At 39.5% G+C, this 144,179-nt stretch overlaps 2 protein-coding genes across 3 annotated transcripts; one reads left to right on the top strand and one right to left on the bottom strand.

Moving 5' to 3' along the window:
- Positions 1 to 59,680: 59,680 nt before the first annotated feature.
- On the top strand, positions 59,681 to 81,549 carry NT5E (5'-nucleotidase ecto; the record flags this gene model as incomplete). Its single annotated transcript, XM_079550362.1, has 9 exons — positions 59,681 to 59,992; positions 64,243 to 64,465; positions 70,115 to 70,303; positions 72,407 to 72,604; positions 73,610 to 73,761; positions 77,225 to 77,337; positions 77,881 to 78,026; positions 79,566 to 79,766; positions 81,392 to 81,549. 9 exons carry the CDS (start codon positions 59,681 to 59,683, stop codon positions 81,547 to 81,549), a joined length of 1,692 nt encoding a protein of 563 aa, XP_079406488.1.
- Positions 81,550 to 83,880: 2,331 nt separating this feature from the next.
- On the bottom strand, positions 83,881 to 132,001 carry SNX14 (sorting nexin 14; the record flags this gene model as incomplete). Of its 2 annotated transcripts, XM_079550676.1 has the most annotated exons (29): positions 83,881 to 83,919; positions 86,057 to 86,113; positions 86,271 to 86,362; positions 87,113 to 87,208; positions 88,120 to 88,284; positions 88,729 to 88,852; positions 93,845 to 93,964; positions 94,152 to 94,192; positions 95,904 to 96,015; positions 96,308 to 96,408; positions 96,545 to 96,628; positions 97,478 to 97,679; positions 103,178 to 103,310; positions 106,820 to 106,846; positions 110,349 to 110,407; positions 111,508 to 111,632; positions 111,862 to 112,017; positions 113,772 to 113,886; positions 114,042 to 114,122; positions 114,227 to 114,271; positions 115,723 to 115,798; positions 116,113 to 116,269; positions 118,507 to 118,591; positions 120,119 to 120,206; positions 124,573 to 124,616; positions 130,245 to 130,323; positions 130,429 to 130,505; positions 131,595 to 131,715; positions 131,862 to 132,001. In XM_079550676.1, the coding sequence occupies 29 exons, from the start codon at positions 131,999 to 132,001 to the stop codon at positions 83,881 to 83,883; spliced, it is 2,841 nt and encodes a 946-aa protein (XP_079406802.1). The 2 variants fall into 2 exon arrangements, with proteins under 2 accessions (XP_079406802.1, XP_079406803.1); XM_079550677.1 differs by lacking the exon at positions 106,820 to 106,846.
- Positions 132,002 to 144,179: the final 12,178 nt, after the last annotated feature.

The raw sequence follows: 144,179 nt of genomic DNA, 5'->3' as shown, positions 1-144,179 counted from the left end.
TTTCATAGGTTTTCCATTTACACATAGGAAATGGCACCTTTTACTACTATCCTGTTTCTGAGCCGTATTAATAAGTTCAACTGCTTTATGAATTACCATTTTCAACACTGTTCTGCTTTTCAAATCACAACTGTTTTCATGTCAGCAAAAGAATTTCAAACCACAGGAAATTCTGGGGATGGAGTGCAAATATATGCATAGAAAGACCTACGAGGAAGCAAAATCAGTTGAAAAAATATGAAAAAATCCTGTTACTGCATTCATACTGCACTTTTAATGTCATCGTTCTTTAAATACGTAAATGAAGCAGATTAATAATTTAGCAAGTGAAGGAATTTCTGTTCAGCTTCTGAAAATCCCTGAATAATTCATCTGTTCTGACATCAGATAGCCTTTGTAACGCTGACACATCCACACTGCCTAAAATGCTAAAGAGAGACTGAAATGACTGACTCATTCTCTCACAGCCCTCTCACATTACAGCTTATGAACAACAAAACCCTGTAAATCAGCAGCTCACAAAAAGAGAGGAGGCAGCTCATGATCACCTGTTGCCTATGCCAGAAAGACGATAAGAAAAGGGAAATGGGAGCACTTTGTTTGTTCCTTAAAAGCAGTGTTAAAACTATTACACCTTGTCTGGAAATGGATCAACTCCTTCCCTGGGTTTAAACGATAGGGCATATGAAAAGTTTAAGAAATTCAGAAGATACGCAGCATGCAAAAGACATTTCAGAAGCAGAATATTGGTGCTTACAAAATTAGAACTGAGCCTGAAAAATACATAAACATGTTTTCTTCTATAAAGCAACACTTACATATACATATAGAGACAATTTTTACTTTCTATAGTACATAACATGCATTGGCCTCACCCACACATCTGAAATTAAAATTCGTCAGCATCATAACAATGTTGAACTATTCCCTTCACCTCTTTCACCACTTTTGCAGTTCTGGATGTTGATTTGGGTTACAGATTATACAGAGGAATACTGCAGAAAAATGTGCAGCAAACTAAATAAGCACAATCTCCTTAAGAATAAATATTTAAGATTTCTACCAGGATCTTGGCATAAAACAAGCAGTAGGATCCTGCAGTGAGATATCCCTTACCCATCTTTAAGCATCTACAGGATAGATGTCTCTGATTAAACTGGTTGTCTAACATCTCTTTTTAATCAGCAAAGACTCTGAATTTCTGGAAAAGAGGGAGAGGAAATTGGAGTTCCCTGAACAAACTCCCCAAGGTCTGCCTACCTGCACTGCCAGAATTTTGGGCTTCGAGTTTCCACAGGCTTGGAAACAAGAGCATTCATTCATATCACAAACATTTAGAATTTGCTGTCCTCCCTATGAGCACAATGGAAAGATCTTTAAGCCCTTAGCTGAAGTATGTACCAGAGTCTTAGAAGGACCAAAGCAGCTCTTCAACATCATCAGCTACTTCATTCACGGTATTTAAACTTAGTAATTGTAATAGATTTCTGAGAGCAGCAAGAAGATTGACAGTCACTTTTTATAAGTTCTTTCTTATAATGTAAGTCCTGTAAAATAGAAAGTGAGAGTGAAGATTCCAGTATTTAGACCAAAGAAGGATTTAAATGTCAATCCTATCCGTTGCTGCAGCTAGAGCAGGCAACAAAAAGCTTTTGGGAGTATGTTGCATATGTCTTTTCAGTGCTGACAGATACTCACACCATTAGCTTCTACAGCACAGTTCAGTAGGATGAATAAGGAAAGCAATTATCTCTCTAGCAGAGGAAGACACCTTAGGTTCAGATCTTAAAGGTGCCTTTCCAGATTAGTTCTGCATACAAGCCTCTGTGAGCATGACAATATTTCAAGCTACCAAGAGATCCCTTTTGCAGAACACAGTCCACAAATATGCCAGACAGCCATTGTTGGCTAACTTACACCGTCTCCTTGTGTGACCACAAATTCCTATCACAGTCACAGAGACTGTAACAGAAATGCCTAGAAACAGGCATTGCTACTTGCTGCTTTCCCACGAGCTTCAACAACCCAGCAACTCTCCTGCAGTTAAACTAAAAGAATAATTCCCTCAGACTACTGACATGTAAGCCACATACACTGACAGGTATTTAGACGTGGCTAGCATGGTGAGGTGTGAAGATTATGCTGCTACATGATGGCTAAGAAAAGTCAAATGACACATTGTGCATTTGTCTAAAATGCTGCTACATCATCTACCTCCTTGGGTATCAAGCAAGACAGACAAGTCGTTGAGATGATGACTTAGTACCATGTCAGACCTTTTTGTTATGACAGCCTTTCTAGAAGAAAACTGTGTTCCAGTCATTTCATTGCTCTCCCAAGGAGTAAGCTGGCAAAGGATCCACCTCTGCAGCTGTGGAGAAAATTTACATTTCAGAAAATCTGCCTCAAATTGTGTGTGAAATGCTGTGAAATACCCTGCTCTAATGAGCTTGATTTTCTTCCATAGAGCTAATTATCCACCAAAAACTCAATCGAGAACCTCTTGAGTTACCAAGGATAATTCTTAGAGAACAATGGATATTTGAGTACTGCACTTTATACCTGAATACCATGTGAGTTCTTCAGTCATTTTTATTTTAATTCTTTTGTCAAAAAATGAATGCCTTTCCACCGCATCCTTTGGTTTGTTTCCCTGTATCCATCACTGATCCAGATTCTGCATGTCAGAAAACTCCTGTTCAGTGTCTTAAATGAAAATCAAATCTCACTTCAAATGGCACAAAGTTACTTAAAAATGTTAATCTGCCTTATTTTTATGATGTGTTTAAAATTAAATGTTTTCATATGGGTACAACAGGGCAAACAATGTCCTCTCATTTACTTTAAAATTTGAAACTAGCTACAAATTTAAACCATTTTTAGTTTTTGTCCACCTGGAAAAAATTAAGGAATTCTTAAGTGTGTATCGTAATAGGAGCAAACACTGAAGAGTGTGAATTCTAAGGTTTCAAAATCTATTTTTAAATTGTTTTTCATGTAAGCTTTTAATTTAGATTTAATAAGATTCTAATTGCACTTTTTAAAAAAATACCCATTGATTATTGAAGACATATTTCTATAGGATTAGCTTACATAGCTTTGACTTTTAAAATATTGTTTTAAATAATTCTTCTTTTTATAATTTATGCTACCAAATCTAGATGGCAGGACATAAACTTATTGAGGTTTATCAATTTTATAAGAGCACATATCTTCAACATAATTATTCCATGTCAGGAAGTGTCTTCAAAAGTGCATGATGAGTGATTGGTTATATTTTGTGTTAATTAAAGCCAATTGAACATTCTGCCATTGCTCAGAAACAGGAAAAAATATATCAGCATGCAAAATGTAATGAGCTGTACAGTGTGGTTCTCAGGTCTGCTCCAGTTGCCTTTGCCACTTCTGCGATACAAAAGAGCCAGAAAGACAGCAACCTTGCTCTCCTGGTGGAATACAGGGTAATTCAAAGCAGCAATAACAGATGTATGCCACTTCCCTTTCTCCAGCTAGAGGGTGCACTTTCAATGCTGCTTCCTCCCTTGCTACCAGATGTACCTTGAACTCACAGGTAACTAAGATTCATATATAACAGTTTTACAGCAGCCTGAAGATCTATAAAGTCATTTTTGCCTTGCTAATCTGGCACTGTTTGCTATAGTGGTTCTGAGCATTTAAGCACAGGAAGGTTTTATTTAACTGTCGTCTTATACTAACTGAAGGCTTTAGGTCTGGATTGAGAAAGCATTACAGTCACCTGGAATCCAACCCTTCTCTTGCTGATAGACACTCAGGCCTTCGACATGTTGCACACTTTTTGGAAATACCTCTCTCCTGGTAGGCAGAAATCACCTGGAATAATATTACATCATACATTATAGGAAGGCCTGCACTAGTAGAGATGTTAATGAAATGAACTGATTTTTTTTTAAATTAATTTATTTTTACACTCTCATAAGTATCTGTTATGACTCCATCTACTGTATGATGAAAATTCACACCACATTATATAGAGTACTCTCTTTAGGAGTTTTAGGATAGAAAGTACTATCCCACCTTGCTTCAGTCTGCTCAGTTTAAGTCATCTTTTTTGATTCTTACTGCAACCTTGATGTATAAAATCAGAAAAAAATTAACCAACCAACAAAGCAGTCTAACGTTCAAGAGACACGGAGCATTGAAACAACACATAGAGGCAATATGCGCTTTGAGAGTGTGTCTCCAGTGAGTAAAGCTGCCCCTAAAATCAAAGCATTGCAGACCAACAGCAGTACTGAGCTGAGTTTCTTTAGCATGGAGAACAGAAAGCTCTGCAGAGATCTCATTGTGTCCTTTTGAGAGCTTACAAGAAGGAGTGAGACTGACTTGTCACACATTCTGATATGTTGGCTGCACACAGTCCTGTGAACAGTGAAAATATGCAGCTGTGCTTTCCATTCTGATAGAGGAATTTGAGAATAGGCTTCAAGATTGCAAAAAAAAAAAAAAAAAAAAAATCAATTTTTTGCTTATTTGTGACTCCATTTTCAGTCATCATAAATACATTACTTGTGAATTTTCAAATAGGGTATGCGGAGTTGCAATCAAAAATTTGATCATGCCTCTTTACCACACGTCTGTAAGTCCTCTCTTACGAGAAAGATACGCCCCTCACTTTACAATTTGCCTTATTCATATCATCACTTTCTGGTAGTGCATATATTTGTGGACAACTGTTTTTAAGGATGAAGCACAGGAGGAGTAACATTTCATCAAAAGTCACAAATGAGCACCCTGAGAGCTCACTAATAATTGAAACCACTTCCATCGAACCAGAGTGATACATTAGTTTCACAACACCAAGGTCACATATCTCACTTGTTTAATGCCTTTGTTGCTCTCTTTTTTACATGATTTAATAAAATAAAATAAGTTTTCTTGCTTACATACACTAACTACATTATATATTTTACGAGGGCTGCCACAAAAGTAATATCTTCTATTTTTATTATGTTGGCCCATGATATCAGAGGCAGATGTTGATGGTATGGCAGTAGAGGTTGAACCTTCCCACCAATAATCCATTACATCCTGTTTCTGTGTGATGGATGGCAGCAGAGGGGCAGTCTGACAAAATGGCATGTGACATAGAAGTGCAGATGAAGAAAAGGTATGGAATTGAATTCTTCCATGCAGAAAAAATTGTACCTATTGACATTCATTGACATTTGCTGAACATCTGTGAAGTTCAAACAGAGGATATGAACATACTGAGGTGGTGGATGGTACATTTCAGCAGTGGTGACAATGACAGTGGGTCACCTCCGCACGTGCAGATTGTTACGAGAACAGCATGCAGGCTCATGTTCATCGCTAGTAAAATTGCACAGCTAATGGTGGTGACTGTGTTGAAAAATATTGCTTTGTAGCTGAGAATTTGCTCTATTAAATAGTGTTATCTTGCTCTTTGTATCAGTTGTGGTTTCCACTGAAATAATTTGGAGGCATTGCTTTCACAGCAACTATTGCAGATGCAGCCCTAGAAAAATCCTCTTCACTCAGTACAGCACAAGCAAGCCAAAAGGCTGAACACTGATGGGTTAGATGTTAGGAGGAAGTTCTTTACTAGTTCTTTATTCAGAGGGTGGTAAGGCACAGGCACAGGCTACCCAGACAATTCAATTGCATCAACACTTCTGATCACATAGAAGGAAAAACTTTTTACCATGAGAGCAATGCAACACTGGAACAAGGTTCCCAAGAGATTTACAAGACCAGACTTGAGTAGGTCCATGAGCATTCTGACCCAGCTGGCCTGTCTTCGAGCTGCAAACTCTACAAGAGATATTCCATAGCTCACTTCCAGTTTGCACAAGTCTGTGATCCTGTTTCAGGAAAATATAGGTAAGATGCATTTGATCCCTGGGAGACTCATTTCTTTCAGATGAATACTTACAGATATAAAGCCAACTAGCTTAGAAATTGACTACTGATTTTTAAAGCTTAATTCACCGAAGAGAAATCTCTCTTTTAGAACATAAATTTTAAGAAAAATAGAGGAAGAGTACAAGATAGTACACTAAATACTAGTTGAGTGATAGTGTTTAGTGAGATGCATACAACTAGATACTGCCATCCTTAAGAAAGCTCCTAGTTTATTAGAAGTAGATGCTTTAACTTTTTAGTTTCTTTGCCATCTCCAACAATGAATGTCAGTATAGATAAAAGAATTCTGTGATGGCATGGCCTTACCAAAATAGAAATATTTTTGAAAAATATAATATATAATTATATATTCACATGTATGTGCACAATTTACAATATACAGAAGTATACTTTCTTAATCGTATGTAAAAAACAATTTGAGTAGTATGAAGTAATCTCCTATACAATTCTTCTGAGCATTGCTCCAAAAACAAGCAATTCCGTCATCCACTTGACTGGGTCCCATCATAAATGAGAAAGAATCGTATTAAATATGGGACATTTCAAGCAAGAAATTCTTGATTCTCAAGAATTTCCACCGTTTGCTCCCCAGACTGATTTTATTGATTTTACTGATTTTGAGGTGGTTAGTAAATCACTGTCTGTTTCCACAAAGACCCACTCGGTGAAGCTGACTGACTGGAAGAGGGTTGTGGAAACAGTCTGTGTGATATAAGCAGGCTATTAAGGTTTGTAATTTTAATTTAGACGGTAAATAGCATAGGGTTTTTTTCCTAGTTAATGTTCGGGTTTGATTTTGGGAAGAAATGAGAATTACTTTCTACTAACACTAGGGTTCAGACTTTAAGATCTGTATTGCCTTCTAGGCAACACTGGGGAGGATGTTGATGCACCCTCCTGATATATCTGATGTTTTTCTTCGCGTTTGATAGATGCATATCCAAAGAACTACTCTGACTCCTGGTACCCTCGTCTGAGATATCAGAAAGTTCTTATATGTTTTCTCAGTACTTAACTCAGGGAAACACTGTCTTGTTACCAGACTTATCCACACAGAGGATACTACAGTTAGTTCATTTATGGGCAGCAAATGGCAGAAAGTATGACACACAATAATATGAATGCCTAATTTCTTCACTAAAATTGAGAAATGGCTTACTTTAAAAAGTCACCTTCTCCCTCCCAGGCAGTCATTCTCAAGAGCTCTGATGGTAGCTGCTCAGATATCTTGTGATTATTATTAATAAAAACAGGCCATGCAGTCACCATATTTCTTTCACCATTTATGTCTTCTTTTTGTTTCAAGGAACAGGTGCACCCAAGTCCCAGTCCCATATTTCATCAATGTTGTCATTTAAAGTAGGAAAAGAGGCAACTCTTAATTCTCATGATAATCCTGTAAATCAAATTTATGCAGGTTGTGCAACAGGAAAATTCTTCCAGTAGAATTTCTTGTAAATAATGTAATAGACTTCCTGTAGAAATTACAGAACTTCCCTCATGGGCATCCTTAATAACAGGAAAGACACCAATCAAGAGCAACAAAGGTACAATGGACCTTTCTTTGGTCAGGATAATAAACCAGGAGAATCATAAGATCCTTTCTGGTTTATTCTTCTGATCTGGTAATATTACCAATTATCTTCCAGTGTATACAAATAAAAAATCTCATTTCCACACAATGTCATAATATTTGTTCCTAACGCATCTCTTCCTTACATTGCAGTAACACATCCAGTCCTTATTCAGTTAGTTGTAATACAGATCTATGATCATTGATTTACATTATCTTTCCTAAAATTTCTAAAAACCATAAATCTATTAATTCAAACTTTCAAGCAGTTCAAAATGTTATTCTGAATTAGCCAGAATTAAGGCAGTATTAGAAAGCACCAAACAATCAGATGCGAAACAGCAACTCAAAGCAGAATTGGTAGCTAGCTGTTTATGAGGTCACAGGTATGGTAGCAGACAGTAAATGAGTTGGCCTCTGAGGAGATTGTATGTAGGAGTCTCTGAACAGTTTTGGGTACTTCAACATCAAAAGGAGAAAAATGTATCAACAGCTGCATGAAAAAAAAAAAAGAGAGAGACTGAACAGTTGGAGGATCTGGTTTATGAGGAGAGTAAATGTATGATATTTATTGTCTGTAAAATGTCCAGCAGCCATATGTTAATGACTTCAAGTATCAGAAGAGTGTAAACACCAATGAAAGGAACAAATAACCAGGCCGGAACAAGAAGATGTAACTTCAAATACATACAGTGAAAATGCTAGGGGAAATGCCTAACAATAAGCTTTCTCACCTGAAGAGAAGCATCCAGGTTGGACAGGGCCCTGGGCAGCCAGATCTGATGGGTGACAGACTTGCCCATGGCACTGCGTAGGAAATTGATGAGCTTTAAGGTCCCTCCCAACCTTAGGCATTCAGTGATTCTGTGATCTGAAGGAAAGCATCAAGAGCCTTATTGTTCCTAGTACCTTTGAGAGCAAACAGGATAAATCACCAAAGACAAATCCACTAACATTATGGATCTATCTGGGGCTGTCTGGCAAGAGAGTTTGCCAGTTACTATTTTTTGATAATTTCTTCCTTTATAATATTTATAAAACAAAAAGCAAAATCCAAGTGGTGACTCATTCAACTGAATTAGTAATTTATGTCACTTAACCTGCATATTAAAAAAAAAAAACCAAAAAAAAAAACCCAAACCATTGTTTAGGAAGTGTACAATCTTGGAACTACTAACAGAAAACCACTGTCTTCCGCTATTTTATTCTCATGCCTCTACCTAATGAATGTATAAATCACTGCGGTTCTTATCCAGAGGTCAGGGATACACATTTTCCTTCAATAAATGTTATTTTGTATCTTTCCTTTGCTGCTCAGCTTCCTCATTATAACAAGAAAAAAATAGTTCCCTGGTAAAAAGCTGGAATTCCCATTTATTTTCAAAAGAGAAACTCGATATTCCCACTACTCTTGCACAAAGCCATATCATTATTTACTAATTCCCTTTTAGTCTTACTTCTGTGTTTTAGAGATGGATTAGAAGGTGAAATAGATAAAAATGTACTCAAGACAGACTCCAGAGAAAGTTCCCTACCAAAGCCTCGTCCCTCATATATGTCTGTTTTGCCAATAATTAGACTCAAGCTCACCCATGTAAAGGGGTGTTGACTTTAATGTATGTCAATTAGGTGCTCAGCAGTGTAGGAAAGAAGCTTATACTAAGAGCTGGCTCATTTGAGAAGAAAATCTCAGAAGTAAACCAGAGCCTCTGCTGTGTGAACAGTGGGAAAGCCATGGCCTGCAGCTGAAAGATGGTACCAGCCACTTGAACTTTGCTAATGTTCCAATATGGCCTTGAACACGTGCTCAGAATTTCATCTAAGGAACAGACATCAAACCATACAATTTGTATGAATATCTAACATACATGAGGAAGTAATTTTTTTCCCTAAAGGCATTTTTAACACACACGAGGAACTATTGCCTCAGTAATATTATCAAGGTTAGAGCTCCCAATATTTACTACTCAAAGCATTTCTAAAGATGAGTGGCTTCTTTTCCAAATTAGCAGATCTGTGGTTTTCACAATTTTCCTTTTTTCAGCCTTTTGCTTGCTTTTCTGTTGCCTTTCTTTTCCATGCTATCTTGGAAGAGAGAAATATAGAAACTGAAAGAATGAAAGGTAAAGAGGAAGAAAAAGGGAAAGAAAGTAAGATTTGACAGTGAAAAATATCCACACAGAAAAAAAAAAGAAAAAAGGATGACTGAAAATACATTTCAAAATCTCAAAGAAAGCAAACAAAAAACTCAGCTCTCATCAGAATCCAGAAGGGTTCTTTTAAGTTCACAGTGAACAGACATAACCCATTCCCTAGTGAAAATGCTTACAACAAGCCATTAAAACTCCTGCAGCAATTAGTCAGCTAACGAGCAATCAGGTGGAAATCCAAGATGGAATTAGCATCCTTCCTGCCAACCTGGCATGAGCAACTGGATCTGGCTGCTTGCACAGTATAAGCTCACAACCTTAAAAGTAATAAGTATTATTCATATGAGTCAGTGGAAATGAGGCACCTACATGGAAAGGCTGTGGGGAAACCTCATTGCAGCCTTCCAGTATTTAGAGGGAGATTATAAACATGAGGGAAATCAACTTTTTACACAAGTAGATAGTGATAGGACAAGGAGAAATTGTTTTAAACTAAAGGAGGGAAGATCTAGATTAGATGTCAAGGGGAAGTTTCTCACTGAGAGAGTGGTGAGGTGCTACCACAGGTTGCCCAGAGAGGTTGTGGATGCCCCATCACTGGAAGTGTTCAAGATCAGGTTGGATGGGGTGCTAGGCAGCCTGGTCTAGTACTTGATCTAGTGGCTGGCAACCCTGTCTATGGTAGGGAGTTGGAACTTGATCCTTGAGATCTCTTCCAACCCAAGCCATTCTATGATGCTATAACAGTTAATCACGTAAATACCTTTGCAGATTCGGGTCTTATTTCAGTGAAAGGCACTATGGGGCATTTTTTGCCATGGAAATTGATATTTGCCACAATACAAGAGACAGAAATTTCCCACAGAAGTTCTCCAGCCAAACAACTTTATTTGGAAATGACCACGTCTGCAACGGGAGTCATTTTTCTGATCAAATGTGCAAATTTCCTCTTGATTCACACGGAAACATTTACAAGAACTCAGAAATATGGAAAGATTTTTGCCATATCATGTGTTTTCATATTAGGAATTCTGTCCACAAATGCGGTCTTCAAAAAAAAAAAAAAAAAAAAAGTGTGATTCAAGGAAAATGGTATCCAAGTCAGAACACGAAGCAAGCTGACAGCACCGTGAACCCAAAACAGTCCCAAGAAGATCTGTCTGCCAGCAGAGCCAGTAGCGGCGTCAGCCAGAGAAGTCAGCCACAAAACCAGACACGGCTGCTGGAAAAACACATTCCTGGTCCTATATAATGCTGCCAAGTTCACCCCATGATTATAGCCATGGACTTTGGAGAACCCAGAGGAAGAAGGTGAAAAGGAATAGGTTCGACATTGCCTAGATCAGGAAGAGGCAGAGCCAAGGCAATACTAAAATTACTGGTAAGTCCCATTTTGCTTTGTTCCTGCACTATTTTAAAGCGTATTCTAGCTATAGACTTTCAAAGCTTAAAGGAGATTTTGTCATTTTTGGCACCAAACTCAGCTTTCTTAGCAAACATGATAATGGCCTTACATTGCATGGCCTTTGCCCCAAAGGATTCCAAAGTGTTTTACAAACTTAAACTGATACGTGGCCAATGTACACAGGGAACTCTTCATCTACCACTGAAATGTGCTCAGCCTCAAGACAACCTGTCATAAATGCTTACCAAAGCACAGAAGCTCTCTATAGTATTTTAGACTAGGATGTGATGAATGCTTTATGCTACTGAATCTGAATGGGAAGGTGGAACATAATTATACCAGCAGATATTCAATCACACACAGCACTTTAGCTCCTACTTCTTCTACTCTACACTTAAGTCCAGCTCCTAGCACAGTGCCTTTCAGTGGTACAGTTTGATTATAACTTCTGTTTTGCAAACCTCCCTCAGTAAAGTCCCCAGCTACATGACTGAATTCCCTTTCCTTTCTGACTGGTGCATCTACTGAACCACACCACCAGTTCTTCCTTCACATAGGTGTTCCACCACAATTTTCCACACAGATTTCACTTCTTCTAGGACACCAATATATCAAGGCCAGGTGAAGCCTTGCAAATCTATTCCAGTACAGTTATTTACTGCACAGTGGTAAACTGCTACATACTGTGCTTTCTTTCATTTGCTTATTTTAAATGGATAACCACTGCTGGTTTTGCTTCTTTCTTCCTCAAGTAAAAGCATTTTAATAGTAGCATCGATTTTTGAGGCTCAGTAGCTATCTGTCCACAGTGGGAGAAATACTCCCAGCCACAATTTGCTTCCCTTTCCTGACCTTACAGTAAAATTCTTATTCTGACCCTAAAATCCTTATAAAGCCTCTTAATTCTCATGGCCATTCTAAGGTCAGGGGAATGCCAGATTACTTAACCCTTAAAAAAAAAAAAAAAAAAAAAATTATAGAGCAAAACAGATTTGTGCCAAGTGCACACGGAGATTGCGGGGTTTAAAATAAAAAAATTCAGACGTAAAGCTATCACCAGCTCATGCAATACTGTCTGTGGCTGCCACTATAAACGCATCAGCAGGATCCCAGATATTCTGAACATCATAGCTAATATTTATTAGCTAATATTTAGCATAGCTAAATAATGCTATCAGTCTCAGCAGAAGAGATGACATTTCCAAGCTCTAAGCAACAGCACTAAGACATTTCTTTTGAGCAATGAGGTGGTAGAATAGGCAAATTGTCCCAGTAAATAAAACTGAACACATTTTTAAATTTCACCTCCTAGGAATGGATACGGCCACAGGTTTCTCTTCAAGGGATGTTATGGGAAAAACTACTTCCTAATTCCAGCTGTTCTCAGTACATGCATGTCTGTTTTTTATAATTACCTTCCTAATTATTTTCTCCAGTAACAGGGCTGGCTCTTGCAGCTGTCTCTCACAGTACATTTAATTCTGGCTCCTTCAGAGTCCTTGGACTTGTCTCAGACTAATGACCATGAGAAGGGCAAACTGAAATCATCAGATTTCAAGCTTTTGAAAACAAACAATATCTTCCACATGCAAAGTGTTTCTGATAATATGTAAGCAACAAATATTCACTGCTGGTCTGACTCTGAAATTCTCAATATAATTAATATTTAGGGCCCAATCCCATCCATTTTGGTGTAACTGAATATTTTACCTGGCACTGCACAGTACACCTAGAGCACAGTGGCTTTGTTCAGCTGATAGACCATCACTTCACTAGGAACAGGTAGCAAATGCTCTAGCACTTAAAGCAATAAAAATTATGATAAAATTGACTACATTTGCTTTAGGAAATGTCTATAAATCAAGTAAATGCTAGCCTTCAGAAACTGCATTCAAAAGCTCATGCACCTCAGCAGGCTGTAAATAGAACTATTTACTGCACCTTTTAACTACAGCATTACACATCTTGTAAAATCAAATATGTAATAGAGGTGAGCCTGTTGATCTCAACCTGGGCAGAATTTCAGCCCTCTCACTTTTCTTGTGAAGTGCCTTACATTCAGAAGGATAGGAGGTTGCACTGGAACTGGTTCACATAGCGAGCCAGCCCTTCCAAAACTCTAAATCGCATCCAGTTACTCCTGTGCTGGGATCTGCAAGTTATGCTGGGCTCTGAAACTGCACCCAGCTTTTCTTAGGCCAGCAGTGCCAGACAGCACACAACTGCAGCATAAATGAGGCTCTGCTTTGACTTGAAGATATCCAGAGATGGAGACACTAACATTCCTCGCAACAATGTTTTCCAACAGCTAATCTTTTCCCTGTTAAAGACTCATGTCTTATTTCCAACATGACTTTATCTGGCTTCAGTTTCAGGCCATTGGTTTTCATTATTCCTTGGACAAATAAACCTGTTCATAATCATACCTACAGATATCCAGCCCTGACATACCTATCCTGTCTTCCCTCAGCTCCCAGAGATCTGAATGAAGGACATAATGATCTGAAAAGGGAAAAGTCCTGCTAGAAAAGATGCTGCAACATTTTTTTTTTTATTATTTTATTTTTTTTTAAAGACAACTGATTTCAGAAAGGCATGCTGTGTTTTGAGGCTGCAGTCTTTCCTCAAACTTCTCACCGCTAGCTCCTTGCAGGAGAGCCCCCTCTGCAGAATCCCCACACACAGCAGCTGGTGGTAAAAATACTTTTCCAACCTTTTCTGGTTTGGAGATCCCATTTCATTTCTTGGTTTGCCATATTTCAGGAAGAGACATACAGTGCCAGTCTCCTCCAGTGCTTTGTTGGACTGCTACTCTCTGCTGAGGTAGAAAACACGTTAGCAGTTTAACGAGGAATTCAGGGAAGTTAAAAGATCTTTCCATTTGTGTTCAAATCTCACACAAACAGCAGGCTGCAGCTGTAGTCTTTGCTGCCTATGGATAAATGTATTATTTTAGAACATGGCCAGGACCTCCTACAAGGAGGTCCTAAAGGAGTGGAGCCAACGAGTTATTACGAAAGGCGGCCTAAAGAACATTTGACACTGTTTTCTGCCTACGCTTAACAAGCACCTCGTAGTTTGGGCAGCAGTTTGCACGATTTTGGCTTTTAGAAAATATGAAACACCTTAGTAGATGGATTTTACGTCTAGGAGATTCCATCTGAGGCACTGAACCCACCCAATTTTATTACTTATGCTTCCAAAAAGTTGGGAAAAGCTTCAAAGTCACATCTGAAGAATTCATGAACTTATCCTAAAAAAATATCTGGAACTCTGGCATCCATGCAATTTTTTTAAAATATCAACACAGACAAAAATCTTCAATCTTACCACGCTTATTTTCCTAAGCAAAAATCAATGGACTTTATTAATTGTCTTGTATTTCATTTCCTTTGAATAAAGAAGCTTATTTAGTACTTGCTGAGACACCATTCAGTAAGTCACATGTAGTTCTAGCCTGCCTGGTAATTAAGGCTGGAAGAACCATCTGGTGATAGAGAGAGTTAGGATTAAATAAAACAAAGGGCAAAATCTGCTGATGGGGAAGGGCTACAACAGTGAAGAGGACATCTTCCATGTGTGAAGAGAAGATGGGACTACTGTTAAGGAAGACACTTCCTTCTGAGGACTGGAGACTTCTTGTTTCCCTGTGTACCTCTGTTCTCATGGTTTTACTAAGACACTTGCAAAAGGACTCAGGCAAGTGCTAACAAGCACCACAGTAGCTGATTTATATGTTGCACACCTGTTGTCTCCAATCCTGCAGCAGTGTACAGACCAGCTATGCTCTCTATGCCATGCACAAGACTGTCAGGCGGGGAAGCCAGCAGAAAAATCTTACAGAGAAGTATGTTATAGCCTGTCCATTTGAGATTCTAATTTGGGATAACATAGTGTAAATAATCCTAAAAGAACAGATTAGAGCTCTGGGTCCTATTCATTGGCCTAAAGGGACTACAGGTACATCTGAGTGCTGAGCTTCTCCCAAGGTGAGACCAAAAGATGCCAACCTGAATCTATTTAAGACAATAGATCCTCTTTATAAGGAGCATAATTTCATTAAATTGTTTGTTTTTATTTTTTTCTGAACCCTTTCTGAGGAAGGAGGCTAACCAGAGCCTGTAAAGAGAGCACCTGCACAAACTTTCTGCCAACTCCATCCTTATCTCACGCAATTCCATGGATTTCACGGAAGTGAATGTGCCACCCAAAATATCCCTCCATATTTCCATAAATAACAGTTTCAAAATGAAAACATTTACATGAATAAATTACTTGAGCTTTCAGCCTTCTTCTCCACTTTCCATGGATGTGTTACTGAATCTTATTACAGTTGAAAATAAACCGAAATGACTGTTAGATTGTTGTCGTGAAATTAAAAGCAAATGAGCATATCTTGTAAAGTAAGGTCAATAATTTATGGAGCAATTTAAGTCAAATATGCTTGACAATTCTCTATCGGTGTGCTAAGAATGTTACTTACTACATTCTTCACAACCAGTTGCCAGCTTACTTTGTTCTCACTTCTTTATTTACTTTTCCACCTGATGTGTCCCAGGAAACACAATGTTTTCAGGTTTGGAGAGGGGATGGAAAGTTTTTTTGTGCGTGTACATAATATCTAAAGCAGAGCTGTAATGGAAACTGCAGTTAAAATATTTTCTAGAGGAAAAGGTCAACTTAAGTAAAAAAGAAGGATGATCTCATATCTGACAGTTCAGATACATGCAAATCTTAGCACCAATAAGTTATGTCATCTGTTAAATTCACATAAGCAGAATGCCTCTGTACATTTTGCACTGTTATGACAAGACTGTACAGAGCAGGGGTAGATATTCCATATGAAACTGTTATCAATGCAGAATTATTCTCATCTATTCTTATCTTCAGATAAATCAACTGAGAATTAAACTCACCATGGTTTTCTCTTCCGTCTTCAGAGACCTAAGCTGTGCCACATTAAACAACACAGAAGAATTTATACTCAGACAGAATGACACTGAAAGTTATATCCCTGCATCTTACTCAGTGAGATACCATCCATCCTGACCTTGGCTAGAACTTCATATTTTACACACCATTACTGTCATAGTAACAGACAGAGCCAACAATAATTTGCTCATACAATTTACAATATATTGTCTTCCAGCCACACTGAGGCTTCCTTAACCATCAGCAGATGTGTTGTTTGTATTAGCTACATTTGAACAAATCTGAATTTATTCAGCCCAAAAGTCCTTATGGCTGCTTGGCTGTGTCTTCAGCTCAATGCATAGCTAATTCTGTGTTCATACCACTGTAAATAATTACAGCACGGCTGAAGACTTTCAGAACTTTTAGCCCACAACATGTTGCCTAAATCTCATGCATTTTCCCCTTTCCTGGCATCTGAATTTTAGAAGTCAGCCCTTGAAGAAGTTAATCAGCAGTTAATCCTGTTGCTGCTTTTTGATGTGCAGCCATCTAGATTGTTTACATGTGAAGACTACACAAAGCTTCTTTCACCATAGCCCTTCAAAGATTGAAGTCCACTCATTTTAATGACCACTACTTGTGCTTTATTATTGAGTCACCAAATCTTTTATGAATCTATATACTTATATCTTAATACTCTGTAAAATAAACTAATGTAAAGTACATAAAGCACCATAGCTGCTTTTCCACATGAATGGAAGGGCTGTGGAATTCAGTAAGGTGTAAGTATGGACCTACTTCTGCTGGCAAAGGCATTGAGAAAGAGGAAACTTGCAGGAAAAAAAGATGCAACTCCTTAGTTTCAGGTTTGACTTACTGAAATAGCAGTACAAATGTATCCAGCACAGTGTAATAACATAGCCATCGTTAATTTTGTTTTTCCAGGTATAGAGCCATGCTGACCTGGCAAAAACTCTCGGCTAGAATAAACAAATAACTTAAATCTCTTGTCCATGAGCTCAGATTCATTTGGGCAGAAAATCTGCCTGGCTTTAGAGAGATTAGCCTGAGAGCTACAACTACTATTTTTAACAGTAAATTAGGCAAAGAATTGACTTCCCAGAAAGCTTCCTTAACAGCTTTCATTTTGTAGTAAAAGAATATGAAGGGTAAACAGCTCAGAATGTTGCAATAGTCTTTACTTTAGTTACTGATTTTTGCTCCTTTGTTTTTCAGAAAAAGAACTAAGGTGAGAGGAAGAACGCAGCTCTGAATTATCTGGGGTAGATTTATCCAGCTCATATTTTCCTCTGCCCATTTCCCCTTTTCCTATCAGTAGATCCTTTCACATCTTGCCCAATAGAAACTCTCATCCTTTAATACATTCATCCTGACAGTTATTTCCCTTCCTACTACTCAAAATACCACCCCTTAACTTCTGGTTATTAAACCTATTCTGGTAACACAGAGAAGAACATGGTGTTCTTTCCTGCCCACTTTCTCAGTGTGGCTTCATAACCCAAGAACAGTGCTCTTAAGCCCAGCATAGCCAGCCTGTAAGGAAATAGTACAGCTTCAAAAGAGTCCTCTAGTACTCACTAGAGAATGATAACTTAGGTTCAGAATTTCTCTTTCTTTTCACTGCTTCCACAGAAAATAGCATTTCTCTAAGCTGATTCCCAGTCGCTCAGTTGGGCCCTTGAGTTCATTGCCAGATAACGCGCAACCTCGAACAGAGTGAAGGCTTCTGGAAGTTCCTCCCCAGGTCTGGATACAGGAACACTGCCTCCTAGTAAAAATAACTTTGCACATCCTCCACTGGGTGTCCTTTTTGTTCCCTGAACACAGCAGAGTATTTCTGTTTTTCACAATTCATTTCTTTCTGCTTCTTCCTTCAGCAGTACTGAGGCATCTCAGGCACGCTGCCTCTGCAAAATCCAGGTGAATTTACTTCAACATTAGAAGTTGGCCTAATTACTGTAGCTTAAATGTTTAATCCTTCCACTGCTTCTGTTTCAAGCGTCAAGCGTCGGCAATGTCAAGTGGGGGGGGTTAGGGGAAGATTATGAAATGAAGAATCTTACCCCTTTTCCTGAGCTGGTTTTGCTTAGCTCTAGCATGCCTCCAAATTTTCTAAACTTCAGGGCAGTAATTGTCATCAAAACAGATAATTTTATTCTTACACAGCTCTTCATTGTTCTTCCTGACTGCCTGTTAAAATACACACATACACACACACATATATATTCTGGAAACTGAAAACTACGTATCTTAGCTGGAGCCGAGGCTGTTTGTGCTTCTGCCCTATAAGATCTGTATAAAACACAATCAAAATGCAAGGATTGTGTGAGTGATCGACCAACATTTCCACATTTTTGTTATTTTCTGCATTTCTAGGAATGCCATAAATCCTGTCATTGCTTCTCCTTTGAGCATTTTCTAAATCATCGCATTTTACTCTTTGGAGCCTGTTCTGTTTTACCAGGAAAAATGAAATGTGTGTTCCCTGTAAAAGGTTAATCAATAAAATCTTTACAATCTCCTCTTATCTGGCCAGGCTTGCTTTAATTTCAGTAACAATGCAAGTCAACTCACTAAGAGATTTAACCTTTCTGAAGCCTTTCTGCTTCATTTTGATGTTCTTTTACTCATTATTGTTAAACCTTTTGAATGTATTATCAAAGTTTCTGATGTCCAGGAGCTTCCAAAAAGCCTAAGTTCTTCAAGTTGTGTTACCTCATGAAAATATAAGTTTTTAAAGCAGTACCTGCTTTTCTAAAGGACGTGGAAGAAAATTGTAAGTACATCCATAACATACAGTAAAGATTCAAAGAACAGGATACAAATAGCTCAGAATATTCACTGTTTCCTTTTCTTCCTAATCTTGTGTTTTCAGGGGCCCGATCCACAATTTTGGAATGTTTTAGATTGGCAGGACTGTTTGCTACCAAAAGTGTAACACATTTTCTTTTGGGCCAGCTGACTGTTTCAGGAGAGTTCTGGACTAGAGTCTTCACACACTGCATTGCTTGAGCCAATCATCTTTCCTTGCCATACTTAATACCTTCTTCCTCTCCCTTCCTTTCCAATGTAAGGCTCTTACAGTGTTCCCAGTCCTTTTACATCTACTTTTAAGGCATCCAAGTGTTCAAATGGATAAAGTGAAGAAGGCAACATTTTTTAAAAAAAATGTGCTCTGCAACATCAAGGTCCCATTTACACACACATCTCTGCACTGGCATCCCTGCCACTCATTCCCTCCTGCATGCCCCATCCTGTAACAACTTCACTCTGTGTGTGTGCTTACAGAGAAATATATTAGCAAACTGGGTGCTCAAGTTCGTTAGGGGATAATCCTGCCAGTTTCTTTGGCACTAATGCCCAATCTCTGATATGTCATGAAGCTGAACATCTTAGAGATCATTGAGGGAAGTTGCCAATACTAACCTTAAAATTAAAACAATTGTTTATATATTATTTCTCATTTTCTGATTCTGGGAAAAAAATAAATCATATACACAGGAAAAGCTTTATGACTGCAACAGATCATTTTTATTGGAACTTCCTCTCTAATTTTTCTAATCTGCCACAATATCAGGGAACATAAATTGATACGGTGCACAGAATCACACCAAGGTATTCTGTTTGTTTTTATCTGGAATATTAATGTAGTACAAACAGCTACATTTTTTCTGTACTGTCACTGTAGTATCTGAGGATTCGAGATTTTATTGCATACTAGCCTTGAATTAAGGAGATTAAAAACAAGACTGCTAAAAGGCATGACGTTATCTCTGGGATAAGTCTGTAAATAAAATTTTAAAATACACATTAAGGCAAATTGAGCATCATTGCAGAGATTTGTAAGATGGGTTAGGAGTGCTTATCTCAAAAAACTGTGGTGAACCAACATCCCTTTGTAACACGAAGAAAGGTTCAGCTATGCCTGGTGTCTTCCATCATGCAAAGCCAGGAGCTGGAGCTGGGAGAGAACAGAGGGGTTGGGGCTGCACCACCTCATTCCAAGCTTACAGTCACCATCGGAGATAAAGGACAATAAAAAGAACCTTTATTCTGAGCTGTTGATGCCATTTGAATGCTTTTATGATCTGAATACAGGTATTACACTGGGCTGTGAGTTGATACAAGCAGTATTTTGCCAAAAAAGATGTAATGGGAATAAGTATGAAACAGATTTTAGATTTTGCAACATCACATGCCTACATTTTTTATTACAAGACTGAAACTGCTATTATTCCCATAGACATACTACATCTTAAAATATAAACAATTTTTTTTTTAAGTCACAAAATGTTCTTCACAGACTACTTTTAATCACAAAAATACCTCAAAGTGAAACATCTTTCTGTAAGTAAATTTAAGAGGAGTATCATGTTCTTGAAATTTCCAGCTCTGTTTGTCAAATAAAAAATATGCGAGAGTTGATTTTTTTCTATCCCTGGTTGAGTGGAAAAAATGTAAAAATATTTTTGTGCAGCTGCATTAGAATACTGCATATTAGTAAGCTTACCTTTCCCGTTTGATTAGAGATATACATTACAAAAATCATGCTTTGTTTACTTTTCTATCTAATGTCTTTAATTGGCGCTCTGAATAGAAGTGCTTCGAGTTCCAACTCAAATAACAGCATTTCTTGAAGCTGTAGCCATAATCACTTTAATCATGTGCTATATGGAACCAGTTCTAAATATTAAGGAGAATAAGTGCTCTAACAGCTAAGTAGAAAGCTGGAATCCAGGCAATATTTCTTTGCAAACACAAACTAAGTCTCACTCTCTGTGTGACCTAGAGCAAGCTATTTGATCTTTTTGTGTCTTGTCAAGACGATTACTAAAAATTGGACTTCTCTGACCAACAGATGTTACTGTACATCAACACAGAAAATACTAGAGTAAGTGCATTACTGAAAACATTTATGATAATCAAATGATGTGGAACCAAGTTTATTTCATACCCTGTGACTTGCGTCTTCATAATTCTTACCACACTCACTGACAAAGCCATTCAAACCATGACATCACTTGTTTTCCAACAAATTAAGTCCCAGTACTTGCCAATCATTCTCCTTCACTGGTCAAGGAAGATAAAGTCCTTCTTTTCTTTGCATAGATCCTCAAGACTATTAGAATTACATCTATTTGCAAGAAATGCTCACAAAACTAACAAGTTCCAAATGTTTCCTTTCCTTAAATGCATGTTTGTTTCAAATCACATGTTTTTAATCTGTGTAAACTGACCACATTTTATTTATCTCAAGCAAGTGCTGTCCAAGAGATACCGTAACTACTACAAGCTAAGCAAATATTTTTAAATGGCCTATCGACACAGGGTGTTGAGCAAAAGAAAAAAACCACTAACTTCTCATGAGCTAGCAATGGAACCAGCAGCACTAGTAAGTAAAATAAAAATTATGGAGAGTGCAGAATCACAGAATCACCCAGGTTGGAAGGGACCTCAAGGATCATGTAGTTCCAACCCCCCTGCCTAGCAGGGCCACCAAACATACACATTTAGATCAGGTTGCCCAGGACCCCGTCCAACCTGGCCTTGAACACGTCCAAGGACGGGGCATCCACAACCTCCCTGGGCAGCCCGTTCCAGGGCCTAACCACTCTCCTTGTAAAGAACTTCCCCCTAACATCCAACCTAAATCTTCCCTCCTTCAACTTGGATCCATTTCCCCTAGTCCTGCTATTGTCAGCCCTTTTGAAGAGTTTACTCCCCTCCTGGGTGTAGGTTCCCTTCAGGTATTGATAGGCTGCAATGAGGTCACCCCGCAGCCTTCTCTTCTCCAGGCTGAGTGGCTAGTACCACTACCAAAGTATGCTATTTAAAATAAGCCTAGCCATAATTAAGTCCAACTAGATCACAGTACTAGCTTTCAAATATTTTGGAGTTAAAATTACCTTCTTCCTAAACAATATCGATTCATTCTATGCCATCTCAAGGTGATTATTCAGAAGTCAAACACTTATTCAATGATAATCTTAAGTCCTAGGTGTGGTGAAAAGAAGGAAGGAAAGTGCTTCTGGACTGGGACATCTTACCTTAGACTTGCCAATGAAAACATGAAAGATGAATCACAGTAGCACCCATCTCAGGGGCAGAGGCAGCCTGGGCTAAGCTCCTAGCTGAATTTTTATCTTGCAGTCAGGTAAGGTCAGCCCCAGCTAAAAGGAGAATAGTCCCTTTAATAGCACCAGACAATATCAACATGAACCACAGCCAACAAATGCTTCACAGTCTCTCCTTTTAGGTGCATTACTTGGTCATTAATGCTTGGAAGAAAGAACTTCGAAGCATTATAAAATTTTAAGCTTTTATTTAACTTACATCAAAAAGCGTAACACTTTCTGTAATTGCAACACTATAGAAGAAAATGAGTATATAAAATGCTCCAACAATGGTTCAACAGTTCCAATGTAAAGAGCAGTGTTGAAAGAGACAACATGCAGACCAGGGTAGACAAAACACTAGTCTTCAAACTCAGAAGTGCTATGCCATAACTGGTGCGACCTATGGTTGAAGTAGATTAACACTATTTAGGTTAATGTCAGAGAAACACTCATTAAAAGCTACAAACTTACAATGGCCCCATTAAAATTATTGTCCCAATAGACATCATTAGAGATGTTTTCCTAAGTTTCTTGCTCCCTGCTACTGATGCTCAGTACTTATATCTAGCCCCAGCTGTTGCCATATTGTATGCCACTCTGCTTATATTTTGTAAGTAAAGTCATGCTGGCGCTGTCTTCCACTGCATCTGCTCCAAGCAATGCTTGAAGCTACCTGAGCACCTTAACAACACATTTACTTGTTGTAAAAGTTCTAGAGCAAAAAATTGGATATCACCTTTAGTGACTGCTACTCATACAAATAACAGCGTTCAAAACAGGCGTTACAGTCAGAAAGATTAATACAGTAGAAGGGCAATATAGGAGTATAATAACAAAGGGACTAGTGCAGATGGAATGGTGTCTCAAAGGAAAAGTGCTCACCCGTCTCCAAAGACCTAGGCTCACAGGAAAGGCTCCACAAGGGAGGAATCTCCAACCAGAGATCCTTGCCCATTGGCAGTCAGCCCTTAAATGAGGTCTAAGAGAGGTACAGCCAGACTCCACCCTTTCGGGTCACACAGGTGAGCTGCCTTCACCTGTGCTCCCAGGGCTGACCAGGTCCTTTCCCCAAGTTCAAACAGTGGTTCAGGCCATGACTCAACAGTTACCATACAACAGGTAAGAGGCAGAGGGGAAAAGCAAACCTGTTCTCTGTCTCTGGGAGAGTTAGGACAGGAAGAGAGAGCTCATAAGTAACAAATCTATTAATGAAACCCTCTAATAGTAAAGAAAGACAGTGAAATGTTAGAAAAAACGTTCCCAGAGACTGCAGAACTAGAGGCCATTAAGATCCAGGAGAATAGACATATGAAGTAATGAGAAACCTGATGCAATTCTATGTGGAATACACCTACATAAAAGTGATAATTTTTTCTGAGCTCCTAGCTACAAATCATGTAAAATGGAAAGCCAAAAAAGCCCCTCAAAACCCAAATTTGTATCTTCACAGCCCTAGGACAAAGCTTATCAATGCTGTTAAAAACCCTACATGTTGTTTAACAGTTAGGGCTTGAAAAAACAGTTCAGATAAAATAGGGATCAACAAGAGCCACTCTAGTGTCTTATGCCGATTCCAGAAGATCATTCAACAACAGCAATCATGTATTTACCTGCAGATTAAATAAACAGGATTTTTTTGTATCACAGGAACCCGAAGAAATTTTGGTGAGGAAACTGCAAGACATCCTCAGGACACCTAAGCTGGGTAGCTCTAACAGCATCCATTCTTCCAGTGAATTCATGGGGACTGGAAGTAGATGCAGACCTGGGAATGAAAGATAAAAGGATAATTATGAAACATCTTTGAGTATCTTTGTTGCAATTGTGCTTCCAGACTAAATGTGATGAGAAATGTAATGAATTTTCCTGAAGGAAGTAAGAAATAATTTCTTTTCCTCTTCTATTGGAGTAAATTCAGCTATTTTGCCCTTCACTCTTGCTGCAGTGTCCTCAGTTTCTCTCTTATATTACTCTTAGAGGCATTAAAAAATTAACAATCCCAAGTGCTTGAAAGATGTCTTTATGAGACAGACTCTGGCACACAGCATTGTCAAGGATGACTTCTCTCAACCATTTCTATACAGTGAATGAAACACGGGAATGTAAAGATATTAATCTGAGAAGCATTTTTCCACTTTTAGGTTAAAAGAACCTTATTCATAAACCCTGCTGTACTTCAGTATCACACAGGCATCTGTCTTAACAACCAGTCCTATTCAGACTTATTACTGTTACATGAAACCTGAAGCTTTTTGCCATACATCTCATAAAAGTTAAAAAAGAAAAAAGAAAAAAAAACCAACACACACAAAATCTGGCTTAGTTTTCCTAAAGATATAGTTGTAGATTAATGCTACTCAGCACATTTCTAATGAACTATGCATTTAATTAACCAGTTCTGTCTGAAGCAAAACAAGGCTTCATACTGTAGCAGTAAAATTGCTGAGGAGCACAAGCATCATTTTCTTTTTTTTTTTTTTTTTTCTTTTTTTTTTTTTTGTACCTTCTCTGTGAAGATTTGACCCTGATTAGGTTTAGGTATCAATGGGTATAGATGGTCTCCTAAATTTCAGCCTAAATGTAGCTGTGTCAGTTTTGAGCTGTGTGCCTGCCTTCCAGAGTTCCAGTACCCAATCATGTTTACTACCACTCTCCTAACAAAGTGTATTTATAAAGAATATTAACACACACACACACACACACACACACACACACACACACACACACACACACACACACACTCATGCTCTCCTGAAGCAGGCTTCTTTTTCTATTGATTATCTTGTCATCATACTCTGCACCTGTTCCACTTTGAATCTTTCTTCGTTTTTTTTCTTTGCAGGTGAAATTGTGTAAGAATTCAGCCAAAGTCATATCAGTGCCACACAAAATAAAATCCTCTCTATTTAATGCTTCTGCTAGCAGTATCTTGCCTGAGATTTATATTTTCTCTTTTTCCCAGCTGTGTCACATCCTTGGCCCAGTCAGAGACCTTTGTCTTTCACTGCTTTCAACTGCAGCTTCCTGCTTCACATAAAATTTAAGAGAAGCAATGGCAATGAATTGGAATGTGTTTAATAACTTCTTGTTTCAATTAATTTAGTCACAATGAAGATTAAATGATATTTATAGTGCTATTTTACTTGTTTAGATTAGAAGAATTTCTTATTCTTGAAATTCTAGTAACTCAAAAATTATGCCAACAATTGTAAACCAAACCCAGGGTGAGAAGCATTCATCTGTGCCAGGGTCTGGGCCTGCATTACCAGAAGCTTCAGTTTTACTACTGTCTATTTCAAAGCCTGACTACAGTTTCAAAGATGTCATCATCTCACTGAAATTACTTAGGCTATTTTAAGAGGTTCTCTGGCTGTTTATCGGGTTTCAGATTTCAGCCCAGTTATTTCAAGAGGTGGGAACACGTCTGAGGACATCTTTGGATTTCTGACATGGGCATGGGCTATCCCTCTGTGCAAGTTCAACATCCTTTAAAGTCTGGCAATTACCTGAACATAGAAAGGCATAGTCATGTTAATTTAACTCTGTCACAACCATTGAAACATGATGTTCTTTGTTTTTTTTTCCCTATTTCCTGAAAAACTAATGGCAAAATGACTAATTTCCAGGTAGCTAATCTTTTCTCTAGCTATTGTTGAAGATCTGCCTCATTCAATACTTGTTGCAACCAGTTAAGCCAGCATCATGGTCCTGAAGCATCAGTAGAGCAGCAAGGTCTTTTCTAGATTATGAAACAAGATTGATTATCTGATTTCCTTTTAACACAGTCATTAATGCTCTTAATCTATGTATCTTGCATCTAAACTAGTTTTATTATTTAATTTCTGTTTAACTTCTCCAGCAAATGCAGTACTTCCTCTATTATTTTACCAGCTTACTTTCCTGGAATATATGCACATTACAAACCTGCCTTTCCAGACCATGTTTTCAATGTGTTTTTACTTTAGTTCAATAACTTGCCATTTGAATAGAACAACAGAGGACTGAGAACACAGTCTGGAATCCAAATTCTGCCCTCAGTCTGGATACAGCCTGCAGTGCAGGACCAGAGTCAGGCTCCCTCCTGCTCTTCACTCATCACCTCTGACTTCCTGGGCAAGAGCTTTTACCACCAGTCCATCACACAGAAGGCAAATGAAAGCACATCAGATGACACCAGTTACTCTACTGACCAGGTCCAGTTTTCAAACCCATCTACAAGACTTCAGCCAGTATCAGACTGTCTAGAATTTGAACAGCAGCCCAGATCTAACCAGGAAAATGAATTCTGTCTTATAAATCAGAAATATAATAAAATCATGGAATATCCCAAGTTAGAAGGGACCCTTGAAGGATCCTTGAGGCCAGCTCCCAGCTCCACACAGAACTACCCAAGATTCAACCCCTGTGTCTGAGAGCACTGTCCAAGTGCTCCTTGAATTCTGTCAGCCTGGGGCTGTACCTATTGCCCTGGGCAGACCATTCCAGGGCCTTACCACCCTCTAATAAAGAACCTTTTTCCAGTCCCCAACCTGACCCTCCCTGACACAGCTCCATGCCGTTCCATCAGGTTCTGTTGCTGTCACCAGAGAGCAAAGCTCAGTGCTGCCCTTCCACTCCCTTCATGAGGACCTGCAGCCACCATAAGGCCTCCTGTCAGCCTCCTCTGCTCTAGGTTGAACAAACCCAGGGACCTCAGCTGCTCCTCATACATCTTGCTGTCAGACTCTTCACCATCTTTGTAGTCCTCCTTTGGATGCTCTATAATAGTTTTAAGTCCTTCTTACAATGTGGCACCCAAAACTGTGCACAGTGATTGAGGTGAGGCCATACCAATGCAGAGATTATGCTACATTCTGCCAGACACAAAATTCAGAATTTCCCACCAGTGTGGCCTGCAACCACAGTTTATATTCACAATTACAACATCTGCAGTTGTATTTGACTGTGACCACACTGTTCTCCTGTACTAACTGTAAGTTCAATCTACAGATTTTCATTCAGAAGTACAGGGAACACAATGCATTATAAAATGATTAGAAAGGATTAAAATAGGCTCAGACTAAACATGAGTGGCTGAACACTAACTGTTTAGGCTACCTGGCTTGATGTTTAGCAAATCTATGCACTTAATGTGATTGGCAGGCAAGAATTTGGTATGTTGGCTCATTTCTTGAGTCTCACGACATATTCCACAATATACACAATTCCACAATATTTCTGCTTTTTTATTGTTCCACTGCAAGGGTTAATGTGATACAAGCTGTAACGAGCTGGCCAGCTCCTGACATGAACAGAAACTGATTGATTACATGTATAGTACACTAACTCTCTGCAGATGATAATGGCCATCCATGTATCATGCATTCAGCAATCACCAACATCTTTAATACAGATGTAAACCTTTGTATTGATGCCAGTTCAGCTACAATGAAGAGAGAAAGAATGTCAGAGACCACTCATTCTCTTTCAAAGGGTCACTCCCAGCAATGCAGCACAGAGGTCCATGCCATTTTGTGCCACTGTTATTTCTTAATTTACTGTTTATTGTTTCAGAAATAAGGACACAATTTAACTGAGAATTACTGCTCACAGATAAAAGCTATCACAGCTAACATCCTTTATGCAGTAGCTAAGGTAGAGATGGTGACCACTCTTTCTCATTGGATGAGCTGTGATGTGTTAGTTATTAAATAAGTTTCAGTAGGTTTTTCCCATCTTCACTTAAATCCATTCCCAGGTATCTACTTAAAAACATCCTAGACTTTCCAAAGGCTCTAAATAATCTCATATCCTCTTAGAATCAATGGAAGTCAAAGACAGATATCACAGAAGGAATCTGTAGAACAACTCAAGGAGAAATTTCTGTAGGAAATGGTAGTTCTGAGAGGTATAGATGGAATGCAGAATAATGTACAAAGGCAACAAGAAGTGTTATAGAAGTAGTAAAGCAAGAATAGTGAGATACCTGCATTTCTTAGATCACAATATGGTAATATCTCATAAAAAGAGGCACAACAGCCTGGAAACACAGGGGAAAGGACATCAAGGGTACAGACATCAGAAATTGTATAGGTAAGTTGATTGGAAACACAGAGGGGAGAGAGATGATAGATTCAAATGATGTGTTCACTTTGCAATATAAGTACATAAGTATTCCTAAGTGCAAGTTCTGCATCATGTTGATAAATCCCAATCTTGTGTTGAGCACAGAGTATTGCTAGAGATTGTCTGACCAGACTTGATGTCAACCTCTTTTCTCCACTCTCAATTCTTTCCTCTTGTGCCATTAAAAAAGCACCTAAGAACTCATTTGCCTGAAAAATTAGGAAAACACAATCATTTCTCACCTGCTACAGTTACATGATCTCCCACTTAATACTGAAGTCAGCAGACAGATTGGACTGAAGCATGAGTGTTCAAGCATGCAGTGACTTATGCTCTTAATTTTCAGTTTTCTGTTTTTGCTCCATTATCTGAAAGAGAACTAGTATGCCTGAAAGCTTGCCTGTGCTATTTCATCAGTTAGACTAATAAGAAATAAGAAAGAAAACTTAGAATTTGGAGCAAAATCAGCATGATTTTATAACTAAAAGAGTTGCTTCCTTAAACTGTTTTACCAAGTTACCTCTACTTTATCTCTGTGGTCCTGTATACTAGAAGCCAAGTGCAACAACAGTTAGAATTAAATTACAAATATGAGACTTCCCAGAAAACAAATGACAAAGTAGAGTAGCTTAAAGGTCAAAACTCCACAGAGACAAGCATTCTTTGAGGAACATTTCCATTCTCTGATGTAGATGGGTGTAACTCTCAGACCTGAAGTCAGTGGTAGGAGTGGTTGATTGCATTAGGTGCGTAAATGTGGTCCCCAAGAGGCCCAAGTATCCCATGACATCAAACTAAATATGAGAGAGGCCTGCTTTCTCTTTCACTCTTTGCCTGGTACTTCTTGCTTACTTCCTTTCCATCTTCAGGCTCCACCAAATGTATATGTCATGTATTTTTCATTAGCTAATGTCCACCGGGGCTGCTTATTCTTCCAAGATCATTTCACACCATCTAATATGCCATCTCAAATAATGTGAAAGATATTTAGCAGAACTACAGTTGTCTACGTAAGACTGTATTTGGCCAACATCTTCACAGGGTCCATTTAACACTGGGATAAGCGTGAAGTTCTCAGGTTTTTACTTACATGAAATTGAGAAAAAAAATGTTTGGCACTATTATGATTACACATATGTCATTCTGGCAGATCTGTGTATTATGATAATTAACAGTCCTGTATCCAGAAGACAATGTGACTACCAATTCAGTTTGTTCAGCAGTTCTTGCTGTGTTAAAACACCAAGAAAAGAAGAAGTGAAAAAATAATTCTATGTGCTGAAAAAAACAGGCAAAGACTCTAGAAAATAGTTCATTTAAGCATAAGTAATTCACCAACATTTACATAGGAATTACACAGGAATTATTCACACAGAAACTAATCTTTTTTCTTCCCATAAGGTACAACGAATATAAAAAGAAAAGTATAATAGATTAATCCTTCAAGAAATGTTGGACTTTCCATGACTACAAGTCAGAAGTTCAATTTAACTGGTTAAATGAAGAATGAAAACGGACTTTCCTATCTCTAAAGCTAATTTCTGTGTATACAAACTCCGTGAGAAACTATTGGGTCACCAAACTTCCCATGCACCAATCAGTCAGAATAAAGTGGCTCTTGCATCCTGAAGATGTTGTTTCAGGAGAGTAAACTTTGGCATTTCAGCTCCTGATACAAAGCTTTTAAAGCAAATGAATATGTTGACTTCTTCTAGAGAAGATTACTGAAAATATGATCTCTTGCTCTTTTTTTTTTTTTTTTTCTTTTCAATCTGCTACAGGCAATTTCTGATCTCTGTTTCCTCCCCACGAAATTGTCCCATCCAGACTGGGATTCTTGCATGTGTCTGGTTGCCTGTAGTTCTCTTCATATTCCCTTCTGCTTTCCTAAAGCTACAAATCAGCTGAGCAGTCATCAGGAAAACATATACTGGTCCTATGAATGTAAGAAAACTGTTGAACTCACAGAAACTGATAAGAATACTGATGATGATGACCGTCAAACCAGATTCAGCTGATCACGTGGACCTCAATACAGGAATGTTTTGTTCATCCAGGTTTTCTAGACAATGGAGAAAAATGGAGCAAAATTAGCCTTGTAGTGCAAGTGTTTAAAATGGAGGGTGACTCGTGATTTCAAGTGACTGAGATGCAGACATCTGGAACAATTAAAATATGGTGTAGACATTTTTAGAGTTTAGGACATCAGCTGATAGGAAATCCCATTCCTAATGGGAAATCTTCCATCTGCTATTCTTCAGTGGAAATCCTGCCATCCCCAAAACAGCCAGCAGCACAATCTGCTCCAAGATCTCTAATGTTACAGCAAGGTAGAATCTTGCCCCTCTGCTCTGCTATACTTTGGAGCATCAGTACAGCGCACCTGTGACTACTATACAATTTGTTGAGCTTCCCTCATAGATAATTTTTAGCACTACATGCTGAAATTGCAAGCCCAAATATAGCCTCCAAGTACTAGTATGATATCCTACTGTAACAGTTGTCCCTTCCACTATGACTTTCTTAGCCAAACTGAAAAAGTGCCCAAAGGCAGAGCTCAGGTAAAATTTGGACCCTAACACTCAAAACTGCAACATGTAGTATCTCTTGCCCCACACATGCTTACTTTCCACGTGCCTAAAATCCACAGTTCCCTCAGAAATTTCATTTCTGGACAACTACTAGGAAACACCACAGCATGAACAGCCCGAGCAGCTTAGCACCTATGTTAGGCTTGAATCCTGAGAAGATTCCCAAATCAGACCCTCCCTGTCCATATGATCTCTTTGGAGACATTCAGTCCACAAAGTGTTCTCAAAAACATCAGAACTGCAGCAGCTGTTGCCATCCTCTTTCAAAACTGCTTGGTTTAACCAGCAGCATTTCCACTCCCTCTCTTGCTGCCAGCTATGAAGACCTACCCTCACTTCTCACTAGCTCTGGCACTCATGTGACCCCTTGGAAAGTGAAATTAGCTCACTAAACTGGCAGAAATCTAACCCAACAAAACAACACAAATCAAGGAAAAGTGAATAGTTTTCACCACTTTAGTGAACTAATGGATGGGACATATCCCAGAGATGACAGAAGGGAGACAAATGGAGCATGTGCCCAGGAACACGCCTGCCCCTTTCACCAGCAGCAAGCTTGTGGGTTGACAATCGCCTCATGAAACCTCACCCACAGGAGAGGAGAAGGCCTGTCAGAGAGACTGGAGAGATTCAAGAGGATCAGGAGAGATAGAGTGAGCTCTTCCGAACCTGGCTGCAGTGCTGGAGGGCCCAAGTCATTCAAAAAGCAAAGCTGGTCAAGGTTGAGCCTGCCCAGAGGAACACTGCAGCACCATCTGCCTTCAAGCCTGGTCTCCCCTCAGCACAGAAATGGAAGGAAAGGCAAGAAAGACAAGCAAGCTGCCAAAATCTATCAGTTCCAGAAGAAGGGGTACTGTTGGACAAATCACGCCTTTTAAAGGATAATGCTACAGTTGCATGTAAGCACAAAAAATCGTTTGTCCTTTAATAAGAAAATTAAGGACCAATCACATAAAAATCTGCTACAGTTATTTAGGATATTAGGGACTGAGCTTTAAGGAAAGCCGATCTAATGCAGTAAAACCATAAGACTTGCAGCATTTTCTGGTCAGTATATACAATAGAGAAACATCAGAGAGCTAGAAGTCTGAATTGACAAAGCAAGTAAATAATTTGTCAGAGAGAAGAACCTGCCCCGTGTTAAATCTATGTATGGATATAATTGACCACATTTCATCTTAGGAGAAAAGAAAAGTTGTGGCCAACTTCAAAGGCAACTGAACAAAAGTATCTCTAGTGATTAATGAATTAGCATCGTTGAGTAAACGAGCTATTCTGAATGTTTGCCCAGAGGCAGTCATGGGAAAGTTTCCAGAACTATTGTCATTTTTCCTGGAACTCATTGACTTTAAGGACTCCACAGCTGCAAGAATTGTGTGAGCATTTCAAGACTGTCAATTTCACCACTGATTTTCTGAAAAATTCTTCCTGAACTGATTTTTATTGGTTTCAGCTGGGGAATCCATTGCACCCAGCCAGGAAATGCCACATGCCTCCTAAGCTACTGCTCTATTCTTCTTGCGCTGATGCTATCAGAGACTCAAATTCACTGCAGGGAGAACACTGGGGGCCAAATTTGTCTTCTGATGTATGCACGCAGCTCCCATCCAGCTAATGCAGTATTTTTTCGCCTTTGATGCCTCTTATAAAATGCAGTTTAAAGAAGCCTGGAAGTATTGCATTAGAACAGGGAGTTCACACTATTGGTGGTCCCCATTGTCATTAACACAGTTAGTGGCATTCCAGTGAAAAACACAGAACAACTCTTTTGTTTGTTTGTTTTATAAGCAGATCTTTCAGGGTGGGATCCGGCTTGTTCAAAAGGAGTTAGAAAGGATGTCTCATTCCCCATCCCTCCTCTCTTACTTCCATTCATGCAATGTCATCCCTTCTCTTGGGCTAGCTGTGATACTCCTGGGACCATTGCTGTGGCAATTTATCTCACAAAACAGCAAAAGATCTCCCACTTCTTTACTGGGTTTATTCTCTGCCACTTAGTGAGTTGAATCAGCTCCCCCAGGGGTGGCAATGTCCCACAGCAAGGCCAAGGTAAGTGGCTGGAGCGTGCAGACAGAGTGGGAGTTGGACTGTGTTTCTCATAGTGCCCACCCTTCATGAAGCTGGTAACTCAACTGGCAGTCTGTATTGAGAAGCTCCATTTCTCAGGAGAGACGAGTTAGTTCCAGCTGAGACATCTGCTGCAACCTGCAAGCAGGAAACAACTCAGGATCTACCCCAGCAAAAACTAAAAAATGAAATAAGCCAGGGCCAGCTAATGGCAGTCACTGACTCTTGAAGTTGGCGTGGCTTTTTCTCTGATTCTCAGTATAGATTTTGTTCTATTGAATCCGTTAAGGAAAAGCAAATCAGAGTAAATCATTAAAGTAAATTAAATTCATACAAATAAAACTTCACACTTCAGGCAATGTAAGACAAGACATGCAGCCTGAAGCAAGACTGAAATCTGAGCCTGCCTGCTGTACTGTGCTCACCTCAGTCTTCCACAAGCGCACACCCCAGGCGTACTGCTATGCAGCAGTGCATTGGTCCTGCATGGAGTCTCCAATTTTCAGTTCAGCCAGGAAGCTTTGATCACAATTCCTTCCTGAAATGCATTCTTGTGTGCTGGAATAGCCGTGTGAGGGCCCTTGATGAGAATGAATACTGAGAGCAGAAACAGAAACTCATTTAGTTTGATGCAACAAAACTTCTCCTCAGACAAATGCTCTGTGGTGGTCCCGTGGTAGGAAGCTGTGCAGAAGGCCTTGCTGAAGTAATAATAATACTGAAGTAATTTCATGCCTCCACCCACTTCCAGGCCTCTGATTAGTACAGATGCTGGAAATTTAACAGCCTCAACTGGTATAAATGGATGCAGCTTCTCTGGCATCGATGAAGACGTTAATTTACCTTTCAAATTTGCTGAGGATCTGGTGTTCATTCTCCTATAATTAACTATTTTAAGAAGTTTTATTCTGAGTCCTATTTACAACTTAGAGCTTGTTCTTCAAGAAGTTCAACTTAGTCCAAGTCACAAACGCCCACTCTTTGCTATCCTGTCATTGTAGTCCACAGAAAGTCAATTCTATCCGTATAAAATATTTAAACGTTCTTGCTTTACAAAATAAGAAACCAACAGTCTGCATGTAAAAACTCTAGTAGTATTCTCTCCCAGATATGGCTCGGTGCTTCAGACTGGAATATCCACAAATCTGACATCTACAAACTACAGAGACACAACATTAACATCTAGAGCATGGAAATCAGTGTGTGAACTTTTACATTACTTTCTGATGCATTGTCAATTTGCACATATGAATTCAGGTTATGAGCTCATTTCTTAAACAAACAGCTCCATTGCTTGTACAACTGCCATCAAGAACCTCCTCTTCTTTGCCATAAATATACATGCCCCGTACTTGGCAGTTCAGGCAACATTTCTCAGCAAGTCCAGCAATATTTCAGACAAAGAGAAGGTCTAGAACTGCCCAGTCAGCATTAACACTGGGCAGAAGAGATATGGCAGATTTCAATACTGCCACCTGAGACCACCAGCAACTTTACTAGGAGTATTAAGTAAAAGGGACTCACTACTTGAGTTTAGACCCAATTTGGGTGGTGTGATGGATCATTTCTAAAAGAAATTCAGAAAGAAACATAAGCAAAGAGCTTGACACAACATTTAGACAGTCTCCAATCAGCTTGCTTCTTTGCAAGAAAGGGCAATGTAGTCAAATATCTTACTTGCAAATCTGGTATTTGAAAAATTGCCTGAAAATCTGAAATTTATACAGAATGTTAAACCTGCTAAGCTGTTTGATGGGATGCATGAGGTGGGGTTTGTTCTCTAGTAACTAGATATTAACTGAAATAACACTATGCTATTTAACAAAGTACAATCACAACCAGGTTTGCTACTTTTTTCGGTCAGTGGAAAAAATCAGCACATTAGGGAATATCATTGCCTACCTAGAATGCGACATTTCACTCTGGAGCAGGATGGAAATCGTGTAGATCACTGCCAAGCATGTGGGTTTGTTCTTTGAAGATCTCTCATACTCACACAAACTTCAGAATGAAGGCAAAGCCTGCTTCAAACTACCCTGCAGTACAGAATTTCCAGTGAAAAAAAACTTCTTTCATACTTTATATACTCTTCCAAGTTCCTCACTGCTACACTAAGTCAAGTTCTCAAAGCATCAGTGCTCTGTGAAGGAGAACGGGAAGAAGCCACAAAAAAAAAAAAAAAAAAAGCTTTGCTAAAATAAAGCTGATTCTTCTTTTTTGTTAATTCTTGTGACCTGACTAACATACTAAAAAGTAGAAAATACTTTACTTTTGTGAAGAGGTTTTCCAGAACTGTGGAACTGTAAAACTGATTTTTAATTATTTAATTCAAATTTTTGGTGATACTTCCAAAGTTGAACAGGCATAGATTTGTGCTTTGATCTTTTCTACATGCTTTGTCACCACTGGTCTACCATTCTAGTATTGTCCTTCACATCCTAAGCTTACCGTTAATACGGAAGATCTTTGCATATTGACGTGCTAATGTGGTGAGAGTTTTAAATCAGAATTGTGAAGGCTGGACACTGAAGTCCTCAAGGAAGTATTAAGGAAGAGCAACCTACAGAAGAGTCTTAAAATATCAAAGATAAAATTACAATAAAGTTTTAGAAGTCTAAATTAGGATGGCTGTCAATGAACAACATATTTTCCAGAAAGGAAATAATGGGAAAAAGAACGCTAATCTATAAGCTATGTAAGATCAGATACACGACTTTGTTGGCATAACAGAAGAGACCTGTTTATAGGAGGCTGCAGTTTGTTCAAGCAAGATGACCAAAGAAACACATAGCAAGCACATACACACTTCCTCGAAGATCCAGAGGGAAATTTGCTGCTTTAAGGTCTTTGGATGTTAAACAGGAAAGAAGACTATTGGGACTGTCCTGGATTAGAGCATAGCATAATATTACATGTGGAAATCCACATGGTAAGCCTTGTGGTGTTTATAATTAAAGCTACCTTAACTGAGGTATACAGCTGATGAGAATTTAATTTGCCAACCTTCTGTTGAAAAAGTCTTATCTAAGTTATTCAAATACCTAAGTATTTCTAAAATCAACAAAGTGACAAACTGATATCACAGACTGGAGTAAATGACTCCTGGTTGTGCCTCCCCGTACTCTGATTGATGAGAAAGAGAGCCTGGACACCTGGCCTTGGTACTCAATGTCTAGGTATTTACCATACATGAGCAAACTTCTCCTCAGGAAGTTGTTGGAATGGGGTGAAAAGGAGAAGACTTGTCTGGACTCCACTGAAAGGAGTAGGGAGAAGCAGGATAAGGAAAATGGGAGTGAAATTCTGTGGATTCTTTGAAAGAGGAGACAAAGAATAACAAAAAAAGATTATAAGCTATTTTAGGAAAATAGCCAAGAAGAAATGCCATTTTTACAGATAAGAAGGAAAAACAAGGAGTCCAGAAGAACTGGCAGTTCTTCAAAGAAACAACAATGATGGCATTACCAAAAGCCATCCCCCAACTTGCAGCAATTATTCCATTCCATCTGTCCTTGTCAGGTGGTGGCATAGGCCTCCAGTGAAGATGTGAACCTTCTGCAGCAAAAGTCTGAAGAAGGTGTCTAGAAATACGAGGAAAATAAGGAAATACTGAAGGACCTCAGACTATTCAAGTCTACAAAAGAGCAGGCTGATTTTGCAAAATGATAATAGCTCTTTAAAGATAAGATAGTGCAAAGTGAAATGGATTAACCAGTTAGCATGAACGTGGCTCATTTTGAATTGGCAAAGAATGCTCTGATCTTACAGCAAAAGAGGGTTGCTGTACAGATTCAGTTGTTACAGATTTCTGTATCTTACAAGGCTAGTGAGGCAGTGCAATGGAAACTCAACAGTTCCAGTGCATTAACAGAGAGTTTTAAGAACAGGTTTCATCAATGTCCATAATGAATGTTGTGTATAATTGCTTTGGATGAGTTCTCAGTTATTTCCTGTAGTAGACTATATCTCCAAAACTCAAGAAGGCTTTTTGCCTAGAGATGTTAATTCCTCTTGACTCTCCATTGTTGGTCCTTTAGAGGCAGATTAAGAACAGGACTGGCCTGACTGGCTTAACTAATGTGAATAGCTCCAGCAGTTCCCTAAAGCTGAGAACACCCATCTTGATCCCTTCCCTCCACTACTACCACAAATAGCTTCACACTCCTTCCAACCCAGTCATATTCTCCCCTTCCTGATCTCTTCAAATGCCAGACCTCAGCTTGTGAATACTGTACAAATTCACATTCCTTCTCACTGTTATCCTTGCCTGGTGTTTCCCAGTTCTGAACTAGAGCAATTTATCAAGAATTTTACAGAACATCCCAGACTGGCAGTGCTGTGTATGAGGAATGCCATGGTCTTAATTACAACCAGCTCTGCTATTCAGAAAGTGCAATTACAATATCATAAGCATCCTTCAGCTCCAATTTTTTAATCAACACTAACTGATTGGCAGATGCTGGTGTTCTCTGTAGCATTCCCTCAGGTTTGAAAAGTAGCCACAAGTCAGCAGTCATTCTTCAATACTTGCGCAGAAAACATGTGGTTTCTTTGCCTTCCAAAAAATCCTCAGAGTCTCTTCTAAATTAGGTATAGATTAGGTAAAGCACATCGCCCAATAGTAAAAACAAAACAAAACATAATCCCTGACAGACAGAGGTCAACAATAACAACAGGCCCACAGCCACTCTCAGGTTTCTGGCAGGGACAGGGTTCAGCTTGCGCTGTGTGGGTTGCTTGCAGGTTCAGTGATGACAGAGCATGCTCCTGAGCCAACCACTTTCTTTAGCAACAGACTAGGCTGCAAAATGTTTCTTCTAGTCCTGCTCTGTGCACCTACCACAGTACCCATGGCATGTGCAGGACTGACATGTGACAGAGGTGATCTGGGGAGAGACAACAGGCACTGCCTGAATCTCAAATGAACACATCCATCTTCCGTCTTCCCAAACTCCATCATCTTCCCAAAAATCGAGAGAAAAACAGCATTCTCACCTGCTTGTTTCATAAAATGCTTTCACTTGCTAAGAAGCTCTAGGGAACCTCTTCCTCAAACAACCCTCAGCTCAGAAATTAAAATTATATTCAAAGCCTCGTGATATATACAATACAGTACAAGGTGATTCAAAGAAACAAGAAGGTTTCAAAATAGTTAGAAGAGTTATCATTTAAATCAAGAGTACTGCTCAGTCCTTTCTATTACAATCTGCTAAACCCAGTGTTATTCAGCTTAAGGTTCTTGCCATCATATGCTTCTGCCTCATAAACCACTATACTGGGAGCCCCTGGATGAGCAGCAGCCAGTGAAGATGAGGCTACAGACTCATATCAGCACAGACAGGACAGCCCCAGTACTGAACACAGCTGATTTGTAAGAACAGCTCTGAATTATTTAGAAGGAAGGGAGGGAAAAAAAAAAAAAAAGATGTTTGAACAGTCAAAGGACTCCTTGGGTCATGAAATCTTCCTTGAAAGACACTAAGCAAGACCAAGCCAAAAAGCAAGAGGTGAATGAATGGGTCATTTTGTCTCAGAGGAAAGTCAGCTGGAGGAAGACTGCTCAGGGAAAAAGTAAAAGTAGTAAGTAGGTACAAAGCACACTGAGAAAAGTAAACAGATCAGCATATGTCATTCAGCAAAAACACCTAGTTCATTTTCCTGCTTACTGAATCATTAACACAAGTTAAAATGATGATAAATACTAAGACTCATTTTCCCTAAGAAAACCAACAAAGTTTTAGCATAAACCATGCCAGAAGAATACTGAATACACCATAGGAATGCTATTGAATAAGAATGAATAAGAAATACTGAACGCTCAGAGATTATTATCTTGATGATGCCTCTATTATTCATGTCATGACCAGAGCTGAACATCTCTATAGAATAGCCCTGCATATCTCCCAGCAAATTTGCTTCTTTCCTATTCCAAATCGTGAAGCTTTGTCTCAGCATTTTAAAAATGTTTATCCAAGACAGATGATGCATCTTCCTGAGGTATATGATCAGTCTTTCACTCATCTGTAAAACATTCATCATATTTTTGATGTTATAGCAAAATTATTTTGGAACACTTTCAGATGCTGGTCTACAGTGTGCTGCACATGAATTTTGGAGACAAATAGCAACATTATCAAACTGTATTGGCATTTCAAATAGTCTAATGTAGCTGCCAACTATACTGGACCAGCAGTGCCAGGTTGTGTCCTACAATTTAAGATGGGGATGTAAATAGCAAAAGGTGTCTAAGTAGATGGCCAGTTACTTTCCAAATGCAAATGCTACACAGCAAACTGTTGCAGTTTCTTTTCTGAGGTTATTTGGACATAAAACGAACCAATTTTTCATGAGTTCTCAGAAAGTATGTAGACAACTGAATGTTAGCCAAATCTCCAGCACAAAGGTAGGCTGAAACAGAGGAAGTGTAATAGTAGCAATATTCCAGTATCCCAGTTACACTTGTATCTGCTTTCATCTCTACCCAGATATTTTCCTGCACCTTATAAAGTAATGTCAAGCACATTCCTAATCTGGTGTTGAGTGTAATCCGACATTTGGAAAAGTTTGGTAACTAGAAGGTGAGGTCACATACACCCTTGAGAGCATCTGGATACTTCAAAGGATGAAGTTACCAAGCAAGCAGAAATTATTTTTGCAACTTGCACCACAATATCAAGTCCACATCTTTCTCCATTATTCCCGGATGGAAAATAACCCTTAACCAAATACTAATCTTCAAAGGCAGGCAGGCAGAGATCTTGAGCATATAACAGGGTGATCCCACTGAGCACCCAAAAACATGGGAAAAAAAAACAAAATTACTGGGTACATTCCTAAAAGAGGGGGAAAGATTATGCACGAAAGATCCCAGACAACGAGTGGCATAGGAGAGGAAGAGTGACTTTATATGATGGCAGAATAGCCAGCTACTTTGAGTGAGATTATAAAAAACACAGCAGGACCCAAAGTCTGAGCAGTAGCAGTGCTGTGGGCTTCCCTTTAAGCCATCAGCAGGTTCCTGCTGTCTGTTCCCTAAATACAGGCCCCTTTCATCTCCTGTTATCCAATTGGCTCATCCCTGCTTTTGAGTAGCATCTCACCACAGACAGAAGAGAAAAGCCTCATTGCCTCTCACCCATTTGTCTGGTCTGCACCATTCATGCACTCCCCAGGCTTTTTCCCAGGAGCATCTCACAGCACTGTGGGCCTTCCTCAGCCTCCTCCCATCAGAGGTCAGCTCCACACAGGCTTCTTCAGCCCTTCTAAACCTCACTTATCTTATTTCCTTTTGTGCAAGATCCCTGTATGACACGATGGCAGTAAATACTTCAGTCAGCACCATTTCTAGCCTATCTTCCATTTGAGATCAAGTCATCTCCCCTTAGTCTTTCACAGCTTCATTCGCCTTCACTTCTTCCCTGCTCACAATTCCTCTTGCAGAGGAGGCAGCTTGTAACCTCACCAGAGAATCATAGAATAGCCTAGGTTGAAAAGGACCTCAAGGATCAACCCCCCTGCTATGTGCAGGGTCTCCAACCACCAGACCAGGCTGCCCAGAGCCACATCCAGCCTGGCCTTGAATGCCCCCATGGACAGGGCATCCACAATCTCCTTGGGCAACCTCATTTTTACTCTGTGGCAGACAAGCCAGCTTGCTTTGAAAAGTGTCCCTTCACCATATTTAAACCAAACCCTTTAGCCTTCTGGGGACAAGTTGGTTTTGTGGATAATTTGTGCAGCAGGAGCACAGACATAAATGTCAACTGAGTCAAGCTGCTCTAAGATTTCCTCAGTAAATACTGCTGTCCTAAATCACAGTTCCCTTTGATTTAGGAGCTAATTTCTCCCCTCTTTACAACCAGAATGGGGTCAGTCTTTTAAACCTGCAAAATAGACAGGACATTTTAAGAACCAGAGAGTTCAAAATCTGCTGATGAGAGAGGTTGTGAAGAAGAATGATACCATCCTGCCACAGACTTTTGAAAAAATAAGGTCAGTCAATTAATATTGGCCTTTGTAATTTTACTTTCAGATCTATCCCTTTAGTCCCTTTAGTAGAAGATAAATAATTGCCAGAAAAGATATTCCCAATTTTTGGATTCATGTTGGATGCTTAGCTAATATTTTTCTTTAAGTTCCATGGCCTGTCTTTGCTTTTTTTTTTTTTTTTTTTTTTTTAAGCTCATGAAAACTATTATTAAATGTTCATCTGAAAGCACACATTAGATCTTGTGTGCTGCCTTTTAACAGAATGCTTTTAATTGAAAGGAAAACCCTGCCTCCTGCTAGGTTTGGGTGGGCTGCAATTAGTTCCATATTAGCTAGTTTTGCCAGAAAGTCATATAACTCTTCTGTGCAGGCATTCACATTCTGGTCCAGCTGCAAACAATATGCTGAGTCAGCGAAAAAAGAAAGGAGCTGAAGGAATTTCTCATTGAATTAAGAATCTGGTCTGTCCTCAAATCTGAAAATATGTGTAGGATTCCATTAGTCCTGAGGGATCATCATGCTGGCTGTGCCAGTTAGTGATACTCACATGAGATCCACATACCCACAGCAATGCTGCAAGGAGGCATAGGGATACATCATCCACACTCATACCTTTCTCGTGTTAGCAGCAAAACAGAAATCCCCTCCCTTAAGCCTGAATCATAATGCTGTGGTGAAAAAAAGTTTATTCTGTTCCTAAACTGCAAAGAAAACCAAATCTACCACACCAGCACAAGGATGCAGTGACTGAAACAAAGAGCAAAGCGTGCAGAAGATCTGAATTTTGGCAAATTCATACAAATGAAAATTGGAGGAAACCTCTCCTTAGTATTTCTGGCTTATTTGAAGCCAGCTAACTATGAAATGGTCCTAACAGTCTGCTATGTTTCAGTGCAACATGAGGATCTTGAATCTCTTGACTAGTAGAGCATGAGCTGGACTTTCACTTGGATGGGTCTTTTTTTTACTAGCCCAACAAACGCATTTAAACAGTATGTGCAGCAAAGACCCCCTTGAGTCATGAACATTCAATGGCAAATATGTGAAAAATGGACACTGGATAATAAAACTAACAATTATGATTTCCAAAGAGATGGTCATCGGAATTAGGAGATGCTTATCCTTTTCCATGAGGCCAGGTACCTACTAAAATCACTCCATGTTCTAACGGAAATCCAACAGTTGAAGGCATGTTCAAGAATTATCATTTGCATTACTAAGTCAGAGAAAAACTTATCCAGACACCCTTTGAATCCAGGTTTTCTACATCCATGCTTGGATCAGCACAGTCAGCATTCTAGCACAACAAATACTGCACAGAAGACTGAGCATAGCAAGCCTACACAGAGGCAGTCCTTTTACATGTCTCTTACTGCATTAATAAAAGATGCCAGGTAAATTATACGTTATTTACTAGAACTAAATGGAAAATGTCTTTTTCATAAGGGGAATGTTCTATGGAAAAAATCTTTATTTGATTTTTTCCTCTGAAATTGATTTTCAATGTGGGGTTTCTTTAATAATTCAAATGTTCTAAAACTGTATTTCCATTAAAAAAATATATATGCTAAACTAAAATAGTTCTGAAACATAGATTCAATATGAAAAACACTATTTAATGTATTTGCTGTAGGGAAATTGAAATTTTCCAAAGGATATAACACTATAAAATTTCAACTTAAGGTAACATCTTTTGTATTTTTGTAGTGCAGAAAATTTTCTGCACTAAATACTATGGCCAACAGCAATTACAACTTTTCCAAAAGTCTATGAGATCTACAATGGATTTTTGGAACCTTTATCCCTCCTAACACAGTAATAATATAGCATACTGAAAAAGTGTGAAAGGATTACGCTGAAAGGGTTGTATCCCAACAGCACCTGAATACAAACACCGTTTGTTTAGCTGGCAACAGGTTCTTCATACGTGATTTTAAATTTGCAGGAGACTATAAATGGATAGCATTTTCACTGAAAGCACTGAATTAGCCAACGGGGTACACTGCTTTGTAATGTGGAGCAATGTGGAGTGATAATGAACACCATGTGTGTGTGATAATGGAGGCTGTAGAAAATAGATCTGGCCAGCTGAGTGAAAAGGAAATGCTGGAGAAGAAAAAAAATCTGAAGTCCAAGCCAAAACAAGTGACCTAGAGAAGCAAGTAAGGGTTTGTATTTGGGGCAGGCTAGAGGCCTGAGAGAGATCAGCAATTCAGCAGGGTATTTTTAAGCATATGCTCAAGGCCCTCCTTATTCAGCAGGAAACTTAAGCATATGCTCAGAGGTTAAGCATCAGCTAAAGTCTCATTGATGTCAATGGGTCTTAAACACATGCCTAGAGATACATGTGTGCTGAAGTGCTTTTACAAATAAGAATGGACTGGGGATCAGGGCCTCAGTCCCCTGATATTTCATAGCAGGCTAACCCTGCAACCTCCTGGCTTTCCAAATTCTTCGGAGTAGATCTCATTTATTATACTCACAGGACCAGACTTAAGCGTGTAAGAACTTGCATTACTGTACATAACTGCCATTGGCCCTTTGGTACTGAAATAAATAGTGAAGTACAGATAAACTTATAAAACACCAGTAATTTTTATTGCAATTTGCCCAATAATCCCCTTTGCAACAGAAATGAAGGCATAAAACAAGCAGAAACACTACTTTGGGGAAAGTCATTTTGTATTTCCATTCCTGGTGGCAAAAAAGAATGAACTTAAAGATAAAATTGAGTCAAGTGATTCAGATTTACTTTTAAGATATATGCATATATTTAATATATATATTTTTTGCCAACCAGTAAATCATATTTCCTTATGCCTGAAGAGCCCACTTCCCACCTGCATAGCTAGCTGGGTATCTCTGCACAACTGAACAGCCACACCACTTCTTTGACAATTCAGCTTTATTGAAGCAAATTGCAAAAGCATTAATCTGTGCTGATACAACTACAGAAATGTAGAACAACTATTCTCTGAACCCAAGACAGCAGGATAATATTAAAGAAGAAATATCCAAAAATTTTAGATAAAATGTTAGATTCCAGTATGGCTTCTCCTTCTTTAAAAGTACATGAAAACATGATAAAGTGGCAAGGGGAATTACATGGCTAGATTACTGTCGATATTAAGTATTTTTTCCATGCAGCTAAATACAGGACTTGAAATTATCAGTAAAGATCCTTCCTGTGCATTTCAGTGAACCTGAACAACCACTTGGTCTTTACATTGCATAATTCTCTGAGGATAAATAAGCTGTGGAGGAAATGGCCATAAAGACACGCTACAGGGCCAGCTGAAAACTCCTTTAGGTGGAATCTGTAAGTGACAGCCATTTTTAAAACACCCTTAATGTGACAGGAGCAAATTGGGGTGCACCTGAGCAGCGGGACTTTGTCAGAGTACTGCTGAGCACAACCAAAGCGATGCCGCAGTAGCAGTTACCTCCCCACAGGATTGTAACAAAAAGCTGACTTCAACAAACCAAAAAGGCTCATTTCCTCATTAAAATTTATTAAAGGAGGCAGGAAAAATTATTGTAAGAACCCAGAAATCAGCTTTACATGTGTGTCTTCCTTTTGTCATGTTTTAAACTGGAGAATATTACTATTTGGCATTTCCTGCAAAAGCACTGAGGAAAAGCCACAGCAAGATAGTATTTCTTCCATAGACATTAAAAGACTCACAAAAATGGCTAACGTACAATTTCTGGTTAAAATTTGCTCACTTTTCTTGCTTTGTTTTTTTTTTCAGATGAAGACAACCTGGTGAAAGCATTTCCACATTCCTCTTTGCACTTTTGCCATGACAGAACTTAGTTGAGGCAGGCAGATCTGTGTGCTAAAAGCATGCATCTTAGTGCAACTTCATTTTAAATTTCTGTTTCTTCATTAAACATGGAAGAGCATCTCTCCTGCCTTCCTCAAGCAAGCTGCAGGTTATCACTCTCATCCCTCCATATGATGCTGACCTAGCGCAAATACAAAACAGGTTCCTATGGAATCTCAAGTACTGTTTGTACATCCTACCACTGACCACAGTGGAACAATGGTGTGCCAATGATATAGAAAAAAAAAAAAAAAACTCTACTTGCTTGCTCTTTCTGACTCTCTGAACTACATCTAGCTCCAAAACTATTACTTATAGTTATGAGGTGACAACTGAGAGCTAGCAGTCTGCTGAGTGAAAAAATGTTTGCATTTATCCCTTTTAGAGATATCTTATACACATTTATGCACATCCATGCACAACAGCTATTCATACTGGATAAGGAGATGTACCTAATCATCCACAGTGCTTGCCCAGTGGCAAGAGAAGAAGTTTTTTATTTAGTGCAAATCAAGTGACATAAGCTTCACTTTAAGAGTGTTCAAAATGAAAAATTTTAAGCTAAGCCTACAGCTGCGCTTAGAACAATGAGAAGTGGTGGTGAATGTTTTCTGTGAACATTTTTGCCTATCATTTTTAATAAAGGAATCACTTCTTCTAAGCCGCTTGAAAGCCCTGTGTTATTTTATAATCGAAATCTTTACATTTTTCACATAATTACAGATATGTTGTTGTTGGGAGAGCTTCTGGAGGTCATCTAATCCAAGCCTGCCCAAAGCAGGACCAGCACCAGCTCAAGCCTTCTGTGATTTTGTTTATTCAAGCACTAAAGCCCTCCAAGGCCAGATACTCCATGTACCCTCTGGGTAGCCTGCTCCAGTGCTGCACTGCCCTTTGCAGAGAGAGGCTTTTTCCAACTTCCTTTGTAACATCCTAAGCCACCCTTGTGTTTTTGCGTCCCCCTGCTTTGACGCTTCAAACGGCTGAGAAGGGTTTGGCTTCACAGTTTCAGACAGTTTACCTCAAGCAGTTGCAGGCTACCAGGCTGCACCATAGCCACCTTCCTCACTGGGTGCTACAAGTGCAGCTCCTGTCACTCCATTCCAGACATGGCAGAAACTGGCATGCCTCAACACCTCTCTTACCACTGCTCCAGGGGCAGAAACTTCCAGCAGCAAGAATTAACAAAAAGTTAGAGCTATAATGTTCGCCAACACCACACCTAACTAAGCCCCTTGAATAACATTTTCAGATGGACTCTCCAAATTTCAAAGAATCTCATTATCCCATCATTTTCCTACAAGAATAAATCATTTCAAGAAAATAGAAAAACAGACGCAAGAGCAGATGCAGTGTAAGCCTTATGACTGCTGCCCTTGATTTAAGAGGAGCAGAAATCCCAGCGGAATTCTTTCCAGCAGGCGGGCATTTAATGGATCTTGTGAAAGTGTGAGCATATGAGGAAGGAAAAAAAAAAAGGATGCTGATAAGTACTTCTGAAATAGGCAGTCAACACTAGAAAGTTTAAAGCAATTTTTCAGCCAAATAATTACAATTTATCTCCAGCATAATTTCCCACATGTGGGAAAAAAAATGGCAAAATCAAATATCTAGTAATTAGCTAGTCTGAAGCATAGAAAAACTGTACCATCCATCTCGAACAGGGTAAACAGTGATGTTAGAACAAGATGGCTGTGCTTTCCTAAGCACAAAAATCTTAACGAGCCACATCAGTTCTTGGCCCCAACCACAAAGATCTTAAGTCGTGGGTATTAACCCTGAAAGTAGCATGACTAGCTTTGGCCTTTTCAAAATTAATTCAGCATAGAATCACAGAATTGCTCAGGTTGGAAAAGACCTTAAAAGATCATCGAATCCATCCACAACCAAACCATACTACCCTAACTAACAACCCTCCAATAAATCATGTCCCTGAGCACCACATCCAAACAGTTTTTAAAAACATCCAGGGATGGTGACTCAACCACCTCCCTGGGGAGCCTATTCCAGGGCTTAACAACCCTTTCGGTAAAGAAGTATTTCCTGATATCCAACCTAAACTTACCCTGGCGCAACTTAAGGCCACTTTCCTTACCCTGTTACCTGTCACCAGTGAGAATCATAGAATCATAGAATCACAAGGTTGGAAACGACCTATAAGATCATCTAGTCCAACCATCTCCTCATCACCATTGCCACCACAAGCACTAAACCAGAAAAGGGACCAGCCCTGCTCTTGCTGTAAGCACCTTTCAGATATTGGAAGAGAGCAATAAGGTCTCCCCTCAGCCTCCTTTTCCCCAGACTTAAGAGCCACGATTCCTTCAGTTGCTGCATGTACTTCCTATCTTAAGGCGGAAGAGAGAATTACAGAATAGAATAAGCTTGCCCTAATAGCTTCAATTTCACCCAAATCTCAGCTTTATGAGCATAGGAACGTTCAGTAAATGTTTCTTATTGACTGGAAAAAACTTGTCCTTCCTATTCCTTTAGATAGTTCCCTGCTCAGCATCTTGTTTATATTCTTGCTCTCCAGAAGCTACCAGAACTGCCCGGTTCTCCCCATAGACTAGGCAGAGGGACTGAGATGGGATTTAAGTATCTGACTGTCCAAGTATCCTGCTAACATGGGACAAGTTGGCTCAGCTATGCTCAGCATAGCCATCATGCATCCTTGATGCAGCCAAGGAGCAGTGTCTGTGCCTACAGGCTTCTGGCAAACCCTTGGGAGTGCAGTGTATACACCATACACCCTCTCCCTAGGCAGTTCCCGTTGAATATGCCAGGCCATTCAAAATGTTTCTTGTTCCCAGAACAGAAACATTTGACCTGATGAAGACAAATGAACTTTTGGCATGTCCTCACTTCAATCCTCCCAAGCCACGCTTTGTTTTCTTATTCTTTACTATTGGTGGAGACATTTTAACAATCCACAGAAAAGGACTCGATGCATTTTGTTAGATAAAAGCATTTCTGAATCTACACTGCAAACAGAAAAATGACTCGGTGCTCAGCATTACCTCCTAAAACCCAACTACACAACACGCTGCACCCAAGAAGCAAGATGTTCTTAGTCACATTGCATATTTCTGTCACCTAAATGAGATATGGTAATAAGTAATCAGATGGCTTTTGTCTTATTTGCCCATTGCCTTAGCACACAAACAAAATCTAGAAAGGTAAAATATTATTTAACCAGCCTATGCATATTACAACAATGTTAAGGAGACAACTTTCCCTCTAGCACTCCAGACAACTCTAAGACTCTCTGAAACTGCCTACATGTGTTAGCTTTCCAGCCATCATCTAACACAAATTCTCTCCCCATCTCTTCTGAAGAACTCTTCTGATTAGGTTCAGGGATTTTGGTCAAGTTTGTACCATCACAGCATGGAGCAATTTCAAGACAACACAAACCATTTCACATGGACATGGAAGCTCATTCAAACACTAGAGTGCTGGAGCTAAGGTGAATTGCACAAAACATCTCTTAACACACAGTCCAAATTGGTCTCCCCTAGAAAAGAGACCTTGGAACATCTATGTACCATAGCCTGCAGCTCCCTTGGCTTGGGTATGTTCCTGTTTCCCACATACCCTTTCATGCAGCCTTGACAGTGTTACAAGGAAAGTTCTATAATCAGTTGTATGAGGATCTCTTCTCAAGGAATAAACATCCTAATATGTGTGTGGGACTGAGGCTGCAGGGGAAAAAATTATATATATGACAAGGTTACTCCCACTTTCCGTGCATCTTAGAGTCAGCTGTGATTGCCATCACAGCTTGTAAAACATTTTTAAGCAACGCATTAAAATCCTTGCAGAAAAGAAAAAAAGAAGAAAGAAAGAAAAAGAAAAAAAGAAGAAAGTCTTGGAAGTTGAATTGCTGGTTTTGTGAGCATTCTATTACAAACTCAGAAGTTGCACTGTTTTCAAGTTTTGATTTTTGCAATAGGGAAAAAAGTGCTCCCTTTCAGAGGATATAAGTGCACTGAAAACAAAGAAGTGTGTTTCTTATAGGGAAAAAAAAAACTACAGAAAAAGATACATACGGCACAATTTTCAGGATTGCAAGACCATCTGAGAGGAAACATCAAAGTTTTATACACTTTTTTGCTAAGCTCACATCTAACCCATCTGACTGTTCCTCCTTTCACCTACAACCAAATAAGCTATTCTTACCTTAATGTTAGTAAGAGCGCACTTGCACCAGTCCAGACTCAGCATCTTGACCCAGACTAGCGCTCTTACATGGACGTTAAGGACATTGCTAAAGAAACACAGACTCTATTGTTAATCATTTCTTTTAGCAAACTTCCTTCACAGCCTGAGCTAAGCACTATATTAAATTGTGAAGAAATAACTAGAACTACTACGCTGCAAGTGACTTTTAAATCAAGTGCATCAGTTATACAGTATTTAGCACTGTGCTGTAAAGGGTGGTAAACGGAGGTGTCATAAATATCTGACTTTATCATCTGTTGACTCATAATCCAGATGCCAATGGGATATAAATCATGTAAAGCATGTTTCCAGATTAGGAAAGTTTGACTGCTCACTATTGTTCTAGCAAACTACGTTATTTCTTTGTAGGATCAGGAGTGCCCTCTGACGGTTAGTAACTATTATTGAGATAGAAGAGCTGAATATGGAAAGTAGCCCATCCTAAATTGTATATTCAATACAAAATGTTCTCCGTTCCTGCGCTAGACATTTTCAGTCTTCTGTATATTTAAAAATTTCAATAACTACTCTTGTGTTACTGGAAATATTTTTTGTAGATTTCTCTCTCCCCTGCAGTTTATTTACATTGATGTTAAAGGGTACACACACACATATTAAGGACGCATTAGACTATTTATATACACACAGTTTCAAAGGAAACAAGTTGCAAAAAAGTTTCAGACACAAACCACAGGATTTCTCTGGTAGACATTGAGAAAGGCTCTGACACCTGGAAATGCAGATTTTCAACTAAAGGTCAGAAAACAGTACACAATTAGAAAAAAAGAAAAAAGAAAAAAAAAGAAAAAAAAAAACAGACAAGCTCTCTGAAGAAGCACATATGTGCCCAACTGTTTGTCTGTATTTTTCCAGCTATATAAACTAGCCTAATAAAACTTAGCTCTCTCAACAAATCCTGCTTCACATGTACTTAGAACATTACATGTAGTACAGAACTGTAAGAAAACAAGTAATCGATGACATGTTTTCCCTTTTCATCTTTGGCTTTACCTGTCCTTAATGTAGTCAGCATGCCCGTCACTTACCATTTTATCAATCCTGATTTCAACTGGTCTTTCGAAACAGAGGTAGTAGCTAGAAGACAGCCACATACTTGGAGCTTTCTGTGATGATAACCACTGTGTATGCTTACACGAGTCTCTCCCTTCAGTTGAACAAGCAGCAGGACTGGAGTTAAAACCTCTAGTGAGACAAAACCTCCCCAAATCTGCATAAACCACACACCTTGCCTACTATACACTGGAAAAAGAAATGTGAATATGCAATATCCAAACCCCTGCAAGACTTATAAATTGCATATCAGAGTTCAATTCTAGTCTGACTACCTGAAAACTCCTAAAAATAGCCAGGCGTTACAGAGAGAAATGTGCATAGTAAGTTGTAACTGTAAACACAAAATCAATTCCTCAATCTTGCAAAGAAGGATGGCATCAAGAGAGCAGGCAGTTGGGTGCATCTTCCCTGCTTCCTATTACCTCCACTGATGCACACAGGCAGCAGCAATTGTGCTCATAGATCTGCTGAGCTGTTAGCAAAGCTCTGCTCTCTCAGGGCTACTCTACCTTATTTTTTTAATTTAAACCAAATGTCATTTTTAGATTTTCCCTCTGACAATGAAAGCTGAAAATGACAGCTTTGGATGAAAGATACCAGCAGCAAGCCTTCTCCATGCCAGGTTTTACTCTGCTTTCAGACCTACTGCAGAACCCCAGGCATTTACAAACAGTACAGTGCTTGGGAGTTGCTGTTTATGTGTGCCCTCTTCCACCTGAAATTGCCACCGGCTGAGGCTCAGCTGGGAATACCGGGGCTGAGACGTCAATTACTGCCTAATTTGCCCATTGCCGTAGCGTGAGAGCAAATTCTAGAAAGGTAAGATATAATTTAATAATCCTATGCATATTACAACGGTATTAAAGAGACGATCTGCGCTCAAGCAGCTCTAAGCCTCTCTCGAGCTGCCTGGGTGGGAGGAGGCAGACGCTGCCCGGCCACTCCGGGCTGCAGGCGGGAAGGCCGAGCCGTGAGAAGAGCCGGAGCTCCCTCTGGTGAAGACCGCGGGAAAGGCGCTCCGGCTGGCGGCTCCCAGCATTTGCCCTGAGTCCATGTGAGTTCGCATCCTACCTTGCTTCTCCACTTTCTTTTCAAAACCTATCTCGTCTCAGTCCTAATCAAGGTGTTTGCCCCTGCTGTTGTCTGGGCACTTGCTCATACCCTTGTGAGGTATTTCTTGGCAGCTATGCAAAGAAACGTTTGTAATGCAAAACAAATCTTGCTCTAAACCCAGTCAAAGAGCCAGCTCTGTAAAAATATTTGTGAACCAATGATCCGAATAGAAAGAAAGATAGGTGAGCTGAAAAAATGTAAAAGCACTTTTTCTTTTTTCACTTTAACACTTTTCCACCCACTCCAATGTAAATTAATTAAAATTCCAAATAAGCATGCATTTCCAAATTTAATAATAATAATAACAGTTAGTAATAAAAACATGAAGCAAGCTACTCCAGGAACTTAACATGTTCTCAAGAGATTAATGGGAATGGATCTCTTTAAGGTGGCGTTCTGTTCCAAAAATAGCATTGTCTAATGGAATAATTATAGTATGTCACTAACACTATTCGACTTCATAAGTACCAGGAGCTCCCAACTCTCTTTCAAGGTCCCAGTGCCTCTAGTATGTACAGCTATCAGTTGGTAATACCTATTATTACATACTGTTCTGGCTGTAACAAGCAGAATAAGCACACAGCTGCTTAATAAAAAAATGTTTCCAAAACAGGAGATAGGTAGGAAATGAATGAGCTAAGGGGAAATATTTTTAACTTTCTGTGAGGAGCCTTCTGGCCGTTATGGTAGGTTGTATGGGAGTAGTTCAGATGCAGCAGCTGGTTTATGAGTGTGCAGTATGGCAGAAGAACGCAGGCTTTCTGGGTCCTTCTTATGTGCACAGCCTTTGGGAATCAGTAAGTGCTTGTAGTAAGTGCTTGTACAACATCAGAAAGAAAATACTGGAGCTAGAGCCCAGGGAAGAGAGTTGCAGATTTTTCAAGTTGTGCTACAGCAAAACCTTAATATTTTGAAATTGTCCTGGATTTCTATAGAAGAAAATACTTGCTCTTGTCGCTACATAGCATGGGAAGTGCAAAAATTATGCCAGTTAACAGTTTCAAGGTATCTGGGAATTGCCAGCCAGGCAGTAATTACTATGTAGAAGAGAAAAAGAAGTAGAAGAGAAACAACTCCTGTATGAACAAATGGTGTAACTTTTTTAATCCAAAGTTTGACTGGACTTACTATTTATAGGTGAGGCCATGCAGATCCCACAGTCCCTATCTTTGCCATAAATAAAGTCAGAAGTGCAGTATTTTACTTCTGTTCTGCTTTTCATTTCACCAGTGGAATATTTGGCTTTGCTGACAATTCAGGTCAAACAGGAATCAGACACATAAGATATAAAAAATATTGAATTAAACAGCCAACAGCCATGGAGCAAAAGGTGCATTATGTCCTTAGCCTGGGGCTCTGGGCTCAATAAGCTTTAATTTGTCAATAGTTCATCAGTGTTACGAAGGACAGTCAGTAATAAAAGAGTACAAAAATAACAGTCTTGTTGCTTTATGGACAAATCAACCTAGCCAATCCAACACCTTGAATGAGGGGAGACTGACATGCAAACCACGGTCTACACATCTTTACCCTTCAGGCACACGGAGGTGATGGCAAGATCAAAGAGGCTTTTGAAATGCCAAGTTCTGAGAAAGGAAATTGGGAAATATAACTCCAGAGTTCGCTGGGGAGGGGGCTGGGATGAGGGTCATGTTAGAAGGTGTTAACCACTGTAGAAAGAGAGATTTTTATCCCAGATGGTGCAGACATTTCACTGTTGAAATATAACTGTGACCAGCCTATCTTATAAGGTAATGAAATCTGTCACAACTTGAACATCAAAAGTGGTCACAGGCTATAAAAGGAACGGTGTTTGCGGGAGCAGTAGGGACGAGAATTGTCAGACACTCGAGGCTGTGTCTTTGAGATGCTGTAGTCAAGAGGATCAGAAAGGGGAGGAAGGAAGAGATTGTCTTGCTGACAGCTGCCCGAGGATAGGAGCGGAGGACAAGTAAGATATTGCTTCCTTTGTAATGAATCCAAGATGTACCTCCCTGGCCTGACATTTGCTGAGTAAACTGAGCTAGTTATTCAGACAAGTCCTTTTGGTCCACTCCAGCTTTCCTATACATTCTTAGTACATTCTGTTTTAATTAGGCCAGTTGAGTCTTTGATTGTTTGCAAATTTCATGCAGACTTTTCCTTAGCGGTGCTTCTAAGAAAGAGGAGCTACAGGAAGATGCCTGGAGCCTGTCATAGTTGGGATGTTTGGTCAAAGGGGCACGGACTGTGGAGACCTTTCTCACAAGAGATGGCACCTGCAGAACTGAAGTCTGGCAAACACTTAGGAAACACCTGGATGATCAGCCTTTTTTCCACTTCTTCGTCTTCTAGGTTTTTTTAATAAGATTTGAGCATAATGGAAGCCAAATCAGAAAGAGGGATGTCTATCAGCTTTCATGAAAGCCAGTACAGCTAAATAGGAATAATTTGTGCCAAGCCCGCATTTATGCTGGAAAGTACTGAACACACACAGTAGTGGTAGGAAAATACAGGGAGGGAGACTGGAAAATGCAAGTAACAGTACAAAGCCACAGCCAGCAGAGCGCAGCATCACACTGGATGGATGGTGTGTGGATGCAACGATGGTGAACCATATTCCCTGATTAAATAGTAGGTATCAGGTGCAAACAAGCAAATATCTCAGGAAAAGAATATTTTCCATGTATGCATTTTGAATAATACTTAGATACTCCTAAGTGATAAACTATTTCTCAACATCAATGTTTTGAGCACTACTTTGAGAAAGTAGGAGAAAGAATATGGGATTTACTGAGCAAGGGAAAGGGAAGTGGAAGTAAGAGACTGGAAGATCCAAGCCAGATGTAGTAGCTGACTGGTAGCCTGGTGATAAGAAATCAAATGGACTATTGATATTGAAATCAAATGAACTCTCAGGACTGCCGGGACAGAAAGTGAAATAAGCGGTAGTACAAACAAAGAGAATGGGATCAGTGGGATTAGTACCTGGAGCCAGACAGGGGATAAAAAAAAAAAGGAAAGAAACATGTTGGAAGAGATGATACAGGAGGGATCTAACAAGGAAGGATCAAGGAAAAAGTGTGCTTTTAACCAGTAAAGACCATCTCTCTACAGGCAGTAGGATGTGTACGTGATACTGTGCTGCTTCCTGCAAGTCTCTGAACCTCTATGTCTGACCTCATTCTACATTGAACTACAAAGGCAGAAAACATGTTGTTGCTGTCATTTTAGTAGAAAACAGCAGGAAGAGGTCTATACTATGGATTTAGTGGTTCCAAACCAACTGTCCTGCCATGGAGATAATAGCATGTTGCCTCAAGATAGAACTTCTGACTGTTTTGTTTTAATTTGTTTTTTAAAAACCCTACAAAATTACAGGCAATTTTTGGGGGGTCTCTTTTTTTAAAAAAGTCTCTCTTTTTATTTTTTGTAAGGTCTCTGCATTAAATATAGGTAAATCAACAAGATTTAAGATTGTTTTTACCCAGTCCTGTGTATTAATGATGGCCACCTACTATTTCTCCACTTGAATTGTTTCATTCTCTCCATGGAAAAAAAAGTTTTAGGAGTGATCAGCTTTATACAGTGATGGAAAGTGTTTTCTCTTCCCCAGGCCTCATTTGTTTCCTCCTTCAGATCTCTTTTAATGCAGAAGTATACATTATACAGAAGAACGAGGCATGGGTTTATTATGATTAAAGCTAATGGTCAAACTCTGAAGAACAGTGCTTTACTTCAGCACTTTGCACCTCTGTAGGTTCACTATGATGTTTGGAAATTTACATTTGAAACACTTGCTAGTCACTGCTCACTTTTGTTTTCTAAGCGGTGATCACATCTTGGTACTTGACTTGAGGAACTACGATCAGCGATGTGTAGGACTACCAAAGGCTGAAATTCAAGTTCCTGTTTGAGAAAAGAACCCAAGCCCACCCAAACACTCAGGATGCTGAGAATGGGGAAGGTGACACTTCTGATCTTAACTTCCATATGTCATAAATCACTGATTTATAAAACAATGATGAGATTATTACTTTTCTTTGAAGGGTTGTTCTAGAAATTAAATAACATTTTGGTAATACTCAAGTACAGTAGAGAAGAATACCATAGTCAATCATGGACAGCACATGGATCAGAAGTCCAAAAGAGAAGGGCATTTTATGATCTTATAATTAAAAGTCTATTGTAACACATCAGCATACAAAAAAAAATTAGCATTACATGACCAATGTTGGCTTTGAGTTATTCTTTCTTTTAGGTACACCTTACATCTATCTTCTTCATCTTAATTTTCACTATGTTGTGTGTTACATGCTTATAAGATTGCTTATATATTTATATCCTGTGTACAAATGGGATTTATTTGGCCTAACACTGGTCATTTAGACTTGCTCCAGTCAGTAGATATTTTATTCTACAGTAGGTGCCTGCGAGAGTCACGATGCCTCTCTCTTCACAGTGACTACTGTGAGGCCCAATCTCGGTAGCTGTTTCATTATGGGGAATATTTTTAAGAACTAGAGATTATGCATCATAGCTTAAAAAATATGGTGATATTTCACATTACTTGTAACAACCAACTTAGTTAGTTTGTTAATGGTAGGTACAAAATACACAGCTACCTGGGTTTACAAGTCAGGCAAGGAGAGAACAAACTAATCAGTGGATTGAATTTCCAGACTGTAGTTTCTCTCCAAATAATGATTGCACAAGTAAACTCCAACTTTGATCTCAACACTTCTGTTTTGTTTTAGATTTATACCTTATCTTACAGAGATCCTTGGTTGGATTGCAGTGTAGAAGGTACAAAGTTGCTCATTATGGTCTAACAAGCAATGGAAATTTGCCAAATTGGGAAAAACAGCTAGAGATCAGCCAAAAGTCTCTGTGATGAAGATGATGTTAGAATAATGGGGAGAAAGTAAGTGATTGTACGACCACCTTAGATGCAACTGCGCATGCATAAAGGGATATTAGCATATATTAATGAGTTCTTGGGAAATAATGAACATGTATGGCAACGTACTGCATAAGTATGTCTTAACTGTTTAAAGGTGGAACTTGAATTCTGAGAGCACGCACTTAGTCTGTCAAATGGCCCAGTAGATATTGTAAGTAATAAAGGAATGTCACTTTCTAACATCACATTGGAGTCAGAAAGTTTTCTTTCTGGATTTTTGATGACAGTTTTCAGGACACCGACAGTTTTGTGAACCCCTCTGAGACAGCTCATTGTTTCCGGGGTCTTCCTCTTGGATAAGAAGTAGCTGACCTTCATTTAGAGTCCTACAAACATACAGCTGGAAGGATAACAATGAAAGCTCAGTTCCACATTAAGGCCAAGAAGAGAAGTCTGCTTATTGCTTAACACGTCTCAGTGGGGGAATACCAGGAAACACTGTTCTGAGCAGCTCACTCAGCTGATTGCTCAGCCAAGCCAGCCTTGTAAGCCTAAGAAAGTGCATTGGTGCATACCTAGCCGGCTGCCAGCATCTCTGATGGCTCTTAGTCACCTCAAAGCCAGTCCCTGAATGCAGGGTTAATGGGTCTCTGTGCACTGAGTCCTTCTAAAGCCAGTAAACCCAAGTGGCTCCTTGGCTCTCCTTATCCTTATTTTGATATTCTGAAACCAAATGTGTTGCGGTGTCTGGTGTGAGCTAATGAGGCCCCGTGACAGAGATGCTATGGAAGAAATAGCATGGCAAGATATGCTTTTTACTGCAAAAGTTCCAGGAATTACTTCTGGTAACATTACATATTCATCATACTTTGTTCTATGCTAGCTTCCACAGTAAGAATTGCCCATACAACTCTATTGAGTGACCTCAAAGAATAACACAGAACAGTCCACTTTCTAGAGAGAAACTGACACGGTGGAAAGAGTATATCCACGCTCTCTCGAGCTGCTGCTCGAGTTCACCCCTGCCCAGCCAAGGTTTGCAGCATTCGTTACCAATATCTATAATCTGTGTCAGATCTAGCTCTGTGTGAGAGCTCTGGAAGTGATTAAAGAGCTGTGGAAGAGCTGTCCTAAGACATTTCACGTGCTGAATATGAAGATCAGACTCCAGTATCATAGGCTGCACCACTGACTCACACCAAAGTATGGCTTACTCATTTCAGAGAAGCAGAAGTGCAGAAAGAAGGGGTTCGACTAACAGTTTTGCTTGCACCATTTTCCCCCCTCTCATAGAATTTTCTCTGCACTCACTTTCCAGTGTCTCCACTGTCTTCTCTAGCTCCAGTTCCAACAGTCTAAGGTGCATTTCTGTGTAGTTTCATAATGTTGTGCTTTTCCTTAAATCAGTGGTAGGTTGGAGAGGCTGCGATAGTAGATGATATCTAGTGGGCATCCTGTTTAGTAACAGGATATTCCTGCTCTGGACATCCAGATATGATTCTGGAGTAGACATTTTCAACGCAAGGTTGATCCCACATCTGCTCCTTCTTGTCTTAGCTAATGCCCAAAGTGTTTTCTAAGGTAAAAGCGTTGTTATCAAAGAGCCCTTCCCAGAGTAAGAGCTATTTATGCTTCCTACTGCTGCCTATTTATGTTTATCATCAACCAAATGAAGGTTACATGAGGTGAGATCCTTGCAGAGTGGGAAAGCTGGTAAGGTCACATTGTGGATGGCCATGGAAAGCAGGCACAAGAGGCAGTGTGGGCCCCCCACCTCGAAACAGAGGATGCAGAGCCTTGGAACATCCCAGGCTGTTTTCAACACACCCTCCCTGACCAGACTAAAGAATTCCTGTTCCAGAAGTGAAAGAGGTCTATGGAATTTAAGGCTGTGCTGTGCTGTACAAGTCAAAAACAATATTGTGCAAGTGCATTCTGCTTCCTTTTGAACTTTTTGCAGTGCCCTCATGTTTGCACAGAGCTGTGGTGGGCAGGACCAGGACTTGTTTAGAAATGGTGTGGCTGTGAATTATGATTGGCAAGGAAAGAAGATAAGGTCAGAGAGGTGTCAACAAGCTAAAAGGTGGTAGGTGCATACATGTATGCAAGCCTGGCCATTCAAAAAGGGGCTGGCCAGGTCTGTCTTTGTTGTCAACATGGCTGACTTCCTGGCAGTTTCTGGGTATTTGACAATGCTGGTGTAGCCATTTGGGCTAGCAGTTTCAGAGCAGGGCTTCTGATCAGGATGAAGGGGCATGACTGACTCCAGAGCAGATGTTTTCTGCCTGTGATGAGTGGTTTCTCACAAAGTCAGTGGAAATCTAGTCACTACAGGGAGTAACGTGCCCTAAAGGGCAGCCCAGCAGAGCAGCCATGGCAGGTGGCACTCAGTTGCCCAGAGACATACAAGCAAGGCTGGCAGGTAGGACAAAAGACTTGCAGGAAATCATCTTTTCTAGAGGGACACCTGGAGACCACCAGCCAGCACCTCAGTTTAAGTAATGAATCACGCACAGCTTGTGTGCCTGCTCTGGGATGACTGAGTCATTCTCCAAAGTCCACTGACTGCCCCATCCAAATTTCCATCAGCCACAATGAAAGTTTAGCCAAACGAGAGCACGTGTAGGCATCTGTATGTGTACACCGACATGTATGTGCCTTGGCTTCAAACTGGATCCCAGGCTGTTTTCATGAGGTAATGGAGGGGAACATGGAAAGGAGGAGAGGAAGTGCCACCCAAGATTTTGCCACTGGGGATTTTCCAGGGATGGGATAGGTACCGCACAGCACAGTCATCCAAGGAAATGAGAAGATACCACAGCTATTTTAATTCAAGTCACGTATGGAAGTGCAGGCACAGTGGAATATAGTCACCGTAGAAGAAAACACGGGTTCATTTACTTTCCAGCCATCTGAGGAAACAAACAAACCAAATGAGTCCAGATTCCATCCCACGGACTTTGGGTACCCAGGAAACCTCAGCGTGACATCAGCCAGCAGCAAGGAGACTGCCTCACACAGCCGCTGCAGTGCTGCGGAAACTGACACTTCTCCGTGTGGTGGGGACATTTCTGTCCTTAAGGGAAAAATCGACCAGCAGACTGAGATTGTCCAAAGGATGCAGGAAACCATAGAGAAAGATAACTTTCTCCAGTAGATTTAGTCATCATCTACTGTGTTGAGGATACGCAACTAAAAGAGACAGGCGGGGGGCACCGGTCTCTCTGATTTACCCAAACAGCTCCCTACAAGCTGTTTATTTAAGGCATCTGTGTCATTTTTCCTGTCAGCAAGCATATGCCAAGCCACAACCGTAAGCTCAGTGTTTCACCACAGAAATAGTCACAGAAAACAATTTGTGAGCCTACATTGAAAACGCGAAAGCTGTAATTAAGTCAACTCTTAAAGTCGTTCTCAGGCTGAAACAACACGCTTTATTTTAAGCATAGTGGGAGAAGGAGGAGGGGATAGGCTGGGTGGAACCCTGGAAACAAACACTTTCATCTAAGCTGGAGAAACTCCTTTCGGCGCACTAAACATTCACCAAAGCTTCCTGGGAGCGCCGGAGTTCGTCCTCTCGCCGCCACCTGATTTCTCCTCCGCTCTCAGCCTCGGCCACCCGCGCGTCCATCTCCGCGGAGCCACGCGGAGCCGCTCGAGCCCCGCCTTCGCCCGGCGGCGCGGAGCGGTGCGGAGCCCGCGGTATGGCGCACGGCTCGGCCGCGCTCTGCCTGTGCCTGTGGCTGTGGCTGAGCGCGGCGGCGGGGCTGCGGCTCACGCTGCTGCACACCAACGATGTCCACGCGCACGTGGAGGCGCGGGGCTGCGCGGAGAGGCCGCGGGGCTGCTTCGGTGGCGTTGCGCGGCGGGCGGCGCGGGTGGCGGCGGAACGAGCGGCGCAGAGCAACGTGTTGCTCCTGGACGCCGGGGACCAGTACCAGGGCACCGTGTGGTTCTCCCGATTCAAGGGTCGGGAGGCCGTGCACTTCATGAACCTCCTGCGCTACGATGCCATGGTAAAGTGGAGCGGTGCGGGGCTTTCCTAGCTCCCCGGGGGCCCGGGTGTGTGCCCGCCTTGCTCGTTTCTGCTGAGTATTGCGACGGAGGGGCTGCGTGTCTCGGGGGCATAAGGGATGGCAAGAGAAGTGTTGAGCTGGGTAAAGGCGTCAGGTGGCAGCCAAAGAGCAGAGCGTGTGCGGAGACTGCAGAAAGGATGGGACGCGGCTAGAGAGCCGCTGTTGGCACAGGCTTGGGGCAAGCGGGTTGGAGGGTCTCTGGTGGAGAGGGGCTCGGTGGAATCAACAGAAAACGCCGAGACCGGCTTGACGGGTCGAGGAGCGCATGCCCGAGGGATTACACCTGGCCATGCATGCTGGGGGCAGGCAGCCCGGCTGTGTCCGGTCCGGGTCACAGTGACAACGCTGCTTCAGAGGGTTTGGATTTGGGGTGTTAGTCGGAACACCCCCGCTCGTGTCCAGTCCTGCCAGTCTCGGGGTTGTGAGGGAACGTAAGGGTCCGGTGCGAAGTGGCTCCGGCTCCGGCAGGCTGCAGGTAGCATGGAGACCGTCACCACACCTGAGGGAGCCGGCACTGCGCCTCCACTCTGCCTCCTCTGAGCGCCGCCGGGAAGGTTGAGGATTTGGGATGAGGTTGTGGGGACGTGGTCACCCCATGTTCTTAAACCTCTTTTCTCAGAATGGTGAAAAATTACTGTAATGTGTTCTGCTTGTGTACAACACCAGAAGGGAGGAGAGGGATGGAAATTACGTTTGGGAGTGTGTAGTTATTTGATCACAGCTGACAGCTTGAGAGGAAAATCTTGCTCTGAGCAAATCGCATCCTCTCTCTTTATCTTTCTTTCTGTGGAAAGAAGTGCGCTTTCCTTTCCCGGCTCCAGAAGGGGAAGCATTGGCCCATGCATTCTCCTGCCATACCTCATGCCAGGCAGGCAGTGCTGCAAGGGATGCTGCTTGTTGTTGGCTTGGCCTCCTGGACTGTTCAATTTTAAAACTAACATTGCCGTGGGGTTTCCTCCCAGTGATAATGGGGAAGAATGTGTGCCTGCAGAACTGGGAAAGGCTTTGGAGTTCTGGAGCACAGGAATATGATACTCAAGATAGTTTTTTCCACTTTCCTTCCCAAATCTTGCTGCTGGCTGCCCTTTCTCACCCTTAGTGGTTGCTGGTTTGACTGGTCCATGGACAAGACTGCAGTTCTCTCAGTCCTGGTTGTATTAGAAGTTGTTTCTTTGGGCAAGATCAGCAATATTGAGCTAGTACCCAGTGTTAGGAAGATGTGATGTAGGAAGCATTGGCAGTTCAGTTAGCTTCATTAGCTTTTTCATCGTAGTAAAATAAAAGTAATAAAAAATCTAAACCATACCAGGTATCCAGACACTTGTACTGAATGCTAATGCCTTAAGTGAAGTAGTCATCCACTTGCATGGGGAGTGAGCCATGCTGCAGAAAGGTGAGTCAGTGCTTCTGCAAGTAGAATTTGAGAAGTCACAGCCCTGGCAGAAGAGGTGTAGCTTACCAAAATGGTTGGAAGCTGAGATACCAAAGTAAGATTGCAAACAGGATGAAGGGAACATGAGTCACAGAAATCGTTACAGAATGAGGGCAGGAGAGCCAAGGGAGTGTTTGGGACAGCTTGGCAGCATTATCAGGTTTGTTCCACAAGTCATACAGACTTGTTTTTTTTAGATTTCTCATTTTCTCATTTGTGCCCACTATCAATTCAAGCCTATTTTCTCCTGTTTAGCTAGGTATTGTGTTCCAAATCCTCTTGCCACTAAGCTTTCCTTTTTGGTGTGATTAACACTGAAATCCATGTGAAGTACCACAAAGGCAGTAACTGGAAGTGTGAGAGAAGCATTCTAGTTTTACTTTTAAGTTGCATCCATATGTTAACTTGAAGCCTGATTTTTGAAATATTTTCAGCTTTGATTCTTGTTAAAGGGGGATTATATGACCACCTGCTGTATGCCTACATCTTTCTGTTTATTCCCCACTGTCACAGAATCATAGAATTTTTGAATTGGAGGAGACCTTTATAGGTCATCTAGTCCAACTCCCTTGCAAGGACAGGGATGTGCACAGCTAGATCAAGTTGCTCTGGGTCTGGTCCAGTCTTGAATGTCTCCAGGGACAGGGCATCCAATACACCTCTGTGCAGCTTGTTCCAGTGTTTCACTATCCTTATTGTAAAAAATCCTTTCCTTACATCCAGTCTAAACCTCCCTCTTTTGGTTTTAAACCACTTCCCCTTGTCCTGTCACAACAGATGCTGCTTAATAGTCTGTCCTCTTTTTTCTTACAGCCCCCTTTAGATACAGCACCTATCAGACCTCTGTGGAGCCTTCTACAGGCTGAACAAGCCCAGCACTCTCAGCCTGTCCTCGTAGAGGAGATGTTCCATCCCTTGAATCATTTTTGTATTGATCAGTGTACTCAGATTTGTTGAAGGGTTATTCTCTAAGATTAAAAAGTCATAGAAGCTCTGTGCATAAAGTGGTTGGGTAAAGAAACCCCAAATGAGCAGCACATCCTTCTCCCCAGAGGAAAAGCCACATCAAAAATAAGACTGTATTATTAGAGACCAGTGACTTCTCATGAACAAGAGACTTTATAGCTGCCCACATCATGGGAAAAGTTTTGATTAAAGCTTTTATCCTAATGGACGTGAAATAAATGCAAGCTACAAAGCCAAGAGAAACAAGGTTTCATAAGCGTGTTGGTTTTTTTTTTTTGTTTTTTTTTTTTTTTTTTTTTTTTAATTTGTTTGTTCATGTGCTAATGGCTGTTATACACAATTCCAATTCTTATTTCTTTTGCCACCAGTTGTTTTGGGGTATAGTTTTGTACTTAGGATGAACAAAAGGTATGTGCATCAGCCAAAAGCAAATGGCTTGATACTGTACTGAGGTGCTCCATCAATCTGTCACCATTCTTTCAGAACATCAGTTGACATCAAAATGAGTTTCCATAGATTTGATTCTTTTTTTATTATTTTTTTTTTTTCTTACCACAGATTAGGTTGAAGTCAGTATTTGGTTATAAATGGTATACAGTCAGAACACATTGCATTTTCTGAAGTCAGGATTTTCGTCAAGATAGTTCTTGGTTCTGCTTGAAAAATGCAGAAGCAGCAACACAAGAACCATTTGCCTCCTTCCCTGGGGTGGTAGCAATCTTCTCACTACCATCAGCAGTAGCAGTTGGTTGCAAATGCAAGATATGTAAGATCTTGCTGATGTCCTGATTTTTCTTCAGTCTTGCTTTGGCACCCACCACACCAGCAGCTCCCTGCCTATGGGGACCAGAGGAGTCAGGATTCTTGTCTCCCCAGAAAGAAGGACATTATCAATTCATTGCTCAAATGCTGACCTCCCATGTTTGTTGTGGCTTCAGGATCCTCCTTTATATTGTCTGTTTGGGGAATAAAAGCACAAACACAGATGTGTGTTTGTAGAGCAGGGAGGCATATAAGCCTTTTTAGATTATGAATGCAGCTTTTCCTGTTTAACCTTCAGGATGAAATCATGAGCACCTTTTCGTTTAGAAGAGCTGGCTAACTTAATTCAGCCCCCTTGTCATACTCAGCTCAGTTACAGGTGCCAACTTACGCTATCACTGCCTTTCCATAGATGTATCCTTTTCTTTCCTAACACTTCAGGGTGATACAAGGTTCTCAGTGTGCTGAGCTTCTGCATAGCTGCCCTCTGTGGTGATTTTCTGGCAGGCGCTAAACTTGGAGGCCCAGGTGTGTGGCCTCAAGAATTATTGCTAAATATCAATAAATATATTTTTAAAACTGCAATCCAAGCATGAACTCTTAAAGTACGTTTTATTTAAAGATAACATATTGTGATTGGCTTGTAACATTTTTTCAGTATTTTTTTTTTTCCTTACACAAAATGCATGTTTTACTTGCTGGTTATTTTTAATCCTTTCACAGTTAGAGGATGTAAAACTGCTGAATCTGAATTATGAATTCTAATTATGAATACAAGCACCTACTTAGATTTTAGATTCCCACTTTCACATCCATACTGATATCTGAACATCTGAAAAGCAGAAACCTGAACCATAAAAAGTAACATTTTTGTGTTTGTGGGAAACAGAAGTGTGATGGTTTAGACAAGAAATTGTATTCTTCCCTAGAACACAGACTTGGTTTTCTCAAACACATCTTGTATGTCATTTAGAAGAGTATTTATACTGAATTGGAGGAAGTATCTTACATTTTTTTCTGCTTTTCACAGGCTTTGGGCAACCATGAATTTGATGAAGGTGTGCGTGGATTACTGGATCCTCTACTTAGAAATGCTAACTTTACAATTCTGAGTGCAAACATTAAGGGAAAAACCCCATTAGGAAATCAAATGATGAAATACGTTCATCCTTTTAAAATACTACATATTGACTCAGAAAAAATAGGCATAATTGGCTACACTACAAAGGAAACTTCCTTTCTTTCACAGCCAGGTATGTTTCAATATGTCTGTACCCTTTACTGCTGCTTTATTGCTTACCTACTTGTCTGAACCAAAGATGATGAATGCCTTCAATGGAAAGTTTCTTGTTTTGTTGGTACATCCCTGTATGATTGAGCATTTTAACTTCCTCATTTTTAAACTGGTGAAGGTTTGTTAATTATCTTGCATCACTGAATATCTAAGAATAATAGGAAGGCCAGTGACACTGTGGTGACACTGTGGGAAAACAGGGGGGAGTGGTTTGGGTAGTTTTATTGGCACTTTTTTTTTAATATATATTCATATTGCTATTTATCAATTTAAAGAAGTGTTAAGTCATGAATACAACTTGTCTCTAGAGTGATGTGTGTTGAGGCAAATACATCGCTCTGTGTTGCAATTTTACTCACAGATGCCTCCATGCTTGAGCACCAGCAAAATCAAGGAGAGCTTCTGTGTTTTTAAAGCAGAAGTTGCCCAAGATGTTTTTGGCCTCTCAGATATTTCCAGAAATTAGACTAAATCAGCTTTTACCACAATTGCTTCATTCATGAGTAAAATTGGAGTTGATGAGGAAGAGACTTTTCAATTTCTGACTATTCCATCAATTTAGGGGTTTTGTTTTCTTTTTGGTTTTAGTAAAAAGAAATGGAAATGAATAAATATAAATAAAAGAGGATGGAAACATCTGAATCAGCCGTAGGAGATCTGAGTCACTGCTTGCTCACTCTTCAGTCCCATTCTAAGAAAATCCAACTTTCTTTCTTAGATTTCTGTAGGTTCTAAAAGGAACTGGGATGCTCTAAATATTGATTTAATACATCTTTCTGCACTGAAAAAAAAACCATTTCATTATGTCTCTTTCCATTGGACATCAATAAAGCTAAAGCAGTAATGCATATCTTTCCCGAGAAAAGGAATATTCAAGTATTACGATGTAAAAATGTTCCTTCCGTGCCATTTAATTCTTACAGTGTTTGTTTAAACTATCAAGGAGCGGATGTATGAGGTCAGAATAGACTTCTGTATCTGACTCCTATTTTTCAGTACTGTTTTGGAAGCCCTGTCTGTTTTTTTTCCCTAATGAAAAAGGAAATGAATCCATATTTTGTGTAAGTAGGCAATAGAATTTCACCAGTGCATGAGAGTGTACCAGTATCATCTGACATCATGCTGAGTCTAAGAACTCTTCATACAGCTAATTTTGTCCAACACTGTTCTTCTTTAACAGTTAATAAAGTAGATCTCTGCTCCTTTCCCAAACAACAGTGTTGGCGTGGTGATGTCAGGCTGATTTCCTTTCAAGTAACTCTACTAGAGGAAAATCTAGATAACATTGGACTGAATTTTTGCAGCATTTAAATTCATCTCCAGCAACATAAAAATATTGTATTGAATGTCTCAATATGCTGAGACACTTTATCAGCAACCACGACTAGAAAAGACAAGACTAGAAGGGAAAGCTTGTTAGCTCCGTATAAGCAGCTACAGAAGCACTAAGCTAAGTATATCCCACAGTGTAAGTGAACAGCAGGGCAAAATCTAACAGCTACCATTTATAGTGATCAGGGTTTTTATAGCTTTCTGCTTTGCCTTTTCAGTGAGTGAAGTGAAGGAACGTTTGGAAGCTTTGAAAACTGTGAGTTCAAAATATGTTTGTGTATCTCAGTGACTAGAACTTAGGACCTAGCAGTCCTTCAGACTGAGAAAATTGTGGTAGAGGAGGGTCAGTGGCAAAACAGGTATCAGCCTAATTCCTTAGTGCCACGAATAACATAAAGAGTACATTTTAAACTCATTCCCTAGCTGATCTCTACATGCTTCTCTCAGATAGTTCAATTTGCTCAGACTGAGCTGTAATTGCTTTGGCATGCTGTACACTCTTAGGGCATTTTCAGGACTTCGTAATAGGAAACTTGAAAATGCTGAAATGTGAATTCCTACACAACTATTTTCCACGGATTTTTTTTTTTTTTTTTTTTTGAAAGTACAATTTCTTCTATCTTTAGATCTCAATAACGAAACACAGTTATTAAATTGTTATTAAAGCTTGTACTTTTCATAGTGTAGAACAGCTGACATACTAAAACACACTGAAATTAAGAAGTCCTTAAACCTCAGCGTTGCTATTGTGAAGGAACAATTAATCTCTGCTGAAGGTACTGTTAATTTTACTTTGGGAAACCATAGGGATGGGCAGCACTCAGTGCAATTTATAGATTAGAGCCAACTAGCAGTTTTTCTAAAGTTCCTCTTAGAGTGGTTTTATGCATCTATCTCAGCTGAACGCCCAGCCACATGTCCTGCATGAGTTGTTCATACCTTGATATGCTGACAGACCGGTGTCTGATAATCTGAAGGTCGACATTCTTGTATATGATGGTACCAACTCACTGAGTGTCTGACTTGTTCTTGTTATTCTTTATGTTGTGAACTCCCAAAATAATTCATGTCTTTATCTGTCCCGAGAAGTGCCACATACCTGCTATATACCCATTTGTTGTTGTTAAATAATACATCTAGTTTTGTCCACTGTCGTGTAAGGTACAAACCCAAAGTAGCTTACTCAAAAAAACCCTAACGGCAGAAAAATATTTACTTAAATTGTCAACTTGGCTGGTTTTCTAAAATGTAATTTTAAATTCCATTTATCCACTTTGTTCTGGTTGGCTTGCGTAATGTTTTTAACATGCAGACAGTTCTTTTCCTCAGTTCAGTTTGGATGTTTTATCTGAAAATCTCCCCCTGGCTAAAAGAAGAAGAGGACATCACCTCATTTTAATAACTTGAGAGATAAGTGAAATACTGACAGAATAACTCTTAGTTAAGAACCGCAGTGGAGCACTAGGCAGTTTGTTGCTTTTTGCCTCATGCCTTAGAGAAATGAGAAATTCAATTGCTATTGCAGTTCCCTGCTGTATAAGTGTTGAACCTGCTGGCCAATTTCAGCTAAATTCGATGAAGCAATGCAATGGCTGAGACTTGAAGCTGTGCGGTGTGACATGATTAGCTCAAGGAGAGCCTGTGAGAGCATTGCTCATGTCCCCAGAGCAGCAATCCCTTTGGAAGGTACAGGGAACTGCCTGCTGTCACAGCCAGTCCACATCTTGCCCTTCATTTGGAGATCTCTGCTCTCTACTGATCTCCACGCTGCGGTGTGCGTGTCTGTTGTAGCTGGTCCACAGATGGTTCAACAAGCCAAGTGCAAGGTACTTGGGCCGGGGCAATCCCAGTATTTATACAAACTAGGGGAAGATCTTGAGAGCAGCCCTGCAGAGAAGGACTTGTGGGTTCTGTTGGACAAGAAGCTGGATGTGAGCCAGCAGTGTGCGCTTGCAGCCCAGAAGGCCAACTGTGTTCTGGGCTGCACTAAAAAAGGGGTGGCCAGCAGAGAGAGGGAGGTGATTGTCCCCCTCTACTCGGCTCTTGTGAGGCCCATCTGCAGTGCTGCGTCCAGGCCTGGAGCCCCCAGTACAGGAAGGACATGGAGCTCTTGGAGCGGGTCCAGAGGAGGGCCACTAAGATGATCAGGGGGCTGGAGAACCTCTCCTGGGAGGAAAGGTTGAGGGAACCGGGCTTGTTTAGCTTGGAGAAGAGAAGGCTTCAGGGAGACCTCATTGTGGCCTTCCAGTATTTGAAGGGAGCATATGAATAGGAGGGGGGACAGCTGTTTACAAGGGTGGATAGTGATAGGACAAGGGGGAATGGTTTTAAACTGAGACAGGGGAGGTTTAGGTTAGATATTAGGAGGAAGTTTTTCACACAGAGGGTGGTGACACACTGAAACAGGTTGCTCAAGGAGGTTGTGGATGCCCCATCCCTGGAGGCATTCAAGGCCAGGCTGGATGTGGCTCTGGGCAGCCTGGTCTGGTGGTTGGCGACCCTGCACATAGCAGGGGGTATGAAACTAGATGATCACTGTGGTCCTTTTCAACCCAAGCCATTCTATGATTCTTTGATGAGATGAGCACATGAAGGGCCTATATTTATGGAGCGCTTCTCAGACTTTGTCTCCTGCAAGGAGCTCTGCACTAGGCCCAGCTTCAGTCAAGCCCACAGAGAGACTGAAGCTGGTGACCTGGAGAAGGAAGGCTAAGGGGGACGTAATTTGTGTCTTCCATTGTCTTAATAGAAAGAAAACAGAAAGAGACCTTTCTGAGAAGGGTCTGAAGGAGGGACAAGAGACAATGGGCTCTAGGAGCACCACAGGAAATAATGGCAGGATGTAAGGAAAAGATTTGTCATGCTAAGAGTGGCTAATCCATGAAGCAGGTTGCCCAGTAAGGCTGCAGATTTTCCACTTGCTTGGATAGGACCTGAACAGCCTCATCTGGCTTTGAGTTCCTGCTCCAAGTAGGCTTTGGAGTTGGCCCCTGGAAGGCCCTTCCAAACCTCAATTAGTTTCTGACTTTTTGATCCTAAGAAGAGGTCCTCAAGAAAAAAATGTAGGGATGCTCTACACAATTTGCTCTGAAATGTGCAGTACAGAGATTCCCTCTGGCAGTTGTAGAGCTATTCAGCGGGTGTGGTGGGTAACCAATTTATATAACCCCCTTTTCTCTCTTCTATTGTGGCAGTTTCCTCTTCATTTCCTGAGACATTTTGCATTGAATTAAGAATTAGTTTCACTCCTCCCTTTGTTATGAAATAATGTAAATCTTTTGACTTTAAAGGCATATTTCAAAACAGCTTGATTGAAAAACTACAGGAAGAGGAGGCATTAGGTAGACAAGGAATGGGTTGAAATGCTATTCAGTTGTCTACACTGAACAGTTAAGGCTCACAGTTTGTTGACTCCGTTCTTAAAGCTTCGTTGAAGAAATTCTTACATAGGAAGTCCTTTTGCGCAACTGTAAGCACTATGACTAGGATGAAAATGCCTATTTGTCTGATGTTCTTGTAACTGTTTGTCACATTAGAATAATTTCAGCCAGGCATGGAAACGTTTCAGAAAGATTGCGAGTTTCCCAACATTGTAGTCTGGAAGAGCTTTCTCCTTTCCAGACTTTCCATTCTTTATGTTCTCATTTTGGGACAGCAGCTCATTTGCTGTGCAGCCATTTGGCGTTACTGGTAGAGGTCCATGTTAGATGAGATCATTTGTATAACAAGGCAGGACTTTGAAGTAGTTGATGCTTAAAGCCTCAGAAGAGGGGAAAAAAATGAGATGAGTGTACAGTAAAAAGAGAGAGATTTAACTCAAGTGGAGTGGGAACATCTCAAAGAAATATAATTTGGGAAGAAGAAAGCTTCATAGTTCTATGTGCAAATGTTTACACCCAGGCACTTGTTGACATATTTTGTTTTCTTTTTCCAGCTAAATAATAATAATAAAAGTAAAAATAATGGCCATTATTAATTTTTTTTAAGTGGAGTTGTAACTTGTTTAGTATAGGCAAGTACATTTCAGTATCAAAAACTTGAATTAGTCTACGTGTGCAGATATTTTTGAGAGACAGAAGAACTTCAGATCAGGTTAGGAGCTTGAACCAATTATGAACATTTGAAAGTCACTGCCATTCAAATTTCCATTAATTGTACAAAAAAAAAAAAGAATCCAATATGACATTTATGTGTTAAAAAAGCTTGTAATTAAGATGCTTTGTAAATACATTATTCATGCTTCCTCCTTTTTTTTTTTCTTTTTTTTTTTTCCCAGGGAATGATGTAATCTTTGAAGATGAAATTGAAGCATTGCAAGTGCAAGTGAACAAACTTACAGCAATGGGAGTAAACAAAATAATTGCACTAGGGCACTCTGGCTTTACTGTAGACAAAAATATTGCCCAAAAGGTGAAAGGAGTGGATGTTGTTATTGGAGGACATACAAACACATTTCTCTATACAGGTATTTTACTTCATGCTGAAATGTTATTTCTAAAACTGAAACTGACTGTTTCTCTTTAAACTCAGAGGACTTTCACAAATACAATTTACTGCCAGCAGTGCTGGCCATATTCATACCTGGTACCTATCCATAACTTCACTATCACCCTTTGGTGATAATGTGTGATAACAGAGACTAGTCTGTGGAGATGCTGTACTCTAATACACTGCCAGCAGCTTGCAGCTCAGGGAGTTCCCAAGCCTGAAGAAGCTCCTTAGTATTTCTTAGTCACCACTGGAACTTCTCTTCCCTGAACTTGCCCCATCTCCCCTTGAGCCCTTCAGCCTTTTCACACAACAGCTGGTTGTAGGGCATTCCACTGCTGAGCTGCATGTCCTGCAGGGACCTTGCTCTTTTTTCTTATTTGCAGCCTGCTGCCCACTGGTGGCATTCTTTCTGAAGTTTTATTGAACTGTTTTGGAGATGGGAAAATGAAGGATGGATACAGTACTCAGTGTGTGCATTCATCATGGATTTACATGGCAGAATACAGACTCCTTTGCAAAGGACTCATTAACCATAGATAGAAACTAAAATAATGACCAGAAAGAGTAACTTTCTCTTGCTAATGTTCCATTCATTCAAAGAATAGAGAAGGACAAAAGATCAAAACCAGTTCCTTTTCCAGTTCCAAAAAAAAACCTAAAGCCACTTTTGTATGCATAAATACTTTGGGGTTCTCATTAGTTACGGGATTCCTTCAATTCTTCCTAAAATAAAAGTCAAGTAGTGAAGGGACCTGGACTCCTCTAAGAAACCAACTCTGTCAGTCGGGCTAAAAGTAGGAAAAAATGGTTCTCTTGTGAACTTGGTTCAGCTTGTCATTTGTTACAGTCATTCCCTCTTGAGAAGAGGAGGGATTAGAGATGAATATGACTTGCATTAGAGTTCTGGAAGGAACATTTGTCATGCTTATCATCCCCGGATTTCATGCTACATAAACAACCACAAATGGGAGGAAACCAGCTGTGCTGCGAGCAGTGGAAGTCAGGAGTGTGCTTTCCTTCCACTCCCCCTTCTACGCACCCACTTGCCCCTGCCTGCAGGCAGCCCAGCTCTCACCCATTGGAGTAAGAGGGAAGCATTCCCATGAATGGAAAACATGGAAAAGAGCAGCAGGCTGTGGGGCTTTGCAGCAGGACCTGTCACCACACGTGGGACACCTCTCGGAGCCACCCCACCCGGGCCTTTGCTGGTGATAGGGCAGAGGTGCTGATGGGAATATCAGAGGGTGCGATGCTACTCAGCTGTATTATCAAGGCTACAGGGGGTCGGCTGGCACCCTGGGACAGTTGCTACATGGCTTGCTTTGCCACTTCCTCCCCTGCATGGTTTCTAAACCCATAGTAGCCTATGCTGATTGAGCCAAGAGCTCTGGAAATATCTTGCTTTAATGTATCTGTTTCTTACAGGTCTTACATCTAAACACACTTGAAACTTTTCAGGGCAGTAAGTTTTAAATCCATGACTACTTAACTCTCATGCTGATGAAATTTTCTTTTGCAACAGGTTTGCAAGCTGTCTGAAATTTTGGAGACTAAGCTTGGTATAGTAAAAATCAGTTGGGTGTTGATTAAAAAAAAAAAAAAAAAAGAACTGTTTGTAGGTATTCTGTGTATTATCTCAACATCTTTTTTTTTTCCCCTCTATGTTTTACTCATCTTCTTTTTTTTTTTTTTTTTTTTTTTTTCCTAGCTGGTACAGAGCAATGTAGTGTGAAGGCTTTTCAGCCAGAGGATGGTGTGTGCATTACTTAGAGGCTTAGATTTGGATCATCTGAATGAAAAGTGCCTTTGTTGCCATTGTGACATGATGTCATTGGAGGAGTGCACTGTCACAACTTAAAAAACACTGTGGTGGTTATTAGAGCCCAAGTCCTCAAAATGACATAATCTCTTCTGAATTAACATAGCTGAGCAACTAAATGTGCACTTGCTTTCATAGTTGGTTCTGCATAATATACTATTTATTTTTTTAAAGATAGGAGGCATTTGAAATTCCTTCTTACAATTCTTTGAAGGGCACATGAGCTGAAGCCCCTCTTTACGTGGTTGTTTTGTGCAGGAACCCCTCCCTCCACCGAGCAGCCAGCTGGCCCATATCCCTTCATGGTTGACTCAGATGATGGGAGGAAGGTGCCAGTGGTACAAGCTTATGCCTATGGAAAATATCTTGGTTACTTGAATGTTACATTTGACAAGAAAGGAAATGTAGTTGAAGCAGTTGGAAATCCTATCCTGCTGGACAGCAGTGTTCCTGAAGGTAAGTGGACTTTGAATTTGCTTGCTCTACTACAGTTCCAGTATTTCTGTGTTAAATATGTAGCACAATGTTGCAGAAGAATTCAGCTTTCTTCCTGCACTTGCAGCTCACTTCAGTGTGGAGTTCAGGCTGTGTCACTGTTGTATGCATTTTCCTCTATATTTCCTTTTCTAAAGACTGAGATAGAAAGGCCCTTGAATATACACAAATGCAATAATGTATGTCTTTGTTTAAAATCACTGAAAGTCCTTTTGTGGGAACTCAGGTGATACTTTATCTCCCCACTTAGGAGTCAGTAAAAAGCAAAAATTCAGATAGATAGGCACGCTGATTTCATGAACGTACAATTTTAACATAACATTATAAATGTTGCTGTTGCTGACAAAGTTACACAGCAAATGGCTTAAAATCAATAAAGCAGTTACGACACATCTGTACACAAACATTCTTGTATCTGTTTGTTTTCTGATAGAATTAGATTTGCAAAGATGTGTGTGTAGAGTTAATTTCTATAATGGCTTTGTTCCTTGGTACTGGTACTTGAGCAAGTATTCCTTTTAGCACAGCGTTAAAGGCAAAGGAGCTATCTTTAGAAGGGGGGAAGAGACGATGTGAAGTAAAGACCAGGCTCACTTGTGTATTACAAATTCTTGAATAGAAGCTGCCATCTATCAAGGCAGATGGCAGAAACCCCATTGCTCAGAAGGCAGGACTGGGTGAAAATATGTGTAAGTGGAATAGAAGAGAAAGAAGAGAATTCTCTTGTCACTTTGATGTTACAAGAGAATAACTTATTCACTGGTTTGTGCAGTTCTGCCTCCTCCCTCCCTAAGCTTTGTTTAGAATGAGTGTGGATGCCGTATTGTTGGAAAAGCCTCTAGGAAAAGGGTAAAATTTCAGAAACACACAGCATTATTATTATTATTATTATTATTTTGTAAGTTTTGTATACATTGAAAATGCGTGCACTGCTCATTTCACACTTTTTGTTTTGCTAATTTGAAGATGAGCAGATTAAAGAAGAAGTGGAAAAGTGGAGGAAAAACTTGGGGAATTATTCTAAAGAGATTGGAACAACTAGTGTTTATCTGAACGGTACCAGCGAAGCATGCCGTTTCCAAGAATGCAACATGGGGAACTTGATTTGTGATGCTATGGTAAGAAGCTGCCTCCACAGGTGGCAATCACATCTATGTATTACTCCAGGGTGATCAGATGAAATGCTCCAAGTCTCTGAACTGTCCCTGGATGGGCTCTCTGCTACTTTCTGTCCCTTTAACTTGTCATACTTCCTTTGAAAGACTTGGCAGGAGCAAGGCTGCAGTGAATCTTGCTTTGTAGAGCAGGGAGCACTTTATTCTCAATATGGACCCTCATATAGAGAACTGTTTGTTCTGTTGAGGCTGCAGTTTTAAGAGAGAGGGAGAGCCAGCTCAGTTGCCCATGACTCTGCTGTTGTGATTCTCACTCTGACAAGTGAGCGTGCCCAGTGCTTTTGTCTCAGCCAGTGCTGGCAGTGCCCTTTTACGGACTTTTTGTGAAACAGAGCCAGGTCTCAGGAGCTGGAAAGTCTTAGGGTGCTTTCCAGCCCTGAGGGCACCGCCAGCCCTCACTGTTCCTGCCCACCTGCCCGAGGACCCAGTGCCAGCCCCAGGGTCAGGCTCCATCTCCTCACAGTCCAGTGTCCAGTTGTACCGGTGATTCTGGCTGCCCTACTCCTGGTTCAGGGCCTTAGGACAGGCCCTGGCTAGTAGGCTTGCCTTAGCAGACCAATGGGGAGACCCTAGTGTTCCCAGCAGCCCATCCTGGAGCTTTGCTCTGCTTCTACAGGTGTCACTGTGCTTCATCACATCATACCAGAAGTCTCTTACCAGTTTTAAACCAACTGGTTTGGGTTGTTTTACTCTCCCACAGTAGCACCATTTCCTTTGCATGCTCCACAGAGGAACGTTTACCAATGCGACTGTTTTCAGAAAATGAGAATTGCCATAGATCTCCACTTGCATTGCCACAAAATCAAACTGCACTTAATAATACCTTTTTATTTACATATTTCCCAAAAGCTGTTTATCCAGTCCATGGAGTCCGTGGAATGGCTTTCACTGTAATCCTTATGACAGTTTATAGTACATGGGCTGATTTCCAGATTAGATTAAGAGTTGGTGTTTCTGCATTCAGTTCTGCTAAAATGGCAGTACCTTGCTTTGTACTAGATATTACTATATATTTATTTGGGGAAAAAAAATCGATCAAATACTTTGGCACTCTTTAAAATTAAAGAAAATAATTTCATTGTCCTTCAGAAGTCTGTGGACTTTCTTGATACACATTGTGTGTTGGAATGTAGACTGTAGTCAACCATCTGCATTTGTCATAAATCCACATGGGTTACCTTTTATGTTCTTTGCAATACAACTTCTACATTTGCTTTCCTGTCTGGTGCTGTGCATTCAGGGGTATCAAGGGATAAAACAGACCTGTCTGAAACACAGGCTTGAATATTTAGAGTCACACTGGGAAATCTGGAGACTGAGAAACATGGAAAGATTGTTTAAATAATTGTTCATAACAGAGGTCCATGCAGTTCAGCGATGCTTCTCCAACAGGAGCCTGTAACAGGGTCTGTTACAGGCTGCAAAAAGCAAAATAATGTGATCTGAGTAACAGGTTGACAGATATAGATGGCATTTTACAAAATACTTTGAAGGAACTCAAAGGGGAAATGACTGAATTGTTAACTGGAGCGTGTAAACTCTTGTTCTAAATTGCCTCTGTGTTCAAGACTAAGAGAGCAGAGAGTGTAGGAGCACATTTTAAACATTTTTTTTTAGGTACTGAGCAATTACAGATTTATAATCATGATGTCTGTTCTAGGACAATTACTAAATCAGAAGATATAGTTCAGATTGAAAAAAATCAGCAACAGGCAAAATCAACTCATTAAGTATGAGTTATGAACCAAGAATGGATGTGGACTCAGAGAATAGTGAGCACTTAGTGAGCCCTAAGCTGGAGCAACAAAGGATTTCTGCACCTACAAGTTAGAAGTCACAAAACATCCAGTGAAGGGATGCAGAAAAGAAGTGGATGAACCAGAGCAGAAAACAGGAAAATCCATCCCAGCGGCTCATCCCCGAAAGTGGCTGAGGGATGGTGGTGAGGGCAGAGCATTCGTATGGCAAGCCTACGGAGATAGTGTGTACTCCAGTATGCTTCCAGCAGCTTGCAGCTCAGGGAGCTCCCAAGGCAGAAGCAGCACCTTTGTATTCCCTATTCACCACTGGAACTTCTTTCAACTTGCCCCACCCCCTTGAGCCTTTCCGCTGTTCAGCATTCACAGCGTCCGGTGGCAGGGCGTTCCACAGCTGACCTGTGTATCTTGCTTTCTCCAATCTACTGCCTGCTGTGCCCTGGCTGGATGCCTGCTGGAGGCCAACAGACCATCCTTGCACTGGAACATTTGGTCCCTATTCACTCTCTTCGCACCACTCATCATCTTATGCATGTCAGATATTTTTCTTCCATTGTCTTTGACCAGGACAGACAGTCCTAGCTCATGTCAGCATTCCATGATCAGATGTGTTTCAGTGCCTTTGGCCATCCTTGTACCCCCTCACTGAATCTTTTCCACCTTTTATTATTCTTGAAATGAGAAAGTACGCTGATTCCTATCCAACTTCCACATGCCCTTCTTGATATTTATTGATTTCTGTCATGCCCTTCCTGCAGTTGTCTCTTTGTGCAACTGAAAAGACATAACAATAGCCATTCCATTATGGAAATGAGTCCATCCCTTCCATTACCCTTGTTTCCTTTCTCTTAACTCTTCCTTTTCTAATCAGTTATTTCTAATGATGGATTCTGTAGGCTTGTCATCCTTATCCAACAGAGTAAATCCCAGAGTAAATCCCAACTTTCTTGACTACTTACGATGTGTCAAGCAGATTCTGTTTTGTCCTTGCAAGTTGCTTCTGTCACAGTTTGGATACTGTTGCAGACATGATGCTGCATGAAGTAGATGTTTGGGTCTGATCTAACATGCCTGTTTCATATTCCACCAGTCTTCTACATCTCACTTCTTTGCCAACAGCATTCTAAATATCAAAAACCAATCTCAAAGAAGCTGAAAAATCTTAATTCCCTGCAATGTTCAACAGGAGCTCAGTTGTTCAGTACATTCCCCTGCATATTTGTAGTGTACAGCTGCACTTAAGGTTCTATTTACTTTCTGATTCTCCAAACGTGCTCAAATAGTTTGTCTTCTTTCTCACAATGGTTTGAATCATAAAAAAATCATCCTTTGTTCATCTATCCTTCCCTGGTAATGTTATGTACACACAGACCATGGGAAAAGTTGAGGGTTCACTAAAGAAAAAGGCAAGGATTTTTCTTGTTAATAGTTTAAAAAAGCAAAATAATGTGATCTGCCATATTTTTTTTTAATCAGTATTTTACAGTCGGTATGAAGGTAATATTGAATTTATTAATTCAATTCAGAAAATATTAATTTTCTGTCTGAAGACAGAAAGCCTTCTGCTTGTTTCCAGTCTCAGAGTGTAAACATCCGCAGTCTGGACTCAGCAAAGACTAAAAATCAGTTTAAACGTTTTCCTTTGGTAGCTTTACGAGAATGTCAGACGTCCAGATAGAAAGTCATGGAACCATGTTTCACTGTGCATCCTGAATGGAGGTGGGATACGGGCATCCATCGATGAACGGAGTGCTAATGGTACGTAGAGTTACGTGCTGAGTGCTGGCTTTTCAAGAAAGAATTAGCAAGTTATTATGCAAGCCTGAACACAGTGTTAGGAATGGGCTTGTTTTGATGGGACATTCTGAAATAGTTCTCTACTATTGCAGTGCTACTGCATTCAAGCTGACATCAGAAGTTTTTAGTATTGTTTATACACAGTGCTTTTTATAATTTCATTCTCACCTTGCTGCCGTGGAACAAAGGAAGACAGTAGCTTCACCTCCTACTGTTCTTCACCTCCTACTGTAGAAGGACATATGCTATGGTTGCTGCAAGCTGTCTGTAGTCTGCCATGAATCTTTTTTTTTTTTTTTTTTCCCGAATGCTTGACATTTTACAGATCCCTTTTTCCTGATATTGGATAAATGGAAATTGAAAACAAACACATTTTTTCACTTCAGCTTAATCCTTCTTCAGGGCTACATGAGTTCATCCTAAGCAATTGAAAAAATTGCCAAAGTTAAAGATAGTAATTTTTTTTTTTCCTAAACCAATGCAAATGAAGTCTCATTTTCCCAGGTAGCATCACTATGGAAGATTTGCTGTCTGTTTTGCCATTTGGAGGTCGTTATGATTTGGTAACGCTGAAAGGTTCCACACTGAAAGAAGCTTTTGAGCACAGCGTGCGCAGGTATGGAAGAGGAACGGGAGAGCTGTTGCAGGTTGGAGGTATGCTTTCTTCCTTCCTTGTCTTGGTTTTCTAAAAGAGCCCTCCTTTTCACAGGCCGTGTTTGTCTGACACTTGAGAGACTTTTGCATTGCCTGTTTAAAAACAGAAAGCAAGCTGGCAGCGTACTCCAGCTCCATGCTTCATCTGTGCCAGCTAACTGACACTATTTATCCTGAAGATGTTTTAGCTGAGCTGCTCAAGCCCCACAGCGCATAAGCTATCAATGATTCTTTAGCAGAGACAGGATTCCCTGTTGTTTCAGTAACCCATAAGCAACAGCAGCTCAATGTTTTAATTAACTACAGGAAGGCATGGTCAGGTAGAGCTTTAACACAGTAATCGCTGTGACAAGCTCCTGTTCTCAGTTCTTCACCAACAGCCTACCTCATACCCCACACCAGACTTTCCTGCTGGTTGCTGCTCATTGTTGGTTTATCAAAATCAGTTTGTGCCATTGCCTAATGATTGGGGATGTGTTTAGAATTAGTCTCAAGCAGACCATGGAATTGCTCCAGAGTATTTCTAAATATTTTAGAGACAAACAGTTAATATTAAAAGCATGCATTTCTTGAAACACAGCTCCCCAGATATTTATCCAGATGCGTGCTACGTTACAGGCATGTTTATTCCTGCTCTGCCTGCGATACTGCACAGATTTCTTTGTTTACATAGCAGAAAAGCCAGGCCCAAGGGCAGAGGCCAAGCAACTTCCCTCCTTGCCTCTCCCCACACAGCCTGGTGTTGGGGGCACTCAGCCCTCATGAGATCCAGAACCCCCATGTACAAGGACACAACTTGCATCTCACAGGTGGCAAGTGCTCTTACCAATGAGTTACCTACCGCCAGGGTAAGGCAGCAGCACTGCCTTTTCTTACAAAGAAAGAAGAAAAGATACCTAGTAGCTCTGGAAAGGGCTTGGGACAGAAGATGCAGAGAGGAAGAGAGCCAAGGTCAGATGAGCTGCTGTGCTTTAGGTTGGCTGTTAGTGGCTTCCTGAGCAGCAGATTCTTGGTAATGCTGTTCTCACGACCTAGCCCTGCCCAGGCTTTGCACAAGGAGGGCTCACTGTGAGAAACATTCATTCTCCTACAGTGAGTAGGAGCTGCAACATTCAATCTTGGCTTAGCTCTCTTTTCTTCAGGACAGCGCTCATTACCCATAATAGGCTGCCTGGCTTGAAAAGTCATTTCACTGAACAAGACAGTGGAAAGAGAGAGCAGATGCTGACAGCAATCAGAGACAGTATTCTCAACCTTGCAGTTTCCAGTTTGTTTCTGGAGAATTACAGTAAAAAGAGCAGGTGATCACACAAGTGAGGCAAGGCAGTATTTCAGTAATTCTCTAAATTCATGTGTTTTCTTGCATAAAAGTCGATTTGAGTACTAAGAAAACAGGACGTTAGCTGGCATCCCTTGAACCAATATAACCTCAGTCACAGAATCGAATGTATAGAATCTTAAAAATGATGGAGGACGCAGCTGAGTGCCATGTGTTCAACAGGCACTGCTTAAAGCGGCATTCAAACCTATTTCCTGCAGGTATCCACGTGGTCTATGATCTCTCCAGAGCCCCAGGAAACAGAGCTGTTAGCATAGAAGTGCTTTGCACAGCCTGCAGAGTCCCAGCCTACGTCCCACTGCAGATGGATGAAATATACAATGTGACTCTTCCGTCCTATATGCTGTTTGGTGGAGATGGCTATCACATGCTGAGAGACAACCACCTCGCATACAGCAAAGGTAAGTACAGCTCTGAGAATGTGGCAGACAAATCCTAAAAGATCTTTCTGTAGGAAAAGTGTCAGATGTTTTGCTTTTATTGGATAAACTTGCTTCTAATCTGATGGCTCTGGAGTGCTAGTTTTGGTTTCAGTCAGCAATTACGCTTTTTAATTTCAGTTAAATCACAAATGTTTCAATAAGTTCAAAAGTTTCCCAAAGAAAGTGAGCCTCATCCATTTGGCTCTGTTAAGAGCACAGTTCTGGAATCATAGTAAACCACAGAAAAAGTAAAAAAGAAAAAAAAAACAACAAAACAAACACAGTGGAGAGTAAGTATTGCGTGCTGCCTTGCGTTTGCACTAATTAGTCAACAGTGCATTTGAACAAAAGGTGCTGTTTCCTTCAGACCTCATATTTGCACTCTGTGGAGGTATTTGCAGACAGAATGACCACCTCTGCTACTCCAGGACATAGAGCTCAAGCAAGCACCACCAGAGGAGGGGGCATCAGCCCACACCCCAACAGCACCACGCTTCTCATGAGCTCTGCAGCATGATGCTGTAAGGCAGCAGCACTCGGGGTACTGACAGAAGCCATGCTACAGAGAGAAGTGTTACCCAATGCTGTATTAAGATCCCTTATCGTAGCACAAACTGTTAGGTAAGTTTGCATATTGTTAATGAGGGGATCTTTTAGGATAAAGGGAAAGTTTTAAAGTATTTGAGATTGAAATTCATTATATACATTCTGTGATTTCAGAAACACCCTATATAAAAAAATTCTTCTAGGGTCACGTCTGCATCATACAGAATTTTCACTTGGTGCATTCTGATCCCAGAGTGATTATACTTCTGGTGATTTAGTTAAACATGTTTGTACTATCAAAAAACCACTTCCTTTCAGACCTCTCTTACAGACTATTTTTCGGTTTGTCAGGATGTTTCAATTTAAAGTTGATTCTTACAAGTAGGAGCAACATTTTCAGTCAAATTCAGCCCACAGTTTATACAAGGGGCTGTAGGTTTTAGTAAATAATGCAGAAACAAATTCAGAGATATATCCAGTAGGAGCAGTGAAAGGTGACCAGTTTGAAAGGTTCCTGCAGCATCTTTCCATGTGTCAGTGGAGCAAAATGGAAATTACTTTGAAAAGGGATGTGTGGCACTTCAGAAGTCCAAGAGTCTGCATCAGAAAGAGCCCACTGGACATAGTTGGCTGCAGTAACTCATGAGGATACTTGACCGTAGACAATTTTTGTGTGCGGCACAGCAATACCCAGATCAGACATTCTTCTTAAAAGAATGCCAGCTCTATAGCACTCTATCCAAAGGAGGTGGGAACTACCCAAATTTCCATTGTAACAGAAGCAAACAAGAAAGCCAGCCAACTGAAAGGTTTTGTTCTCCAGTTAAATAAGATTTCACCAAAACTTTCTGCTACAAGCCACCAAAAAGTGGTGGTTTTATCTCTTCATAAAATCCAACTCTCTGCCCACCCTACACCGTTCTGACAGTAAGCTGCCTGAGTCAGGAGGGCCATGAATATAAAAGCCAGTCGTTAAGGCTTGTGCTAAATCTGCAGTTCTAAATTGGGTGCAGGGCTTGGCTGCTGCAGAGAATGCTCATCATTTCTGCTTGTTTTAGGTGAACCTGACATCGAGGTTGTTTCCCGTTATCTTGATAGAATGAAAAGAGTTTACCCAGCAGTTGAAGGTCGAATAAAGTTTTCTTCTGGGAGCCTTATCCAAGGAAGTCTTACTCTGATTTCTGCTTTGTTCACTGTAACGTTCTGGTATTGCTGATTTTTTTTTCCTCAAGTGTTTACATTTGGAAGAAAGGTGGAGGACAGAGATGGTGCTGAGGTGGGGAGAAGAGGACTGTTCTCTTTTCCCAAACCTTAAAACAAATGTTTGAGTTTCTGCACAGAGTCAATTAATAGCCAGGATTGTCTTTGACCCATCCATTTCTGAAGTGAGTCTGGGGCAGAATTCATGGCTTTCCTCACTTTGAAAGAGCAAGCACAAACTGGCGTCACCCACCATTCAGGTTGAGGTTTCGAGAAGCAAAGTATCAATGCTTCATCACAAAACAACCACTGACCAAAACAGGATCTCTTAAACTCGTTGATTCTTCCAGCTGCTTCAGTGACTTGATCAAGAATCTGATTCCAGTAATGTAATCGAGCTTCTAGAAGTAGATATATCATAAGCACGCACACTTCTCTTTGACCTCCAGTCAGGGTTCAAGCTTTGTATCTCAGAAATCTAGCTTACTTCCAGTTATTATCTTACCTGCACTGATGCCTACATGAGCTGGATTAAACTCATTAAAAGCATCGGTCCATTTATGTGCAATTTAAAAAGTGTTTTGCATTTTACTTTGTAAGACACAGCAGCTTACTCATGTTTTCCATTAATAAAGCTTGATTTGATTTCAATAAATTTTGACAAATCAAATATATAACCTCACCAATTAACACGAACCGATGTGGGGACTATAGCTAGAGTAAGAACAAAATATCTAAGGTTATTTTCTAGACAGATGCTCCATTTTACACTCAGACAGGAATCCCAGCAGTTACCGGTACCAGCAGTGTTCACAGAGGACACCAGATACACACAGATGCCTGCAGCGCCAGGGAATCCTTTGGAAGCTTCCCAGTAATGGGGCTTTTTACAGCATAACCTGGCTTATCATAGCAGCAATCATAACTCAAAAGCCTCTTTCCTATACGGATAGACTGCTTTAAAAACCCAGCTGTAAGTGCCAAGTTGATGAGGATCAAATCAGAAATAAGATAAATGTGAAGTTCCATTCAGAACTGACATCAACATACTTCCATATCGTTTACTGCTCTATTAAACGGATGTGAAGAATTTTGAATAAACCTACCTTGATTTTCTGGAAAGCAAATGACACTTTTTATCAAGAGCCAAGTTACTCACCTCTTCAACACATGATGCCCACAGACTACATGGAGAAGGTGCATCACATTAAGGGAAACTGCAGTGTGTTTAAATTTCAGGATCTAAACGATTATTCACATAAATTCAAGAGTTGTGCATGAAGAGATTTGATTACAGAGTTGCATTAGTTAAACTGTTCTAACCTCCCTGGTTAGAACAGGGAGGCAAGGAACAGCCGACCATGGCGGCAGGAGTGACTTGTCAATGTAACTCCTAAAGCTATTGGTTTACAGAATGGTCTTCCCCAAAGCAAGGTAAAGCCAATAACAGAGACACTATGTACGGACTGAGCTGTACCCTCACATCAGATTTTGAGCTGTATCTGCCACGTATATGTCACGTATTTTGTTTGGTTTGTTGTGTGTGTTTGTTTAAACAAAAAAGGAAGTGAGATCAAACTCCTTTGGTGTGCGCAGAGGGAAACAACACAGCTACACCTTCTCTCAGCAAGCAGCAAGAAAAGGTTTACAAAAGCAATACAGACAGTTAATGCAAACTGTATAGACAAAGAACATTAATGCTTTTAATTATAAATACTAATCATTTGGGATCATTTGTAAAAGCAAAAAAGAGGAACTGTCTGAAAAGCAAAATCTCAAGAAATGTTTAAGATATGAAGATATCTCTGTGTTCTGTGATTAAAACTTGTTAAAATCCCTGCATGTTTCCTTTGCACAATCCCTTTCAGGAAGGCTGAGCCAACACATACAGGTTTACTGGAAAAATCTTCCACACATTTTTGTACTAATAAATTTTTAGAAAACGTTACGAACAGACTCATGTTGTCTCATGTTGTCTTCTTTTCTAACCCTGTAATCCTAGTCTGTTCTTCTAAATGTCCTTTAAGGAACACAACAATAATTGCACCTTCAGCAAAGCGTATGCCTTATTTTATATCATCCTGTACTGTTGCTCACTGAGACTTTGGGGAAATAAATCTGACTTTCACTGATAACAGCTAAAGAAAATAAAATGAAAATACAGATATCTGTTATTTACTTGTAAGTGGTATTAAATTTTAATGTCTTTATAGCAGAAAGAGATTTTCAGAACTTAGATTTAATATTATTTACAAGAAAATATACAATGCAAGGCTAAAATGTCACACATCCATTACATTAATACACAGCAGATGTTTCTACCACATGTCCAGTGAGGTCCCTGCATTCACATCCAACACGTTGCAGAGCTAGCTTCCTTTGGACCCTGTCAAGAGGAATCAAGAAAGAAATTGACTTAAGTGTGAAAATATATATTTCCATATAAAGAACTGATCTACAACAGAATGAGATTTGAAAATATCTACTTGAAATCAGAGATAAGAGAAAGGAAGGCTACTGCTTCCAGGTTTTGAATACTTTCCTTGAAATAGGTATTTTATTCCTTCTCTGGAAGTTCTCACCTCTTTCACTCTTAAATGCTAAGCATACTTCTTTATACACAGCAAATTTTGGCTCTGGAAGGCGCATTGGCATATTTTTACTACTAGATTTCTCTTCCTCCTCTGCTAGGAATGCTTCTCCTGTCTCAGCTTACCCTTTTCCTCCTATCCTGCCTGGACACACTTCCAAGGGACTGGCTACACACTGTATCAAAGCAAAACAGAAGTGCTTTTCCAATCCTATCCTTGTAAATTGTACACTCCCATACACTGCCATTAACCACAGCTTATCTATCTGCAGTGACCCACTATCTATCAGCACTGGTACACGGAGCAGGATGCAACTCCAACACATAGGTACCAAGAGCTGGAATTAGGTTCCTTATCCCCTCCAACAGAAATTCTCCCGTTCCTTTGACCCCTCTGAATGCTCAGTACTCAAAGCAAAACTTCCAGGATGCTCTTTTCTCTTTAAAGGCTGACTGAGCTGAAATTTTTTTGCTCCTCACTAACTGCAATCACATTGGAGGACCGGTCTGCTCAATAGAGACATTATTGCATTTATTTCCACCACCCCCCCCCCAGTACAACTGATAACCAAATAACCAGTTATTCATTTTAAACTTTTGCATTAAAATTGGTTGGAGCAAACTGTACTCTTCCCAAGTGACTTTATGGGCAGTTAGCAGCGATCTAGGGGAAACGTTTTTTAGAACTGAGGGCTCAATATAAAAAACACTGCCTTCCACCCCTCCTCTCTCTTCACCTTGTGTTTGCCCCTTTCATATCGACCCTCCCTCAGCTGCCTCTTTTAACCAGTCATAGTCCTGCAACCCTCCCAACTAAGTCCTACAGTCTAAAACCATGGGAACAGTACTTCCTTCTGTTTTACTCTTGGCATGTCCAAGACAGGAAAAGAGCTGAAGTTTCTGGTGGGAACATCTTTTTTTCCCTTCCTTTCTTCTAACGAAATGCGAGACAGTGGATCGCCTCCCTGTGTTCCCATCAACTCAAATGCCTAACACAAAGCCTTCACATTTTTTCTTCCAGCGCTATCTGAAGGCAGTCGAATATTCCCATACATTTATTGGTAGCTGCTGTGGTACAAAAGCAGTTCAGCGCAGTAAAACAGTAGGGTTAGGTCAGGTCTTCCATGCAGCACACAGGTAAGCCAGGTTACTTCCTTATTTTGCTTGGCTGGTTGGATCTTTTTTGGTTCTGTTTCTTGAACACTGCCCTAAATAGTTCAGCTACAGAACCAATGCACAGAGTAGGTTAAACTTGCCAAGCTGGTCTCATTTCAGTGGCAACAATGGAAGGTGCCCCAACTTGTCCTGAAATCTGTCATTTGTTTATTATTCAAAACAAATCATTGCTCAATCCTGTGGTGTACTCTGGTGGTTCCTGGACACAGGACTCATGCAACAGAAATTCAAATGATAAATTAAGGGCTTTTTTTTTTTTTTTTTTTTTTCTTTCAAATGAGATGGATCACAAAGCTAATGATACACATTCTCATAGGATTCTTTCTCCTTTATCTGAATGGCATAAGTTAACGCTGCAGAGACCAAACTTGGAGTAAGAAATTCATCTACCAAACAGAAGTGCTGGAGCTCAACCTGAGCTCTGCATGTGGAACTCACTTCTGAAAGCTGGGAAATCCCGAATTAAAATGGAGATAATCCTAGAAAGGCACGGGGATCCTGACAACCGATCACTGTCCATTGAAGCTGAAAGATGCCCCAAGCTCTGCATGATAGGTAAATAGGCCTACATGGACTTCCAAACATAATTAACAGAAATTAGGAAGACCAGATTCACATGATTTCAATGCATTAATAAAAAACAGATTATCCACCAAAAACTTGATGTATTTCAAGGGAACCACAAGTGTGCAACAATGACAAAACCTGCCAGTATCTTGAAGAATTCTGTACCTATTGGAACAGTGTTAGCACATACCTTACTGAGCTCTGGGAAGAGTTCTTGAATCCCAATGTCCAACAGCACATAAGTTAGCTAAAAGAAAATGAAGGAAAAGGCATCAGCCAGCCACTAAGTTAGACCAAAGCAACATCACATCTTTTTACCTTTGTTCTGGATGAGAATTCTGCCCTCTGTCACAGCCATACTTTCACTTCAGGAAATGGCAAGTTTCCCAAGTGCTGCAAATTACCTGTTTGTTGAGCACCGGTTGCTGGATGCCATCAAACAGAAGCCTGATGCCTTCGTATTTAGCCTCTTCCCCAATGCACTTCCCTATTAAATCTAGACCAGATATTACCAACAAATACACAAGTCATTAGGAAGCATTGCAAAGTAGTTGTAGCCAAATAAGTAACATCCCAAGCATTAGTTTTAGTTGGCACAAAAACAACACCATAATTTTTCTTTACCTCCAGTAACAAAAAAAAGGTTTTAATTAAATAAAGAGTTCAAATTTTACCCCTCTAAAGTAGTCAATGGAAAAAACAAATATTCCTTTGGTTCCTCCTTCCTCATCTTTCAGTGCTGCACACCAAAGTATTCGTTATGCTTTTAAGAATTTCATTCTATTGTCCTAATCCTTTTTTTAAATACGTGACAAGTTGGAATGTTTTAATTACTTTCTGAATAACCCAGACAATGAGCCCCTCTTCTGTAGTTTATATAGTTTAAATAGAGCTCAGATTTATCTTCTGGCTTTTTTTTCCTATCACTTCTTTATCTGGTCTTCAACTGGATAAAAAAATACAAATCAAACAAGCTAAACATGAAGAAATTACGGTTTTAAGGACATTTGTGAAGACTTCTGTTACCTCAAGTCTTTATGAATGATTACACTGCATCCTCACTCAGCAACACTGAATTAAATGATGAAACTGAACTCTTGGGTTTTTTTCTTCGTTTTTCACACCTAAATATTCCAGTGAAACCTCAGCAGCATAGAAATTATTTTATTTGGAAAGCTAACATTACTGCACTTGTGTTATACTTCGACTTGAACAATTAGTATAGTCGTAAAGAGCCATTATTAACCTGGAATGTATCTCATCATTTCTTCGAACGTCTGCTTTGCTCTCTTCTGTTTGTCCTGGACAGAGCGCGGTTCAGAATTCTCACAGAACACAGCATCTGCAGTGAAGACACATTAATGAAACCATCTTTAGGCAGCTTCCTTATCACCAGCATGAGAAAGCTGGTTTGGCTTCAAAGTTGAGCTGCTTTTCTGTATGATCTTAACTAGAAGAGAACGCTGAGCCTTGATTACATTAGCCTGATGAAATCCAGAATAATCCACGTGCTTAGAGGACAAGAATCTTTTGCCAATTTGTCTCTTCTCAAATTTTGAAAGCATTAGCTTCTAGGTTTGGCTCAATCCTTCTTTTAGTTTGTTATAATCTTCTTACTTCAAATTTTCCTTGCAATCACCTTGTAAAAATTACTGTTCATAGGAAGTATTTGGTGCTCAGTCTTGATGGTCATTTTTGTTTTGTTTTTTTTTTGTCTTTTACAGGACTTCTTGGTTTGATAAGGACACAGTTAGCCTTGTTGCAGAGCTTTGGCTCCATATTTCATTTAGCTGAGTCTGTGGTCACATTACCCTTCTCTACAGTTGTGAGGTTTTGTTTGTTTCTTTTTAAATAACCTTTGTCTACTTCCCTTCTTTGAAGGTTAAAATTACCATAATGAAGAGAATGAAAAAAAAAAAAACTAAAGCAGGACTAAAGCAGTACATAAGTGAAAACTAATTTAAAGAAAGCATGAACCATTCACAAACTGACACACTAGCCTACCTTTATTCTCCTGTGCACACCTTCATAAATTAATATTCATAATACCTCTTTTTTCTGTAAATCATGCTTGGTAGACAACAGGGCTAACATCATCTTTTAGCAACAAATTTCTGGAATGGTTTTATAGGCCCACCTGACTTTTAGAATTCCACTGGCTTTAATTGAGCATCACAGCGTAATACTCAAAAGAAGGGATTTCAAATGTCATACTAAAGCAACCCTTCAATCTAATATGGAACCACTGCTGACCTCTCAGCAGCGTTATCAGAGAAACCAAACGGTGCTCCTCACATAGCTGTTCTAACTTATAATGCAAGTAATAGTCCGTGTACAGTTCCAACGTATTTTTGAAGAGAATTCTTCCTCCCATCAGGAGATGATGCAGCCAGTCAGGAATGTGGAAGACCACTCTACCTGCAAAGTTATAGAAACAGATATCTACATGGTTCTCTTAATATGACAAAGGAGTCAAAAGAAGAAGCCACGACTTCTTCACTGACTCAAAAGAAGAAAAATGTATACAAGCAAAGACTTCAGCTTGAAAAGCAATTCTTGTCCGTATTACTCATCAAATACTCTTTAATTACTTTTATTTAGTTCTATAGGCTCAACTGAGAAAAGGGAAGAAACTACACCCACAAACTTATACTCAGAAAGGCAGAAAGATAAAGCAAAACTGAACAATAATGAAAGATAAATTGCAATATTTTAGCACAGCAATAAGGGTTGCTTGCTGCTTTTTTTTAAATGGCTGTGTTCTTAAGTTGTATACTACATTAGAATTTTATTTCCCGCCAAAGAACCCAAACTTCATAATGAAAAGAAGTGTAAGAATAACTAAGAGAAATCGCTTCTTACCAACATACATTAAGTAGTCATAGACTCCTTCTACGGTCATCATTTCCATGAAGTAGTTCTGATTCTGTCGTCTTTCTGTATTCTCAGACCGGTTTGCATTATTCTTGAATAAATCATTGAAAAGCTAAAAATACAAACATAACATGGAAGACACTGCCTTTAAAAATAAAAGGACCATCAGGCTTTTGTTGTGTGTTTGCTTTTCATTTCACAGACCCTTTTTCTCTCAAGTACTTTTGCACAACTAGAATTTGTTACAGGCCTTGACCCTTCAATGCACCTTCAGAGGCATGAAGGGTGCAAGTCTGTCTGCCTTACATCATAGGGGGACTCTATCGCATCTATGTATTCCCTGAAACAGCCTTTTGTCTTGTGTTATGGAATAGGCAACGGGTTCTGGACAAAACAGTCGGAAAGGAAGAGTCTGTTAAGTCCTGGAGGCATCTTACAATACCTCACAAAAACCATTAAGTGTTTATTTTAAGATATTTAATCCCCAAAGCTGTTGATGCAAAGATCAGGAAATACCACTGTATTATGAAAAGAGAGCTCAAAAGCCTGTGCCAAGCTTCTAACAAAGCTATCTCACTGTTAGAAGAAAATATAGTGCAATTATAGTACGGCCTAGATGGAAAATCTACCCTAGTGTTCACCAAAAATTTGGTGTTGAAGAACTTCCTTGCTATGAGACTGAGAAGACTACTACCAATAGACTTTTCTGTAGCACTCGTGTATTAAAAATTAATTCTGAAGAATGATCCTTAATTTGCTTGTTCTTGGTCTACTCTCCATAGAGTAATTCTCCCTGAAGTAGACTAAGCCATAAAACATCCAGGTCATAACGGACTCTGAATCCAGCATGTCTCCAAGCAGAGTTCCTGTGCTCTTACAAAAAATTACATCAGGAAATCTAGCAAGATTGAAGTTTTGACTTGTACTTCGTTAGGTCCTTTCTTTTGTCAGTGCTAAACAGCTGGCATCATCTTCATAAAGTTCACCCTAATTAAACGACATCAAGTCATTACATAAATTACATGAAAGAGCAAACATAGTTCATGTACACTGGATGACCTGAATCCAAGAAAGTAACAAACCAAAGAAGAGCAGATAATTATTTGTGCCTACTGTATGGTATGTTGGTTAAAGAAACCTCTTTAAACTGAAGTCTACATGCCTTCTCAAAGCTGGAACTATGGCAATGGAAAAGATCGTAGTGGAATTATTGCAACTTCAACAAGAGCTTTTTTTTTTTTTTCTTTTATGATACCTCCAAGCTGGCTGAGATAACAGATAGCGCACCAACTCATAGCAACCCACAGTACAATGGAGATAAATTTCAGAGGAGTGTGTACAAGCCAAATTAAATAATTAACAGCACTCCAGTAGGTAATCTGAAACTAAAATGCTGTCTTTTGGCAGAGCTTTCCAGCTTCCAGAAGTTGTTTTTTTTTTTTCTTCACTTTCACCCCAAACCAGAAACAACATATTTCAAATGCTGCATTATGCCTCTGCTCATGGATAGCCTTTCCTGTGCCTTGAGTATAATGATTCCTTGTTCATTGCCAAGCTTTGAAAGTTCACACTCTTGTACGTGGCATTAAGAAATGAGCAGATGAACACATTTATAAAGTACACACTTCATACTAATCCAGTGTGTGTTCTACAGTCTTTAGCAATGCACATCTGAAGGATGCAGTCACCATCACATTTTACTCTCAGATTTTGACTGAAAGTGAAAAACATAACTGTGTACCCAATACAAACATGGGGGTTATATTCATGACTCAGAAAAGCACGTGATTTCGCTTTCACATTTCTGTTCATTTTACTATCTGAAATGTTATATAATACTCATTATTGTAATCACACAAAAAAGAGAAGCAGTGTTATCCTTAGTCAAATTTTTAAGATTAAACGGTAATTGTGATTACAGCACTGAAATATTCTTAAAAGGCTTTCAAGGGGAAAATTCCATTTAATGGTACTAGCTAATAAGGGAAGCCAACCTCTTGAAGCAAGTGAAACACAAAAACCCGTATTAAGAGAACAACCAAAATAACCTCTAGTTCAGTAAGTTCCCTATTGTACCTCCATGGGAAAAGCCACCAAAGTACAAGCATCTACATAAGGCATCTAACAGTTACCTGACTGCCAGTAAGTACATATACCCCCATACATTCCTGTGTAGGTGAGAAGTTGATAAAAACAATACCATAGTTCTGAACAACATCCACAGCCAGAGGCATAAACTATTTTCTCTCTTCACTAGCAAAGTAGAGAATTTGCACCCAAATGCTAAAAAGAGTGTATGTATCTAAACCACTTCAATTAGCATTATTTAGCATATTTATAAGCAAATAAGGAAAAAGCTGTGTTTTTCTCCAAGTAACTGCAAATATACACTATATTGCTGTTGTTTCAGAACAGTTCTTATTGCCATTGGCGGGTCACCACGAGCCAGCAGCACAATGCCTTTGCAGGCATGCTTTTCAAAGCCTACATCAGCTGAGAAGTCCTGCTGCATTCTAGCAATTCTGATGGAAGTACATTCAGAAGACTGTTGAGCTGGTACAGACAGACTAGAAACATAGGTAGGAAAGTTGAAAATGCTGTTTGGTGCCCTTAGAAGGAGCAGCTTTTTGCTTGGTTGTTTAACCAGAAAGGTTGGTAATTTCATCTGATGAATCTGATGGAGGATAAAATCCAATTGCTATTGGCTGCACTTAGGTTAACTGATCACATCCATTATATATTATGATGGGACAAAAGATAATGGCCTTTGGTTGTTACAGGGGAAGTTCAGGTTGAATATTAAGAAAAAATTCTTCTCAGATAGAGTGGTGAGGCAGTGGCACAGGCTGCCCAGGCAGATGCTGAGTCCCCATCCCTGGAGCTGTTCAAGAACTGTGTGGATGTGGCACTGAGGGATGTGGTTAGTGGGCATGGTGGGAATGGCCTGATGGTTGGAGTAGGAGATCTTAGTGGTCTTTTCCTCCCTTAATGATTCTGTGATTCTATATTCATTAGCTGGAAATCACTGATAATTCAAGCATACAAACGCACACCAGGAATATTAAAAAACCAGCAGCATGCAGACAACTTTCCAGAGAAACAGGAACGTTTGTGACTAAGCTCACGCTTTCATCTGCCCTGACAGACCTTTCAGCACTTCTTATTCAGCCTGCTGAAGGGGTAGCCTGGGCGTACTTTATTCCTGGCAACTGAGTTGGCAGCACACACACACCTCCTGTACTCTCAGTGGATTCTGGCATGATGACACTAGAATAAGCCGATCTACATCTGTGGCAATGCAAATATCAATGGAAAATCTATCCTGGACTTCACCAAAAGATCTGTGCTGAGGAATTTCTTGCCATGAGGCAACACGCTCTTCTCAGAGATGGGCACTTGGAAGTGTTGCAGCTTGTTCCACCTTCTATGGCTGTTCCACTGCAGTATCTCTTCACCGACACTGTACAGGTAGTTCACACAATCCTGGTACAAACGTTTTGCATATATGACCACCAGCAGTTTCTGTTGGGGCTGCACAGCACTTAAAATCTTCAGAATGAAGTAAAGTGAAACAACAGAACTGAGACTGCAGAACTGAGACTGCAGAACCAAACAACTGAAGTCTATAAGACATGTTTTGGGTGGTGATCTACCTTAGTTCACTGAATAGACCCTGCATTTCCAGCTTAGTTTTATCTGAAAGTAATGCAGTTAATGAATTCTCATACAGTTCTCTAGTATGGCAAGCAGAGGTGATCAGATCTGTTTCCCAAACAAATTCAGTAGTCAGAACTACAGTTGCACAGCAGAAGAAAGCAGTGTGGCTTATCAAATGAATCCAAGAAGTGACCAGATGCAAATGGCCTGGAGTCGTGGAACTGGCACAAAGCTTTTCCCAAGCATGGGCCGAGATGAAAAAGAGAAAACTGGCTGCCAAAGGAGGCACAAGCACTCCAACAACTCAGCTGAAGGCTAAATTTCAAAGCATGTACGCAAAGGTTCAGAAGAGGCCAGAACATAGCACAACCCAGCCCTACCTCATCAGATCGTTACTAAATTACAGAGATTACGTAAGTATATGTGCTCTGGCAAAACAGTAGATAGCAATTTTGCAAGAAAGCAGTCAGCATGTGAATGTCATGTGCATACATGCTGGTCAAAACTTGTAGCATGATTAGGGCGCTCCTCAAAGCAAAGTATCTTGAGCGCCCATCATTTGATAATTGTGGCTCTGCAGTTGATGAATTAACGTATGAAGCTTTCCATGCAGCCATCAAGTGCTGCACATTTCTTCAAACACACTTCTTCTAGGGGAAGAAGGAAACTCTAAAATAGCTGTCATATGACTCAGTAATTAGTTCTACAGATAACTACAATCAAGTTGCTTAGAGGAACAGAAAATTCCCATGATAGACAGTGAGAAGGAACTGGGAGCTAGAGCTAGCTCCACTGTACTTAATATAGAACTTGTAGTTGCAAGTTCTCTAACGTCATAATACTACCAAAAACCTGCCATACTGTGGGAAATCAAAAGGCCCATCACCAGCAAGCACCATAAATACACTCTAGCTTGAATGGAAGCATTAGGCTTCTAGATTTGTTGATGTTAGAGCAACTAACAGTTAGGACCCATAATGTATACTAGACATTAAGGTACTGCATACAAACATTTTAAAGGCAGATAACAAGTATCAGCGCTGTGACAGTTCTGGCTTGTAGCACTTCAACAAACCACTCTTTCCAAACACTCGAGTTCTCTACTTTAAAAAGGAAGCTGCCTTACATATTAAAACATTCCCCACTTTACACTTAAGTTTTCTGCTCTTCTTGTCTCAGAACTTCTTAGGTTCTTTATATTCTCATCTCCAAATCCAGTAAGAACTTAAAAATAAAAACAACAAAAGAAAACAAAACAAGAAAAATCCAACCAGAATTAGCTCACATTGTGACACACAGATTACAGAGTGAAAGATCTCTCTCATGGAGAAAAGCAACACAACGTATACATGCTGTTCTATTTATGATTTTTTTCTGCTTTGCATTTTCTGAGCACGATCGCTTTTCCCAACTCCTGCACAACAGAGAAGGAAGATGCTTACTGTACCTTCTTGTTGTTCTCAGAAGTGGGACTCAGAATTGTAAGCTCAGGTCTGCTTGGTTTAGGCTTGGGAGATTCGCAGGAGTTGATAAAGTTCATGATGAATGGCTCCAAATGCTGACCTTTCTGAAATAAGAAATGAGTGGCCTGTCACTTACATAATTACAGAAGGGGAGGAAAAAAAGAAACACAAACAAGCAAAAAAACCACCACAAAACGTGAGCTTCCAAACAAGTTTTTCACTAGCCTATACATCAGTGAGCTGCTAAAATTAGTAATTGGAATTAAAAGGCTGGCAATCTGGAAGACTTACCTCTTTCATCAGCTTTCCTGGAACAGATTTTATGATCTTACCTATAGTTAAAAAGAATAAAAAAGTCACTGCTTCATCTTAAACATACCACAGTAAAACTCTTTTCCCTTTTTCCCATTTTTTCCATTCTTTATGGTGCCCATTCTGACTCCAAGCTCTTAGTAACATTTTGATATATCAAATTTTAAAATAGTTATTAGGACTTCCTAAGAGCAACACATGACAAATAATGAGTAAGGTGCAATAGCAAGGCATTTTTCTCTGCCCATCGGTATCCAGCATTTCATTTTAAAATACTATCATTTTAAAAGTTGATACAAAAAGCTATGAAAAAGTCTTCCACACATCCAGCTTATAACTTAGTACTCAGTACTCTTCAAGATAAAATACTTAAACACAAAAATATCAAGATGATTATCTGATCGCTTTAAAAAGCAATTGCAGTTTCTGGTGTCTAAGCTCTTAATCCTTCGTAATCATTTATCACAAAAAAGTCATAAGAACTGACTTGTCCTGAAAAGCTTGGCTTATCTGGAGAGATTGTGGAAGGCTGCAGCCTTGAAACTACCAGTGAGCGATGGTTTGAAAACTGGATAGGCTACAGCTGTGATCTTAAAAAGAGCTCTCACTCCTGATAAGGATACAGCGTAGTAACTTTAAATGCCAAAAAAAATTAGTTTTATTTTAGGAAAAATACTGCTCTGAACATACTGCTTATCTACATATTGTTAATTTTGGAACTTACATTGGAAAGTATGTGCAAGGATCAACTGATAATATTATTAACTCTTCCTAAAAGCCTTATTGAAATGCCACACGTTGCTAAAATGATGTTTATGGGAGGGACATGTACTCTCACATGTGAATGTGTGAGATGTCTTAAAGCAAATGACACAAGCCTGTCCAAATGACACAGATTCATCTAGAGGGAAGAGGGTTTTTTGTTTGTTTGTTTGTTTTTTCCTTTGTCTGAAACCAACCAACCCTTTAACTGGAAGAGTTATTCCACATCTTGGTAACTTGCTGAGCACAGCCACCCCAGCAGGTCCATGTAATGAGAGAAGCAGAAATGCAATGGTGCAGTTCAGATACAGCTCTCCTGTACATATGCTGATGCCAGAACTACAAGTGTTAGAGTTGTGTGAAGACAGAGAAGCTACAAAGTGGGACCTAGCAGCTCTAGCAGACTATCCGAGGAAGCTACATTTATGGCCAAGCTGTGAAGTCACACTACAAACTGCTTCTTAGATTTATTATCATAATATATACTGTTAGATAATATCTACTTCTTAGATTCATTATCACAGATTTATTATCATTATAGAAATTCTCTACCTCAACTTCTATTTGTCCTGCCTACATCACACACACCCCTGCCTCAAATATTTTTCAGCTGTTCAGATTAAAAGAGGATGCCCATCAATACCAAAAATATTTAATACTACACTTTTCTGATTAAAATAAAAGTATTTAATTCACTAATACTCAAAAGTAAATTATATTAAGAAACAGTTTATATCACCACATCCATAAGCAATGCCTGGCTTGGCTAGATTTGACCTGGGACAATGCCATAAATCTTATTGTACTAGCACAGCTTATTTTGTGAGCGATAAGAGGTGTGAAGGAGCATAACTCTTCTTTCCCATATCCATATACTTACATAAGCTTATCTATTCATTGCTACTATCATTTAATTACAATACATACAGTATGAGTAATTATCAGCACAAAAAAATGCATATTACATACCAAGATTCACATCAGGCAACATTTTATCAAGAAACTGAGTCTCTCCTCCATTAGGGGACAGGAAGTCAGCTAAAAGTTGGCTGTTACTTAGCTCTGGATGCTGAAGAAGTTTCTTTGAAATAGAAGGAAAGAAAAAAGTACTTTAAAATTCATCTTTAAAAAGATCAGTTTGTCTATAGCTATACATAATACATATACACCCAAAGAGTGTTATATAACCATAGAAACTGCCATTTCCAAAATATTTTTCAGTCACGTGAAACCTTTAGTTAAAGTTTCATTTGTCCACTTGAACCCTTTTGATACCCCATTAATTAGAAGCAAAGAAAAAAGAAATAGCAGATATTCATTTGTTAGTCTTAAATTTTTAGTTTTGGAACATTCTCAGCTCCACAAGACTGTACCTGCAGATACTCCTGAAACTCCTCCCTTTTGGATTTTAAGAACTCATAGTTCTTGGGACCAATGATTCTCTTTGAGGGAAGCTGAGCATCAGGAAAAGTACCTAGCAAAGATATTGAGCAGATTAAATTACTCCCATAACAGAACAAACATTGCTTTCCTTATTTTAAATTCCAGCTTGGTACTGGATAATAATCGCAGTAGTAGGAAAGTGAGTTTCCAGGTGATGGAGAACATACCATGAAATTCTGTCAGCTTTGACTCAAGCACATAAAATTCCAGATACCTCCTGTAGACTGACCAGTGCTCAGGTTCGTGCCCAACTGGGAAAAAAAAATACAGCAATAAAGTTAAGTCAGGTTTTATGCCACTTGGAAGATGAAATATGCAACAGCAAGTATATGTTAGATTATTACAGGAAAGATTTCAAATATACTTACGTCTACCCTACTGCAGTGATTAAAAAAATAAGAAATCCCATTCAGGTATAAAGTATTAAATTAAAACACAGTCTAAATGCAGAGAGAATGTACCAACAAGGAAATCATCATCTCATTTAGTGGATACCTAGATTCTAATCAATGGAGCACTGCAAAACTGACTGTTAGATCTACTTTCAAAGTCTTAACAGAGTGATTTACATAAATACTGCAGTTCTCAGCACCATTAGCTTGCATCCTGATCATTCTTCCTCTTGTAAGATAACACTAAAGAACTCTTAAACACCTCCTGCTCATTGTGGAAGTATTATTTTCATTAATACAAATCCACATGGTCCTAGAATGATGCTATTCTTTCACTCAATACAGATGTATTGTTATCTGCGTACCAAGCTACTTGCAAGCCAGAATGGCTCCTAGTAACAAAATATTTTAGTTCGTTAGTAACTACATTTTAATATCATTTATAAAGCTAATCATTACTCTAAAGTTCAAAGAGGGTCAAGGAAAGAACCACAGCAACAACTCTTCCCCCCACTCTCTCTCTCTTTCGGAAAAAAAATTATGGAACTTTTACTTCAAGTCTAAATGGAACTGATTCACACTGAGGAGCCACTTCCAAAATCAGAAAAATCATGCATGATTTACACATTGCAAACAGTCATGAGAATACAGCACAGATCAGAGCATTCTGAGTTAAATGACATTTTAATTATCCCCAACATTACATACCTGCCCTTCTATCATTTCTCTCCACATCAATGCAGAACACCGGAATTCTCTCCTTTCTGTCTTTTCTCTCCAAGGAAGGGTCATCAAAAAAATCTACATATGGGATGCTGATTTTCCATGCAGAAAGGTTGCGGGGTGTGTTTGGGGTACTAACAGCCTCCTCAGGAGAATCATCTTCCATCACCATCACGCCTTCTTCAATCTGTAAAGATTCAAACACTCCAGAGAGTTCAACTTTAATTGGCTCCGTCTACCACTGTAAAGCACACATGATAATGAAGCGATCAAGCCTAAATCTGTGCTCAGGATCACTTAGGAAAGTAAAAGAACAAAAACCCTCATGCCATTAATGGAGTTTTTAGTAGACTTTTTATTTTTAGATTGGCTATAGATTAATTTTAAGTTAGCATATTTTAAAGAGAACTAAAGCTTTTATAGCATTATCAAGTTTAATGTCTGATGTTTCAAAGAAAACAGAGAGAGAGATAAGAGAACACTGGAAGGAACAGATGGAAGAATGCCTTAAGACACAGACCACTTGAGTGCTACTGGAACCTGCTTACATCCAGCAGAGATGCAGTGCATTTCCCGGCATACTGGGAACCAAACTGAAGACCTGAGCTTATTGGGTCAGGCCATAAAGTTATCCCAACACAATTAGAGACAGAAGCCAACAGTGCACCAAACTAGCAGGTTTCTCACTCCCAAAGCACAGTGCACTGGAGTATGCTGTAGAGGAGGCATTAATTTGATTTGGTCTGCAATGTAGACGCAACATAGCCAAGACTGGGAATGAATTATTTTCACAACCCAGAAGTAGTTTTAAGCAAAGCCACCATCAGCATCATTCCATTTCCCATGAGTTCCAGTTTCAACATCACAGCCCCAAAAACAGATGAACCACGGAGCAACGGTGATCTAACCCTTGCTGGTTGTGTGTGTGGGGCAGCTCTAGTGCTGAAGCATCATAGGTTCAAACTTCATGCCACAAAATGTGAAGCTGTTTCCTCCACATGCAAGCAGAACTTGATGCTAGTGCCATGCAAACGCTGAAGAAATCCTTCCAAAATGACCCCATTGGTGACTCCAACACCACACTAACTCTGCTCTTTACAAACAGAAAAAGTGCCCACAAGCCACTATCAACATATTAACACACAGCACATGTCTCTTGGTACCGCAAGTTATCCAGGACCATTAACACAGATTATCTTAAATATCTCATTAGAAAAATCCAAGCTTCAACAAGTACTCTTGGAAATCTATTTATCCAAACAATAGGTAAGCTGATTCTCATTTATTGCATGGAATAAAGAAAACTTTTAAAAATGACCTGAAAGAAAGAAAATTAGTTTTGCAAATAAAGGACACAGCATCTACAAGAAGGTAGTGCAGGGCTGGGCTGGGAATTGGGAGCACTGCTTTTGCTAAAGTTAAAACAAGAGATTTTAATGCAAGAATTTACAACATGTGAAACTAAAGCAAAATGAGAAGCACGAATCCAACTTCCCCCAGCTTCATAGTTTACAGCTAAATTCCTCTCAAAGGCCAAGTCTAGGTGGCTGAAGTTTTACCTGTATTGGAAAACATGGGATATATTGAGATCTGCGCTTCAGATTTGGCTCCCTGCATGTGAACCAATGCATTTTGGCCATGTATGCACTACAACGTTCACACAGCCATGACTCAATTGCACCTGAAGCACAAGTTGTTCAATTCTCTGTGGTGGTTTCACATGGATATTGGTAGCTAAATTCCACCATGCTGCTTTCTCATTCCTGCTTAAAAGGCTGGGGGGGAAATGTGTTGAAAAAACTTTGTGGGTGGAGATGAGAACAGCCAGAGTGCACTCAGCATAAGCGAGATTAATCTCATTTATTGTCTTCTGCTAACAGACACACACACTTGAGAAACTAAAACCACCTTCTCCTACCCACTTTCTGCTCCAGGGCCTGGCCACTCCCATGGGACACTGGTGATCCCCCAACTGGTCCCACGTGGGCTTCCAATGGGCTGCAGGCTGCTCCATGGTGCTCTCACTATGGTGCCTGCAGGGCTGTTCTCTCCCACATCCCACTTTGCTCTCCCAGCTGCTGTTGCACACATTTCCCCTTCCCTCCATCCTCAGCTGTGGCAACAGTGGGACCCTTCGGAGAGCAGTAGGAGCTCTGCTCTGACATGGGGCAGCATTGGGCTCTGCTCACAGAGGGCTCCCCTGCAGCCCCCTGCTACCAAAACCTTGCCATGTGAGATCAGTACGCAAGCAATCTTTGTTCCATTTTGTTTCGCCTTTGCACAATGCTGGAATGATTCTCCAGCAAATCACTGTGGACCAACGTCTTCCAAAGCAGATCTCTAACAGATGAAAAAACTGAATCACCTCAGTGTGCCTTTTTGCTTTGGTTTACCCTTTTCACTCAATGAAAAGAGCAGCTGTGACACACAAAGAGCTGTCTCACTGGTCATTCCACAGAGACCACACCCAGCTAAGATGGTCACAATTTGAGAACCAAATCACAGGCTGCGTGTTTTCACAAAGCAAACAAAAATAAACCAAGCCTGAAATGAACAAATTGCAAACACCACAACTGTAGGATTAACTTACACCAAAGAAGAGATGCTCTGAGCAGCAACTTGTTTTGGTAAGGACTTGATCAAATCTACAATTCTATACTGAACTCTTGCCTACACTTTCTGATTTCTTTCCTCCTTCAATTTACTACTGCTTGCAACTCTCACGTCCTATTTTGATCATACACCGGATTATCCTTGTGGACTCAGGGCCAGAACCTTGCTGTCTTGTTCACTTGATCCTTCCAAGGCTTCACTCTATCATGAGTTTGTGCAACTGCTGTCTTCACCAGATTACTCACCTGACTACTAGCCTGATTTTGGTGCTGACATTATACAATTTCCTACACATCTCAACTACAGTAACTCACTGAAATTACATCAACTGAAAGCAAGAAAGCATGAATTTCTGGGGTTTTCAATCCTTTCTAATAAGATTACCAACCTATAGTAATTATTGTTACCTCAGTCTCTTTCCATTTCCTTTATGCAACAAAGCCACAAATCCAAGTTTACCGGTCTTCTTGCTATCCTAGGAACAATATCCATGCTACAATATGCACAACACCTTCGGCTGTATTTTAATTTAGCTTACAGTGATTAAGGCTGCCTTCACCTAATTGGCATTACCACATTAGCAGCTTGCAAAACTGCGGAACCTCAGAAATGTGCTAACTCATTTCTATCTGTATGCGGTTTCCTCACACCACATGGTTTTCTCCTACAGGTTCTCAGCTGTAATCAACATAATTTTGTCCAAAAAAAAAAAAAAAAAAAAAAAAAAAAGACAGAAAGCAAAAAGGATAAAAATAAGAAGCTACAGATATTTCAATTTTTGTCAGAGCACAGTAGTGCTCAAAACACCATTGCACTATCACTCTTCATTAACTTTGAATCCACCAATTATTTAAATACTTAATCAAGATCAAACTCAGTGGAAGAAAATAACTTTCATTTCTTTCATGCATATATTAATCAAAAGTTGCTGAGTCTGTGCACTGCACTGCCACTACCCCACAATTATGCTGTCTTAAGCACTGCCAGGTCATGTTTAGACTGGGACAGCTCTTCCTCTGACTCTGTGACGCCTGCTAGGAAACTACATCTCAGCTCTTACTGTGACATTATTAAAGTCGTATTAAACTACTGAATTGCTTATATTCAGTATTCACTCAGGAAATGAAGCCACGGGTCTGTCCAGCACACTGGAAGCATAGTAACCTTGCAACAGTTTAATGTTTTCTTTCCCTTTTCTTCTTTCCAATCACACTTACAAATGAAGGGACCGAGGTTTTCCCCAGTGTTCGTCTCAAGTGTTTTTACTAAGTGCAGAATCCTTCTTTCTCCTGAATTTAATAAAGGAATTTGAGATAATGCTACACTTAAAACTCTCTATTCTTGCCAAAGATAAAACCATTCTGTCAATCTGAAAACTTACCTCACTAAAGATAAGTCTCCATATGGTCTGCCTCTCACTGAGTTCAGGAATTTCTCACAAGTTAACTTCTTGCCCTCTGATACAAAACCATGTTCCTTCTCTTGCACAATCGCTTCAATTATATTTCAACTATACTTCAACTACTAATTCCTCCCTACCACACAGGAATTATACTTCAACATCCTTTAGCTAGTAGAGTCTGTAATAGTGATCATCTTGGTTTCAACTGGGACAGAGCTGATCATCTTCATGGTGCATGGGATGATGCTACATTTTGGCTTTAGAAGAAAAACAATTTTGATAACACATCACATGAAAAACTTGAAAACTTGGGAGTTGGCTGCTGGGAGTAACCACTGCTTGGGCAATGGCTGACCACTGATGCTCATGGGTGGTGAGTAATTGCGTTGTACATTACTTGTGTTGTAAATATATACACTCACACATATTATCATTACTGTTATTTCTTGCTCTCTTTTCTGCCTCAGAAAATAATTTTTTATCTCAAACTATGAATTCCATCACAAACTCCCACCAATTTGCTCTCTCATCCCACTGGGAGACAAGGCAATAAATGAAAAGCTGTGCTTAGCTGCATCCTGGGTTAAACCACATCAACAATGTTGGAAAATAAACCAATTTTCATCATAATCTGACCTCCCAAGAGAGAGCAGATAAGTGACATCAGTAAGAACTTAACTATCCAGTAAATTAATAGCAACAGTTTAAAGACATGACCTGTATGAAGATTCAGACTGCAGAAAGCGTTTCATCTAAAGAAAAAAAATCCAACTATTTAGAGTTCTGTGTTGCTGATTCTTTCCCATTCTCTTCTGAAAGCAATTCAAAGCAAGGTGAATAATGTAAGTTTGTATCTACATTTGTCTTTAGGCTGTGGAAAATGAACTGGCAGTTTATAAAAGTGATAAATGCTTACAAGTCTTATTTTGTGAGGAACAGGTATGAAAGACTGTATTGATAGGCACACTGTAAAAAACTATAGCTGTTAACAGGTGACCAATCTTCCCACTTCCTTTTTTTCTTTTTTCCTTTCTTTTTTTTTTTTTTTTTTAAACTTTCCATTTGTCCCCCAGCTGTGCTTCAGAAACCAATGTCCCAAGCAATAATTCTACCACTGCCTCTATTCATTTCTGTTTGGCATGAAAGAAAACATTAGCCAAAAGACATACTCAAGACAAATGAGAAAGGACTACTAGCTCACAATCTGGAAAGGAGGCAACACATCACAGTCCAGCTTTATAGCAATTTGTCCAGTAATGTAAGCTTTTATGGTCCTATGGCAAACTTCAGAGTGAAAAATCACATCCCATGAATACCACCTTATTATCCAGAATTATAATATGGCACACAAAGTTTTCAGAGAAAAATGCATTGCTAACATATGACATTGCTAGCACATGACAACACTGCAATTAGTATTTCTTCTAAGAAAGTCTACTTAAGAAATCAGTTCAAATGTACAGTAACTGGGGATGAAGCCCTGGCTTATAAATGACTACAGAAAAACTGAGGCTAAGTTGCTGGTTTGCTGGCTTCTGATTAAGTTAATCAGGGAATGCAGCGAAGTAAGACAGCAGAAAAACACAAGCTTAACGTTTTCAAATAAGTGAGGGGAAAAAAACAACACAACTAACACAAAGTCTAAAGAAAAACGTAAGGCTTTTACTCACAAAGTCATCTTCTCCATCATTTAAGTTATAATTAGGCAGCATAGCTCCTTCCATTGCAGAACTCTTGAATACACCTTTTATTTTGTTGCCGATTCTGCTGATGCCAAATGATTCTCCTCTTTTCTGTGTGGTCCTAGAATTACAGAAGCCAGAGTTCACACTATAGAACATACTACACAACAGCTCACCAGGCCATTGCACACAATTTGCAGATTAAGAGAAAAATGCAAAACATACATAGGCAATATATCTGCACTATATATCTACAACTCCACTTCAATTGAAATTCATTTAGAGAAAACCTGAATTTCTTGGTTATATTTGCAAGAAATTTGGATTTGTCATATGCTTAACTGTGAACTAACATTAATACACTAATAACACCATCACAGTAATGCAGTCCATAGAATAAACAATTAACTGTATAAAACAATTTTGTTTTGACAGCAGAAACTCTGGCATTTGTACATGCACGCACACCAAGAAGGTCACTAACTCTGTCCTTTTCCATGTATTCTTATTTAAACACTTACCCACTGTTGCCAAGTACTATAAATGGCCTAGTTTGATGCACTTTTTTAATGTATTTTACATAAACATCCCAGATTTTTACAAGCATGTAAAATCTTGACTTTTAAGCATTAGGGACAGACAGAAAGAATGTGCAAGGAACAAGACTGAGCATGAGACAAAACAGATGCAACTGAAAAATGTTGGCTTGAAGAGTCAGTCTGACTGAAAGATGAAGAATTAAAGTCTTCTTCAGAAATAAAGCAACTCGTGATAAATCATCCAATCAGAAACACATTATGGAAAGATGGTTTGGGCACGAATAGCACTCCATACTGAGAACAGTTTTTATAGCATTCTTATGCCGTTACAAGACCTGACACCAAAGACTATTTCTTAAAAAGAAAAGCAAGCCATGACTAATTCTGGGAAGAAAAAAGTTGCGTATAGTATCAATCAACCTGAAGTTATTTACAGCAGTTCAGTATAGGCAGCTAACAAACAATTTAAAAACCAATACAGTGAACTGCAGAATTGGGGACTCAATGACTTTATAGATTACTAAGATTCAAAAGTCAATATTTTACATAAACAAAAATATTCAAAGTATTTTCTTTTTCCCCTTAAAAGAAAAAAATCAGTACTGCTTTTCAGTAGTTCACAGGTAAAGTATCTTCACCCCTCATAAAACCATGCTGACATCACCAACTGCTGACTCAAAGCACCTGTGTGTTACTAACAGAAACTATCTTCCTGTTTTATAATTACATAAAGATTACATAAATAATTCACTGTTCTTTCATAGGTATTATTTTTCCTATCTCATTAATATCAGGTCCAACATAGAGACAGAGAACTGCTATCTTTCTGATCTCTGTTAACTAAAGATCACAGCACAAACACATGGCTGAACAATCTTACTCAATTTTAAACTTCTACATGTTTCTGAGCTGAACTGAACTTTTTTTACATTTGAGATCTGAATCCTGTTCAAGACCTTAAACCCAAGGATAGCAAAATACAAACCATATTCAAAGTTAGACAATTTTCCCAGAAGGCTAATCCTTTGGAGCCCTGGCTTGACTTTCAAAGACATTGTTTTTATTCTTGCACAAAACTTTTGCAGTAGTCAAGATTATGAATATTACTTTGTACCAGTTCATAGACTTGGTAGAGTACTGAAGTTCAGACTGGTGAAGGTTTTGTTTGTTTTCACTCTGGTAATGATGTAGCAGTAGGCAGAATACCTACCTAGGGCACATGTCTCATGACTGCGGGGCAAGAATTATGCTGGAGCAGTTATGCAGTGATGGATTAGGATAGGATTATCTTCACAGTGAACGGTACCAATTAAGAATACAAACTGGTGGCTTACAGGCTACACAGACACATAGCAAAGAATGGTAACAACATTGGACTGGCTTGGCCAAATACTTAAACAGAGCATAAGCCAAATAAGACAGATGAGCATGGACAAAATCTAGGGAAGTTAACAGACAGAGAAATAACAGGATGATCAAGCTTTTGAGGCTAGCAAAATTTAAAAATGACCCAAGAGTCAGGATGGAAATTCACAGATTCACAATGTAGGTGAAAGGGAAGAAATGGGGCTAGCATATGGCCAGGTTCAAGGCAAGGAAGAAGAAAGAGGAGAGACGTCAGCCAGTTTGGAACAGAAATGAAGTCCAACAAGACTTGCTGATTTGTTACTGTCAACAAATAACATAGAAAACTTTCATTGGGAAAACATCCCGTTCCCTCCAGTGCTGATCCACATCACAGCACTGCTAGACCATCAATCTAGTTCCTTTCTTGGCAAGGCTCCGGGTGGGAGATTCTGTAAGTTCCATCATTCCTGATGAATGATGTGATGACAGCAGGTTGGATTTTATTTTTATTTTTTTAAAAAGCTCCAGAATTCACACGTGTAACATTAAAAATTGTTATTGCTAATCACTCCAGAGCTAGCAATTGCAGAACAAAGTTTGCATTGGTGCTATCCCTCCTTAATGAAGGAGGGCTGCAAAATAATTTTCCCACAGGATCAACCTTATAAAGTGGTGAGTCTGGACTATGCAGGTGAAGAATGCTGCTGTGAACCTCTGTGGGGCAGGTAGTACCAGACAAGTCATAGCTCTGAGACAAACTGGGTTTTGACATGTATATGAAATCAGAGTACCATCTTCTTTAGGCTGACTAAAATCCATACACCTGATTAGCAGAAACACTGAGCGTACAGAACTGCTTTAAAAGCAGAGTAAGTTATAAATGCTATTAATTGCCCAGCACTAGCAAATTGTAACTCTGTGCACTGAACTGGCACATAAAAGATTAAAAGTTTCCATGAACTTGATTCCTAATCTGTGAAATGAAGTTGCTAATGCTCCCTCATGAATAGAACGAGTATATAAAATACTGATGTCCACACTGACAAATTCCAGGAAAAGTTCCTAATGAAAAGATACTGAGTTTGGATAGCACGTATTAAAAGAAGCATAAATAATGAGAAAAATCACTGAACAGCAATTATAGCATTAACGAGTGATAACAGACAACCTAGAGCATGAACAAAGAAAATTATTAAAAAAACAGGATATGTTGTAATTAAACCTCCAACAATCAAAAGAAGGGCTGCACAAAGGATTAATTTGGAGAATGGCGCTTGACTTTAAATATGATAATACTTATAAAATCATTACGTGAGCATGCAATGCCAGGCAATGATCCATCCTACTGAACATAGCTGTACCAGGCAAAACAAGCCATTAAGTGGATGAAATCTCAAACATGATCTGGAAATGTGGAGTAAAGAAAATTATGGAAAGCTTCAGAGGAGCCAGCAATCACAGGCAAAAAATATATCAAGTTAAGAAATGTATTCCAAAATTAATAACAATAAACAAATAGTTAACAGTAATGAACATTAATATACTGCAAACTTGTGAAAATTAGTAATTAAGCACTTTCTAAACAATGGTGAAGAAAACATGGGGACAAATGTTTAGTCTAAAGAAGGCACATTTTAAAAAGTAAAATGAATGAGTAATTGTTGTTATAAAGGCTGTGTGATGCAGCCATGATAGACGCAATGCAGCTAACACACAACATTCATTGAGTGTTAGATAGACTTACCGGAAGTCATCCAAACTCAGGCTACTTCTGCAACAACAGGCACATAAATTACCTCAGAGCCCAGGTGAAAATAACGTGAAAAGAAAACAACAAAAAAACTCAACAGACTTATCCCAACAAAACTGAATAGGCTTGGGCCATTGCTACAGATTGAACACAACTATGGGAGACTAGTTTCTGACCTAGAATCCTTACGGAGTGAAATGAGAACAGTGCTTGAACATGTCATCAGGACAATGACCTTTGAATTTAAAACTCCTGATACTAAAATTTTCTTTCAGATTCATTTTAAAGGATGATTTTATTTAAATCAGTAGCTGCTTACGCTGGTTCTCGTTGTTAAAGCGAATTGCAGTGCCAAGTAGGTATCAAAGTTCTGTACTCTATATGAAAATTCACATAGGACTCTAATTCACTTTGCCTTTTTTTTTTTTTTTTTTTTTTTTTTTTCCCCTATGTGGAACCAATCCCTCAGCCATTAACTCATTAATTCTTGCTGAAATGTTTAAGCAGGCTGACCATACATACAATCACTGCACACGCTGCATTTTTATTTCACAGGAGCTACTGAACTCTGGACAAACTGGAGGTGGATTCACTGTCCCTGGAGGTGTTCAAAATACTTGTAGATATGGCCCTGAGGAACACGGTTAGTGGGCATAGTGGGGAAGGGTCAATGGTTGGACTAGATGATCTTAGTGGTCTTTCCCAACCTTAGTGATTCAATGATCTTATGAACATCATAGTTTACAGGATTAAACTACCCAAATTTCAGATTTTGTTTTACAATAGGTACTGCTTTCTAAGGCACCGTGATAAAAGACAGTGCAACTGTGAAAATGGAAACATATACAGCAAAGTGGAACAGTTTACGACTAAGGGAAACTATTATATCATATACAGCTGCTTAATTCTGTGGGTTTTATTCCTAAACACTCCTCAACATTCTTAACATCTTCTATTTGGGCCTACATTTTAAAAAGTATTTTTTTGCTCACCCTGCAATGAGAAACTGAGATACTTTTTCTCAAAATACATATAAGGAGAAACATATTTATTGCACATATTCCAAACACTGGTACAGACTTCCCTGAGAGGCAGCAGATGCTCCCCCCACACCTGTCAGTATTCAAGATGTTTGGACAATGCCCTCATTAATGTTGGTGAGCCCTGAAGAGGTCAGGCAGTTGAATGAGACGATCTTTGAAAATCCAACTGAACTATTTTATTCTATTCTGCTGCATGTTCAAGGTGTGTATAGAAAACCAAAGCAGGTATATACCTACCCAGAAGTCTGGGAAGCATGGCCACATACACTAACTAGTAGGTGGAAAATACCAATGACAGAGTTGAACTGCTAGTCATCAAGATACGCTGCATGAATTCTTTATGCTCCAGAAGTGTTTGTGACTTCTCATTTATCACCTTAGCAGTTTTCATTGGACATTATTTGTCTGTCTGTACAAGTTATGATTGCTTTGTACAGTTAAGAAAGTGATTAAAAACAGAAATTATACACTGAATCTCCTCTTCCTACTTTCCGACTTTATCCCCTAGAAATTGCTCTATAAAAATAACTTCCTTGACTTTTAATAACTGAAATCTTTCAACACATTGCCCATATATTCATTCCTCTGGGATTTGAGATCTACTATTTGATCTCAGACTTCTTAGTTAATCAACCGTGTCAATGAAATACACGCATAGTGCCTCTAGCAAAACTTCAAAGACATGGGAAACAAAACTCATCACTTTGCCTGTAATTTCTCTCAACTGGGGCTAAAGCTAGAAGAGAGAAGAGAAGGCATGATGCACATGGATAACATTTGGAGTAATTCCACAAGTAATCTCTACTTCTTCTGGCAGTGACTATCCATAGCAGATTCTGCAGAGGGAAAATCCAAAGCAACAAACAAATGACTTTCAGATAGGATCTTTGTTTCATTCACTTAAGCATCGTTCCAGGAATGAACAGCATCTCTTATTGCAAGCCACAGTATTTACTCTGGGCATTCAAATCATTCTAAAACGTGAACCAGATATGTTTTCGGAAATGCTGCTTGAACTCCAAGAAGTGTGACAGCCCTTCCCCAAACAGAATAAAATCTGGTTATTTTGTAGCCAGAGATTGACTTTAAAAACTCTATGTAGGGATTGTCTGTAACTTCACTCTTTCCGTTTTGGAAAGCAAAGCACCAAGAAGGTAGCCTAAATATTTCCTTACTTTGACTAAATTTAGGACGTGTGTGACAGGATCCTTTCACTCTTGAGATGGATCATTTTGGAAAAGATACCAGAAGGCAGATTTTTAGGTCTGGATGAAATCCTGTAACCACATCCAAGAAAAGCTGGAGTGTGGTTTAAAGTCAATATTCCTAATGAAACATCACATAGGTGACAAACACAATTGGGATAAGATGCCTTGTATGCTTCTTTGCTAGGGAACAGAAGTTTATCACCACCAGTTTGAGAAGCCACTACTCTTAAGCCTGAATCTTGGAGTCATGAGATCTACAAAGACTACACATAGATGTCACAGATTGAGAAACAAGAGAAAAACAGAATGTTAGTAGAGAAGAAAGGGATCTCATGTTATATAAAATTCATAGCAGACTACAAGTCAAGAGGGCTGTTGTTAGGTGTGTCTGTGTAGAAGCTGTTAAACAATTCGCTATTATTCCCATAGAAGGTAATCTAAGAAGATAAACACAAGTATTTTCAACAGTACTGTGGATCTTATTTCATCCCAAGAAAGAAACCCAACCCAAATTATAGAATGTTTCAATGAAGATTTCCTTCGTTCGGTTAGAGTATAAAATTGATTCTGAACTGGGCTTCTCCATGACTGAGCTATCCAGAATAGCAGAAAATACAAGAAAAGAAGAGTTCTCAAGCTCTTACTTGCTCCAACACCACAGTAGAAAGGCTCCCACTCCCACCACAACAGACGCTTACTCTTCTCTACAGAGTTTTGAAGCGTGATGTTGGTAAGCAAGTATATAGCCCAAATCCAGAAACAAGGCTTCTGACTCTACATTTCTACAATGAATGAGGATAGCTAGGGAACACAAACACACATTTGACCCAGGAGGAATAGCAAATCTTTCCTGTCACAACTAAAGTGAATTCTCATATCATGACTAAGTTGATTACACCCATCCCCTTAAGAACTGAAGGTGATACATCATTTCACAACACAGCAGCACGCAAATGCACAGTCACTTAGACTGGAAATAAAATGTTGATTTTCTTATTTTGTTCTCACTCGTACAGTTATTTTTCCCTTCCTTCCTTTAAAGTGATGAAGTCTAAATCACAATTTAAATTATTTTCTGTAAAACACTTCAAAACGAAGATACACTCTAGGTAATTTTGCTTACTCTTTGAGCATGCAACCTGGCATTTTAAAAAACGCACCGCTAAAAATTTACATACATTAATATTAAGCAGAAGCAAGACTCCCAGCTTAATAAATTGAAGCTTTCAACTGAAAAACAAAGAAAAAAATTAAACATACTACTAGAGATACCTGTTAAACTTCGAATTGCGTGTTGGTGACTCCGCTCCTCTTAAAAGGTGTCTGAAGTACTACAACAGAGACAAATAATAGCTAGGAAGTAAGGGCTACTATGCCATAACACTGCAGAATTCAGTAAGAAAGACCAGAAGTAAGAGGAAAACTGACCATAATCTAGCAGCTACAACATTCTTCTAGAAAAGGATTGACTGAACTTGCAATACATGTTCCTAAGACTACTTATTTTAGTTACATCCTCTTGTGATTAAAACAAACAGGAAAAAATAAAAGCTAAAACTAGTGTCTAAAATTAGGCAGTATAATCCATATCTCCTCCTTGTTAAAAATTAAGCACTTGAAACATTATAGCTATTCTAGGAAAGTGACCATCAATACCATTTTTGAGAGATACATTTCATGAAACAGAACATAAGCAAGGTAAATATCTGATTCTAGGATAAGTCAATATATTCTGCCTCAAATAAATGTGAGAAGCTTAGTACACAGCTTGATTCATACACACAAACTGCAAAGGGGATGAAAACTTCTCAACTTCTGTGTTTGAAGTGTTGTCTATCAGAAGGCTTTAAAAGCAGCTGTGTGGCCAATATGATGACATTATTTATACAAACTTGCATAAGTTTGCCCAGTTTTCTTCATTAATCATAGAACAATTTTAAAAACCCAGCAAATTGCTTCTAATGACATCCTGAAGAATATACTTTTGATTTTCAGATGCTGGAATGAGTAACATTGAAGGTACTTAAATAAAATCTGTGTAACTTTAAGTATCATTGAATTTTACCAAGTAAATAAAAGATATTCTAAATAGTATTTTATGCCTATTAAGAAGACAACTGTTGCAGCAAACCTGCAGTTATAAAAGAAGTGGATAAAGGAATGGGAATTTGTAGTAGCAGTGCTATACAAGAAATTGTAACATCAAGAATATTTTTTTTCTTTTTTTATTCTGTTGATGCTGCATTGAACCAGAATAAATTTAGTTTTCTGAGATTAGTTAGATGTCAGAGCTGAGACCAAAGTGAAAAATGAAGATGTATTTCTCAGATATACATGCATGCAGCTTACAAATAGTGTATCCTACAAAAACAACAACTACAAAAAATAACAATATTGCTTTAGGACTGGTCTTAAAATGTTTCAGACTTACCTCATCACTATGACAGAACATAGGAGTAAAAACATTCTCAAGGAGAGAAAGCACGTGCTCATAAGCTTCAAAAAGACACCTCATGGTTTGAAGTTTCACAACATCCTCATATGGACCTTCAGCAACTGCAGAAAAATTATTAAAAAAAAAATAATCATAATTGCAAGCTAATACAAGTCCAATAGATAAAAAACAGAAATCAACTGATAAAGCATGGCGTAAGTACAGCACAGTAAGGGGTTAACACATCTTAACAGCTACAACAGAAGACTGAGATCATGTTTAGATAAATTAGTCCTGTCAAATCCTGTCTAACTTTCAGCGCTGCATCATTCCCTCCAAATTAAAACTTACTTCTTTGAATCTCTTCCACAATAAAGGGGTCAAATCTAATTTTGTCAATGCTTTCATCCAGGCAATAGGTTTTGTAAATTTTCTGGACTTCCTCATGAAGAGCCATCTTTTCAGTGTCTGATAGCTCTGGTCGCAAAATTCGGTCATTGAATTCCTCTGAGAATTAAGGAAAAAAAATGCATTTGTTGATCAACTTGGCAAACAAGTAGCAGCATAAAAACAAATTCATTTTCCAGCAGATATAGTTATTCATACAGCTTCAGAACAAACAGAAGACATCTCAAGATGTCAACGTAGCTGCACTCTTATTAAAATTATTCCTAAAAATAAATTGCATTAAAAATAATTATTCCGCATCACAGTGAGGATAAATCCATGAAGAGCCTGAGCAGCCCTTTAAACTAATCATCCACCTCCTCTATTGCTATTTCATTTGCCAGTTCCATCCTATTTTAATAATTTCAATATCTTTAATAACAGGACAACTTGAAAATTAATCTCCTCTGGCTATATGTGTTACATATATTCAACGCAATAATTCAACATAAAATATATACATATATTCAACACAATTATTGTGCAATTCCTGCTTGAGTTATTACTCATCATATTAATGGTATGAAAACTATCCAGAAAGAAAATATGGTAGTGTTCACTTCATTTTTCAACCAATTGACACAAATAACCTTCTTCAGAGAAAGTCTTCCAAGATTTTCTCTATTTCTTGAAGCTGATTTTGTCCAAAACATTAAAACATTTCCACCAAGTGAAAAACCACTGCAGTACATATTTAGACAGCATAACCTGAGAGATCTACTCCTCACCCTTTGCTTTAAAAGCTAATATACAGTCTCACTATCCTTAAAAACAAAAGAGAAGATTAGAAATAAGAAAATTTCAAAGTTTACTAAAAAAATTGATCATTGGTAATAGCCAGAGTTTGAGCAATCTTCCTGCTAGAAGCAGCATCTCTACAGAGTTGTATTGGCTGAGAGACTGCTCTATACAAAGCACTAGCATTAAACTGGCAACCACTTGGCTGTTTTTTGGTGAGGAGAGAGGTTTTCCTGACATAAAGTCAACACATTTGAAGGATACCAAGCCCAAAGAAAGAACATGCATAGAGATTACTTATATTACTTTTATGCAGTAATTAATTACTTGTGATGTATTTAAGAGATGAAGTCTAATTAAAAAACAAACAAACATCTTGCTGCTGTAATAAGGGCCTGGGATACAAAGACAGAGCCATTATTTCCCATGCAACAGAACTACTTGATTACAAGAAAAAAAAAAAAACACAACAGAAAAGCATTATGTTGGTAAGCCAGTAATCAACCACTAGTGGACAAAAAAAACCCCAAAATCATTAACCACCCAAAATTACAGAAAACCAAAATTTCACAGAAAAGCAGAAAAGCTTTTCAGACGACACTCATCTAACAGTAAAACCAAATGCATATATTACAACCAACATTACTGTACAGGAAGAGGTTCCAGCATCTTTACTGCTCCTGCTACGTTTCTGCTCTTTAAGCTTTAGGTCTAAACATGAAAATCTTTTCATGATGTGGAGCTCATTTTAGAAATACCACAGTGACCACATATTTAAAAGATGCAGCTGCACACTGTATCTGTGGCTAGAAGTTTTTTCTTACAGGAATACTTTATTTGTAAATGTACAACCTTTATCAATAAACAGAAACACAATTAGACCTGAAGTCCACATTGACATCAATATTATCAAGATTAGCATTCAAGAATCAGTACATAAGTAAACGAACACAGACCTTGAAATGCAATCTCTTCCTCAATAATGCTGTCTTGCTTTGTGACTGAATATTCACTTAAACATACAAATGATTAAACTCTGTAAGATCATCAAGCTCAGTACATACACATAACCTTACCTACAGTCAGGCAGAACTGCAGCACATGGACTGCCCCTTCCTGTTTCAAGAAGTTCATAAATCGAAATAAAAGATCCTGTTGATCCCGGATCTCCTTTAACTCCAGTTTCAGGACCTTCATAGGAAATAAAAAAAAAAAGAAAAAACAGTCAATTTTCATAGTTTCAGTGAGAACAAAAATAAAGCAAAGAGCTGTAGAACAAAAGCAGCAGGTAAAGTAAAACAATTTTAGGCAAAACAGGAATGCAAATAAATGTTGCCTTTTCTTACAGATGGCTTTTTATTTCTTGGCTCTGCAAATTTCTGAAGGAATGGAACCAATGAAGAAGTAGGTTCAGTTGCTTTCTCAGGCTGCAGGGAAAAAAAAAAAAAAAAAAAGAGAGAAAACAACTGGGTAAGAGAGCTGCTTTAAAAGAAGTATAAATTACTCTGGTTTTAGCTTTGTTAGTACTTACTGGGCTATCATCAATGAAGATGAGCAGCAAATGGTTGACAGTGTCCTGCAAGAAAACATTATACAAATTTAGTATTAAAGAAACTCAAATAGATGGAAATATTCTCACTACTGTGTTACAGTCATATTAATATTTCAAATATATATATATTGTTTACAAGTCAGGGAATTTCTTACAAGATTTGAACAGAAACAGTCTTTACTTAGTGGTGGAAAGATCTACAAGGTATTTTTGCTGATGTAACAGATCTAACTACTAATACTTTCAGTTACAGTATCTTCTGCTTATAGTTTGCTGATACATCTGTAAATACTGCAGAGGACGATCAAAGGGCTGGAGCACCTCCCCTAAGAGGATGGGCTTATACAGCCAGGGCTCTTCAGCCTGCAGAAAAGAAGGCTTTACGGGGACTTCACTGCAGCCTTCCAGTACCTGAAGGGGGCCTAAAAGAAACCTGGGGAGGGACTTTTTATAAGGGCAGGTAGTGACAGGATGAAAGGAAATGCCTGTAAAGTGGAAGGTAAGGTAGATTTAAGCTAGATATTAGGAAGAAATTCTTTACTGTGGTGGTGAGACACTGGAAGAGTTTGTCAAGAGACTTCGTGAATATCCCCACCCTGGAGGTGCTTAAAGCCAGGCTGGATGGGGCTTTGAGCACCCTGGCCTAGAGGCACATGTCCCTGCCTACAGCAGAGGTATGGAACTACATGATCTTAAAGATCCCTTTCAACCCAAACCATTCTGTGGCTCTATGAAAACCAAAGATGGCAGTATCCCATCTTCATAAGCAAATATCTTCTAATTCACAGAATTAAGGGCAAAGTAATTCGTTTTAATACAGGTGCTAAAAGGCTGGCTTACTTAAGCTGCTATGAAGATGTATACAGCTAGAGCTCAAGTAATTGATATAATTGATAATTATATCAATTTGAGAGTACTTATACTAACAACATTTCCTCATTTGACAGGAATTGTAGTCCTTCATTAAAACTACATTAAGAGATCATGCTAATGCTGTATTTTAATCAGTTCAGTCAGTTAAGCATTCAAATCATATAATGGTTTTAGTCGGAACAAACCTTCAAGGTTACCCAGTTCCAACCCTCCCTTACTACAGGCAGGAACACCTCCCTCTACATCAGGTCGCTGAAATCCCCATCCAGCCTGGCCTTGAATGTTTCCGGGGAGGGGGCATCCACAGCCTCACTGGGCAGCCCGTTCCAGTGTCTCGCCACCTTCACAGTAAATAACTTCTTCCTATTACCTAGTCTAAATCTACCCTCTTCCAGTTTGAAGTAATCTCCCCTTGTCCTGTTGCTATTCGCCTTTATCAGTTGCAATGAACAAAGACATCAGCCACAAAGATTTCTTTTCTTTAACCCAGACAAAGCCCACAGCAAGCAAGCTACTGAGTGTAATTTGCTTTACCATAACACGCTTAGGATAAAAACAGTAATACTAAATAAATGAAGATTACTTATGTTTTAAAGTCTTACAGGATCAGCTAAGAAATCCATAGAGGGAAGGAAAACAGAACCAGGCAGAATCTCTCTTATAAGAAGTGCCAGGGATCTGAAAAAAAAAAAAAAAAAAAAAAAAAAAAAAAAAAAATCAGCACCCACACTAAACAACAATTTTTAAGGCAATAAAATCACTAATAACATTACATTGTACTGGGAAATACTTTAGTATTAAAAACACATATTAAAAATGTTGCAGTACTTCCAATGGCAATCAAATAATTCACTAGCAAAGGGCTAGCATTGGCCTTGAACATGCAAGTAAAGGGACAAGGAAGGATAACTCTGGAATTCATTTTGTTGTCCCTAAAATTATAGTACTATATTGTATGTGCATACTTTGAAGAAAATAAATTCTTTTTATACCTGCACTCCGTTGATTTGGGGGGCAAAATATAAGGAAAAAGAAGTTCAGTAAGTTTTCTTAAATAGTGAAGTTCATCTCTTCGGCTTCTCAAAGCAACATGGAGTTCTGGCCCATACTCTTCTAAGGCAGCTTGCTGTAAAAATTCTGCGTTTTTAACTGGAAGTAGAAAAAAAAAATGTCACAAGCTGTTGCTTGTTGTTACAGTGAAATAAGAGGCGACTGCTTTTCATTTCAACTAAAAATTAATACTTTCAGTTCAACTGCCACAGGAATACAACGTTGTAACTTCAACAAAAACCTTGTCTTAGACTTTGGAGTCTGGCTATGCTAAAAGAAAAATCCCATAGGAATATGAATTCCCTCACTAAATAATTGCAGTTTGCATTACATCCTCAATGATTTTTTCATTCATCACTACTGAAGAACTCAACATTTTGGTTCTTCAGAAAAAATGCATTGTTTAAAGTGTATCTTTATTTGCTTTTTCCTGACATCCTTTTTAGTCTCCATTTTATGGGCTTCTATCTACCACTTTGCATACAATACAATTCAAGATTAATGTAAACTTGAACATTTATTCAATCCAGTTATATCCATTTTCCTCCTTAGAACATTCAGAAATAAACGTGAAGGAACATATAGTAGGCCATATAAAAACAGCATGAATCAAACCAGAACAAGCATGGGATCTGCAGGAACACTGCCTTATAATAGGCGCTTGGAGTTGAAAGAGTACCTGCTTTACCAGGTTAAAAACTATACATGCTAATTAGCAGCAAAAATGTTACATTCCTCCAAGTTACTTCAAAAGACAAGAACTGAGCTGCAATAACTTGCACCCTGTTGTGTGAACAATCCGTCACACATTCGTGCCAAGAAACATACTGGGGTAGACACTAAATGCATTCCTGCTATCTGCAAAGCAAAAGCTTGTTCTCAGCTTGCTGAATTTAGTACAGAAGACTGCTAACTTATCCTGCACAGCTAAGAACCGCAAGTTGGACTCGGCAATCTTTGTAGGTTCTTTCCAACTACTGTATTGTAACAGATGATATGGGGAATGTGGGAACGTGTACTGCCTGATAAGTCTGCCTAGTTGGCATCACTAAAGGCAGAGAGGAGGAAGACACAGTCTGGCAGCAACAGGTAATGAACAGTAGAGGTGTCTGCACAAATACTGAGAGGTCAAGGCAGGAAGAGCAGAAAGAAAGGAAATACTCCTCAGAGCAACCATTTTAAGAAGGATATAGAAAGCAAACAGAAGAGGCTAAGCTCAACCAGTCGCTAAAGCAAGGCCTGAAAGCTACCTCCAAACAATGCACAATAGGTGACTGGTTCAGCAACATTTATAAGGAAGTGCTGCTAGAAGTCATTTTCAGGTGCCATTTCATGAATCTGCCCTCAGAAGCTCTTTTGTGTTTAACCTCTGAAGAAAACAATTTCATTTTCAATGCTGCACATTTAAAATCCAGGCCTTTGCCAATGGGAAAAAGTGTTTTCAGAAATCAAAGGAAATATGAAAAGTGACATAGACAGCACTTCAAGATAATCCAGTCTAATTTGATCACACTCTCATTCGTACCCACTACTCACACGATCAATAAGAATTTCCAAAGTTCAAGTAACAGTATATATTTATAGATATCAAGCAGATGTTCTGAGGGAAGGGAGGAAAGTTCATGACTGCAGTGAAAGTAAACATCTATGTTTAAAAGTTGAATGAAACCACATTTAGTAGATACAGTGCTGTGGAACACAGCCAGTGGAAAAGAGTAAAGATAACATTAACTGTAGTATTTTTAAATATTCCTTCAGTGTAGAGTTTTTGTAATTTCTTAATTTTTATTTGGATATGAATAAAAAATGCTACTTTTCAAAAATGTATGCATTGTCTGTGAGCATAATGACATCTTTTCAACATAATGAACAACTTCTGATGTTAACATGCAGATATGAAATCAGTCTTAGGTGCGAACTCATTCAAGCTATGAAAGTTACAGTTATACCACAGAACAGACATACAACTCTTTCCATTTGTAATTGCTTAGATAGAACACAGAAGAAAATCTGCAAGAAGCACTGCTAAGTGATCTTGACTGCTCTGAACAGACAAAAAACACATTGTTCACCACACAGATAAAGAAGTTTAATATTCCAAAAGTGTGAGGATTCAGAATTCAAATCTCAGAGATTTTTTGTATCATACCATTTTCCTTATTTGTCTTTGCAACCTCCACCTCCGTAAGAAAAATGTGAAAGGATCTTTTTGGTTGAATGTTGTTTGTTTTTAAACAGGAGGCAATGATAAGAAGATTTAGGAAACATATCAACAAACATCCAGAAATAAACTTGTATACTCGCCATTTGAAACAGAAAACACGTTAAATTCTTACCTTTCTGCCTGGCTTTGGCTATCACTTCTATATGTTTCATTGCTGCCTTCAGCATTTTCTTTGTTACTACAGTTGGAATATCCACCTAAGTAATAGTTTCAAAACAAAAAAAAGAATTATTCCAGTTTCTTCCCCAAAATGTCTTAAAGACGATGACTATCAAATTTATTAATTTGTCCCCATTGTAACCATAAAAAGGATCATTCAGAAACAACCAATGAATTCTCTCTAGATAAATGGACACTGTGCTCATTTTTGTCTGTAAAGCATACAACATCATGTAGAACTAAATGCTGTAAACAATTCTGCTAACATTTATTTTAAACTTTATAACAACATGATTCTTCTATTGCAGTAATGATAGCAATACAGCTTGACTTCCAGATCACTGTGGATGAAGCCTAGTTCTGTGCAAAGACCACCAACAAAAGCAAACAGTCCCCTGACAGTTCTTAGTACTTGTACGTGCTAAAGTTCATTGTTTTGTTGTATATATTGTCTAATTAGTCACAGAATATAATTACATTATTACTGACAGACACGATGAATTATTACTCAAATTCTAACTCGACACTGTCGATAAAAGACACCAGAGTTGATATAACAACTAATATACTTTATTACAAGATCAACAGAGGAAGCAACTATTTTTCTGCACCAATAATGAATGTTAGAATTCCAAATGTTAAGATCTCATTCTAGATTTTCACTTCGAAAGAATTATTTCACTTTCAAATCTCTCTCTACATAATGTCTGTACTACACAGATCATTTCCTAATTTCCCTGCAGATTCGCTTTAAAAGCAACGGACTCTAACTCCAGTAAACAAGAAAGTCATCTGGATTTGATATATAAAAAGGACAGAATCTGGCTGTTCATCAGTCATCACAGAGTGCACATACAACTTGTAGTGCAGAAAATACTGCTGTTACAAAGGAGGGGAAAAGACATATTTCTAGTAACTGCTCCACCAGAAGGGCCAGCACTGAATAAGCCTAGATGCAGAATTAGATTCCCTTTCTGCTTAGAACAGCCAGAAATTTTGAAGTCATATCTGTAAAAAAGACTTGAAGCACTTTACTGGAATACTGGGTATATGTGTTAATCATTAAACACAGCAACAAATTACTTACATGTTCATAATGTACTTTGCAGACTGTTTCTTAACAACTATATTAGGATAAGAATGGTATTTTAGTTCTTACAGTAAGCTACTCACTATATAAGAAGCCTCTTAGATAACACAAGAATCTTACCTGTATTTAAAGAATCCGAGGAATGAGAAGCCACGAGACCATTTTCTAATAGTTTTCTCAATAACTCTCAAAATTTTTTCCACTTAGATTAAGTCACCAAGGGACAGCCAAAAGATCATCTCAAGGTTTTAATAACGCCTTGCGCCAGTGTCAAGAAAACATCCATTTGCAAGAATTTTGCAAGATGGTTTACAATAAGAAATGGTATAAGCACCAAAGCGAAGAAGCAGCTAACATACAAAAAAATTACAAACTGATGTATGACCCATAAGATTGACTTAAGAATTATCATTTGAAAAACTAAAGAACTAGCTGCAGATGGAGAAAGAGTGTGAATACCTTTCAGTGGCCTTACCTTGTGGATTCTCCGAACTAAGACAGATGCAAAGAAACGCAGCGTGCCTCTCAGTTCATCCACAGAGGATTCATCATCAGTAATATTTCTGCAGTGTTATAAAAACAAGTTGCATAAGAAGAAAAAAAAATGAAACGTCTGTATTCATCCAACGCATGACAAAAAAACTAAAATAGTAAAAATACTAAAAACTGGAATAATAACACCCAACAGCGGCACCTCAACAGATATTAACTGACTTGAAAGCTACAGAGTGTGAGGAGAGAGCGAGCAGTTTTCTACCTGAGTAAAATACACAAGCACTACCAGCATGTCAGTGCACACAACAGTGCCCTAAGAAAAATGTCTGTGGGTAAACTGGAACTGTATAATAGACTATCTGCCTATAGCAGAGAGGCTGGAACAAGATGATCTTAAGTGTCCCTTCCAACCAACTATTCTGATTTGCATGACTTCTAACAAGTAAATGACTACTAACAAGTAAATGCATGACTACTAACAAGTAAAATCTAACTTAGCTTCTACGTACGTGAAAACAGTGCTAGTTTTCTATTTCAGTGGCATGTAATCTTTGTAAATTCTTAGGAGTAAGAGTACTGCATGCATCTTCCCCAGTTAAGCTAGACTGAACTGGATCTTCCCTTTTCTGCATACTCCACAACTTTTTACACAAGATTTCAAACAAAGAAACTATAAAGAAAACAAAACAAGAACTTCTACCTACAGCCACACAAAACAACTGAAGTTATTCAGTATGTTTCTACTTGGAAAAAAAAGGAATAAAGAACTTAAAATACATTCCCAAGTTACTGTGTCAAAACATCCAAACTTTTAATCTGGCTTTCCATCTGCTGCAGTACATTATGTTCAGTGAAAAATCATGTTAAAAATACTTGAAGTTGATTATGGAAAAAATTCCTTAATTCTGTGTCTTTTGGAAACTGGATGAAAATGGGAAATACTAAGTCTTAGATGCAGAAATTGCAACTAGTTTGAGTGGAAGAAGAGATCCTAACAATGGCACTCCACAAATTGCAATGGAATAAATAAAAGCCTACCAAAATCTAAGTACATATGGACATTGGAGTGTGAGTAAAGATACTGATAAAACCGCACTATAACAGGTAAGCAGTAACACAACCAAGAAAGCTACACACTGCTTCACCTAATGACCACACATAAAAGACATCACAGATCTCAGTTTGCATAATCCCTAAACATTTTGTCTGTGTACTAATTGCAAACATCATTTATGTAAAAATATACATATATTAGTGCAAGCAGCAACAGCTATGTTTGAAAAGCAAATAGTTATGCCCATAGCACCATTTTATGTTATTAAGCATCAGAGTTTTTAAAGCAGTGTTAGCCTAGCATCCAAATGCATGTTGAAGGTGATTTGTTAGCTACAGATATTGGTGACCTGGCAGTCAAAGCACATAACTAATTGCAAGAAAAAACACCTCAAAGAAAGTGGCCTGGCATGAGGAGCACAGTGATCCTTCAATAGCTAATCATATGTTGATAAAAATACTGAGGGAAGTCTTGGTTTGTTTTAAGATCACCACCCCACATTTTGGAAGCAATATGGCTCACAAATATCTACACTTTGTAAGGAAGCCAGGGGATCAGCAAACAAATTGCTATGACGGTATTACTTATATTTGTCAGATAATAAGATACATGAGGTAATTTGGACCAAGAAATTGTTTATTGACACTTGAATAACCAGTATTTTGGCTAATTCTACTTGGACACAACTTTATGCCACGTACTTTCATGAAACACCATCGGTTCGCAGAGACATTCCTTTAACCATCAGTGGACTGAAGACTGGTTAAAAGGTCAAGCAACTGTAAAACCCCAAATCTCCAGTGAGGCAGAAAGGTCCAAATAACATCTTAAAAGCATTTTAGAAGTTGGCAGCATTATCTCAGAAAGGAAAAGCTTTAAAAAAAAAAACAACACTAAAAGAAAAAGACTCAGTCTGTTAATTATAAACAGTTACTGAGTCAAATACCTCTTTAAATACCTAACTGCTTGTCCATGCAAAGTCCTATGGGGTCCAGTGATAAACAAAAACATATGCAAATATTGAAGTGATTTTTTTTTCTGTTTGTCAATTATCTATATGAAATTTGACCAACTCTTATAAAAAGCACTACGAAAGACTGCATACTGTCAGGCTACACTTGGTAATTCAATAAAAATTCTAGTTCTGCAAATGCAAAAACTCTTATTTTAGTTACTGTCAAGGAACAAAGGTTTTCACAGTAACATATCACAAAAATGCAGTAAGGTAGGTTAGAATCTGGAGAGCTGGAATTGCAACAGCATAGAGGGGACACATTCCAACTTCAGACTCTCCTATTTAAAATCCAGAATAAGTTGCTAAAAGCAAGACTTCATGTGGTATAAGACTACATAAGCAACTCTGACTCTGACTGGTGTTCTGTAGTTCTGTAAACTTGGATTACTTATAACAGTACTTTACTGTTATAAAATAACAGTTGAAACATAACACGTAAGCACTGCGACTCAATCAATGTATATACTTTGAGAAATACCAATTAAGCAATTCACAAAGATACAACTATCCATTTCAGTAGCGTTCATGGGACTTCAAGTACTAAACTTCATTCCTCAAAATTAAACCCAGTTCAGAAACATTTACTTTTCGATTTTAATCTTCACAACTGTGGGAGATCACAGGAAAGCACAGAACCACCTGAGTGTCTACAGACAAGGAGACCAGAACTGACAATGCTACTGCTGGGCTGAAATCCTTTCAGGACCAAGCTCTCTCCCTGAAGAATCAGAGATACCGTTGCAGTAGAGCTCACTGAACTCCCACTACACAGTTCATGGGAAGCCCATTGCATCTGATCAGTATGGTGTGGATTTATGGAGCCAGTACAAAACGTGGAGGTGCAGCCACGTAAAACAAAAGACAGCTCACCAGGAAGCAAGATGTAACATGGTCTAGGCTAGTTGGCTCCACATCAAGTGTATTATGCACCGCACTTGCAGCCACACATATTCCAGCTACGCTATGCCAACTGTATGTTGTATTCCAGACCGCAGTCATCCTGGATACTGGAGATGCACACAGGTAATCTGTGCAACACAAATCTCCTTGCAAGCCAAAAATAAGTGAAATGTGACCTTCCACCAGTCACCAAAAAAAAAAAAAAAATCCTATCTAATTTCCAATTACGAAACACAGAAGATTAACTCCTTACGTTTCTTTGTTGATCAAACTCGGAGCACCCCCTAGTATTCTGTACTTGAAAGTTAAAACCTTAAGTTTTCCAACATTAACTGTGAACACAGTGAATACACAGTCCTCAAGCTCCCTCTGCTGTCTGCACAGGCAGCTGAGTTTTATACTTAAATGCACTCATTGCACAACAAAGACAGACACGACGCAAGCAGATGTTAGCCATAATTAAAAACCAGTCAGGCAAAAAAAGACTGTCCAAAAATTACAGATCCCAGACAAAGAACAGTGGAGAACAAAACAACATATAAATTTTGTCTTTGTCACAGAACTCCACCTCTCCATTTAATGAAAAATAATGTTGATTTAACATATTAATAGCAGCACAACCAGTTCAAATTTTAATCTCTTTTAGTATCTTCTTACAAAGTAGTGTGAGGGGCTGATTTATATGAATACAGCTATAAACTTTCTTTACATACTAATTTTAAGGTTATTTACACAATACTACTATGCTCAGCTCAAAATAGGCTCTCCTCATATCCTTAAATCTCAGCAAATTATCAGAATCCGTGACAAAAAGGCAAAAACGTGTACGTAGAGTATTTTCTGCACTAATTAAAAGCAGAATTCTTATTTTTGAAAAGCTATGATTAAAGATTATATTTTATTCAGAGATGTGATTGATGAGAATTACTTTAGTCTGGAAATAATTTTAGCTCAGTTCATTTAAAACTTTATAAAAACAAAGTCATGCAAATTTTCAAGTGAGAATGTTTTCAAAAATTAGCATTTAAAAATAATCAATCTAAAAAATGCGTTTTTAGGATGAAATACAAATTTCAGGACAATCTCTACCGTATCTGAATTATTAACAGACCTGCTCTATCCTGTGTAAGAGACAACATAATGATGAATATGGGGCACTCAGAGGCGTGTCTTGTATTTTTTTTTAAAAGGAAAATGGATGTTGTTTAGCAGTTTGCTTATCATAGTCACAGAACGGCTCGGGTTGGAAGGGACCTTGAAGCTCACTCAGCCCCAGCCTCCTGCTGCAGGCAGGGCTGCCCCCCACCAGTTCAGCTGCCCAGGGCACCAACCAACCTGGCCTCGTGCACCTCCAGGGATGGGGCACCCACAGCTTCTCTGGGCAGCTGTGCTGGTGCCTCACTGCCCTATGAGTAATGATTATTTATGCTACTTGAAAATAGTAACTTTTAGATAAAGCTCATACCTGTACCACGGATAAATAAAGTTTTCCAGGACCAATTCAAGCACCTGTGAAGAATGAAGTCATTGCAAAATAAACAAGTGCACTATAAGTAATTGTTAGAGGAGACCGCAGAGCAGTCTCCTATATGATAACATTTAAACATACAGTAATACATGATGCAGACCTATTGTAAGATCAGTTGTTTTGCATAATAATCAAAACATTGGGCAAGGAGTAATCAACTGATTTTTTTATGAGGTCTCAAAGCAAAACTGCTTTCAACAGTGCTATGGACAGCACAAAGCACTAGTACTATGGCCATTCTGCAATGCAAACCTTGCTTCACACAACACTTCCCTAATTCCTTGGATCACTTCCCTAATTCCTCAGTATCTCAGTACTTTTCTGAGCTAGTGTCCACAGTTCCACGTGGACAGCTACCCATTCTGAACTCATACATCCATTTCATTTCATGCAAACTTCCTCTTTTCTGACTCCCCTCTATGCTCCAGGTAGGACAGTCCATACAGCATGCTCACACTCCCAAAGAAAGTAAAAGCCAAACTGCAGCTCTGGCACTTCTCCTTACGCCTACACAAATGTTTCAAGTCACTGTTAATGTGCCAGCATCACAAACAGCAAAAAGAAAGCTTCTGAAGAGATGAAGAAACAGCGTCAAGTAAAAACAGGGAAGGAAGGATGATGTTTTCTTGAGATTTTCTTGAGATTTTTCCTCCTTCGTTATAGTCCAAGATATATACTCCTTATACCTTCTCCTGTCACTGTTAGTGTGTTCAAAGAAAAACCTAAGGTCTGTATGAAAGTAAAGCTGAACATAACAGCTGATACAACAGCCTAATAGTAGGGAAACCGTGAGGACAGGGCTTGAACTGGTGATTGAGCACCTGGTGAAGGGATATGGCTGGCCCAAGGAGCACAGACACATTATTTGCTCCTATGCTCCTGACCAGAAGGGGTGGAGCTACCCTGTGCTTTTTGGCCTTTTTAATTCCCCTCAGTTCTTCAGATACAAGCAGTTGATGAGCATTATTTTTCTCTTTCCTACTAAGAATACTCTCTACTCAGATTTGATAAGACACTCTTCCTTATGCAACTATTTCACTGCAGAGATTTTTCTCCCCTTTGATTTTTCACAATGAAGAAAAAAAAATCTTGTTCCTTCACCCTTTCTGAAAGGATGCTTTCCAGTTTGAGGTAACTTTGTGTATCTGGATTGTGGTCTGCATGAAGTGGTTAACGCCTTTTGTTTTGGTTCTGGGTATTTTTTACCTCTAAGTGAACAGATGTTAGTGTGTTTTTTTTTTCCTTGTTGGAGCAAAAACCTTGTTCCATGTTTCCCCATCTAGTCTAAGGCCTTAATTATGCAATCAAAAGCTTCCCTGAAATCTTGAAATTGTAATACAATTTCACATCACATGATGATGATGGATGCAGAGCACCTTCCCCACTTCCCCCATTTCTACTTCCATTAAAAGGATGAAGGGAGACAACATCACAGACTCACTACATCCCAGGCCAGAAAAAAAAAAAAAAAACCCTGAAAATTTTCTTTGGAAGTTAATCTTCAGACAACAGGGAGGAAATCAATCCAGCAGCAGTCTGCAAACACAGACCATTGGCCTTAACAGCAAAAGATCAGAGTATCCAAAGCAATTTCACCAATGCCTTTTATAATACAGAACATAATACATCAATTTACTCTAGAAACTTCAGTCTCACAGCTACTGAAACATTATTTTTTGTTCATGCAGTTTCTACCAAAACCTCTTTCAGGGGTCATACTAGAGCTGAGTTAAAAGAAGTGCCTATCAAAGGGAAAGAATTGCATAAAAATCTGTTCTATGCATCTATATCTGTTTAAAGATTCTTTTTCTTTCTTTGTCTATTTTTGCTATGCACCTCCCCAGCAATAGCAACTATAGGAGATCATCTTTCCCTTGTAGCAGAGCCTTCAAGCCTTAAGACTCAAAGGGATTACAATGCACTACCCTTGAGCTTTCATTATCTGTGATTGCTATTTTGAAACTGAAAACCTGCCCATCAAATGCATTAGTGCATCTTTATCAGTTGCTAACATAACTTATCAGTGCTCTCTTAGCCTACTAGAAAAACTGTTTCTAACAACTCTACTTAGCTCAGCCAAACATACAAGTTCTGTTAAAAAATTTCCTGTGGTTATTAAATCAGTACGGAGGGCAGGAAAGGTGCAAGATCAGATGGCCCACCTTAACTTCTTGAGACTCACTCTGTTGACTTCTACCTGAACCATTTCACATGACTTGTCAGGGCTTCTTTTGGTATCTCTTACCTCCAGAGTCATACTGTATGACTGTGAGGGCTCTGCGTTAATGATTACCTGCTGGATAACGCCATGCAGACAGTCCCACTAAGACAAAGACCAGGCAGACAACTATCCCAAAATACACCTGAAGCCCGTGTGTCTGTGATCCTGAGGTCAAAAGGTCAAGACATACTTTATCAGAATTCAGATTATCTATATCACTTAAAAAAAAAAAAAAAAAAAAAAAAAGCCTTGGTCCTGGACGCATAGAAGGTAATCCCTAGTCACACATTTGCTAAGCAGTTACGGATGATGCTCCATTCACTACGCTCCCGTAAAGCATGACGTGTATCCACGTTCAGTCCAGCGACACCAAAAATATCACTCAAGCAGAGAGGATATCTCAAAGAATGCCAGTTAATGACAAGCAATTTCCTTTTCTATGAAGTATCATTTTCCAGCTCTAAATTGAAATGAGTCATTTCCTTGAAAGCCTACCTATTTTTCAAGTATTTGACAAAATGACAGGTCCTATATGTATGAAGTCTTCAACTGGAATGAGATTAGAAATATACAACCAAACATAATACAGGTAGCAATATTATAAGCAGGAAAAAAAGAAAAGAAATTCATTTCTAGCAAGTACTACAACATTGCAGCTAATCAATTTCTAGCTGCTGAGACAAGCTTTCTGTGCATTCTCATTGTACAGGCTCCAGTTGCCAGGAGGAGGAATGAGAATTACCAAGCCAAATTGGACTGGATAGTAGAAAGGATTTGATAAGTAAACCATAGACATAAAAAGCCTTAAAAAAGCAGAGGCTGCTTCCTGAGAGAACAAGCAACTCCCAGTATGAAAGCATGCAGGTGACAGGGCAGCTACAGGAGTTCTGGGCTGGCAGGAAGTATGTCATTCATCTGTACATTTTTCACATCTAGAAGAAAAAAGGAAAAGAAGAGAAAAAAATCCGGTCCCATACTAAGAGCAAGAATCTGAGAAACTAAACATGAATGAAAAATTGGTAAGATCAACAGACAGCACCCTGATTCACCAGCCCATTTCCATAACGATGCTGATCATGATCAAATCAGCAGCTTTCCGTAGGTCTGACTTGCAAATATCCTTTTGTAAGCAGAGATGAGCTCATTAACTGAATAATAGAATTTGATTCTCCTGTATGCAATCTGTAATACCTTGATTAAGCTGACCAACGGAAATATCCCAATTCAAAAAGAAAGAAAATATCAGAAAACTAATATGAAGCAAAATGCAATAGAAAAAAAAACTGCAAACAAAATTATAGTGAAGTCAATGCAGTATTTTTTAAACAGGATACAGCCCAGATGATTGAACACTGACAGATGCATGGCTGAGGGAGTTCAGAGCTCAACTACAACAGTAACCATGAAGGGAGGGAGGAAAGTCCAATCACGTTTCTCTTAGTGTTCAAAACAATACAGGAGCTAGATAAGTAAGGCAAGGCTGCAGAAAATTAAGAAACTGAAGAAGATGAACTGTTGTCACGATCTGAGGTGAAAAATCCATATATTGTGACAAGAATTTGAATTTCTTCTGATTCAAGTTTGAATTGCACTCTCTGTAAGCAAGGGAAAATCTGTGCCTGATACAACCGATTCAAACTAAAAACATCTGGAAATGAGAACATTGCTAAAATTTTTCAACGTGCAAAAGAAGAAGTAGAAACACTAATCTAGAATTAAAAAACCCAGAGCTATTCTAATTTCTTGAAGAATCTACTTTTTCAGAAGTAGGCTGAGCTCCACACTGCTTTGGAATCTCATTAATCTTAATTCACTTCTCACTGTATCAGCTTCCCTCTAACACGTGACTAACCCACAAAAGAAAACACGAGCAGTCTCTACTTCCAACCCTCAGCAGGTATCCAGTTCCAGCTGTACGTTAAGAGCTGAATTCCCAGTGCAGGGAATGATGAGGAAGGAACACAGTGTGGGCAGAACCTTTAACCAGTAGGAAAGACTTGCAACAGGGAACAACAAAAGGAGATTCAGCATTACAGACAGCATATGAAAAAGGTGACTCAAGTGTGTGAACAGAAGTCTATTTGGGTCCACCAAAGGTTACGACCCTGCTGCACTGCACCAGGAATGCGCAGAACCTCCAGTTAAGCGCTCAAAGAAGAGAAAGGAATGAGAAACATATAGATATATAGATACAGAAAACCCAAATCTATGCTGCTAAATAAAGTAGGCCCAGAGAGAAGCCAATGAAGTGAAAACAAAGCAACAACAACCGAAAAACCACCAACAAAAAGGCCCACGTTGTTTTGGTAAAAGCAGAACTACAGTAACAGCAGTCAAATACAAAATGTCATTGTATACCAACAAAAGATGACCCCTGAAAGGTAACTACAAGTATCTACTCAGCTCTTCCGAGTAACACGCTACAAATAACTTTACTAGCTAAGATTGTTTACGAAATACAGAAGTCCTGCTGTTTAACTAAATGGAGTTAACAAGTTATCCCCGTGTTGGTTTTTTTGTGAGTTTGTTTTGGTTTTCAACTTGCTAAGGGGCATGCTCTGAACACAGAGCTGAATTACAGTTAGCTTTAGTTGGCTTCACACACCGGCTTCTCAGCTGTGAGAGCTGACATGTATGGCTTTGTTCACTTGTGACACGCCAGTTATTCCTCCTTTTACCACACAGCTCCAGTGGGGAAATTCTAAATAAACGGAAACTAAGCCAGCCAAGGGTTTGTGCATTTTCTTAGCTTTTAAAAAGGACAGAAGATTATCTACTGAGCTTCATGAAGCAGCAACGAAGCAAAAAAAATAAATGATCCTAAAGCGAAACAGCTCTTTGTATATTTTCTGAAGAGAAAAAAAGAAAACAAAATTCCCAAATTACAATCTAATAAAAAGAAAGTAATTATGCTACTCTTTTTGAGTAAATCCTGTGTCTTCTTTTTTTGATCAGTTGCATTACGGCTTGTCTGACAATTTTAAGCACCTATAATCACATTTAACATCATCACAGAATTTTTGTAACTGGAGCAAATAATCTCTTAATCTGCCAATATTTTAAACAACCAACAGGCTGAAATCCACTGAAATCAGATGTTTTTCAGTCACTTACTTATACTTGATCTTCCTCCTATACTTCCCAATGTGCACAGACGTTTCTTGAGTTCTAAGTGTGCTGTTCAGGAACAGTCACGTTTCTGTTAACAATAAAGCCATCTTGCCTCTCTGCACCCAGCCTTTATTCTTCTGATTTGATTGTTAAATGAAAAGTTAACATGCATGCTAAGTACATCTGATTCATCAAGCCAGAAGTAATAGGCCTAAGAAACACATAGTTAAAGAAGCCACTGAACTACAAGGAATTAAAGAAATGAAACAGCCATTACCTCTGACAGGGACGCATCAACCTTGGAAGGCACTTTCAGATCCAGCCACGGCTGATAGTTTTCCAAGAGTAAAGCAGGTCTGTAGGAAACCATGGAAAAGTTGATGCAACAATACTGCAGTTTTTTCCCACTGACATACACAAAATGTAAGAAATAACAGGTCAGTGCCACATATTTATTTTACCTGTGCCTCTTGCATTTGACTTTGCCACACACAGCACAACTATGACCATGGGGAAATAGCTCCGGCAATTCCAATTGCTAAAAGAAAATATTTGGACAAGTTTGCATTCTTTGAAATAATGATTCTCATAATATACTGATACATTAATAAATTTCTCTTTAGAGTATGCAGTTACAGAGAGTTGAGTGGTAGAAAGACAAAGCTGTTTCCCAGCAGGAAAACAAGACAGCAAGGTACAATATGAGAAATCAATGAACCAAACAGAAAAAGCACTTTGGCTAAACAAAGTTTAAGACAACAGATAACCCCTCACATCTCCAGTCATCTCCCCATACGTCAGATGGACTATAACTAGAACAAGTGGTTTCTCTACAAGTCTTGCCTTGCTTGGATTCCTGAAGACAGAAACAGGGATTTCATAAAATAGAATCATAGAATCCTTAGAATTGGAAGAGATCCTTAAAGACTGTGTAGCCCAACTCCCAAACAAATGAACAGGGACACCCACAGTTAGATCAGGTTGCACTGGACTTGATCCAGCCTTACCTCAAAAGTCCCCAGGGACGGGGCACCCACCACATCTCTGGGCAATCTGTTCCACTGCCTCACCACCATCACCGTGAAAGACTTTTTCCTTATGTTGAACCTGAATCTACCCTCTTTGAGCTTAAAGCCATTTCCCTTGTTCCACTACCACGGACCTTGATAAAGAGTCTGTCCCCTTCTCTTCTATAGAAACCTTTTTTTTTTTTTTTTTCATGGAGTTTAGCACCACTAAAAGAAGTTTGACTACAACCAATAAAACTGTAGTTTGGCTACCAAAAGGGAAGGGATCTTTAAAAAAAAAGTATTCATAAAGTAATGTGCTACTAAGTACTTTCTAAGCTACTTACTACTGAAATGCCAAATGAAAAATAAGTGAAATGGTTAAAAAGCCACATCCAGCAACGCTTCCAGCAACAAGCTTTAGGGACCTATCTGTAGATTTGACGGGATTATGCATAAACACACGAGAAATCCACAGTCTTAATCACCATACTTGTGCCACAAGACCCGTCAGCATGTAGATATAAGTGGTATTGATGTCTAATACTTTAAAAGTAGGACTGCACACGAACTGCCATCCACGCACATTGCCTCAAACGCGCAGAGGAACGCATACTTACCTTGGGCTTGTATTTGATAGTGTACAGAATGTTCGGCAGGAGGGAGTCCGGTCCCAGTGAGCAGTAGAAGGTGACGACACCAGCCACAAACGACCAGAAGATCATCAGAACGTGAAGGTACCTTACAAAAAACAAGGAAAGAAGACGTTTCCCTTCACATCTGTACGCACATCGGCGTTCCTCGGCACAGGGCGGGCTACAGCGCGGTCAGGAAGAACCGCCACCGCACGGCTCACAGCACCGCGCCCCTCCCCCCGGCCGGATTACCGGTTAAGAAGCAGGGTGGCGGCGGCCAGCCCCAGCAGCAGGCAGCAGAAGAGCGGGTACTGCCGGCAGGTCTCCCGCAGAGCCTCGGCGCCCCGCACCCGCTGCCGCAGCCTCTCGCCAGCCGCCCGCAGCCAGCCCATGGCGCCGCCGAGCCGGCTCCCAGCCAGCGGGGGAGGCCGCGCCGCTTCCGCCGGCGGCGGCACGTGACGGGACCGAGGGCGGTGCCACGGCCGCCATCTTGTTGACGGCGGGGGAGGCGGGTCCTGCGCTTCCCGCCCCGCCCACGTGCGCGCGCGCCGCTCAGCTCCCCCTAGAAGTCACAGAACGTACGGAGTCGAGACGGAACGCCTTGTTTGGAATGTAGTTTATTGCTGCTGAGGAAGGCTTCAAGCCATCTTCACGTTAATAACAGCCCTCTGGTGCGGAGCAAGTCACGAGTTCCCACGCTACCTGAATGTTCTTGTCAGCACTGTGGTTATCCCAGCTCTGGAAGCTCCAAGTTATGACTGCAGCTGAGGGAAGATGGGCCATTGCACACATACAGGCGCCTCAGCAGCTGCTCCTGGGAAATCACAGCAGGAAGGGCTTCTGGGCTACAAATATGAGAGCCTCCTCAGCCAGAAGTGCCTGCTTATTTTCTGATGTTGCCTTTTATATGGTGTACGGCCCCATACGGGCATATTTAGGCAAAGGACATGTGGAAAAGTGCTGTTGAGAAGACAAGCCGTGTTCACATATCCACAGGGAAAGCCAGTAACTCTCAGTGCAAGAAAAGCTGTCACTGGGAACATGAGTCAATATCTAGAAAACGAAAGCTGAAAATAGCTTTCAGACACATCCCTCAGATGGTTGTCATTTTATGCAATACTTCCCTTGACCTCCGCATCAGGTGAAATGCTGCAGTCTGACTTCAGCACGCTGACCTTTCTCACTGGCACAAGCCCCAGGCAGGATTGGATTTCTTTAAGAGTGCCTGCACAGTATTATTTCATGCCAGTCTACATGTTTTCTATTAGGCATTAAAAAAAAAAAAAAACAAAAAAAAACCACACAAATAAGGTGCACATTCACAGCAAGGCTCTGTACAGCCTGTTCAGAGGAAATTAATCTTCCTCAGAATATGCATATTTACCGCCTTCTAACCTGACCCTCTCAGTTTAACTTCCTGGGATTGTTTGTCTTTCTTTTTTTTAATGCTTTTAATAAGGAATAACTCTTTAAAATGTGTAACATTTAAAGTATTTCATAGAGATGTGATGACTAGCATAATGTATCTGGGACATAGGAAGTGACTCTCAAAGCAAACCAGCAGCAGCCAGGAAAAGAAGTCAGATTCTGCTTCTATCCGAGTTCTGTACTTTATGTAAAAGTTTCTTTTAAATTACAGATTCAAAGTTCAACCATATGTTTATTTCACATAAAACTGCCACATTTCTATTTGGCAGTAATTACACCTCGTCATCTGAGATGATTGAGGAAAATCTCAAGATTTTCCTCAATTCAGTTTTGTTCTGTTGGCCACGTACTGCCACAACCTGCTTTACCCCATTCTGCTCCACCACAGTGCAGCTCCGGCCACCCTCTACAGCCCATGCCTGACTTCTGCTACGCTGAAAAACATTGAGGAGTTTTGCTTTCCAGAAAAACAGAAATCCTATTTAACAAAATGAGATCGTTTTTTCTTGTTTTTGTGTTTTAGTTTAATCTTATATGTTTCCTTAGGCAGCAAGCTGTAAGTACAGATTCACATAGGCAGACTGCATTTAATTTACTCTGCATACAGTCTGTTTTTGCCTTTCAGGTTTTCTTTTTGTTTTTGTCTTCAGTCTATAATGTCTCCTTTTCAAATCTACTTGTTTTTCTCAAGGATAAGGCTGTGGAGGCTAACTTGTATCATATAATCCTTCATATCTAACCTGTCAGGAATTAGTTTTCCCTTATGCATATTTCCCACAAGTCCCTGATAATTTCTGTGGATCCTTTCCAGAAGCTGAAATTGAAGGATTCACTTCAATTTTTAACTTCAACTTTTCAGCAGAAAGCTTTCTTGAAATAAATTTCAAAAGAATATTCAGCAAATAGGAAAGAAATGTGAACAGACTCAGATCCCAAGAAAATTAAGCATGAGTAGGGAATTCAACTTTTCAGATTAAAACTTTAAGAATGTCCACCAACTTACTGTTTCAGCTCATGAATTCGGGTAATTATTAGCATTCAGGTAAACAAAACTGGTTCTACCGTTATAAATGCAGTCATGTCCATTTGTCTGTTACTGAGTTAATAGTCTGCTAATAATCAGATTTACAGCCTTTTGAGGGTCAGCTCCCTGCACTGTCTATGCAGACCTGCACTAATTGTTCGTGTGATCGTGTGCTGCCCACCATGAGACTGGGCTCCTACCTTTGCTTCCTGGACGAGTACAACCAAGCTGATCCACAATATTACAAGATTAAATTGGATAGGGATAACCCAGGGCAGAAGGTAACCTCTGGACACAGCAACAGAGCCCTTAGATTACTGGGCAAAATCCCACATGAATTGCCTTCAGAAGAACAGGGAAGGAGAGCTGCTTTGGGAGAACAAAATGTCAGAAAGAAAGGAAAAATTTGCTAAGATAGGTGAAATGTCTCAAAAGATCACTGATCTGCACAGTTTGTCTTTTAAATAACAGAGGGAAGAATGGAGTATATTAGATTATTAGTTTGTCCTCTGACAAATAGTAGTTTATGGGACATTAAAACAAGGATGTAGAGTGAAAATTTGCAAAGTGGCTGCAGAAGGCAATAATTTACAGACCACAAGAAATAAAGAAAGAAATATAGGCCAAAAAAACAACCCACAAAACCCTCCCCCCAAAAAAAATCCCAACAGAGAATATCTGTAAAGAGAGGCATTAGACCTGTAGAGGAGACACTACATAAATGCTTGAAGAAATTAACATTAGGCTTGTGGTAAATGTTTGGCAAAGGTATAATCTCCAGTTTGTGTCGTATAAGAGCAAGAGATAAGCTGTTTAGGTATGGAATTTAACTTAATATTGAGGAGTTTTTTCATTTTTCATGGTGGCTGGATTTGAGAATTTGAAAAAAAAATTGCAAAAGATAAGCTGTACTAATGGAAATAGTTAAAAGAATGCTGTAACACATGCTTAAGAGTTCAATCTGAATGAAATTATCTGTTTACAATGGGGTTTAAAGAAAATCATGCCCTGGAAAGATAACTATTTCCACAAAGTATGTCACATCCTGAGTTTGTTTCCACTGACAGCTTGGTGGGTAATGAGTGAAATTCTCACATTTGAGGAGGAACCTGAGCCACATTCTCTCAATTCTGCTGAATTAAAAAGTGTCAAGAAAGCATTCATAACATGACGTGCACTTCTGGTAAACACTGCTAAGTGAGGCAGCACCTGTGCCTCTCACAAATAAGATGAGACCTGTAGGATTCAAAGTGCAGTGCAAGTTTTTCACAACAGATACTCAACAGACACATGAAACAGCTGTGCTGGATCAGCAAATGTTCATCCACATGAGCATCCTGCTTGTGATGATGGTCAACAGGGGATACCTAGGAAAGAGTTATAAAAGCATAGAAAGAATAGAATGCTTTCCCAGAACATTCTTTGACTCCAATTTGAATCTTGGGCATATCCTGAAAAGGAATTTTTTTCCTGAGTTTCAAGTTGGTTTTTGAACCATGAGCATAAACACCCACGAAAGTCACACAGAAAGGCATTCCACCACTTAATTCTGCTTGTGAGGATGACAGTGCATTATGAATGGCTCAACAACTTTCATTTAGCATTGTGAAATTATTGTTAGTAAAAAATAATTTCTTCTTACGCAGCACAATTGCTGCTTATCATTGTACAAAATTAGCCTCCTCAGCAAGACATCCTTCAGAAAATGAACTGATTTTCTGGCATTTTTAACTTACATCATTTATTTTTCTTCAAGAGAGCACCTTGGTACTTTCAGGCACCTTTGCTGCTCCCTTTGTCATTTCCAGATCTATTATCTCTTGTTTTGTAGTGCTGGAATAGGGAGAGGCGGCAACAGGCAACAGAACTTCCACAATTTTCATTAGTTGCCTAGGTGCTTTGGTTAAAAATGGTTCTTTAGTTCTTGTCCCCCTCAATGCACTTGAATGTATCTGTTCTATTTTAGATTATGAATTATTGTTTTATTTGTACACAACTCCAGGGTTTTTTTATTTGTTTTTATTTTCCTCTCCCCATTCAAATAGTGAAAAAATTCCAACTTTAAGTCTTCACATAACTGAGTTCTAGTCAACACACAGGACCTGTTAAAGTGGAAAAAAGCCTCAGTGCAGCTAAAGATTGTCACCTTGTATCAGGGAAGGCTTTCTACTGATAAAATCTGTTACGCCTCCTGCTGTTGATCATGTAAACCCTGAAATAGAGGGCTTTTTTACTTTAAGGAGTGAGAAGGAAGCTGGTACCCTGAAGTGCACTGCTTTAGCTTTTGTAGGTACAACAGCAGATGCCTGAAGTGTTTTTGTTAGGTCAGCATTCCGGAGGGATATTTTTAGTTCGAGCAACCGGTTTCTCTGAGAACACGAAGCATTCAGGAACGGTGCAGGGTAAGAGCTAAACAACGTTAATTATCAGCCTCCAAAAAAAAATAATTTGTGCTTCAGCTAAGTCTTTCATCAAACACTTCACAGAAATGGTTAGTGCTAGCTGTATAACCTGGGCTGTTTTGATCACCATTCGATGACTGAGGATGTATGCAGTATATTGGACATGTTTCTTTCATTTATATGATGTACAGCAAAAAATTCGCATTTTTAGAATGGCTAGAGATAAAAATAATAACGGGACATACATGTTAAGTTTTCCTGGCAAGAATATGGGGGTATGACAGAAGCATAAAAATTCTCTTATGCTAACAGACTGATGCACAAGATGATCCTGTGTAAGCCTGAAGAGAGACTTATTTCTCCTCGTACACAAGGATGAGTTTTGAAACTTTTTGAAGAAACTTCTTGATGCATGTGGGCAATTTGCCAGTATTAACAGTTATGTATAAATTGAGCACAAAGCCCCATGGTAAAGCATAAAAGTTTTTATGAGAAAATTTAAGAAGTCGGGCTTAACAGCAGGTTCTGCAAAGCCAGGCTTCTCTACAGCTGATAGCTGATCAATGTTGCCCTCATCAGACAGCAGCTGCCAGAGTTCCTGAAGGTATGCCAAACCATTTGTTCCCCAAACTGCTGGAATATCAAATAGACCAGTGGTACTACGGCGTTATAGCTATATACCACTTTTAGTTCTGGCAGCAATGGTGCGTCTGAAGGAGACCATGATCCCTCCACAGACCTGTCAGCACACATACCTTGCTAAGTCTCTCTTCTGAGCCACAAAGAACAGTTACTTGCGACTTCTCCCAGATGATTACCAACTTAGCTCCTGGTTACGCTGCATGCTCACCACCTGCATGGTGGCGTTCCCTAAAGCGCTCCTCTGGGGAAAGAGAACACATACTTAGCAGGTAAGAGGAACTGTATGAAAGCAGGACAAGTTACGAAATCAGCACATGGGAAGAGATAGCTACAGGTGTTCTATGGTTAAATGTATGACTAGTTGAAGGAGTTAGAACCATGTTTCTTAGAAGCTGTTAATTTCACCTGAATAAGTGAATTCAGACCATGAGAACGTTTCACCTAGAACACAGCCTGCTCTATTTACCAATTTAAGTATCAAATTTCTGCACTACTGAAAGTTTTGCTTTTTATTTTAGGTAACTAGTATTCTAGCTGGGAAACACTGGAGCTAACAGGAACTGAGACTGTATGAGGGAATACTATCATTCAGTAGTGACACTTTCTAAATCAGTTGCTTATTTGTGACTGAATGACTTGCTGCTACATAAACTACCCGGTGAATCTGTTATTACACTGAAGTATAAAAAGAGACTACTTTAAACATAAGGTAGGCATGAAGTCTCCTCTTTCAGAGATACATAAATATTTTTAAGTATTTACTAGTAAATGAGCATGTTAATATGAAAATCATCTTACCATCTTTCTTCTCAAACTGTAAGGAGTTATATTTCCTTCCCCTTAAGGAGCCGCGAGTATTTACTCTTATCTCCAAAGTTTCAGGTACTCTGTACACCTTGCTTCTGGTATTTTTTCCCTTCAAGAATTGTAATGATTGAGATTTGAAGTTTCAACAGATGAATTTAAGGTAGCTCTTTACATTGCACAGAAATGGCAGGCTTTAGATAAACCTGAAGTTGGGTTCAGTGTGTTTCAGATACAAGAGGGAACAATTTTTCCTTTGAGAAAGCAGATTTTGCTTCAGAATGAAGGTATCAAAATGGGGAAAGGCAGCTTTAATATCATACAGATTCCCAGGGGCATGTATTGGACCCTTAAGATATTATTTGTTTAGGCACAGTAGTAAACACCACTGATCATTACCATCCACCACTTTGGATATGGTAAAACTGTAACTGAGTACCAACCTATCACCACACTGTCATGTATACTTTACACCCAGTGTATTTCTGGGATAATTTATGTTCAGGAAACCTGGCATAACACTTGGTCTTAATTCTGAAAAGTCTGCCTGTCTGAGGATTCTGCTGGACCACAGCAGCAAGCACCAACGCACAATTCCTCTTCCTTCCTTTTTTTTTTTTTTTTTTCCTTCTTTTTTTTTTTTTTAAACTTTAGTTGGTCATTGGGTCTGGAGAAGTCAAGCTAGCTGTAACAGTACTGGCTCTCCCCTCTCGTTCTCTGATGCCCAGAGGAAAAAGCCAGCACAAAGAAGGAAACGAGGTCACAGATTATCTGGAGAAGCAGTTCTGGTCACAAGGAGACATCTCTGCACACAGCACAAGGTGTTTTAGTTCAAAGCTGCTCACCTGCGTGTCACCAAAAACTTAGAACATACAACCCCATCTCCACTGGATGCTTTGTCTCCCATTCCTTCCACAGTCAGCAACATTCCCATCTCCTATTGAGTCTTCAAAAATAACTACTCACCTGCAGAGAAACTGACTTTTCCCCACTGAAGGCTGCCTATGAAACAAATGCTTCTGTGTGTTGTCCATGAGCACTCAGGATACACAAAGCCTCATTTATTCTTGATCCTCTTTCCTCTTGATCTTAGTAAGGAGAGAGAATCCTGACAAAATGAAGCTTGGAATAAGATAAGACAATATATTTGCCATTTCTAACTGCTTTATCACCTGGTACAGGCTTTTGCATCTGGCAGTTTATTTTCTGGCATAAAAAAATGTAAACTTTGCTGCAAGTTAAAAATGAACATCTTCAGACTAAAGTCTACCAGCCTTCTTGCTGGCAATCCTGCAGAAGCTCATACTGATCAATGCAAAGAGCTTCATTTCTGAGCATGTCTCTGGTGCAGAATACACACACCTGTGCTACCTGTGCTACCTAATGTTTAACAGCATCCCAACCTAGTCCCAAGAAATGCTCTGTCACTTCTCTCCCACAGGATGCTGGGCTTGCATTGGACGCCTCTCCAGATGAAAAAAAAAAAAAAAAAAAAAAAAAAGCAAACCTATGCAGGAACCATGTGCTGTATTTGGGAACCCTTCAGGTCATTTTCAAATTGAGATCTCTAAAGGGGCTGCTAAGTGGGCTTTGGGTCACTGCAGCTTCCCAGGTTTCCAACTATTCTCAGTCACTGTATGCCCTGCACTAAGGTGTGCAAATCAAGACTCCATGCGCAGGCTTCACTACAAGCACCATGTTCCACAAACATCGCTCATTATGGAGGCCTCATGAATCACAGAACGGCCAGGGTTGGAAGGGATCTCAAGGATCATGAATCTCCAACCCCCCTGCCACGTGCAGGGCCACCAACCTGCACGTTTAATGCTAAACCAGGCTGCCCAGGGCCCCATCCAACCTGGCCTTGAACACCTCCAAGGACAGGGCATCCACAACCTCTCTGGGCAGCCTGTTCCAGTACCTCACCACTCTCTGGGTAAAGAATTTCCCCCTGATGTCCAACCTAAATCTCGTCTCCCTAACTCAAAACCATTTCCCCTCGTCCTACACATATCAACCCTTTCAAAGAGTTGATTCCCCTCCCCTCTGTAGGCTCCCTTTAGGTATTGAAAGCCCTATGAAATCCCTAGGTATATGAAGCCCTATGAAGTTCATATTTCTTCACTTTTACTTAACTTTTCTAGGATTGTTAAGAGCAGTGAGAAGCATATTCATTTAATAACTGTAAAAAGAATGGACTAACTCTTCATCTGTACTGAAGAACAGGTCAGGCACTAGAACAGGTACAGCAGATATTCAGGACTGCCTCTTGCTTTTTTGTGGCTATTAGTCCATCACTTCAAAACAATAGGTTTGCAATTATCAGCTGCAGGGTATCACACTCACCTCTCAGAGCAGGACATTTGAAATAGTGTTATGCACACTAACAGTATTTATTCATTTAGTTTTGCTGTTTCACTATGTTTGAAACATCTTTTTCTTACAGGGGTACTTCAGACTTCCCTAGCTCTCTTTGATGTATTCCTACTCTCTACGTGCCGTTCTTCTAAAATTCCTACCAAGATGAAGAGGCCCTGACAGCCATACTAGCCAGAACAGAATCTCCTTACCTTTCCACATTGAAGTCCAAGGAACCTGCATCTGCTCTTGCACTGATGTTTGAACCTGGGCAAGCTCCACCACCTGACATTCCCTTCACATCTTGCTGTGCCTGCTAGATGAAGCCTGGTTTAGAGTATATCTACCTTTCACAGGAAAAGACTGATTAAGAGCAAGAAAGATTCCACAAAGCTGTAAAACAGCCAAATAAAGTTGCTTTACTCTGTGGTTTGCCAGGTTATTTACTTGGCTATTTTGCCTTTAACCCTAAACTACATACTTTCTAGTAGCTTAGTTAAGGCACATGTGATTATATTATTCTGCCCACAAACTGAGGATTTCTTTCTCCCGCTGTCACACAACCTGAAATCTTCTCAGGGAGCAGACAAGAATGGTTTACTGAGAGCTTTCTGAAGGAATGAATATAAGCAGTTCTACCACTCCTAGGTCAACCCTCTAAATTCCAAATACTTGGTACTCCTCTGAGAGCAGCCTCCTTTATTGTCAATCACTGCATCAAGGAGGGTGGGGGGGGGGAGGAAGGTTGTCTTGAAAGGGGCATGGGAATTTAAAAGATGCTTTAAAAAATGTTATTCCTAATAACTATAGTTTTTTCTAAGACTACAAAATATAAATGGATAATCATCAACCTGCAGCTGTACTTGACCAACTCCACAAAAAATGACATAAGCCATAAGCACTCCAGGGTAACTGTACCAAAACAGACACTTTAGGCTGAGCCATTATTGAGGGCAACCTGCACAACCTTGCTGGGATGTGAGCGCTCTCTGATTCACTCCACTGCAATTTGTACCTGAGTGGCATGTACGCCCCAGCAAACCTCAGAGCGCCTTTACAAACCAGGAGGCTTCACTTCTGAAATGCTGAACATCAGCAATGCTTCTTCACAATTCATCCGTGTACTCCTCGCGTTTTATTATCCACTGAAAGCAATTCTCTTCCAAATGTTATACTGAGGGTAATAAACTGTAAAAGTTTAGCTCTTGGCATTACAGAAAAACAAGCCTCAGTACTTCCCATTAGAAATCCCTACTCATAACCTTAAAAAAAACCAAGTACCTCAAAAAGCAGAAACTACTTAGTCTGAGCCATACTGACCAGCTAACACCACACAAAATATTAAGATTTTTTGTCAGTACGGAAGCATGACAATCCCAATGGCTCAGAACATCAATAAACCTAACTTGGTACTTATCAGATTAGTAAACCACTAAAAACTGTTAAGTATCATTTTTTACACCATTCCCATTGTAAGATCACGACGATAAGCAAAACCAAGTTGCAACTCCGTAACAGAATACTTTAAATCCAATAGATTTATGACCTTCCAGACCCCTCCTAATTTTAACTGAAGGATCGTTCTCACAGAAAATTTCTACCAGGATTCTGAAACCAGCTTCCATTGTACTCACTGTCAAGGCTTATATCCATCTACAGCTCACAGCGAGACAAGTTATGACAGTTTTTTTCTCCCTTTATATTCATTCAAGTCTTACGTTAGCATGAAATCTGCAACATACATCTTGCAGATTCTGACAGCTTTTTAGAAAAGTACCTTGCTGTGGTTTTCTTCAGAAAAGATCTTAATTCAAAAGCAAGCGTAAACCACCTACACTTTCAAAGAAATATGTTAATGTGAATGAAATTAGTCTAGCGAAACTGTCCTGAAGTCAACTTCGTGTATGTGCTTCTGGTGAAACTACTACTAATGAGGAATCTATGAAGTTAAGCTGCCTTTGCTGAACTCAGGGGAAGCTTTCTTATTCCAAATTAGCTATGCTGAGTAAAAGAGGTTTTAAATATCCAATGCTGGTCACAGGTGCTTTCTTCATCTCTCTGGAGAAAACTGGGGAAAAAAAAAATGAACAACAGGAAACGCTACACATAGAGCCAGCAATTCAGTACTTGACACATTCAGTTCCTGGCTCTTTTAATACCTGGGTTCATGGAAAAATCCCTTCAAACTGCTAAGATTGCTATGCTTTAAAAAACAACAACAACAACAACAACAAAACCCACATACTTGATATACCAGAAGCATTTTTGGTGATTTTTCGGTTGAAAATATTTAACATCAGCTTACACTCAACATTCAATTACCACTGCAATAAACACAAAAATTTCCAAACCAAACCCCATATAACCTTCCCACTCCCTGCAGATGAGGAGTCAATTTCCTATAGAAGTTGGAGTTTAGGTACTGAAATTAATTTAAGTAGTGGAATGTCTGTATTTACTCACCGTTATCACGTCTGCAGTTGAACATCTTATGCTATCCTACTGGGTAGGTAGCAATACCATGAATGCCCTTCGTAGCTTCCTTAGCACAAGTAATAAGATTCTGTGCCTTTTCTTCCACATCAGTGGCCAAACCAAGCGAAGTTCTTTGCCATGCTAACTGCACAGATAGAGATAGCAAACTATCTCCATTCATCAGACACATGCATCAGTCTCAGAGTAGAAGGAATCCAGATTTCTGACACAGCTGCCTTTACCTAAATGACTGTCAGGAAAATAAGTGTTGGCTTTGGAGCAGACAGTATAATGAACATTCAGGAACTAAACAACCCTCTGAACCAGAACATATCATTTGAGGAATTGAATTCCTCGGTCAGACTGAAAATTTAGAACCAGTTACGTCCCTACCTGGCTGTGGTTTCTGACTGTCACAGATGATTCATCTATGTACATGGAAGCTGGACGGTCTAAACAAGCTTTCATGAAGATAACTTCAAAATGAATATAACCCAATGCTCCCAGACAGACTCAGCTGTGCAACAATCTGAGAGCTGGCCATTTGGGATTAACTTTACAAAATTAAAATAAAAAATAATCATTAAAAAAATCTACCCAGTTACATCTTGGCAAGAAAAAGACTAATTACATGAGACAATCACCCTCCTCTCCAAATCCCAAGTAATCCAACAAGCTAGTCCTTGTACTTTTCAACATAGCTATCATAATGATCAAGGCAACACAGGACCGAAAAAGTCATACTTCCCTCCTGTGTGTTTTATAATATAATTAAACACTTGGAAGCGCTGGCCGATCAGATTCCTGCATGAGAATCAGCTTCTCATAAAGTTTAACATCAATTTTTAGGAAGCTTTATGCTTGTTTGCACTATACTTCTGTAAAGTAACAATTTACTCCTCCTTCCCTCAACATCCATACTAAGGGTCAAAGTATCTTCAGCTAAACATCCCTTCCTTACGTGCTGGATTGTTTGTTTCTTTAAATCTGACAGACAGAACAAGTGAGAATGTACATCTGGAACGTACATTCCTCTACACAAACAGCACAAATACTTATTTCCAGGCTGGGGGTGTCATGCACTAGTGCTGGCCGTTAATTCAGCACAACATCCTGCCTACACTGAGCGTCAAGTCCATCGTCGGAAATTGGGATTCATGAGCTTTGTGCTAGGAAGACAAACTCAACCTTCAGCTTTATGGATTTCAGTTCTCTGAGCACTACACTAAAAAGGCTGGATGTGGCTCTGGACAGCCTGGGTCGGTGGTTGGTGACCTGCACAAAGTGGGGGGTTGAAACTAGATGATATTTGTGGTCCTTTTCAACCCAGGCCATTCAATGATTCTATGACTCTAGAAAGTATTGCCCGTTAGCCTACTTCCAAATCTTTCTCCTCCATTTTAAACTATTAACATTTTCTATTAAGCTTTCACCAAT

Source organism: Tetrao urogallus, assembly GCF_951394365.1.
Source record: "Tetrao urogallus genome assembly, chromosome: 2".
Taxonomy (NCBI): domain Eukaryota; kingdom Metazoa; phylum Chordata; class Aves; order Galliformes; family Phasianidae; genus Tetrao; species Tetrao urogallus.
This window is presented reverse-complemented; position numbering and strand designations above follow the sequence as displayed.